Genomic DNA, 144,179 nt, shown 5'->3' with positions numbered 1-144,179 from the left:
GGACAATCTGTACGCCACCGTTCTTCTGCACTATTGTCTTTACATGCTCTAAGAAGGAACGGAGAACGCCGTCGTCGTCATTGAACTCCGGCGCATTCTTTCGGCAGCGGATGCTGCAACACAAGATAGGAGCCTAAGTAAGTAGAGGAGAACCTAAGGAACAATCTACTACTCATACTGCATTCATTAGAACCATGAAATCCTTTAGGAGCTCTCCATATGCTCTGCGCCAGTGTATACACCTCTCTGGACACGGATGAACGGTACGCCATCGTTCTTCTGCACTATCGTCTTCACATGCTCCAAGATGGAACGGAGAATGCCGTCGTCTTCATTGTATTCCGGCTCATTCATCGGCAGCGGATGCTGCAACACACGATAGGAGCCCAATCCAGTACATGAGAACCTAAGGAACAATCTACTCCTCACCCTGCATTCCTTAGAACCATGAAATCCTTTCAGAGCTCTCCATACGCTCTGCGACAGTGTATACACCTCTCTGGACACGGGCGATCTGTACGCCACCCTTCTTCTGCACTATAGTCTGCACATGCTCCAAGATGGAACGGAGAACGCCGTCGTCGTCATTGAACTCCGGCGCATTCACGCGGCAGCGGATGCTGCAACACACGATAGGAGCCCAATCTAGTACATGAGAACCTAAGGAACAATCTACTACTCACCCTGCATTCATTAGAATCATGAAACCCTTTAAGAGCTCTCCATATGTTCTGCGTCAGTGTATACACCTCTCTGGACACGGACGAATGGTACGCCACCGTTCTTCTGCACTATCGTCTTCACATGCTCCAAGATGAAACGAAGAACGCCGTTGTCGTCATTGAACTCCGGCGCATTCATCGGCAGCGGATGCTGCAACACAAGATAGAAGCCCAAGTCAGTACAGGAGAACCTAAAGAACAATCTACTACTCATCCTGCATTCATTAGAACCATGAAATCTTTACAGAGCTCTCCATGCGCTCTGCCACAGTGTATACACCTCTCTGGACACGGGCGATCTGTACGCCACCCTTCTTCTGCACTATAGTCTTCACATGCTCCAAGATGGAACGGAGAACGCCGTCGTCGTCATTGAATTCCGCCGCATTCATTCGGCAGCGGATGCTGCAACACACGATAGGAGCGCAATCTAGTACATGAGAACCTAAGGAACAATCTACTACTCACCCTGCATTCATTAGAATCATGAAATCCTTTAGGAGATCTCCATATGCTCTGCGCCTGTGTATAAACCTCTCTGGACACGGACGAAAGGTACGCCACCGTTCTTCTGGACTATCGTCTTCACATGCTCCAAGATGGAACGGAGAACGCCGTCGTCGTCATTGAACTCCGGCGCACTCATTCGGCAGCGGATGCTGCAACACAAGATAGAAGCCTACGTCAGTACAGGAGAACCTAAAGAACAATCTTCTACTCATCCTGCATTCATTAGAACCATGAAATCCTTTCAGAGCTCTCCAAACGCTCTGCGCTCGTGTATACACCTCTCTGGACACGGACGAACGGTACGCCACCGTTCTTCTGCGTTATCGTCTTCACATGCTCCAAGATGAAACGGAGAACGCCGTCGTCGTCATTGAACTCCGGCGCATTCATCGGCAGCGGATGCTGCAACACAAGATAGAAGCCCGAGTCAGTACAGGAGAACCTAAAGAACAATCTACTACTCATCCTGCATTCATTAGAACCATGAAATCCTTTCAGAGCTCTCCATACGCTCTGCGCCATTGTATACATCTCTCATGACACGGACGAACGGTACGCCATCGCTCTTCTGTGCTATCGTCTTCACATGCTCCAAGATGGAACGGAGAATGCCGTCGTCTTCATTGTACTCCGGCGCATTCATCGGCAGCGGATGCCGCAACACACGATAGGAGCCCAATCCAGTACATGAGAACCTAAGGAACAATCTACTACTCACCCTGCATTCATTAGAACCATGAAATCCTTTAAGAGCTCTCCATATGCTCTGCGCCAGTGTATACACCTCTCTGGACACGGACGAACGGTACGCCACCGTTCTTCTGCACTATCGTCTTCACATGCTCCAAGATGAAACGGAGAACGCCGTCGTCGTCATTGAACTCCGGCGCGTTCATCGGCAGCGGATGCTGCAACACAAGATAGGAGCCCAAATCAATACAGGAGAACCTAAGGAACAATCTACTACTCATCCTGCATTCATTAGAACCATGAAATCCTTTCATAGATCTCCATACAGTCTGCGCCAGGGTATACACCTCTCTGGACACGGACGATCTGTACGCCACCGTTCATCTGCACGGTCGTCTTTACATGCTCCAAGAAGGAACGGAGAACGCCGTCGTCGTCATTGAACTCCGTCGCATTCTTTCGGCAGCGGATGCTGCAACACAAAATAGGAGCCTAAGTCAGTACAGGAGAATCTAAGGAACAATCTACTAGTCATCCTGCATTCATTAGAACCATGAAATTTTTTAGAGCTCTCCATACGCTCTGCGCAAATGTGTACACCACTCTGGACACGGACAATCTGTACGCCACCGTTCTTCTGCACTATTGTCTTCACATGCTCCAAGATTAAACGGAGAACGCCGTCGTCGCCATTGAACTCCGGCGCAATCATTCGGCAGCGCATGCTGCAACACAAGATAGAAGCCCAAGTCAGTACAGGAGAACCTAAAGAAATATCTACTACTCATCCTGCATTCATTAGAACCATGAAATCCTTTCAGAGCTCTCCATACGCTCTGCGCCCGTGTATACACCTCTCCGGACACGGATGAACGGTACGCCACCGTTCTTCTGCACTATCGTCTTCACATGCTCCAAGATGGAACGGAGAATGCCGTCGTCTTCATTGTACTCCGGCGCATTCATCGGCAGCGGATGCTGCAACACACGATATGAGCCCAATCCAGTACATGAGAACCTAAGGAACAATCTACTACTCACCCTGCATTCATTAGAACCATGAAATCCTTTAAGAGCTCTCCATACGCTCTGCGCCCGTGTATACACCTCTCTGGACACGGACGAACGGTACGCCACCGTTCTTCTGCACTATCGTCTTCACATGCTCCAAGATGAAACCGAGAACGCCGTCGTCGTCATTGAACTCCGGCGCATTCATCGGCATCGGATGCTGCAACACAAGATAGAAGCCCAAGTCAGTACAGGAGAACCTAAAGAACAATCTACTACTCATCCTGCATTCATTAGAACCATGAAATCCTTTCAGAGCTCTCCATACGCTCTGCGCCATTGTATACACCTCTCATGACACGGACGAACGGAACGCCATCACTCTTCTGTGCTATCGTCTTCACATGCTCCAAGATGGAACGTAGAATGCCGTCGTCTTCATTGTACTCCGGCGCATTCATCGGCAGCGGATGCTGCAACACAAGATATGAGCCCAATCCAGTACATGAGAACCTAAGGAACAATCTACTACTCACCCTGCATTCCTTAGAACCATGAAATCCTTTAAGAGCTCTCCATATGCTCTGCGCCAGTGTATACACCTCTCTGGACACGGACGAACGGTATGCCACCGTTCTTCTGCACTTTCGTCTTCACATGCTCCAAGATGAAACGGAGAACACTGTTGTCGTCATTGAACTCCGGCGCATTCATCGGCAGCGGATGCTGCAACACAAGATAGGAGCCCAAATCAATACAGGAGAACCTAAGGAACAATCTACTACTCATCCTGCATTCATTAGAACCATGAAATCCTTTCAGAACTCTCCATACAGTCTGCGCCAGGGTATACACCTCTCTGGACACGGACGATCTGTACGCCACCGTTCTTCTGCACTCTCGACTTCAGATGCTCCAAGATGGAACAGAGAACGCCGTCGTCGTCATCGAACTCCGGCGCATTCCTTCGGCAGCGGATGCTGCAACACAAGTAGAAGCCCAAGTTAGTACAGGAAAACCTAAAGAACAATCTACTTCTCATCCTGCATTCATCAGAACCATGAAATCCTTTCAGAGCTCTCCATACAGTCTGCGCCAGGGTATACACCTCTCTGGACACGGACGATCTGTACGCCACCGTTCATCTGCACTGTCGTCTTTACATGCTCCAAGAAGGAACGGAGAACGCCGTCGTCGTCATTGAACTCCGGCGCATTCTTTCGGCAGCGGATGCTGCAGCACAAAATAGGAGCCTAAGTCAGTACTGGAGAATCTAAGGAACATTCTACTAGTCATCCTGCATTCATTAGAACCATGAAATTTTTTTCAGAGCTCTCCATACGCTCTGCGCAAATGTGTACACCACTCTGGACACGGACAATCTGTACGCCACCATTCTTCTGCACTATTGTCTTTACATGCTCTAAGAAGGAACGGAGAACGCCGTCGTCGTCATTGAACTCCGGCGCATTCTTTCGGCAGCGGATGCTGCAACACAAGATAGGAACCTAAATCAGTAGAGGAGAACCTAAGGAACAATCTACTACTCATACTGCATTCATTAGAACCATGAAATCCTTTAAGAGCTCTCCATATGCTCTGCGCCAGTGTATACACCTCTCTGGACACGGACGAACGGTACGCCACCGTTCTTCTGCACTATCATCTTCACATGCTCCAAGATGGAACGGAGGACGCCGTCGTCGTCATTGAACTCCGGCGCACTCATTCGGCAGCGGATGCTGCAGCACAAGATAGAAGCCCAAGTCTGTACAGGAGAACCTAAAGAACAATCTACTACTCATCCTGCATTCATTAGAACCATGAAATGCTTTCAGAGCTCTCCATACGCTCTGCGCCAGTGTATACACCTCTCTGGACACGGACGAACGGTACGCCATCGTTCTTCTGTGCTATCGTGTTCACATGCTCCAAGATGAAACGGAGAACGCGGTCGTCGTCATTGAACTCCGGCGCATTCATCGGCAGCGGATGCTGCAACACAAGATAGAAGCCCAAATCAGTACAGGAGAACGTAAAGAACAATCTACTACTAATCCTGCATTCATTAGAACAATGAAATCCTTTCAGAGCTCTCCATGCGCTCTGCGACAGTGTATACACCTCTCTCGACACGGACGATCTGTACGCCACCCTTCTTCTGCACTATAGTCTTCACATGCTCCAAGATGGAACGGAGAACGCCGTCGTCTTCATTGTACTCCGAAGCATTCATCGGCAGTGGATGCTGCAACACAAGATAGGAGCCCAAGTCGGTACCGGAGAACCCAAGGAACAATCTACTACTCACCCTGCATTCATTAGAACCATGAAATCCTTTCAGAGCTCTCCATACGCTCTGCGGAAGTGTATACACCTCTCTGGACACGGAAGAACGGTACGCCATCATTCTTCTGCACTATCGTCTTCACATGCTCCAAGATGGAACGGAGAACACCGTCGTCGTCATTGAACTCCGGCGCATTCATTCGGCACCGGATGGTGCAACACAAGGTAGAAGCCCAAGTTAGTACAGAAAGACCTAAAGAACAATCTACTACTCATCCTGCATTCATCAGAACCATGAAATCCTTTCAGAGTTCCCCATACACTCTGTGCCAGTGTATACACCTCTCTGGACACGTACGATCGGTACGCCACCGTTCATCACTGTCGTCTTTACATGCTCCAAGAAGGAACGGAAAACGCCGTCGTCGTCATTGAAATCCAGCGCATTCTTTCGGCAGCGGATGCTGCAACACAAGATAGGAGCCTAAGTGAGTACAGGAGAATCTAAGGAACAATCTACTAGTCATCCACGCATTCAATAGAACCATGAAATTTTTTCAGAGCTCTCCATACGCTCTGCGCAAATGTGTACACCACTCTGAACACGGACAATCTGTACGCCACCGTTCTTCTGCACTATTGTCTTTACATGCTCTAAGAAGGAACAAAGAACGCAGTTGTCGTCATTGAACTCCGGCGCATTCAATCGCCAGCGGATGCAGCAACACAAGATAGGAGCCCAAATAAATACAGGAGAACCTAAGGAACAATCTACTACTCATCCTGCATTCATTAGAACCATGATATCCTTTCAGAGCTCTCTATACGCTCTGCGCAAATGTGTACACCACTCTAGACCCGGACAATCTGTACGCCACCGTTCTTCTGCCCTATTGTGTTTACATGCTCTAAGAAGGAACAGAGTACGCCGTCGTCGTCATTGAACTCCGGCGCATTCTTTCGGCAGCGGATGCTGCAACACAAGATAGGAGCCTAAGTCAGTAGAGGAGAACCTAAGGAACAATCTAATACTCATAATGCATTCATTAGAACCATGAAATCATTTCAGAGCTCTCCATCCAGTCTGCGCCAGGGTATACACCTCTCTGGACACGGACGATCTGTACGCCACCGTTCTTCTGCACTCTCGACTTCAGATGCTCCAAGATGGAACGGAGAACGCCGTCGTCGTCATCGAACTCCGGCGCATTCCTTCGGCAGCGGATGCTGCAACACAAGGTAGAAGCCCAAGTTAGTACAGAAAAACCTAAAGAACAATCTACTACTCATCCTGCATTCATCAGAACCATAAAATCCTTTCAGAGCTCTCCATACACTCTGCGCCAGTGTATACAACTCTCTGGACACGGACGATCTGTACGCCACCGTTCATCTGCACTGTCGTCCTTACATGCTCCAAGAAGGAACGGAGAACGCCGTCGTCGTCATTGAACTCCGGCGCATTCTTTCGGCAGCGGATGCTGCAACACAAAATAGGAGCCTAAGTCAGTACAGGAGAATCTAAGGAACAATCTACTAGTCATCCTGCATTCATTAGAACCATGAATTTTTTTCAGAGCTCTCCATACGCTCTGCGCAAATGTGTACACCACTCTGGACCCGGACAATCTGTACGCCACCGTTCTTCTGCACTATTGTCTTTACATGCTCTAAGAAGGAACGGAGAACGCCGTCGTCGTCATTGAACTCCGGCGCATTCTTTCGGCAGCGGATGCTGCAACACAAGATAGGAGCCTAAGTAAGTAGAGGAGAACCTAAGGAACAATCTACTACTCATACTGCATTCATTAGAACCATGAAATCCTTTAGGAGCTCTCCATATGCTCTGCGCCAGTGTATACACCTCTCTGGACACGGACGAACTTTACGCCACCGTTCTTCTGCACTATCGTCTTCACATGCTCCAAGATGGAACGCAGAACGCCGTCGTCGTCATTGAACTCCGGCGCACTCATTCGGCAGCGGATGCTGCAGCACAAGATAGAAGCCCAAGTCAGTACAGGAGAACCTAAAGAACAATCTACTACTCATCCTGCATTCATTAGAACCATGAAATGCTTTCAGAGCTCTCCATACGCTCTGCTCCAGTGTATACACCTCTCTGGACACGGACGAACGGTACGCCATCGTTCTTCTGTGCTATCGTCTTCACATGCTCCAAGATGGAACGGAGAACGCCGTCGTCTTCATTGTACTCCGGCGCATTCATCGGCAGCGGATGCTGCAACACAAGATAGAAGCCCAAGTCAGTACAGGAGAACCTAAAGAACAATTTACTACTCATCCTGCATTCATTAGAACCCTGAAATCCTTTCAGAGCTCTCCATGCGATCTGCGACAATGTATACACCTCTCTGGACACGAACGATCTGTACGCCACCCTTCTTCTGCACTATAGTCTTCACAGGCTCCAAGATGGAAAGGAGAACGCCGTCGTCTTCATTGTACTCCGACGCATTCATCGGCAGTGGATGCTGCAACACAAGATAGGAGCCCAAGTCAGTACAGGAGAAACCAAGGAACAATCTACTACTCACCCTGCATTCATTAGAACCATGAAATCCTTTCAGAGCTCTCCATACGCTCTGCGGAAGTGTATACACCTCTCTGGACACGGACGAACGGTACGCCATCATTCTTCTGCACTATCGTCTTCACATGCTCCAAGATGGAACGGAGAACACCGTCGTCGTCATTGAACTCCGGCGCATTCATTCGGCACCGGATGGTGCAACACAATGTAGACGCCCAATCAGTACAGGAGAGCATAAAGAACAATCTACTACTCATCCTGCAGTCATTAGAACTATGAAATCCTTTAAGAGCTCTCCATACGCTCTGCGACAGTGTATACACCTCTCTGGAAACGGACGATCTGTACGCCCCCGTTCTTCTGCACTATCGTCTTCAGATGCTCCAAGATGAAACGGTGAACGCCGTCGTCGTCATTGAACTCTGGCGCACTCATTCGGCAGCGAATGCTGCAACACAAGATAGAAGCCCAAGTGAGTACAGGAGAACCTAAAGAACAATCTACTACTCATCCTGCATTCATTATAGCCATGAAATCCTTTCAGAGCTCTCCATAGTTCTGCGCCAGTGTATACCCCTCTCTGGACACGGACGATCAGTACGCCACCGTTCTTCTGCACTACCGTCTTCACATGCTCCAAGATGGAAAGGAGAGCGCCGTCGTCGTCATTGAACTTCGGCGCATTCATTCTGCAGCGGATGCTGCAACACAAGATAGAAGCCCAAGTCAGTATAGGAGAACCTAAGCAACAATCTACTACTCATCCTGCATTCATTAGAGCCATGAAATCCTTTCAGAGCAATCCATGCACTCTGCGCCAGTGTATACACCTCTCTGGACACGGACGAACGGTACGCCATAGTTCGTCTGCGCTATCGTCGTCACATGCTGCAAGGTGGAACGGAGAACACGGTGGTCGTCAATGAACTCCGGCGCATTCATTCGGCAGCAGCTGCTGCAACACAGGATAGGAGACCAAGTCAGTATAATTGAACCTAAGGAACAATCTACTACTCATCCTGCATTCATTAGAACCATGAAATTCTTTCAGAACTGTCCATACGCTCTGCGCCAGTGTATACCCCTCTCTGGACACGGACGATCTGTACGCCACCGTTCTTCTGCACTATCGTCTTCAGATGCTCCAAGATGAAACGGAGAACACCGTCGTCTTCCTTGTACTCCTGCGCAATCATCGGCAGCGGATGCTGCAACACAAGATAGGAGCCCAAGTCAGTACAGGAGAACCTAAAGGACAATCTACTACTCATCCTGCATTCATTAGAACCATGAAATCCTTTCAGAGCTCTCCATACGCTCTGCGCCAGTGTATACACCTCTCTGGACACGGACGAACGGTACGCCATCGTTTCTCTGCGCTATCGTTTTCACACGCTGCAAGATGGAACGGAGAACGCCGTCGTCGTCATTGAACTCTGGCGCATTCATTCGGCAGCGGATGCTGCAACACAAGATAGGAGCCCAAGTGAGTACAGGAGAACCTAAAGAACAATCTACAACTCATCATGGATTCATTACAATCATGAAATCCTTTCAGAGCTCTCCATATGCTCTGCGCCAGTGTATACACCTCTCTGGACACGGACGATCTGTACGCCAGCGTTCGTCTGCAATAATGCTCCAAGATGGAACGGAGAACGCTATCGTCGTCATTGAACTCCGGCACATTCATTCGGCAGCGGATGCTGCAACACAAGATATGAGCCCAAGACAGTACAGGAGAGCATAAATAACAATCTACTACTCATCCTGCATTCATTAGAACGATGAAATCCTTCCAGAGCTCTCCATGCACTCTGCGCCAGTGTATACACGTCTCTGTTCACGGACGACCGGTACGCCATCGTTCTTCTGCGCTATCGTCTTCACACGCTCCAAGATGGAACGGAGAACGCCGTCGTCGCCATTGAACTCCGGCGCAATCATTCGGCAGCGGATTCTGCAACACAAGATAGAATCCCAAGTCAGTACAGGAGAACCTAAAGAACAATCTACTACTCATCCTGCATTCATTAGAACCATGAAATCCTTTCAGAGCTCTCCATACGCTCTGCGCCCGTGTATACACCTCTCCGGACACGGATGAACGGTACGCCACCGTTCTTCTGCACTATCGTCTTCACATGCTCCAAGATGGAACGGAGAATGCCGTCGTCTTCATTGTATTCCGGCGCATTCATCGGCAGCGGATGCTGCAACACACGATAGGAGCCCAATCCAGTACATGAGAACCTAAGGAACAATCTACAACTCACCCTGCATTCCTTAGAACCATGAAATACTTTCAGAGCTCTCCATACGCTCCGCGACAGTGTATACACCTCTCTGGACACGGGCGATCTGTACGCAACCCTTCTTCTGCACTATAGTCTTCACATGCTCCAAGATGGAACGGAGAACGCCGTCGTCGTCATTGAACTCCGGCGCATTCATTCGGCAGCGGATGCTGCAACACACGATAAGAGCCCAATCTAGTACATGAGAACCTAAGGAACAATCTACTACTCACCCTGCATTCATTAGAACCATGAAATCCTTTAAGAGCTCTCCATATGCTCTGCGCCAGTGTAGACATCTCTCTGGACACGGACGAACGGTACGCCACCGTTCTTCTGGACTATCGTCTTCACATGCTCCAAGATGGAACGGAGAACGCCGTCGTCGTCTTTGAACTCCGGCGCACTCATTCGGCAGCGGATGCTGCAACACAAGATAGAAGCAAAAGTCAGTACAGGAGAACCTAAAGAACAATCTTCTACTCATGCTGCATTCATTAGAACCATGAAATCCTTTCAGAGCTCTCCATACGCTCTGCGCCCGTGTATACATCTCTCTGGACACGGACGAACGGTACGCCACCGTTCTTCTGCACTATCGTCTTCACATGCTCCAAGATGAAACGGAGAACACCGTCGTCGTCATTGAACTCCGGCGCATTCATCGACAGCGGATGCTGCAACACAAGATAGAAGCCCAAGTCAGTACAAAAGAACCTAAAGAACAATCTACTACTCATCCTGCATTCATTAGAACCATGAAATTCTTTCAGAGCTCTCCATGCGCTCTGCGCCAATGTATACACGTCTCTGTTCACGGACGATCGGTACGCCATCGTTCTTCTGCGCTATCGCCTTCATACGCTCCAAGATGGAACGGAGAACGCCGTCGTCGCCATTGAACTCCGGCGCAATCATTCAGCAGCGGATGCTGCAACACAATGTAGAAGCCCAAGTCAGTACAGGAGAACCTAAAGAACAATCTACTACTCATCCTGCATTCATTACAACCATGAAATCCATTCAGAGCTCTCCATACGCTCTGCGACAGTGCATACACCTCTCTGGACACGGACGACCTGTACGCCACCTTTCTTCTGCACTATCGTCTTCACATGGTCCAAGATGGAACGGAGAACGCCGTCGTCGTCATTGAACTCCGGCGTATTCATTCGGCAGCGAATGCTCCAACACAAATTAGGAGCCCAAGTCAGTACAGGAGAACCTAGGGAACAATCTACTACTCATCCTGCATTCATTAGAACCATGAAATCCTTTCAGAGCTCTCCATGCGCTCTGCGACAGTGTACACACCTCTCTGGGCACGGACGATCTGTACGCCACCGTTCTTCTGCACTATCGTCTTCACATGCTCCAACATGGAATGGAGAACGCCGTCGTCGTCATTGAACTCCGGCGCATTCATTCGGCAGCGAATGCTGCAACACAAGATAGGAGCCCAAGTCAGTACAGGAGAACCTAAGGAACAATCTACTACTCATCTTGCATTCATTAGAGCCATGAAATCCTTTCAGAGCTATCCATACGCTCTGCGCCAGTGTGTACACCTCTGTGGACACGGACGAACGGTATGCCATCGTTCTTCTGCGCTATCGTCTTCACATGCTCCAAGATGGAACGGAGAACGCCGTCGTCGTCATTGAAATCCGGCGCATTCATTCGGCAGCAGATGCTGCAACACACGATAGGAGCCCAATCCAGTACATGAGAACCTAAGGAACAATCTACTACTCACCCTGCATTCATTAGAACCATGAAATCCTTTAAGAGCTCTCCATATGCTCTGCGCCAGTGTATACACCTCTCTGGACACGGACGAACGGTACGCCACCGTTCTTCTGCACTATCGTCTTCACATGCTCCAAGATGGAACGGAGAACGCCATCGTCGTCATTGAACTCCGGCGCTCTCATTCAGCAGCGGATGCTGCAACACAAGATAGAAGCACAAGTCAGTACAGGAGAACCTAAAGAACAAACTACTACTCATCCTGCATTCATTAGAACCATGAAATCCTTTCAGAGCTCTCCATTCGCTCTGCGCCAGTGTATACACCTCTCTGGACACGGACGAATGGTACGCCATCATTCTTCTGTGCTATCTTCTTCACATGCTCCAAGATGGAACGGAGAACGCCGTCGTCTTCTTTGTACTCCGGCGAATTCATCGGCAGCGGATGCTGCAACACAAGATAGGAGCCCAAGTCAGTACAGGAGAACATAAAGAACATTCTACTACTCACCCTGCATTCCTTAGAACTATGAAATCCTTTAAGAGCTCTCCATATGCTCTGCGCCAGTGTATACACCTCTCTGGACGCGGACGAACGGTACGCCACCGGTCTTCTGCACTATCGTCTTCACATGCTCCAAGATGAAACGGAGAACGCCGTCGTCTTCATTGAACTCCGGCGCATTCATCGGCATCGGATGCTGCAACACAAGATAGAAGCCCAAGTCAGTACAGGAGAACCTAAAGAACAATCTACTACACATCCTGCATTCATTAGAACCATGAAATCCTTTCAGAGCTCTCCATGTGCTCTGCGACAGTGTATACACCTCTCTGGACACGGACGATCTGTACGCCACCCTTCTTCTGCACTATAGTCTTCACATGCTCCAAGATGGAACGGAGAACGCCGTCGTCTTCATTGTACTCCGACGCATTCATCGGCAGTGGATGCTGCAACACAAGATAGGAGCCCAAGTCGGTACAGGAGAACCCAAGGAACAATCTACTACTCACCCTGCATTCATTAGAACCATGAAATCCTTTCAGAGCTCTCCATACGCTCTGCGCCCGTGTATACACCTCTCTGGACACGGACGAACGGTACGCCACCGTTCTTCTGCACTATCGTCTTCACATGCTCCAAGATGAAACCGAGAACGCCGTCGTCGTCATTGAACTCCGGCGCATTCATCGGCAGCGGATGCTGCAACACAAGATAGAAGCCCAAGTCAGTACAGGAGAACCTAAAGAACAATCTACTACTCATCCTGCATTCATTAGAACCATGAAATCCTTTCAGAGCTCTCCATACGCTCTGCGCCATTGTATACACCTCGTATGACACGGACGAACGGAACGCCATCGCTCTTCTACACTTTCGTCTTCACATGCTCCAAGATGAAACGGAGAACACTGTTGTCGTCATTGAACTCCGGCGCATTCATCGGCAGCGGATGCTGCAACACAAGATAGGAGCCCAAATCAATACAGGAGAACCTAAGGAACAATCTACTACTCATCCTGCATTCATTAGAACCATGAAATCCTTTCAGAGCTCTCCATACAGTCTGCGCCAGGGTATACACCTCTCTGGACACGGACGATCTGTACGCCACCGTTCTTCTGCACTCTCGACTTCAGATGCTCCAAGATGGAACGGAGAACGCCGTCGTCGTCATCGAACTCCGGCGCATTCCTTCGGCAGCGGATGCTGCAACACAAGTAGAAGCCCAAGTTAGTACAGGAAAACCTAAAGAACAATCTACTTCTCATCCTGCATTCATCAGAACCATGAAATCCTTTCAGAGCTCTCCATACAGTCTGCGCCAGGGTATACACCTCTCTGGACACGGACGATCTGTACGCCACCGTTCATCTGCACTGTCGTCTTTACATGCTCCAAGAAGGAACGGAGAACGCCGTCGTCGTCATTGAACTCCGGCGCATTCTTTCGGCAGCGGATGCTGCAACACAAAATAGGAGCCTAAGTCAGTACAGGAGAATCTAAGGAACAATCTACAACTAATCCTGCATTCATTAGAACCATGAAATCCTTTCAGAGCTCTCCATACGCACTGCGCAAGTTTATACACCTCTCTTGACACGGACAATCTGTACGCCACCATTCTTCTGCACTATTGTCTTTACATGCTCTAAGAAGGAACGGAGAACGCCGTCGTCGTCATTCAACTCCGGCGCATTCTTTCGGCAGCAGATGCTGCAACACAAGATAGGAACCTAAATCAGTAGAGGAGAACCTAAGGAACAATCTACTACTCATACTGCATTCATTAGAACCATGAAATCCTTTAAGAGCTCTCCATATGCTCTGCGCCAGTGTATACACCTCTCTGGACACGGACGAACGGTACGCCACCGTTCTTCTGCACTATCATCTTCACATGCTCCAAGATGGAACGGAGAACGCCGTCGTCGTCATTGAACTCCGGCGCACTCATTCGGCAGCGGATGCTGCAGCACAATATAGAAGCCCAAGTCAGTACAGGAGAACCTAAAGAACAATCTACTACTCATCCTGCATTCATTAGAACCATGAAATGCTTTCAGAGCTCTCCATACGCTCTGCGCCAGTGTATACACCTCTCTGGACACGGACGAACGGTACGCCATCGTTCTTCTGTGCTATCGTGTTCACATGCTCCAAGATGAAACGGAGAACGCCGTCGTCGTCATTGAACTCCGGCGCATTCATCGGCAGCGGATGCTGCAACACAAGATAGAAGCCCAAATCAGTACAGGAGAACCTAAAGAACAATCTACTACTAATCCTGCATTCATTAGAACAATGAAATCCTTTCAGAGCTCTCCATGCGCTCTGCGACAGTGTATACACCTCTCTGGACACGGACGATCTGTATGCCACCCTTCTGCACTATAGTCTTCACATGCTCCAAGATGGAACGGAGAACGCCGTCGTCTTCATTGTACTCCGACGCATTCATCGGCAGTGGATGCTGCAACACAAGATAGGAGCCCAAGTCGGTACCGGAGAACCCAAGGAACAATCTACTACTCACCCTGCATTCATTAGAACCATGAAATACTTTCAGAGCTCTCCATACGCTCTGCGGAAGTGTATACACCTCTCTGGACACGGACGAACGGTACGCCATCATTCTTCTGCACTATCGTCTTCACATGCTCCAAGATGGAACGGAGAACACCGTCGTCGTCATTGAACTCCGGCGCATTCATTCGGCACCGGATGGTGCAACACAAGGTAGAAGCCCAAGTTAGTCCAGAAAGACCTAAAGAACAATCTACTACTCATCCTGCATTCATCAGAACCATGAAATCCTTTAAGAGTTCCCCATACACTCTGTGCCAGTGTATACACCTCTCTGGACACGTACGATCGGTACGCCACCGTTCATCACTGTCGTCTTTACATGCTCCAAGAAGGAACGGAAAACGCCGTCGTCGTCATTGAAATCCAGCGCATTCTTTCGGCAGCGGATGCTGCAACACAAGATAGGAGCCTAAGTGAGTACAGGAGAATCTAAGGAACAATCTACTAGTCATCCACGCATTCAATAGAACCATGAAATTTTTTCAGAGCTCTCCATACGCTCTGCGCAAATGTGTACACCACTCTGAACACGGACAATCTGTACGCCACCGTTCTTCTGCACTATTGTCTTTACATGCTCTAAGAAGGAACAAAGAACGCAGTTGTCGTCATTGAACTCCGGCGCATTCAATCGCCAGCGGATGCAGCAACACAAGATAGGAGCCCAAATCAATACAGGAGAACCTAAGGAACAATCTACTACTCATCCTGCATTCATTAGAACCATGATATCCTTTCAGAGCTCTCTATACGCTCTGCGCAAATGTGTACACCACTCTAGACCCGGACAATCTGTACGCCACCGTTCTTCTGCCCTATTGTGTTTACATGCTCTAAGAAGGAACAGAGTACGCCGTCGTCGTCATTGAACTCCGGCGCATTCTTTCGGCAGCGGATGCTGCAACACAAGATAGGAGCCTAAGTCAGTAGAGGAGAACCGAAGGAACAATCTAATACTCATAATGCATTCATTAGAACCATGAAATCATTTCAGAGCTCTCCATACAGTCTGCGCCAGGGTATACACCTCTCTGGACACGGACGATCTGTACGCCACCGTTCTTCTGCACTCTCGACTTCAGATGCTCCAAGATGGAACGGAGAACGCCGTCGTCGTCATCGAACTCCGGCGCATTCCTTCGGCAGCGGATGCTGCAACACAAGGTAGAAGCCCAAGTTAGTACAGAAAAACCTAAAGAACAATCTACTACTCATCCTGCATTCATCAGAACCATGAAATCCTTTCAGAGCTCTCCATACACTCTGCGCCAGTGTATACACCTCTCTGGACACGGACGATCTGTACGCCACCGTTCATCTGCACTGTCGTCCTTACATGCTCCAAGAAGGAACGGAGAACACCGTCGTCGTCATTGAACTCCGGCGCATTCTTTCGGCAGCGGATGCTGCAACACAAAATAGGAGCCTAAATCAGTACAGGAGAATCTAAGGAACAATCTAGTAGTCATCCTGCATTCATTAGAACCATGAAATTTTTTCAGAGCTCTCCATACGCTCTGCGCAAATGTGTACACCACTCTGGACCCGGACAATCTGTACGCCACCGTTCTTCTGCACTATTGTCTTTACATGCTCTAAGAAGGAACGGAGAACGCCGTCGTCGTCATTGAACTCCGGCGCATTCTTTCGGCAGCGGATGCTGCAACACAAGATAGGAGCCTAAGTAAGTAGAGGAGAACCTAAGGAACAATCTACTACTCATACTGCATTCATTAGAACCATGAAATCTTTTAGGAGCTCTCCATATGCTCTGCGCCAGTGTATACACCTCTCTGGACACGGACGAACTTTACGCCACCGTTCTTCTGCACTATCGTCTTCACATGCTCCAAGATGGAACGGAGAACGCCGTCGTCGTCATTGAACTCCGGCGCACTCATTCGGCAGCGGATGCTGCAGCACAAGATAGAAGCCCAAGTCAGTACAGGAGAACCTAAAGAACAATCTACTACTCATCCTGCATTCATTAGAACCATGAAATGCTTTCAGAGCTCTCCATACGCTCTGCTCCAGTGTATACACCTCTCTGGACACGGACGAAGGGTACGCCATCGTTCTTCTGTGCTATCGTCTTCACATGCTCCAAGATGGAACGGAGAACGCCGTCGTCTTCATTGTACTCCGGCGCATTCATCGGCAGCGGATGCTGCAACACAAGATAGAAGCCCAAGTCAGTACAGGAGAACCTAAAGAACAATCTACTACTCATCCTGCATTCATTAGAACCATGAAATCCTTTCAGAGCTCTCCATGCGCTCTGCGCCAATGTATACACGTCTCTGTTCACGGACGATCGGTACGCCATCGTTCTTCTGCGCTATCGTCTTCACACGCTCCAAGATGGAACGGAGAACGCCGTCGTCGCCATTGAACTCCGGCGCAATCATTCGGCAGCGGATGCTGCAACACAATGTAGAAGCCCAAGTCAGTACAGGAGAACCTAAAGAACAATCTACTACTCATCCTGCATTCATTAGAACCATGAAATCCATTCAGAGCTCTCCATACGCTCTGCGACAGTGCATACACCTCTCTGGACACGGACGACCTGTACGCCACCGTTCTTCTGCACTATCGTCTTCACATGGTCCAAGATGGAACGGAGAACGCCGTCGTCGTCATTGAACTCCGGCGTATTCATTCGGCAGCGAATGCTCCAACACAAATTAGGAGCCCAAGTCAGTACAGGAGAACCTAGGGAACAATCTACTACTCATCCTGCATTCATTAGAACCATGAAATCCTTTCAGAGCTCTCCATGCGCTCTGCGACAGTGTACACACCTCTCTGGGCACGGACGATCTGTACGCCACCGTTCTTCTGCACTATCGTCTTCACATGCTCCAAGATGGAATGGAGAACGCCGTCTTCGTCATTGAACTCCGGCGCTCTCATTCAGCAGCGGATGCTGCAACACAAGATAGAAGCACAAGTCAGTACAGGAGAACCTAAAGAACAAACTACTACTCATCCTGCATTCATTAGAACCATGAAATCCTTTCAGAGCTCTCCATTCGCTCTGCGCCAGTGTATACACCTCTCTGGACACGGACGAATGGTACGCCATCATTCTTCTGTGCTATCTTCTTCACATGCTCCAAGATGGAACGGAGAACGCCGTCGTCTTCTTTGTACTCCGGCGCATTCATCGGCAGCGGATGCTGCAACACAAGATAGGAGCCCAAGTCAGTACAGGAGAACATAAAGAACATTCTACTACTCACCCTGCATTCCTTAGAACTATGAAATCCTTTAAGAGCTCTCCATATGCTCTGCGCCAGTGTATACACCTCTCTGGACGCGGACGAACGGTACGCCACCGGTCTTCTGCACTATCGTCTTCACATGCTCCAAGATGAAACGGAGAACGCCGTCGTCTTCATTGAACTCCGGCGCATTCATCGGCAGCGGATGCTGCAACACAAGATAGAAGCCCAAGTCAGTACAGGAGAACCTAAAGAACAATCTACTACACATCCTGCATTCATTAGAACCATGAAATCCTTTCAGAGCTCTCCATGTGCTCTGCGACAGTGTATACACCTCTCTGGACACGGACGATCTGTACGCCACCCTTCTTCTGCACTATAGTCTTCACATGCTCCAAGATGGAACGGAGAACGCCGTCGTCTTCATTGTACTCCGACGCATTCATCGGCAGTGGATGCTGCAACACAAGATAGGAGCCCAAGTCGGTACAGGAGAACCCAAGGAAAAGTCTACTACTCACCCTGCATTCATTAGAACCATGAAATCCTTTCAGAGCTCTCCATACGCTCTGCGGAAGTGTATACACCTCTCTGGACACGGACGAACGGTACGCCATCATTCTTCTGCACTATCGTCTTCACATGCTCCAAGATGGAACGGAGAACACCGTCTTCGTCATTGAACTCCGGCGCATTCATTCGGCACCGGATGGTGCAACACAAGGTAGAAGCCCAAGTTAGTACAGAAAGACCTAAAGAACAATCTACTACTCATCCTGCATTCATCAGAACCATGAAATCCTTTCAGAGTTCCCCAAACACTCTGTGCCAGTGTATACACCTCTCTGGACACGTACGATCGGTACGCCACCGTTCATCACTGTCGTCTTTACATGCTCCAAGAAGGAACGGAAAACGCCGTCGTCGTCATTGAAATCCAGCGCATTCTTTCGGCAGCGGATGCTGCAACACAAGATAGGAGCCTAAGTGAGTACAGGAGAATCTAAGGAACAATCTACTAGTCATCCACGCATTCAATAGAACCATGAAATTTTTTAGAGCTCTCCATACGCTCTGCGCAAATGTGTACACCACTCTGGACACGGACAATCTGTACGCCACCGTTCTTCTGCACTATTGTCTTTACATGCTCTAAGAAGGAACAAAGAACGCAGTTGTCGTCATTGAACTCCGGCGCATTCAATCGCCAGCGGATGCTGCAACACAAGATAGGAGCCCAAATCAATACAGGAGAACCTAAGGAACAATCTACTACTCATCCTGCATTCATTAGAACCATGAAATCCTTTCAGAGCTCTCTATACGCTCTGCGCAAATGTGTACACCACTCTGAACCCGGACAATCTGTACGCCACCGTTCTTCTGCACTATTGTGTTTACATGCTCTAAGAAGGAACGGAGAGCGCCGTCGTCGTCATTGAACTTCGGAGCATTCATTCGGCAGCGGATGCTGCGACACAATATAGGAGCCCAAGTCAGTACAGGAGAACCTAAGGTACAATCTACTACTCATCCTGCATTCATTATAGCCATGAAATCCTTTCAGAGCTCTCCATAGTTCTGCGCCAGTGTATACCCCTCTTTGGACACGGACGATCAGTACGCCACCGTTCTTCTGCACTACCGTCTTCACATGCTCCAAGATGGAAAGGAGAGCGCCGTCGTCGTCATTGAACTTCGGCGCATTCATTCTGCAGCGGATGCTGCAACACAAGATAGAAGCCCAAGTCAGTATAGGAGAACCTAAGCAACAATCTACTACTCATCCTGCATTCATTAGAGCCATGAAATCCTTTCAGAGCAATCCATGCACTCTGCGCCAGTGTATACACCTCTCTGGACACGGACGAACGGTACGCCATAGTTCGTCTGCGCTATCGTCGTCACATGCTGCAAGGTGGAACGGAGAACACGGTGGTCGTCAATGAACTCCGGCGCATTCATTCGGCAGCAGCTGCTGCAACACAGGATAGGAGACCAAGTCAGTATAATTGAACCTAAGGAACAATCTACTACTCATCCTGCATTCATTAGAACCATGAAATTCTTTCAGAACTGTCCATACGCTCTGCGCCAGTGTATACCCCTCTCTGGACACGACGATCGGTACGCCACCTTTCTTCTGCACTATCGTCTTCACATGCTCTAAGATAGAACGGAGAACGCCGTCGTCGTCATTGAACTCCGGCGCATTCTTTCGGCAGCGGATGCTGCAACACAAGATAGGAACCTAAATCAGTAGAGGAGAACCTAAGGAACAATCTACTACTCATACTGCATTCATTAGAACCATGAAATCCTTTAAGAGCTCTCCATATGCTCTGCGCCAGTGTATACACCTCTCTGGACACGGACGAACGGTACGCCACCGTTCTTCTGCACTATCATCTTCACATGCTCCAAGATGGAACGGAGAACGCCGTCGTCGTCATTGAACTCCGGCGCACTCATTCGGCAGCGGATGCTGCAGCACAATATAGAAGCCCAAGTCAGTACAGGAGAACCTAAAGAACAATCTACTACTCATCCTGCATTCATTAGAACCATGAAATGCTTTCAGAGCTCTCCATACGCTCTGCGCCAGTGTATACACCTCTCTGGACACGGACGAACGGTACGCCATCGTTCTTCTGTGCTATCGTGTTCACATGCTCCAAGATGAAACGGAGAACGCCGTCGTCGTCATTGAACTCCGGCGCATTCATCGGCAGCGGATGCTGCAACACAAGATAGAAGCCCAAATCAGTACAGGAGAACCTAAAGAACAATCTACTACTAATCCTGCATTCATTAGAACAATGAAATCCTTTCAGAGCTCTCCATGCGCTCTGCGACAGTGTATACACCTCTCTGGACACGGACGATCTGTATGCCACCCTTCTGCACTATAGTCTTCACATGCTCCAAGATGGAACGGAGAACGCCGTCGTCTTCATTGTACTCCGACGCATTCATCGGCAGTGGATGCTGCAACACAAGATAGGAGCCCAAGTCGGTACCGGAGAACCCAAGGAACAATCTACTACTCACCCTGCATTCATTAGAACCATGAAATCCTTTCAGAGCTCTCCATACGCTCTGCGGAAGTGTATACACCTCTCTGGACACGGACGAACGGTACGCCATCATACTTCTGCACTATCGTCTTCACATGCTCCAAGATGGAACGGAGAACACCGTCGTCGTCATTGAACTCCGGCGCATTCATTCGGCACCGGATGGTGCAACACAAGGTAGAAGCCCAAGTTAGTCCAGAAAGACCTAAAGAACAATCTACTACTCATCCTGCATTCATCAGAACCATGAAATCCTTTCAGAGTTCCCCATACACTCTGTGCCAGTGTATACACCTCTCTGGACACGTACGATCGGTACGCCACCGTTCATCACTGTCGTCTTTACAATTTCCAAGAAGGAACGGAAAACGCCGTCGTCGTCATTGAAATCCAGCGCATTCTTTCGGCAGCGGATGCTGCAACACAAGATAGGAGCCTAAGTGAGTACAGGAGAATCTAAGGAACAATCTACTAGTCATCCACGCATTCAATAGAACCATGAAATTTTTTCAGAGCTCTCCATACGCTCTGCGCAAATGTGTACACCACTCTGAACACGGACAATCTGTACGCCACCGTTCTTCTGCACTATTGTCTTTACATGCTCTAAGAAGGAACAAAGAACGCAGTTGTCGTCATTGAACTCCGGCGCATTCAATCGCCAGCGGATGCAGCAACACAAGATAGGAGCCCAAATCAATACAGGAGAACCTAAGGAACAATCTACTACTCATCCTGCATTCATTAGAACCATGATATCCTTTCAGAGCTCTCTATACGCTCTGCGCAAATGTGTACACCACTCTAGACCCGGACAATCTGTACGCCACCGTTCTTCTGCCCTATTGTGTTTACATGCTCTAAAAAGGAACAGAGTACGCCGTCGTCGTCATTGAACTCCGGCGCATTCTTTCGGCAGCGGATGCTGCAACACAAGATAGGAGCCTAAGTCAGTAGAGGAGAACCGAAGGAACAATCTAATACTCATAATGCATTCATTAGAACCATGAAATCATTTCAGAGCTCTCCATACAGTCTGCGCCAGGGTATACACCTCTCTGGACACGGACGATCTGTACGCCACCGTTCTTCTGCACTCTCGACTTCAGATGCTCCAAGATGGAACGGAGAACGCCGTCGTCGTCATCGAACTCCGGCGCATTCCTTCGGCAGCGGATGCTGCAACACAAGGTAGAAGCCCAAGTTAGTACAGAAAAACCTAAAGAACAATCTACTACTCATCCTGCATTCATCAGAACCATGAAATCCTTTCAGAGCTCTCCATACACTCTGCGCCAGTGTATACACCTCTCTGGACACGGACGATCTGTACGCCACCGTTCATCTGCACTGTCGTCCTTACATGCTCCAAGAAGGAACGGAGAACACCGTCGTCGTCATTGAACTCCGGCGCATTCTTTCGGCAGCGGATGCTGCAACACAAAATAGGAGCCTAAGTCAGTACAGGAGAATCTAAGGAACAATCTAGTAGTCATCCTGCATTCATTAGAACCATGAAATTTTTTCAGAGCTCTCCATACGCTCTGCGCAAATGTGTACACAACTCTGGACCCGGACAATCTGTACGCCACCGTTCTTCTGCACTATTGTCTTTACATGCTCTAAGAAGGAACGGAGAACGCCGTCGTCGTCATTGAACTCCGGCGCATTCTTTCGGCAGCGGATGCTGCAACACAAGATAGGAGCCTAAGTAAGTAGAGGAGAACCTAAGGAACAATCTACTACTCATACTGCATTCATTAGAACCATGAAATCCTTTAGGAGCTCTCCATATGCTCTGCGCCAGTGTATACACCTCTCTGGACACGGACGAACTTTACGCCACCGTTCTTCTGCACTATCGTCTTCACATGCTCCAAGATGGAACGGAGAACGCCGTCGTCGTCATTGAACTCCGGCGCACTCATTCGGCAGCGGATGCTGCAGCACAAGATAGAAGCCCAAGTCAGTACAGGAGAACCTAAAGAACAATCTACTACTCATCCTGCATTCATTAGAACCATGAAATGCTTTCAGAGCTCTCCATACGCTCTGCTCCAGTGTATACACCTCTCTGGACACGGACGAAGGGTACGCCATCGTTCTTCTGTGCTATCGTCTTCACATGCTCCAAGATGGAACGGAGAACGCCGTCGTCTTCATTGTACTCCGGCGCATTCATCGGCAGCGGATGCTGCAACACAAGATAGAAGCCCAAGTCAGTACAGGAGAACCTAAAGAACAATCTACTACTCATCCTGCATTCATTAGAACCATGAAATCCTTTCAGAGCTCTCCATGCGCTCTGCGCCAATGTATACACGTCTCTGTTCACGGACGATCGGTACGCCATCGTTCTTCTGCGCTATCGTCTTCACACGCTCCAAGATGGAACGGAGAACGCCGTCGTCGCCATTGAACTCCGGCGCAATCATTCGGCAGCGGATGCTGCAACACAATGTAGAAGCCCAAGTCAGTACAGGAGAACCTAAAGAACAATCTACTACTCATCCTGCATTCATTAGAACCATGAAATCCATTCAGAGCTCTCCATACGCTCTGCGACAGTGCATACACCTCTCTGGACACGGACGACCTGTACGCCACCGTTCTTCTGCACTATCGTCTTCACATGGTCCAAGATGGAACGGAGAACGCCGTCGTCGTCATTGAACTCCGGCGTATTCATTCGGCAGCGAATGCTCCATCACAAATTAGGAGCCCAAGTCAGTACAGGAGAACCTAGGGAACAATCTACTACTCATCCTGCATTCATTAGAACCATGAAATCCTTTCAGAGCTCTCCATGCGCTCTGCGACAGTGTACACACCTCTCTGGGCACGGACGATCTGTACGCCACCGTTCTTCTGCACTATCGTCTTCACATGCTCCAAGATGGAATGGAGAACGCCGTCTTCGTCATTGAACTCCGGCGCATTCATTCGGCAGCGAATGCTGCAACACAAGATAGGAGCCCAATCCAGTACATGAGAACCTAAGGAACAATCTACTACTCACCCTGCATTCATTAGAACCATGAAATCCTTTAGGAGCTCTCCATATGCTCTGCGCCAGTGTATACACCTCTCTGGACACGGACGAACGGTACGCCACCGTTCTTCTGCACTATCGACTTCACATGCTCCAAGATGGAACGGAGAACGCCATCGTCGTCATTGAACTCCGGCGCTCTCATTCAGCAGCGGATGCTGCAACACAAGATAGAAGCACAAGTCAGTACAGGAGAACCTAAAGAACAAACTACTACTCATCCTGCATTCATTAGAACCATGAAATCCTTTCAGAGCTCTCCATTCGCTCTGCGCCAGTGTATACACCTCTCTGGACACGGACGAATGGTACGCCATCATTCTTCTGTGCTATCTTCTTCACATGCTCCAAGATGGAACGGAGAACGCCGTCGTCTTCTTTGTACTCCGGCGCATTCATCGGCAGCGGATGCTGCAACACAAGATAGGAGCCCAAGTCAGTACAGGAGAACATAAAGAAAATTCTACTACTCACCCTGCATTCCTTAGAACTATGAAATCCTTTAAGAGCTCTCCATATGCTCTGCGCCAGTGTATACACCTCTCTGGACGCGGACGAACGGTACGCCACCGGTCTTCTGCACTATCGTCTTCACATGCTCCAAGATGAAACGGAGAACGCCGTCGTCTTCATTGAACTCCGGCGCATTCATCGGCAGCGGATGCTGCAACACAAGATAGAAGCCCAAGTCAGTACAGGAGAACCTAAAGAACAATCTACTACACATCCTGCATTCATTAGAACCATGAAATCCTTTCAGAGCTCTCCATGTGCTCTGCGACAGTGTATACACCTCTCTGGACACGGACGATCTGTACGCCACCCTTCTTCTGCACTATAGTCTTCACATGCTCCAAGATGGAACGGAGAACGCCGTCGTCTTCATTGTACTCCGACGCATTCATCGGCAGTGGATGCTGCAACACAAGATAGGAGCCCAAGTCGGTACAGGAGAACCCAAGGAACAGTCTACTACTCACCCTGCATTCATTAGAACCATGAAATCCTTTCAGAGCTCTCCATACGCTCTGCGGAAGTGTATACACCTCTCTGGACACGGACGAACGGTACGCCATCATTCTTCTGCACTATCGTCTTCACATGCTCCAAGATGGAACGGAGAACACCGTCTTCGTCATTGAACTCCGGCGCATTCATTCGGCACCGGATGGTGCAACACAAGGTAGAAGCCCAAGTTAGTACAGAAAGACCTAAAGAACAATCTACTACTCATCCTGCATTCATCAGAACCATGAAATCCTTTCAGAGTTCCCCAAACACTCTGTGCCAGTGTATACACCTCTCTGGACACGTACGATCGGTACGCCACCGTTCATCACTGTCGTCTTTACATGCTCCAAGAAGGAACGGAAAACGCCGTCGTCGTCATTGAAATCCAGCGCATTCTTTCGGCAGCGGATGCTGCAACACAAGATAGGAGCCTAAGTGAGTACAGGAGAATCTAAGGAACAATCTACTAGTCATCCACGCATTCAATAGAACCATGAAATTTTTTAGAGCTCTCCATACGCTCTGCGCAAATGTGTACACCACTCTGGACACGGACAATCTGTACGCCACCGTTCTTCTGCACTATTGTCTTTACATGCTCTAAGAAGGAACAAAGAACGCAGTTGTCGTCATTGAACTCCGGCGCATTCAATCGCCAGCGGATGCTGCAACACAAGATAGGAGCCCAAATCAATACAGGAGAACCTAAGGAACAATCTACTACTCATCCTGCATTCATTAGAACCATGAAATCCTTTCAGAGCTCTCTATACGCTCTGCGCAAATGTGTACACCACTCTAGACCCGGACAATCTGTACGCCACCGTTCTTCTGCCCTATTGTGTTTACATGCTCTAAAAAGGAACGGAGAGCGCCGTCGTCGTCATTGAACTTCGGAGCATTCATTCGGCAGCGGATGCTGCGACACAATATAGGAGCCCAAGTCAGTACAGGAGAACCTAAGGTACAATCTACTACTCATCCTGCATTCATTATAGCCATGAAATCCTTTCAGAGCTCTCCATAGTTCTGCGCCAGTGTATACCCCTTTTTGGACACGGACGATCAGTACGCCACCGTTCTTCTGCACTACCGTCTTCACATGCTCCAAGATGGAAAGGAGAGCGCCGTCGTCGTCATTGAACTTCGGCGCATTCATTCTGCAGCGGATGCTGCAACACAATGTAGAAGCCCAAGTCTGTACAGGAGAACCTAAAGAACAATGTACTACTCATCCTGCATTCATTAGAGCCATGAAATTCTTTAAGAGCTCTCCATACGCTCTGCGACAGTGTATACACCTCTCTGGACACGGACGATCTGTACGCCACCGTTCTTCTGCACTATCGTCCTCAGACGCTCCAAGATGAAACGGAGAACGCCGTCGTCGTCATTGAACTCCGGCGCACTCATTCGGCAGCGGATGCTGCAACACAAGATAGAAGCCCAAGTCAGTACAGGAGAACCTAAAGGACAATCTACTACTCATCCTGCATTCATTAGAACCATGAAATCCTTTCAGAGCTCTCCATACGCTCTGCGCCAGTGTATACACCTCTCTGGACACGGACGAACGGTACGCCATCGTTCTTCTGCGCTATCGTCTTCACCTGCTGCAAGATGGAACGGAGAACGCCGTCGTCGTCATTGAACTCTGGCGCATTCATTCGGCAGCGGATGCTGCAACACAAGATAGGAGCCCAAGTGAGTACAGGAGAACCTAAAGAACAATCTACAACTCATCATGGATTCATTACAATCATGAAATCCTTTCAGAGCTCTCCATATGCTCTGCGCCAGTGTATACACCTCTCTGGACACGGACGATCTGTACGCCAGCGTTCGTCTGCACTAATGCTCCAAGATGGAACGGAGAACGCTATCGTCGTCATTGAACTCCGGCACATTCATTCGGCAGCGGATGCTGCAACACAAGCTATGAGCCCAAGACAGTACAGGAGAGCATAAATAACAATCTACTACTCATCCTGCATTCATTAGAACGATGAAATCCTTCCAGAGCTCTCCATGCACTCTGCGCCAGTGTATACACGTCTCTGTTCACGGACGATCGGTACGCCATCGTTCTTCTGCGCTATCGTCTTCACACGCTCCAAGATGGAACGGAGAACGCCGTCGCCATTGAACTCCGGCGCAATCATTCGGCAGCGGATTCTGCAACACAAGATAGAAGCCCAAGTCAGTACAGGAGAACCTAAAGAACAATCTACTACTCATCCTGCATTCATTAGAACCATGAAATCCTTTCAGAGCTCTCCATACGCTCTGAGCCCGTGTATACACCTCTCCGGACACGGATCAACGGTTCGCCACCGTTCTTCTGCACTATCGTCTTCACATGCTCCAAGATGGAACGGAGAATGCCGTCGTCTTCATTGTATTCCGGCGCATTCATCGGCAGCGGATGCTGCAACACACGATAGGAGCCCAATCCAGTACATGAGAACCTAAGGAACAATCAACAACTCACCCTGCATTCCTTAGAGCCATGAAATACTTTCAGAGCTCTCCATACGCTCCGCGACAGTGTATACACCTCTCTGGACACGGGCGATCTGTACGCAACCCTTCTTCTGCACTATAGTCTTCACATGCTCCAAGATGGAACGGAGAACGCCGTCGTCGTCATTGAACTCCGGCGCATTCATTCGGCAGCGGATGCTGCAACACACGATAACAGCCCAATCTAGTACATGAGAACCTAAGGAACAATCTACTACTCACCCTGCATTCATTAGAACCATGAAATCCTTCAAGAGCTCTCCATATGCTCTGCGCCAGTGTATACATCTCTCTGGACACGGACGAACGGTACGCCACCGTTCTTCTGGACTATCGTCTTCACATGCTCCAAGATGGAACGGAGAACGCCGTCGTCGTCATTGAATTCCGGCGCGCTCATTCGGCAGCGGATGCTGCAACACAAGATAGAAGCCCAAGTCAGTACAGGAGAACCTAAAGAACAATCTTCTACTCATCCTGCATTCATTAGAACCATTAAATCCTTTCAGAGCTCTCCATACGCTCTGCGCCCGTGTATACATCTCTCTGGACACGGACGAACGGTACGCCACCGTTCTTCTGCACTGTCGTCTTCACATGCTCCAAGATGAAACGGAGAACACCGTCGTCGTCATTGACCTCCGGCGCATTCATCGGCAGCGGATGCTGCAACACAAGATAGAAGCCCAAGTCAGTACAAGAGAACCTAAAGAACAATCTACTACTCATCCTGCATTCATTAGAACCATGAAATCCTTTCAGAGCTCTCCATGCGCTCTGCGCCAATGTATACACGTCTCTGTTCACGGACGATCGGTACGCCATCGTTCTTCTGCGCTTTCGTCTTCACACGCTCCAAGATGGAACGGAGAACGCCGTCGTCGCCATTGAACTCCGGCGCAATCATTCGGCAGCGGATGCTGCAACACAATGTAGAAGCCCAAGTCAGTACAGGAGAACCTAAAGAACAATCTACTACTCATCCTGCATTCATTAGAACCATGAAATCCATTCAGAGCTCTCCATACGCTCTGCGACAGTGCATACACCTCTCTGGACACGGACGACCTGTACGCCACCGTTCTTCTGCACTATCGTCTTCACATGGTCCAAGATGGAATGGAGAACGCCGTCGTCGTCATTGAACTCCGGCGCATTCATTCGGCAGCGAATGCTGCAACACAAGATAGGAGCCCAAGTCAGTACAGGAGAACCTAAGGAACAATATACTACTCATCTTGCATTCATTAGAGCCATGAAATCCTTTCAGAGCTATCCATACGCTCTGCGCCAGTGTGTACACCTCTGTGGACACGGACGAACGGTATGCCATCGTTCTTCTGCGCTATCGTCTTCACATGCTCCAAGATGGAACGGAGAACGCCGTCGTCGTCATTGAAATCCGGCGCATTCATTCGGCAGCAGATGCTGCAACACACGATAGGAGCCCAATCCAGTACATGAGAACCTAAGGAACAATCTACTACTCACCCTGCATTCATTAGAACCATGAAATCCTTTAAGAGCTCTCCATATGCTCTGCGCCAGTGTATACACCTCTGTGGACATGGACGAACGGTACGCCACCGTTCTTCTGCACTATCGTCTTCACATGCTCCAAGATGGAACGGAGAACGCCATCGTCGTCATTGAACTCCGGCGCTCTCATTCAGCAGCGGAGGCTGCAACACAAGATAGAAGCACAAGTCAGTACAGGAGAACCTAAAGAACAAACTACTACTCATCCTGCATTCATTAGAACCATGAAATCCTTTCAGAGCTCTCCATTCGCTCTGCGCCAGTGTATACACCTCTCTGGACACGGACGAATGGTACGCCATCATTCTTCTGTGCTATCTTCTTCACATGCTCCAAGATGGAACGGAGAACGCCGTCGTCTTCTTTGTACTCCGGCGCATTCATCGGCAGCGGATGCTGCAACACAAGATAGGAGCCCAAGTCAGTACAGGAGAACATAAAGAACATTCTACTACTCACCCTGCATTCCTTAGAACTATGAAATCCTTTAAGAGCTCTCCATATGCTCTGCGCCAGTGTATACACCTCTCTGGACGCGGACGAACGGTACGCCACCGGTCTTCTGCACTATCGTCTTCACATGCTCCAAGATGAAACGGAGAACGCCGTCGTCTTCATTGAACTCCGGCGCATTCATCGGCAGCGGATGCTGCAACACAAGATAGAAGCCCAAGTCAGTACAGGAGAACCTAAAGAACAATATACTACACATCCTGCATTCATTAGAACCATGAAATCCTTTCAGAGCTCTCCATGTGCTCTGCGACAGTGTATACACCTCTCTGGACACGGACGATCTGTACGCCACCCTTCTTCTGCACTATAGTCTTCACATGCTCCAAGATGGAACGGAGAACGCCGTCGTCTTCATTGTACTCCGACGCATTCATCGGCAGTGGATGCTGCAACACAAGATAGGAGCCCAAGTCGGTACAGGAGAACCCAAGGAACAATCTAATACTCACCCTGCATTCATTAAAACAATGAAATCCTTTCAGAGCTCTCCATACGCTCTGCGGAAGTGTATACACCTCTCTGGACACGGACGAACGGTACGCCATCATTCTTCTGCACTATCGTCTTCACATGCTCCAAGATGGAACGGAGAACACCGTCGTCGTCATTGAACTCCGGCGCATTCATTCGGCACCGGATGGTGCAACACAAGGTAGAAGCCCAAGTTAGTACAGAAAGACCTAAAGAACAATCTACTACTCATCCTGCATTCATCAGAACCATGAAATCCTTTCAGAGTTCCCCATACACTCTGTGCCAGTGTATACACCTCTCTGGACACGTACGATCGGTACGCCACCGTTCATCACTGTCGTCTTTACATGCTCCAAGAAGGAACGGAAAACGCCGTCGTCGTCATTGAAATCCAGCGCATTCTTTCGGCAGCGGATGCTGCAACACAAGATAGGAGCCTAAGTGAGTACAGGAGAATCTAAGGAACAATCTACTAGTCATCCACACATTCAATAGAACCATGAAATTTTTTCAGAGCTCTCCATACGCTCTGCGCAAATGTGTACACCACTCTGGACACGGACAATCTGTACGCCACCGTTCTTCTGCACTATTGTCTTTACATGCTCTAAGAAGGAACAAAGAACGCAGTTGTCGTCATTGAACTCCGGCGCATTCAATCGCCAGCGGATGCTGCAACACAAGATAGGAGCCCAAATCAATACAGGAGAACCTAAGGAACAATCTACTACTCATCCTGCATTCATTAGAACCATGAAATCCTTTCAGAGCTCTCTATACGCTCTGCGAAAATGTGTACACCACTCTGAACCCGGACAATCTGTACGCCACCGTTCTTCTGCACTATTGTGTTTACATGCTCTAAGAAGGAACGGAGAACGCCGCCGTCGTCATTGAACTCCGGCGCATTCTTTCGGCAGCGGATGCTGCAACACAAGATAGGAGCCTAAGTCAGTAGAGGAGAACCTAAGGAACAATCTAATACTCATAATGCATTCATTAGAACCATGAAATCATTTCAGAGCTCTCCATACAGTCTGCGCCAGGGTATACACCTCTCTGGACACGGACGATCTGTACGCCACCGTTCTTCTGCACTCTCGACTTCAGATGCTCCAAGATGGAACGGAGAACGCCGTCGTCGTCATCGAACTCCGGCGCATTCCTTCGGCAGCGGATGCTGCAACACAAGGTAGAAGCCCAAGTTAGTACAGAAAAACCTAAAGAACAATCTACTACTCATCCTGCATTCATCAGAACCATGAAATCCTTTCAGAGCTCTCCATACACTCTGCGCCAGTGTATACACCTCTCTGGACACGGACGATCTGTACGCCACCGTTCATCTGCACTGTCGTCTTTACATGCTCCAAGAAGGAACGGAGAACGCCGTCGTCGTCATTGAACTCCGGCGCATTCTTTCGGCAGCGGATGCTGCAACACAAAATAGGAGCCTAAGTCAGTACAGGAGAATCTAAGGAACAATCTACTAGTCATCCTGAACTCATTAGAACCATGAAATTTTTTCAGAGCTCTCCATACGCTCTGCGCAAATGTGTACACCACTCTGGACCCGGACAATCTGTACGCCACCGTTCTTCTGCACTATTGTCTTTACATGCTCCAAGATGGAACGGAGAACGCCGTCGTCGTCATTGAACTCCGGCGCACTCATTCGGCAGCGGATGCTGCAGCACAAGATAGAAGCCCAAGTCAGTACAGGAGAACCTAAAGAACAATCTACAACTCATCCTGCATTCATTAGAACCATGAAATGCTTTCAGAGCTCTCCATATGCTCTGCGCCAGTGTATACACCTCTCTGGACACGGACGAACGGTACGCCATCGTTCTTCTGTGCTATCGTCTTCACATGCTCCAAGATGGAACGGAGAACGCCGTCGTCGACATTGAACTCCGGCGTATTCATTCGGCAGCTGATGCTGCAACACAAGATAGAAGCCCAAGTCAGTACAGGAGAACCTAAGGAACAATCTACTACTCATCCTGCATTCATTAGAACCATGAAATCCTTTCAGAGCTCTCCATGCGATCTGCGACAATGTATACACCTCTCTGGACACGGACGAACGGTACGCCACCGTTCTTCTGCACTACCGTCTTCACATGCTCCAAGATGGAAAGGAGAACGCCGTCGTCTTCATTGTACTCCAACGCATTCATCGGCAGTGGATGCTGCAACACAAGATATGAGCCCAAGTCAGTACAGGAGAACCCAAGGAACAATCTACTACTCACCCTGCATTCATTAGAACCATGAAATCCTTTCAGAGCTCTCCATACGCTCTGCGGAAGTGTATACACCTCTCTGGACACGGACGAACGGTACGCCATCATTCTTCTGCACTATCGTCTTCACATGCTCCAAGATGGAACGGAGAACACCGTCGTCGTCATTGAACTCCGGCGCATTCATTCGGCACCGGATGGTGCAACACAATGTAGACGCCCAATCAGTACAGGAGAGCATAAAGAACAATCTACTACTCATCCTGCATTCATTAGAACTATGAAATCCTTTAAGAGCTCTCCATACGCTCGGCGACAGTGTATACACCTCTCTGGAAACGGACGATCTGTACGCCCCCGTTCTTCTGCACTATCGTCTTCAGATGCTCCAAGATGAAACGGTGAACGCCGTCGTCGTCATTGAACTCTGGCGCACTCATTCGGCAGCGAATGCTGCAACACAAGATAGAAGCCCAAGTGAGTACACGAGAACCTAAAGAACAATCTACAACTCATCCTGCATTCATTACAACCATGAAATCCTTTCAGAACTGTCCATACGCTCTGCGCCAGTGTATACACCTCTCTGGACACGGACGATCTGTACGCCACCGTTCTTCTCCACTATTGTCTTCAGTTGCTCCAAGATGGAACGGAGAGCGCCGTCGTCGTCATTGAACTCCCTCGCATTCATTCGGCAGCGGATGCTGCAACACAAGATAGGAGCCCAAGTCAGTACAGGAGAACCTAAGGATCAATCTACTACTCATCCTGCATTCATTAGAAGCATGAAATCCTTTCAGAGCTCTCCATACGCTCTGCGCCAGTGTATACACCTCTCTGGACACGGACGAACGGTACGCCATCATTCTGCGCTATCGTCTTCACATGCTCCAAGATGGAACGGAGAACGCCGTCGTCGTCATTGAACTCCGGCGCATTCATTCGGCAGCGGATGCTGCGACACAATATAGGAGCCCAAGTCAGTAGAGGAGAACCTAAGGTACAATCTACTACTCATCCTGCATTCATTAGAGCCATGAAATCCTTTCAGAGCTCTCCATAGTTCTGCGCCAGTGTATACCCCTCTCTGGACACGGACGATCAGTACGCCACGGTTCTTCTGCACTATCGTCTTCACATGCTTCAAGATGGAACGGAGAACGCCGTCGTCGTCATTGAACTCCGGCGCATTAATTCGGCAGTGGATGCTGCAACTCAAGATAGGAGACCAAGTCAGTATAATTGAACCTAAGGAACAATCTACTACTCATCCTGTATTCATTAGAACCATAAATCCTTTAAGAGCTCTCCATACGCTCTGCGACAGTGTATACACCTCTCTGGACACGGACGATCTGTAAGCCACCGTTCATCTGCAGTATCGTCTTCACATGCTCCAAGATGGAACGGAGAACGCCGTCGTCGTCATTGAACTCCGGCGCATTCATTCAGCAGCGAATGCTCGAACACAAAATAGGTGCCCAAGTCTGTACAGGAGAACCTAGGGAACAATCTACTACTTATCCTGCATGCATTAGAACCATGAAATCCTTTAAGAGCTCTCCGTATGCTCTGCGCCATTGCATACACCTCTCTGGACGCGGTCGAACGGTACGCCACCGTTCTTCTGCACTATCGTCTTCACACTTTCGAAGATGGAACGGAGAACGCCGTCGTCGTCATTGAACTCCGGCGCATTCATTGGGCAGCGGATGCTGCAACACAAGACAGGAGCCCAAGTCAGTACAGGAGAACCTAAAGAATAAACTACTACTCATCCTGCATTCATTAGAACCATGAAATCCTTTCAGAGCTCTCCATACGCTCTGCGCCAGTGTATACACCACTCTGGACACGGACGAATGGTACGCCATCATTCTTCTGGCCTATCTTCTTCACATGCTCCAAGATGGAACGAATAACGCCGTCGTCTTCATGGTACTCCGGCGCATTCATCGGCAGCGGATGCTGCAACACATGATAGGAGCCCAATACAGTACATGAGAACCTAAGGAACAATCTACTACCCACCCTGCATTCCTTAGAAAAATGAAATCCTTTAAGAGCTCTCCATATGCTCATCGCCAGTGTATACACCTCTCTGGACACGGACGAACGGTACGCCACCGTTCTTCTGCACTATCGTCTTCACATGCTCCAAGATGGAACGGAGAACGCCATCGTCGTCATTGAACTCCGGCGCATTCAACGGCAGCGGATGCTGCAACACAAGATAGAAGCCCAAGTCAGTACAGGAGAACCTAAAGAACAATCTACTACTCATACTGCATTCATTAGAACCATGAAATCATTTCATACCTCTCCATGCGCTCTGCGACAGTGTATACACCTCTCTGGACACGGACGATCTGTACGCCACCGTTCTTCTGCACTATCGTCTTCACATGCTCCAAGATGGAATGGAGAACGTTGTCGTCGTCATTGAACTCCGGCGCATTCATTCGGCAGCGAATGCTCCTACACAAAATTGGCGCCCAAGTCAGTACAGTAGAACCTAAAGAACAATCTACTACTCATCCTGCATTCATTAGAACCAAGAAATCCTTTCAGAGCTAACCATACGTTCTACGCCAGTAAATACCCCTCTCTGGACACGGACGATCAGTACGCCACCCTTCTTCTGCACTATTGTCTTCACATGCTTCAATATAGAACGGAGAACGCCGTCGTCGTCATTGAACTCCGGCGCATTCATTCGGCAGCGGATGCTGCAACACAAGATAGGAGCCCAAGTCAGTACAAGAGAACCAAAGGAACAATCTACAACTCAAACTGCATTCATTAGATCCATGAAATCCTTTCAGAGCTCTCCATATGCTCTGCGCCAGTGTATAAACCTCTCTGGACACGGACAAACGCTACGCCATCGTTCTTCTGCGCTATCGTCTTCACATGCTGCAAGGTGGAACGGAGAACACGGTGGTCGTCATTGAACTGCGGCGCATTCATTCGGCAGCGAATGCTCCAACACAAATTGGAGCACAAGTCAGTACAGGAGAACCTAAGGAACAATCTACTACTCACACTGGATTCATTAGTACCATGAAACCTTTTCAGAGCTCTCTATACGCTCTGCGCCAGTGTACACACCTCTCTGGACACGGACGATCTGTACGCCACCCTTCTTCTGCACTATAGTCTTCACATGCTCCAAGATGGAACGGAGAAGGCCGTCGTCTTCATTGTACTCCGAAGCATTCGTCATCAGTGGATGCTGCAACACAAGATAGGAGCCCAAGTCAGTACAGGAGAACCTAGGGAACAATCTACTACTTATCCTGCATTCATTAGAACCATGAAATCCTTTCAGAGCTCTCCATACGCTCTGCGCCAGTGTATACACCTCTCTGGACACGGACGATCTGCACGCCACCGTTCTGCTCTATCGTCATCAGATGCTCGAAGATGGAACGGAGAACGCCGTCGTCGTCATCGAACTCCGGCGCATTCATCGGCAGCGGATGCTGCAGCACAAGATAGGAGCCCAAGTCAGTACAGGAGAACCTAAAGAACAATCTACTACTCACCCTGCATTCATTACAACCATGAAATCCTTTCAGAGCTCTCCATGCGATCTGCGACAATGTATACACCTCTCTGGACACGGACGAACGGTACGCCATAGTTCGTCTGCGCTATCGTTGTCACATGCTGCAAGGTGGAACGGAGAACACGGTGGTCGTCAATGAACTCCGGCGCATTCATTCGGCAGCAGATGCTGCAACAGAAGATAGGAGACCAAGTCAGTATAATTGAACCTAAGGAACAATCTACTACTCATCCTGCATTCATTAGAACCATGAAATTCTTTCAGAACTGTCCATACGCTCTGCGCCAGTGTATACCCCTCTCTGGACACGGACGATCGGTACGCCACCTTTCTTCTGCACTATCGTCTTCACATGCTCCAAGATGAAACGGAGAACGCCGTCGTCGTCATTGAACTCCGGCGCACTCATTCGGCAGCGGATGCTGCAACACAAGATAGAAGCCCAAGTCAGTACAGAAGAACCTAAAGAACAATCTACTACTCATCCTGCATTCATTAGAACCATGAAATCCTTTCAGAGCTCTCCATACGCTCTGCGCCAGTGTATACACCTCTCTGGACACGGACGAACGGTACGCCATCGTTCTTCTGCGCTATCGTCTTCACCTGCTGCAAGATGGAACGGAGAACGCCGTCGTCGTCATTGAACTCTGGCGCATTCATTCGGCAGCTGATGCTGCAACACAAGATAGGAGCCCAAGTGAGTACAGGAGAACCTAAAGAACAATCTACAACTCATCCTGGATTCATTACAATCATGAAATCCTTTCAGAGCTCTCCATATGCTCTGCGCCAGTGTATACACCTCTCTGGACACAACGATCTGTACGCCAGCGTTCGTCTGCACTATTGCTCCAAGATGGAACGGAGAACGCTGTCGTCGTCATTGAACTCCGGCACATTCATTCGGCAGCGGATGCTGCAACACAAGATATGAGCCCAAGACAGTACAGGAGAGCATAAATAACAATCTACTACTCATCCTGCATTCATTAGAACGATGAAATCCTTTCAGAGCTCTCCATGCGCTCTGCGCCAGTGTATACACGTCTCTGTTCACGGACGATCGGTACGCCATCGTTCTTCTGCGCTATCGTCTTCACACGCTCCAAGATGGAACGGAGAACGCCGTCGTCGCCATAGAACTCCGGCGCAATCATTCGGCAGCGGATTCTGCAACACAAGGTAGGAGCCCAAGTCAGTACAGGAGAACCTAAAGAACAATCTACTACTCATCCTGCATTCATTAGAACCATGAAATCCTTTCAGAGCTCTCCATACGGTCTGCGCCCGTGTATACACCTCTCCGGACACGGATGAACGGTACGCCACCGTTCTTCTGCACTATCCTCTTCACATGCTCCAAGATGGAACGGAGAATGCCGTCGTCTTCATTGTATTCCGGCGCATTCATCGGCAGCGGATGCTGCAACACACGATAGGAGCCCAATCCAGTACATGAGAACCTAAGGAACAATCTACAACTCACCCTGCATTCCTTAGAACCATGAGATACTTTCAGAGCTCTCCATACGCTCTGCGACAGTGTATACACCTCTCTGGACACGGGCGATGTGTACGCAACCCTTCTTCTGCACTATAGTCTTCACATGCTCCAAGATGGAACGGAGAACGCCGTCGTCGTCATTGAACTCCGGCGCATTCATTCGGCAGCGGATGCTGCAACACACGATAAGAGCCCAATCTAGTGCATGAGAACCTAAGGAACAATCTACTACTCACCCTGCATTCATTAGAACCATGAAATCCTTTAAGAGCTCTCCATATGCTCTGCGCCAGTGTATACATCTCTCTGGACACGGACGAACGGTACGCCACCGTTCTTCTGGACTATCGTCTTCACATGCTCCAAGATGGAACGGAGAACGCCGTCGTCGTCATTGAACTCCGGCGCACTCATTCGGAAGCGGATGCTGCAACACAAGATAGAAGCCCAAGTTAGTACAGGAGAACCTAAAGAACAATCTTCTACTCATCCTGCATTCATTAGAACCATGAAATCCTTTCAGAGCTCTCCATACGCTCTGCGCCCGTGTATACACCTCTCTGGACACGGACGAACGGTACGCCACCGTTCTTCTGCACTATCGTCTTCACATGCTCCAAGATGGAACGGAGAATGCCGTCGTCTTCATTGTATTCCGGCGCATTCATCGGCAGCGGATGCTGCAACACAAGATAGAAGCCCAAGTCAGTACAAGAGAACCAAAAGAACAGTCTACTACTCATCCGGCATTCTTTAGAACCATGAAATCCTTTCAGAGCTCTCCATGCGCTCTGCGCCAATGTATACACGTCTCTGCTCACGGACGATCGGTACGCCATCGTTCTTCTGCGCTATCGTCTTCACACGCTCCAAGATGGAACGGAGAACGCCGTCGTCGCCATTGAACTCCGGCGCAATCATTCGGCAGCGGATGCGGAAACACAATGTAGAAGCCCAAGTCAGTACAGGAGAACCTAAAGAACAATCTACTACTCATCCTGCATTCATTAGAACCATGAAATCCATTCAGAGCTCTCCATACGCTCTGCGCCAGTGTGTACACCTCTGTGGACACGGACGAACGGTACGCCACCGTTCTTCTGCACTATCGTCTTCACATGCTCCAAGGTGGAACGGAGAACGCCGTCGTCGTCATTGAACTCCGGCGCATTCAACGGTAGCGGATGCTGCAACACAAGATAGAAGCCCAAGTCAGTACATGAGAACCTAAGGAACAATCTACTACTCACCCTGCATTCATTAGAACCATGAAATTCTTTAAGAGCTCTCCATATGCTCTGCGCCAGTGTATACACCTCTCTGGACACGGACGAACGGTACGCCATCGTCGTCATTGAACTCCGGCGCTCTCCTTCAGCAGCGGATGCTGCAACACAAGATAGAAGCCCAAGTCAGTACAGGAGAACCTAAAGAACAAACTACTACTCATCCTGCATTCATTAGAACCATGAAATCCTTTCAGAGCTCTCCATACGCTCTGCGCCAGTGTATACACCTCTCTGGACACGGACGAATGGTACGCCATCATTCTTCTGTGCTATCTTCTTCACATGCTCCAAGATGGAACGGAGAACGCCGTCGTCTTCATTGTACTCCGGCGCATTCATCGGCAGCGGATGCTGCAACACATGCTAGGAGCCCAATACAGTACATGAGAACCTAAGGAACAATCTACTACTCACCATGCATTCCTTAGAAAAATGAAATCCTTTAAGAGCTCTCCATATGCTCATCGCCAGTGTATACACCTCTCTGGACACGGACGAACGGTACGCCACCGTTCTTCTGCACTATCGTCTTCACATGCTCCAAGGTGGAACGGAGAACGCCGTCGTCGTCATTGAACTCCGGCGCATTCAACGGTAGCGGATGCTGCAACACAAGATAGAAGCCCAAGTCAGTACAGGAGAACCTAAAGAACAATCTACTACTCATACTGCATTCATTAGAACCATGAAATCCTTTCAGTGCTCTCCATACGCTCTGCGCCAGTGTATACACCTCTCTAGACACGGACGAACGGTACGCCATCGTTCTTCTGTGCTATCGTCTTCACATGCTCCAAGATGGAACGGAGAACGCCGTCGTCTTCATTGTACTATGGCGCAATCATCGGCAGCTGATGCTGCAAACAAGAGCCCAAGTCCGTACAGGGGAACCTAAAGAGCAATCTACTACTCATCCTGCATTCATTAGAACCATGAAATCCTTTCAGAGCTCTCCATGCGCTCTGCGACAGTGTATACACCTGTCTGGACACGGACGATCTCTACGCCACCGTTCTTCTGCACTATCGTCTTCACATGCTCCAAGATGGAATGGAGAACGCCGTCGTCGTCATTGAACTCCGGCGCATTCATTCGGCAGCGAATGCTGCAACACAATTTACATGCCGAAGTCAGTACAGGAGAACCTAAAGAACAATCTACTACTCATCCTGCATTAATTAGAACCATGAAATCCTTTCAGAGCTCTCCATGCGCTCTGCGACAGTGTATACACCTCTCTGGACACGGACGATCTGTACGCCACCGTTCTTCTGCACTATCGTCTTCACATGCTTCAATATGGAACAGAGAACGCCGTCGTCGTCATTGAACTCCGGCGCATTCATTCGGCAGCGGATGCTGCAACACAAGATAGGAGCCCAAGTCAGTACAAGAGAACCTAAGGAACAATCTACTACTCAAACTAGATTCATTAGATCCATGAAATCCTTTCAGAGCTCTCCATATGCTCTGCGCCAGTGTATACACCTCTCTGGACACGGACGAACGGTACGCCATCGTTCTTTTGCGCTATCGTCTTCACATGCTGCAAGGTGGAACGGAGAACGCGGTGGTCGTCATTGAACTGCGGCGCATTCATTCGGCAGCGAATGCTCCAACACAAAATTGGAGCCCAAGTCAGTACAGGAGAACCTAAGGAACAATCTACTACTCACCCTGGATTAATTAGAACCATGAATCCTTTTCAGAGCTCTCCATACGCTCTGCGCCCGTGTATACACCTCTCCGGACACGGATGAACGGTACGCCACCGTTCTTCTGCACTATCGTCTTCACATGCTCCAAGATGGAACGGAGAATGCCGTCGTCTTCATTGTATTCCGGCGTATTCATCGGCAGCGGATGCTGCAACACACGATAGGAGCCCAATCCAGTACATGAGAACCTAAGGAACAATCTACAACTCATCCTGCATTCATTAGAACCATGAAATCCTTTAAGAGCTCTCCATACGCTCTGCGACAGTGTATACACCTCTCTGGACACGGCCGATCTGTACGCCACCGTTCTTCTGCACTATCGCCTTCAGATGCTCCAAGATAAAATGAAGAACGCCGTCGTCGTCATTGAACTCCGGCGCACTCATTCGGCAGCGGATGCTGCAACACAAGATAGAAGCCCAAGTCAATACAGGAGAACCTAAAGAACAATCTACTACTCATCCTGCATTCATTAGAACCATGAAATCCATTCAGAGCTCTCCATACGCTCTGCGACAGTGCATACACCTCTCTGGACACGGACGATCTGTACGCCACCTTCTTCTACACTATCGTTTTCACATGGTCCAAGATGGAACGGAGAACGCCGTCGTCGTCATTGAACTCCGGCGTATTCATTCGTCAGCGAATGCTCCAACACAAAATAGGAGCCCAAGTCAGTACAGGAGAACCTAGGGAACAATCTACTACTTATCCTGCATTCATTACAACCATGAAATCCTTTCAGAGCTCTCCATACGCTCTGCGCCAGTGTATACACCTCTCCGGATACGGACGAACGGTACGCCACCGTTCTTCTGCACTACCGTCTTCACATGCTCCAAGATGGAACGGAGAACACCGTCGTCTTCCTTGTACTCCGGCGCAATCATCGGCAGCGGATGCTGCAACACAAGATAGGAGCCCAAGTCAGTACAGGAGAACCTAAAGAACAATCTACTACTCATCCATCATTCATTAGAACCATGAAATCCTTTCAGAGTTCTCCACACGCTCTGCGCCAGTGTATACACCTCTCTGGACACAGACGAACGGTACGCCATCGTTCTTCTGTGCTATCGTCTTCACATGGTCCAAGATGGAACGGAGAACGCCGTCGTCTTCTTTGTACTCCGGCGCAATCATCGGCAGCGGATGCTGCAACACAACATAGGAGCCCAAGTCACTACAGGAGAACCTAAAGAACAATCTACTACTCATCCTGCATTCATTAGAACCATGAAATCCTTTCAGAGCTCTCCATGCGCTCTGCGACAGTGTACACACCTCTCTGGGCACGGACGATCTGTACGCCACCGTTCTTCTGCACAATCGTCTTCACATGCTCCAAGATGGAACGGAGAACGCCGTCGTCTTGTATGTACTCCGAAGCATTCATCGGCAGTGGATGCTGCAACACAAGATAGGAGCCCAAGTCAGTACAGGAGAACCCAAGGAACAATCTACTACTCACCCTTCATTCATTAGAACCATTATATCCTTTCAGAGCTCTCCATACGCTTTGCGACAGTGTATACACCTCTCTGGGCACGGACGATCTGTACGCCACCGTTCTTCTGCACTATCGTCTTCACATGCTCCAAGATGGAACGGAGAACGCCGTCGTTGTCATTGAACTCCGGCGCATTCATTCGGCAGCGAATGCTCCAGCACAAATTAAGAGCCCAAGTCAGTACAGGAGAACCTAGGGAACAATCTACTACTTATCCTGCATTCATGAGAACCATGAAATCCTTTCAGAGCTCTCCATACGCTCTGCGCCAGTGTATACACCTCTCTGGACACGGACGAACGGTACGCCATCGTTCTTCCGCGCTATCGTCTTCACATGCTTCGAGATGAAACGGAGAACGCCGTCGTCGTCATTGAACTCCGGCGCACTCATTCGGCAGCGGATGCTACAACACAAGATAGAAGCCCAAGTCAGTACAGGAGAACCTAAAGAACAATCTACTACTCATCCTGCATTCATTAGAACCATGAAATCCTTTCAGAGCTCTCCATACGCTCTGGGCCAGTGTATACACCTCTCTGGACACGGACGAACGGTACGCCATCGTTTTTCTGCTCTATCGTCTTCACCTGCTGCAAGATGGAACGGAGAACGCCGTCGTCGTCATTGAACTCTGGCGCATTCACTCGGCAGCGGATGCTGCAACACAAGATAGGAGCCCAAGTGAGTACAGGAGAACCTAAAGAACAATCTACAACTCATCCTGGATACATTACAATCATGAAATCCTTTCAGAGCTCTCCATATGCTCTGCGCCAGTGTATACACCTCTCTGGACACGGACGATCTGTACGCCAGCGTTCGTCTGCACTAATGCTCCAAGATGGAACGGAGAACGCTGTCGTCGTCATTGAACTCCGGCACATTCATTCGGCAGCGGATGCTGCAACACAAGTTATGAGCCCAAGACAGTACAGGAGAGCATAAATAACAATCTACTACTCATCCTGCATTCATTAGAACGATGAAATCCTTTCAGAGCTCTCCATGCGCTCTGCGCCAATGTATACACGTCTCTGGACTCGGACGAACGGTACGCCACCGTTCTTATTCGCTATTGTCTTCACATGCTCCAAGATGGAACGGAGAGTGCCGTCGTCGTCATTCAACTCCGGCGCATTCATACGGCAGCGGATGCTGCAACACAAGATAGGAGCCCAAGTCAGTACAGGAGAACCTAAGGAACAATCTACTACTCATCCTGCATTCATTAGAACCATGAAATACTTTCACAGCTCTCCATACGCGCTGCGCCAGTGTATATACCTCTCTGGACACGGACGATCTGTACGCCACCGTTCTTCTGCACTATCGTCTTTACAAGCTCCAAAATGAAACGGAGAGCGCCGTCGTCTTCATTTACCTCCGGCGCATTCATCGGCAGCGGATGCTGCTACACAAGATAGCAGCCCAAGTCAGTACAGGAGAACCTAAGGAACAATCTATTACTCATGCTGCATTCATTAGAACCATGAAATCCTTTCAGAGCTATCTATACGCTCTGCGCCAGTGTGTACACCTCTGTGGACACGGACGATCGGTACGCCATCGTTCTTCTGCGCTATCGTCTTCACATGCTCCAAGATGGAACGGAGAACGCCGTCGTCGTCATTGAAATCCGGCGCATTCATTCGGCAGCGGATGCTGCAACACACGATAGGAGCCCAATCCAGTACATGAGAACCTAAGGAACAATCTACTACTCACCCTGCATTCATTAGAACCATGAAATCCTTTAAGAGCTCTCCATATGATCTGCGCCAGTGTATACACCTCTCTGGACACGGACGAACGGTACGCCACCGTTCTTCTGCACTATCGTCTTCACATGCTCCAAGATGGAACTGAGAACGCCATCGTCGTCATTGAACTCCGGCGCTCTCATTCAGCAGCGGATGCTGCAACACAAGATAGAAGCCTAAGTCAGTACAGGAGAACCTAAAGAACAAACTACTACTCATCCTGCACTCATTAGAACCATGAAATCCTTTCAGAGCTCTCCATACGCTCTGCGCCAGTGTATACACCTCTCTGGACACGGACGAATGGTACGCCATCATTCTTCTGTGCTATCTTCTTCACATGCTCCAAGATGGAACGGAGAACGCCGTCGTATTCATTGTACTCCGGCGCATTCATCGGCAGCGGATGCTGCAACACATGATAAGAGCCCAATACAGTACATGAGAACCTAAGGAACAATCTACTACTCACCCTGCATTCCTTAGAAAAATGAAATCCTTTAAGAGCTCTCCATATGCTCATCGCCAGTGGATACACCTCTCTGGACACGGACGAACGGTACGCCATCGTTTTTCTGCTCTATCGTCTTCACCTGCTGCAAGATAGAACGGAGAACGCCGTCGTCGTCATTGAACTCTGGCGCATTCACTCGGCAGCGGATGCTGCAACACAAGATAGGAGCCCAAGTGAGTACAGGAGAACCTAAAGAACAATCTACAACTCATCCTGGATACATTACAATCATGAAATCCTTTCAGAGCTCTCCATATGCTCTGCGCCAGTGTATACACCTCTCTGGACACGGACGAACGGTACGCCATCGTTTTTCTGCTCTATCGTCTTCACCTGCTGCAAGATAGAACGGAGAACGCCGTCGTCGTCATTGAACTCTGGCACATTCATTCGGCAGCGGATGCTGCAACACAAGATCTGAGCCCAAGACAGTACAGGAGAGCATAAATAACAATCTACTACTCATCCTGCATTCATTAGAACGATGAAATCCTTTCAGAGCTCTCCATGCGCTCTGCGCCAATGTATACACGTCTCTGGACTCGGACGAACGGTACGCCACCGTTCTTATTCGCTATTGTCTTCACATGCTCCAAGATGGAACGGAGAGTGCCGTCGTCGTCATTGAACTCCGGCGCATTCATACGGCAGCGGATGCTGCAACACAAGATAGGAGCCCAAGTCAGTACAGGAGAACCTAAGGAACAATCTACTACTCATCCTGCATTCATTAGAACCATGAAATACTTTCACAGCTCTCCATACGCGCTGCGCCAGTGTATACACCTCTCTGGACACGGACGATCTGTACGCCACCGTTCTTCTGCACTATCGTCTTTACAAGCTCCAAAATGAAACGGAGAGCGCCGTCGTCTTCATTTACCTCCGGCGCATTCATCGGCAGCGGATGCTGCTACACAAGATAGCAGCCCAAGTCAGTACAGGAGAACCTAAGGAACAATCTATTACTTATGCTGCATTCATTAGAACCATGAAATCCTTTCAGAGCTCTCCATACGCTCTGCGCCAGTGTATACCCTTCTCTGTTCACGGACGATCGGTACGCCATCGTTCTTCTGCGCTATCGTCTTCACACGCTCCAAGAGGGAACGGAGAACGCCGTCGTCGTCATTGAACTCCAGCGCATTCATTCGGCAGCGGATGCTGCAACACACGATAGGAGCCCAAACCAGTACATGAGAACCTAGGGAACAATCTACTACTCACCCTGCATTCATTAGAACCATGAAATCCTTTAAGAGCTCTCCATATGCTCTGCGCCAGTGCATACACCTCTCTGGACACGGACGAACGGTACGCCACCGTTCTTCTGCATTATCGTCTTCACATGTTCGAAGATGGAACGGAGAACGCCGTCGTCGTCATTGAACTCCGGCGCATTCATTGGGCAGCGATGCTGCAACACAAGATAGGAGCCCAAGTCAGTACAGGAGAACCTAAGGAACAATCTACTACTCATCCTGCATTCATTAGAGCCATGAAATCCTTTCACAGCTCTCCATACGCTCAGCGCCAGTGTATACCCCTCTCTGGACACGGACGATCAGTACGCCACCGTTCTTCTGCACTATCGTCTTCACATGCTCCAAGATGGAACTGAGAACGCCATCGTCGTCATTGAACTCCGGCGCTCTCATTCAGCAGCGGATGCTGCAACACAAGATAGAAGCCTAAGTCAGTACAGGAGAACCTAAAGAACAAACTACTACTCATCCTGCACTCATTAGAACCATGAAATCCTTTCAGAGCTATCTATACGCTCTGCGCCAGTGTGTACACCTCTGTGGACACGGACGAACGGTATGCCATCGTTCTTCTGCGCTATCGTCTTCACATGCTCCAAGATGGAACGGAGAACGCCGTCGTCGTCATTGAAATCCGGCGCATTCATTCGGCAGCGGATGCTGCAACACACGATAGGAGCCCAATCCAGTACATGAGAACCTAAGGAACAATCTACTACTCACCCTGCATTCATTAGAACCATGAAATCCTTTAAGAGCTCTCCATATGATCTGCGCCAGTGTATACACCTCTCTGGACACGGACGAACGGTACGCCACCGTTCTTCTGCACTATCGTCTTCACATGCTCCAAGATGGAACGGAGAACGCCGTCGTCGTCATTGAACTCCGGCGCTCTCATTCAGCAGCGGATGCTGCAACACAAGATAGAAGCCCAAGTCAGTACAGGAGAACCTAAAGAACAATCTACTACTCATCCTGCATTCATTAGAACCATGAAATCATTTCAGAGCTCTCCATGCGCTCTGCGACAGTGTATACACCTCTCTGGACACAGACGATCAGTGCGCCACCGTTCTTCTGCACTATCGTCTTCACATGCTTCAATATGGAACGGTGAACGCCGTCGTCGTCATTGAACTGCGGCGCATTCATTCGGCAGCGAATGCTCCAACACAAAATTGGAGCCCAAGTCAGTACAGGAGAACCTAAGGAACAATCTACTACTCACCCTGGAATAATTAGAACCATGAAACCTTTTCAGAGCTCTCTATACGCTCTGCGCCAGTGTACACTCCTCTCTGGACACGGACGATCTATACACCACCCTTCTTCTGCACTATAGTCTTCACATGCTCCAAGATGGAACGGAGAACGCCGTCGTCTTGTATGTACTCCGAAGCATTCATCGGCAGTGGATGCTGCAACACAAGATAGGAGCCCAAGTCAGTACAGGAGAACCCAAGGAACAATCTACTACTCACCCTTCATTCATTAGAACCATTAAATCCTTTCAGAGCTCTCCATACGCTTTGCGACAGTGTATACACCTCTCTGGGCACGGGCGATCTGTACGCCACCGTTCTTCTGCACTATCGTCTTCACATGCTCCAAGATGGAACGGAGAACGCCGTCGTCGTCATTGAACTCCGGCGCATTCATTCGGCAGCGAATGGTCCAGCACAAATTAAGAGCCCAAGTCAGTACAGGAGAACCTAGGGAACAATCTACTACTCATCCTGCATTCATTAGAACGATGAAATCCTTTCAGAGCTCTCCATGCGCTCTGCGCCAATGTATACACGTCTCTGGACTCGGACGAACGGTACGCCACCGTTCTTATTCGCTATTGTCTTCACATGCTCCAAGATGGAACGGAGAGTGCCGTCGTCGTCATTGAACTCCGGCGCATTCATACGGCAGCGGATGCTGCAACACAAGATAGGAGCCCAAGTCAGTACAGGAGAACCTAAGGAACAATCTACTACTCATCCTGCATTCATTAGAACCATGAAATACTTTCACAGCTCTCCATACGCGCTGCGCCAGTGTATACACCTCTCTGGACACGGACGATCTGTACGCCACCGTCCTTCTGCACTATCGTCTTTACAAGCTCCAAAATGGAACGGAGAGCGCCGTCGTCTTCATTTACCTCCGGCGCATTCATCGGCAGCGGATGCTGCTACACAAGATAGCAGCCCAAGTCAGTACAGGAGAACCTAAGGAACAATCTATTACTCATGCTGCATTCATTAGAACCATGAAATCCTTTCAGAGCTCTCCATACGCTCTGCGCCAGTGTATACCCTTCTCTGTTCACGGACGATCGGTACGCCATCGTTCATCTGCGCTATCGTCTTCACACGCTCCAAGATGGAACGGAGAACGCCGTCGTCGTCATTGAACTCCAGCGCATTCATTCGGCAGCGGATGCTGCAACACACGATAGGAGCCCAAACCTGTACATGAGAACCTAGGGAACAATCTACTACTCACCCTGCATTCATTAGAACCATGAAATCCTTTAAGAGCTCTCCATATGCTCTGCGCCAGTGCGTACACCTCTCTGGACACGGACGAACGGTACGCCACCGTTCTTCTGCATTATCGTCTTCACATATTCGAAGATGGAACGGAGAACGCCGTCGTCGTCATTGAACTCCGGCGCATTCATTGGGCAGCGATGCTGCAACACAAGATAGGAGCCCAAGTCAGTACAGGACAACCTAAGGAACAATCTAATACTCATCCTGCATTCATTAGAGCCATGAAATCCTTTCACAGCTCTCCATACGCTCAGCGCCAGTGTATACCCCTCTCTGGACACGGACGATCAGTACGCCACCGTTCTTCTGCACTATCGTCTTTACAAGCTCCAAAATGGAACGGAGAGCGCCGTCGTCTTCATAGAACTCCGCCGCATTGATCGGCAGCGGATGCTGCTACACAAGATAGGAGCCCAAGTCAGTACAGAAGAACCTAAGAAACAATCTATTACTCATGCTGCATTCATTAGAACCATGAAATCCTTTCAGAGCTGTCCATACGCTCTGCGCCTGTGTATACCCCTCTCTGTTCACGGACGATCGGTATGCCACCGTTCTTCTGCACTATTGTCTTCACATGCTCCAAGATGGAACGGAGAACGCCGTCGTCGTCATTGAACTCCGGCGCATTCAACGGCAGCGAATGCTCCAACACAAATTAGGAGCCCAAGTCAGTACAGGAGAACCTAGGGAACAATCTACTACTTATCCTGCATTCATTACAAGCATGAAATCATTTCAGAGCTATCCATACGCTCTGCGCCAGTGTATACACCTCTCTGGATACGGACGAACGGTACGCCACCGTTCTTCTGCACTACCGTCTTCACATGATCCAAGATGGAACGGAGAACGCCGTCATCGTCATTGAAATCCGGCGCATCACATTCGGCAGCGGATGCTGCAACACACGATAGGAGCCCAAGTCAGTACATGAGAACCTAAGGAACAATCTACTACTCACCCTGCATTCATTAGAACCATGAAATCCTTTAAGAGCTATCCATACGCTCTGCGCCAGTATGTACACCTCTGTAGACACGGACGAACGGTATGCCATCGTTCTTCTGCGCTATCGTCTTCACATGCTCCAAGATGGAACGGAGAACGCCGTCATCGTCATTGAAATCCGGCGCATTCATTCGGCAGCGGATGCTGCAACACACGATAGGAGCCCAAGTCAGTACATGAGAACCTAAGGAACAATCTACTACTCACCCTGCATTCATTAGAACCATGAAATCCTTTAAGAGCTCTCTATATGCTCTGCGCCAGTGTATACACCTCTCTGGACACGGACGATCGGTACGCCACCGTTCTTCTGCACTATCGTCTTCACATGCTCCAAGATGGAACGGAGAACGCCATCGCCGTCATTGAACACCGGCGCTCTCATTCAGCAGCGGATGCTGCAACGCAAGATAGAAGCCCAAGTCAGTACAGGAGAACCTAAAGAACAAACTACTACTCATCCTGCATTCATTAGAACCATGAAATCCTTTCAGAGCTCTCCATACGCTCTGCGCCAGTGTATACACCTCTCTGGACACGGACGAATGGTACGCCATCATTCTTCTGTGCTATCTTCTTCACATGCTCCAAGATGGAACGGAGAACGCCGTCGTCTTCATTGTACTCCGCCGCATTCATCGGCAGCGGATGCTGCAACACATGATAGGAGCCCAATACAGTACATGAGAACCTAAGGAACAATCTACTACTCACCCTGCGTTCCTTAGAAAAATGAAATCCTTTAAGAGCTCTCTATGTGCTCATCGCCAGTGTATACACCTCTCTGGACACGGACGAATGGTACGCCACCGTTCTTCTGCACTATCGTCTTCATATGCTCCAAGATAGAACGGAGAACGCCGTCGTCGTCATTGAACTCCGGCGCATTCATTCGGTAGCGGATGCTGCAACAGAATTTACACGCCCACGTCAGTACAGGAGAACCTAGGGAACAATCGACTACTTATCCTGCATTCATTAAAACCATGAAATCCTTTCAGAGCTCTCCATACGCTCTGCGCCAGTGTATACACCTCTCTGGACACGGATGACCTGTACGCCACAGTTCCTCTCCACTATCGTCTTCAGATGCTCCAAGATGGAACGGAGAGCGCCGTCGTCGTCATTAAACTCCGGCGCATTCATTCGGCAGCGGATGCTGCAACACAGGATAGGAGCCCAAGTCAGTACAGGAGAACCTATGGAACAATATACTACTCATCCTGCATTCATTAGAAGCATGAAATCCTTTCAGAGCTCCCCATACGTTCTGCGCCAGTGTATACATCTCTCTGGACACAGACGAACGGTACGCCACCGTTCTTCTGCGCTATTGTCTTCACATGCTCCAAGATGGAACGGAGTGTGCCGTCGTCGTCATTGAACTCCGCCGCATTGATCGGCAGCGGATGCTGCAACACAAGATAGAAGCCCAAGTCAGTACAGGAGAACCTAAAGAACAATCTACTACTCATACTGCATTCATTATAACCATGAAATCCTTTCAGAGCTCTCCATACGCGCTGCGCCAGTGTATACACCTCTCTGGACACGGACGATCTGTACGCCACCGTTCTTCTGCACTATCGTCTTTACAAGCTCCAAAATGGAACGGAGAGCGCCGTCGTCTTCATTGACCTCCGGCGCATTCATCGGCAGCGGATGCTGCTACACAAGATAGGAGCCCAAGTCAGTACAGCAGAACCTAAGGAGCAATCTATTACTCATGCTGCCTTCATTAAAACCATGAAATCCTTTCAGAGCTCTCCATACGCTCTGCGCCAGTGTATACCCCTCTCTGTTAACGGACGATCGGTACGCCATTGTTTTTCTGCGCTATCGTCTTCACACGCTCCAAGATGGAACGGAGAACGCCGTCGTCGTCATTGAACTCCGGCGCATTCATTCGGCAGCGGATGCTGAACACACGATAGGAGCCCAAGCCAGCACATGAGGACCTAGGGAACAATCTACTACTCACTCTGCATTCATTAGAACCATGAAATCCTTTAAGAGCTCTCCATATGCTCTGCGCCAGTACATACACCTCTTTGGACACGGACGAACGGTACGCCACCGTTCTTCTGCACTATCGTCTTCACATGCTCCAAGATGGAACGGAGTGTGCCGTCGTCGTCATTGAACTCCGCCGCATTGATCGGCAGCGGATGCTGCAACACAAGATAGGAGACCAAGTCAGTATAATTGAACGTAAGGAACAATCTACTACTCACCCTGCATTCATTAGAACCATGAATTTCTTACAGAACTGTCCATACGCTCTGCGCCAGTGCATACCCCTCTCTGTTCACGGACGATCGGTATACCACCGTTCTTCTGCACTATCGTCTTCACATGCTCCAAGATGGAACGGAGAACGCCGTCGTCGTCATTGAACTCCGGTGCATTCATTCGGCATCGGATGCTGCAACACAATGTAGAAGCCCAAGTCAGTACAGGATAACCTAAAGAACAATCTACTACTCATCCTGCATTCATTAGAACCATGAAATTCATTCAGAGCTCTCCATACGCTCTGCGACAGTGTATACACCTCTCTGGACACGGACGAACGGTACGCCACCGTTCTTCTGCACAATAGTCTTCACATGCTCCAAGATGGGACGGAGAACGCCATCGTCGTCATTGAACTCCGGCGCTCTCATTCAGCAGCGGATGCTGCAACACAAGATAGAAGCCCAAGTCAGTACAGGAGAACGTAAAGAACAAACTACTACTCATCCTGCATTCATTAGAACCATGAAATCCTTTCAGAGCTCTCCATACGCTCTGCGCCAGTGTATACAGCTCTCTGGACACGGACGAATGGTACGCCATCATTCTTCTGTGCTATCTTCTTCACATGCTCCAAGATAGAACGGAGAACGCCGTCGTCTTCATTGTACTCCGGCGCATTCATCGGCAGCGGATGCTGCAACACATGATAGGAGCCCAATACAGTACATGAGAACCTAAGTAACAATCTACTACTCACCCTGTATTCCTTAGAAAAATGAAATCCTTTAAGAGCTCTCCATATGCTCATCGCCAGTGTATACACCTCTCTGGACACGGACGAACGGTACGCCACCGTTCTTCTGCACTATCGTCTTCACATGCTCCAAGATGGAACGGAGAACGCCGTCGTCGTCATTGAACTCCGGCGCATTCAACGGCAGCGGATGCTGCAACACAAGATAGAAGCCCAAGTCAGTACAAGAGAACCTAAAGAACAATCTACTACTCATACTGCATTCATTAGAACCATGAAATCCTTTCAGAGCTCTCCATATGCTCATCGCCAGTGTATACACCTCTCTGGATACGGACGAACGGTACGCCATCGTTCTTCTGCGCTATCGTCTTCACATGCTGCAAGGTGGAACGGAGAACACGGTGGTCGTCATTGAACTGCGGCGCATTCATTCGGCAGCGAATGCTCCAACACAAAATTGGAGCCCAAGTCAGTACAGGAGAACCCAAGGAACAATCTACTACTCACCTTGCATTCATTAGAACCATGAAATCCTTTCAGAGCTCTCCATACGCTCTGCGGCAGTGTATACACCTCTCTCTACACGGACGAACGGTACGCCATCATTCTTCTGCACTATCGTCTGCACATGCTCCAAGATGGAACGGAGAACGCCGTCGTCGTCAATGAACTCCGGCGCATTCATTCGGCAGCGGATGCTGCAACACAAGATAGGAGACCAAGTCAGTATAATTGAACCCAAGGAACAATCTACTACTCACCCTGCATTCATTAGAACCATGAAATTCTTTCAGAACTGTCCATACGCTCTGCGTCAGTGTATACCCCTCTCTGGACACGGACGATCGGTACGCCACCGTTCTTCTGCACTATTGTCTTCACATGCTCCAAGATGGAACGGAGTGTGCCGTCGTCGTCATTGAACTCCGCCGCATTGATCGGCAGCGGATGCTGCTACACAAGATAGGAGCCCAAGTCAGTACAGGAGAACCTAAGGAACAATCTATTACTCATGCTGCATTCATTGGAACCATGAAATCCTTTCAGAGCTGTCCATACGCTCTGCGCCAGTGTATACCCCTCTTGTTCACGGACGATCGGTATGCCACCGTTCTTCTGCACTATCGTCTTCACATGCTCCAAGATGGAACGGAGAACGCCATCCTCGTCATTGAACTCCGGTGCATTCATTCGGCAGCGGATGCTGCAACACAATGTAGAAGCCCAAGTCAGTACAGGAGAACCTAAAGAACAATCTACTACTCATCCTGCATTCATTAGAACCATGAAATTCATTCAGAGCTCTCCATACGCTCTGCGACAGTGTATACACCTCTCTGGACACGAACGATCTGTACGCCACCGTTCTTCTGCACTATCGTCTTCACATGCTCCAAGATGGATCGGAGAATGCCGTCGTCGTCATTGAACTCCGGCGCATTCATTCGGCAGCGAATGCTCGAACACAAATTAGGAGCCCAAGTCAGTACAGGAGAACCTAGGGAACAATCTACTACTTATCCTGCATTCATTAGAACCATGAAGACCTCTCAGAGCTCTCCATACGCTCTGCGCCAGTGTATACACCTCTCTGGATACGGACGTTCTGTACGCCTCCGTTCTGCTCTATCGTCTTCAGATGCTCGAAGATGGAACGGAGAACGCCGTCGTCGTCATTGAACTCCAGCGCATTCATCGGCAGCGGATGCTGCAACACAAGATAGGAGCCCTAGTCAGTACAGGAGAACCTAAAGAACAATCTACTACCCACCCTGCATTCATTAGAACCATGAAATCCTTTCAGAACTCTCCATACGCTCTGCGGCAGTGTATACACCTCTCTGGACACGGACGAACGGTACGCCATCATTCTTCTGCACTATCGTCTGCACATGCTCTAGGAGAACGCCGTCGTCTTCATTGTACTCCGGCGCATTCTTCGGCAGCGGATGCTGCAACACAAGATAGGAGCCCAAGTCAGTACAGGAGAACGTAAGGAACAATCTACTACTTATCCTGCATTCATTAGAACCATGAAATCCTTTCAGAGCTCTCCATACGCTCTGCGCCAGTGTATACACCTCTCTGGACACGGACGAACGGTACGCCATCATTCTTCTGCACTATCGTCTGCACATGCTCCAAGATGGAACGGAGAACACCGTCGTCGTCATTGAACTCCGGCGCATTCATTCGGTAGCGGATGCTGCAAAAGAATGTACACGCCCAAGTCAGTACAGGAGAACCTAAAGAACAATCTACTACTCATCCTGCATTATTAGAACCATGAAATCCTTTCAGAGCTCTCCATACGCTCTGCGACAGTGTATACACCTCTCTGGGCACGGACGATCTGTACGCCACCGTTCTTCTGACTATCGTCTTCACATGCTCCAAGATGGAACGGAGAACGCCGTCGTCGTCATTGAACTCCGGCGCATTCATTCGGTAGCGGATGCTGCAACAGAATGTACACGCCCAAGTCAGTACAGGAGAAGCTAGGGAACAATCTACTACTTATCCTGCATTCATTAGAACCATGAAATCTTTTCAGAGCTCTCCATACGCTCTGCGCCAGTGTATACACCTCTCTGGACACGGATGACCTGTACGCCACCGTTCTGCTCTATCGTCATCAGATGCTCTAGGATGGAACGGAGAACGCCGTCGTCGTCATCGAACTCCGGCGCATTCATCGGCAGTGGATGCTGCAGCACAAGATAGGAGCCCAAGTCAGTACAGGAGAACCTAAAGAACAATCTACTACTCACCCTGCATTCATTACAACCATGAAATCCTTTCACAGCTGTCCATACGCTCTGCGCCAGTGTATACACCTCTCTGGACACGGACGATCTGTACGCCACCGTTCTTCTGCACTACCGTCTTCACATGCTCCAAGATGGAAAGGAGAGCGCCGTCGTCGTCATTGATCTTCGGCGCATTCATTCTGCAGCGGATGCTGCAACACAAGATAGAAGCCCAAGTCAGTACATGAGAACCTAAGGAACAATCTACTACTCACCCTGCATTCATTAGAACCATGAAATCCTTTAAGAGCTCTCCATATGATCTGCGCCAGTGTATACACCTCTCTGGACACGGACGAACGGTACGCCACCGTTCTTCTGCACTATCGTCTTCACATGCTCCAAGATGGAACGGAGAACGCCGTCGTCGTCATTGAACTCCGGCGCTCTCATTCAGCAGCGGATGCTGCAACACAAGATAGAAGCCCAAGTCAGTACAGGAGAACCTAAAGAACAATCTACTACTCATCCTGCATTCATTAGAACCATGAAATCATTTCAGAGCTCTCCATGCGCTCTGCGACAGTGTATACACCTCTCTGGACACGGACGATCAGTGCGCCACCGTTCTTCTGCACTATCGTCTTCACATGCTTCAATATGGAACGGTGAACGCCGTCGTCGTCATTGAACTGCGGCGCATTCATTCGGCAGCGAATGCTCCAACACAAAATTGGAGCCCAAGTCAGTACAGGAGAACCTAAGGAACAATCTACTACTCACCCTGGAATAATTAGAACCATGAAACCTTTTCAGAGCTCTCTATACGCTCTGCGCCAGTGTACACTCCTCTCTGGACACGGACGATCTATACACCACCCTTCTTCTGCACTATAGTCTTCACATGCTCCAAGATGGAACGGAGAACGCCGTCGTCTTGTATGTACTCCGAAGCATTCATCGGCAGTGGATGCTGCAACACAAGATAGGAGCCCAAGTCAGTACAGGAGAACCCAAGGAACAATCTACTACTCACCCTTCATTCATTAGAACCATTAAATCCTTTCAGAGCTCTCCATACGCTTTGCGACAGTGTATACACCTCTCTGGGCACGGGCGATCTGTACGCCACCGTTCTTCTGCACTATCGTCTTCACATGCTCCAAGATGGAACGGAGAACGCCGTCGTCGTCATTGAACTCCGGCGCATTCATTCGGCAGCGAATGGTCCAGCACAAATTAAGAGCCCAAGTCAGTACAGGAGAACCTAGGGAACAATCTACTACTCATCCTGCATTCATTAGAACGATGAAATCCTTTCAGAGCTCTCCATGCGCTCTGCGCCAATGTATACACGTCTCTGGACTCGGACGAACGGTACGCCACCGTTCTTATTCGCTATTGTCTTCACATGCTCCAAGATGGAACGGAGAGTGCCGTCGTCGTCATTGAACTCCGGCGCATTCATACGGCAGCGGATGCTGCAACACAAGATAGGAGCCCAAGTCAGTACAGGAGAACCTAAGGAACAATCTACTACTCATCCTGCATTCATTAGAACCATGAAATACTTTCACAGCTCTCCATACGCGCTGCGCCAGTGTATACACCTCTCTGGACACGGACGATCTGTACGCCACCGTCCTTCTGCACTATCGTCTTTACAAGCTCCAAAATGGAACGGAGAGCGCCGTCGTCTTCATTTACCTCCGGCGCATTCATCGGCAGCGGATGCTGCTACACAAGATAGCAGCCCAAGTCAGTACAGGAGAACCTAAGGAACAATCTATTACTCATGCTGCATTCATTAGAACCATGAAATCCTTTCAGAGCTCTCCATACGCTCTGCGCCAGTGTATACCCTTCTCTGTTCACGGACGATCGGTACGCCATCGTTCATCTGCGCTATCGTCTTCACACGCTCCAAGATGGAACGGAGAACGCCGTCGTCGTCATTGAACTCCAGCGCATTCATTCGGCAGCGGATGCTGCAACACACGATAGGAGCCCAAACCTGTACATGAGAACCTAGGGAACAATCTACTACTCACCCTGCATTCATTAGAACCATGAAATCCTTTAAGAGCTCTCCATATGCTCTGCGCCAGTGCGTACACCTCTCTGGACACGGACGAACGGTACGCCACCGTTCTTCTGCATTATCGTCTTCACATATTCGAAGATGGAACGGAGAACGCCGTCGTCGTCATTGAACTCCGGCGCATTCATTGGGCAGCGATGCTGCAACACAAGATAGGAGCCCAAGTCAGTACAGGACAACCTAAGGAACAATCTAATACTCATCCTGCATTCATTAGAGCCATGAAATCCTTTCACAGCTCTCCATACGCTCAGCGCCAGTGTATACCCCTCTCTGGACACGGACGATCAGTACGCCACCGTTCTTCTGCACTATCGTCTTTACAAGCTCCAAAATGGAACGGAGAGCGCCGTCGTCTTCATAGAACTCCGCCGCATTGATCGGCAGCGGATGCTGCTACACAAGATAGGAGCCCAAGTCAGTACAGAAGAACCTAAGAAACAATCTATTACTCATGCTGCATTCATTAGAACCATGAAATCCTTTCAGAGCTGTCCATACGCTCTGCGCCTGTGTATACCCCTCTCTGTTCACGGACGATCGGTATGCCACCGTTCTTCTGCACTATTGTCTTCACATGCTCCAAGATGGAACGGAGAACGCCGTCGTCGTCATTGAACTCCGGCGCATTCAACGGCAGCGAATGCTCCAACACAAATTAGGAGCCCAAGTCAGTACAGGAGAACCTAGGGAACAATCTACTACTTATCCTGCATTCATTACAAGCATGAAATCATTTCAGAGCTATCCATACGCTCTGCGCCAGTGTATACACCTCTCTGGATACGGACGAACGGTACGCCACCGTTCTTCTGCACTACCGTCTTCACATGATCCAAGATGGAACGGAGAACGCCGTCATCGTCATTGAAATCCGGCGCATCACATTCGGCAGCGGATGCTGCAACACACGATAGGAGCCCAAGTCAGTACATGAGAACCTAAGGAACAATCTACTACTCACCCTGCATTCATTAGAACCATGAAATCCTTTAAGAGCTATCCATACGCTCTGCGCCAGTATGTACACCTCTGTAGACACGGACGAACGGTATGCCATCGTTCTTCTGCGCTATCGTCTTCACATGCTCCAAGATGGAACGGAGAACGCCGTCATCGTCATTGAAATCCGGCGCATTCATTCGGCAGCGGATGCTGCAACACACGATAGGAGCCCAAGTCAGTACATGAGAACCTAAGGAACAATCTACTACTCACCCTGCATTCATTAGAACCATGAAATCCTTTAAGAGCTCTCTATATGCTCTGCGCCAGTGTATACACCTCTCTGGACACGGACGATCGGTACGCCACCGTTCTTCTGCACTATCGTCTTCACATGCTCCAAGATGGAACGGAGAACGCCATCGCCGTCATTGAACACCGGCGCTCTCATTCAGCAGCGGATGCTGCAACGCAAGATAGAAGCCCAAGTCAGTACAGGAGAACCTAAAGAACAAACTACTACTCATCCTGCATTCATTAGAACCATGAAATCCTTTCAGAGCTCTCCATACGCTCTGCGCCAGTGTATACACCTCTCTGGACACGGACGAATGGTACGCCATCATTCTTCTGTGCTATCTTCTTCACATGCTCCAAGATGGAACGGAGAACGCCGTCGTCTTCATTGTACTCCGCCGCATTCATCGGCAGCGGATGCTGCAACACATGATAGGAGCCCAAGTCAGTACAAGAGAACCTAAAGAACAATCTACTACTCATACTGCATTCATTAGAACCATGAAATCCTTTCAGAGCTCTCCATGCGCTCTGCGACAGTGTATACACCTCTCTGGACACGGACGATCAGTGCGCCACCGTTCTTCTGCACTATCGTCTTCACATGCTTCAATATGGAACGGTGAACGCCGTCGTCGTCATTGAACTGCGGCGCATTCATTCGGCAGCGAATGCTCCAACACAAAATTGGAGCCCAAGTCAGTACAGGAGAACCTAAGGAACAATCTACTACTCACCCTGGAATAATTAGAACCATGAAACCTTTTCAGAGCTCTCTATACGCTCTGCGCCAGTGTACACTCCTCTCTGGACACGGACGATCTATACACCACCCTTCTTCTGCACTATAGTCTTCACATGCTCCAAGATGGAACGGAGAACGCCGTCGTCTTGTATGTACTCCGAAGCATTCATCGGCAGTGGATGCTGCAACACAAGATAGGAGCCCAAGTCAGTACAGGAGAACCCAAGGAACAATCTACTACTCACCCTTCATTCATTAGAACCATTAAATCCTTTCAGAGCTCTCCATACGCTTTGCGACAGTGTATACACCTCTCTGGGCACGGGCGATCTGTACGCCACCGTTCTTCTGCACTATCGTCTTCACATGCTCCAAGATGGAACGGAGAACGCCGTCGTCGTCATTGAACTCCGGCGCATTCATTCGGCAGCGAATGGTCCAGCACAAATTAAGAGCCCAAGTCAGTACAGGAGAACCTAGGGAACAATCTACTACTCATCCTGCATTCATTAGAACGATGAAATCCTTTCAGAGCTCTCCATGCGCTCTGCGCCAATGTATACACGTCTCTGGACTCGGACGAACGGTACGCCACCGTTCTTATTCGCTATTGTCTTCACATGCTCCAAGATGGAACGGAGAGTGCCGTCGTCGTCATTGAACTCCGGCGCATTCATACGGCAGCGGATGCTGCAACACAAGATAGGAGCCCAAGTCAGTACAGGAGAACCTAAGGAACAATCTACTACTCATCCTGCATTCATTAGAACCATGAAATACTTTCACAGCTCTCCATACGCGCTGCGCCAGTGTATACACCTCTCTGGACACGGACGATCTGTACGCCACCGTCCTTCTGCACTATCGTCTTTACAAGCTCCAAAATGGAACGGAGAGCGCCGTCGTCTTCATTTACCTCCGGCGCATTCATCGGCAGCGGATGCTGCTACACAAGATAGCAGCCCAAGTCAGTACAGGAGAACCTAAGGAACAATCTATTACTCATGCTGCATTCATTAGAACCATGAAATCCTTTCAGAGCTCTCCATACGCTCTGCGCCAGTGTATACCCTTCTCTGTTCACGGACGATCGGTACGCCATCGTTCATCTGCGCTATCGTCTTCACACGCTCCAAGATGGAACGGAGAACGCCGTCGTCGTCATTGAACTCCAGCGCATTCATTCGGCAGCGGATGCTGCAACACACGATAGGAGCCCAAACCTGTACATGAGAACCTAGGGAACAATCTACTACTCACCCTGCATTCATTAGAACCATGAAATCCTTTAAGAGCTCTCCATATGCTCTGCGCCAGTGCGTACACCTCTCTGGACACGGACGAACGGTACGCCACCGTTCTTCTGCATTATCGTCTTCACATATTCGAAGATGGAACGGAGAACGCCGTCGTCGTCATTGAACTCCGGCGCATTCATTGGGCAGCGATGCTGCAACACAAGATAGGAGCCCAAGTCAGTACAGGACAACCTAAGGAACAATCTAATACTCATCCTGCATTCATTAGAGCCATGAAATCCTTTCACAGCTCTCCATACGCTCAGCGCCAGTGTATACCCCTCTCTGGACACGGACGATCAGTACGCCACCGTTCTTCTGCACTATCGTCTTTACAAGCTCCAAAATGGAACGGAGAGCGCCGTCGTCTTCATAGAACTCCGCCGCATTGATCGGCAGCGGATGCTGCCACACAAGATAGGAGCCCAAGTCAGTACAGAAGAACCTAAGAAACAATCTATTACTCATGCTGCATTCATTAGAACCATGAAATCCTTTCAGAGCTGTCCATACGCTCTGCGCCTGTGTATACCCCTCTCTGTTCACGGACGATCGGTATGCCACCGTTCTTCTGCACTATTGTCTTCACATGCTCCAAGATGGAACGGAGAACGCCGTCGTCGTCATTGAACTCCGGCGCATTCAACGGCAGCGAATGCTCCAACACAAATTAGGAGCCCAAGTCAGTACAGGAGAACCTAGGGAACAATCTACTACTTATCCTGCATTCATTACAAGCATGAAATCATTTCAGAGCTATCCATACGCTCTGCGCCAGTGTATACACCTCTCTGGATACGGACGAACGGTACGCCACCGTTCTTCTGCACTACCGTCTTCACATGATCCAAGATGGAACGGAGAACGCCGTCATCGTCATTGAAATCCGGCGCATCACATTCGGCAGCGGATGCTGCAACACACGATAGGAGCCCAAGTCAGTACATGAGAACCTAAGGAACAATCTACTACTCACCCTGCATTCATTAGAACCATGAAATCCTTTAAGAGCTATCCATACGCTCTGCGCCAGTATGTACACCTCTGTAGACACGGACGAACGGTATGCCATCGTTCTTCTGCGCTATCGTCTTCACATGCTCCAAGATGGAACGGAGAACGCCGTCATCGTCATTGAAATCCGGCGCATTCATTCGGCAGCGGATGCTGCAACACACGATAGGAGCCCAAGTCAGTACATGAGAACCTAAGGAACAATCTACTACTCACCCTGCATTCATTAGAACCATGAAATCCTTTAAGAGCTCTCTATATGCTCTGCGCCAGTGTATACACCTCTCTGGACACGGACGATCGGTACGCCACCGTTCTTCTGCACTATCGTCTTCACATGCTCCAAGATGGAACGGAGAACGCCATCGCCGTCATTGAACACCGGCGCTCTCATTCAGCAGCGGATGCTGCAACGCAAGATAGAAGCCCAAGTCAGTACAGGAGAACCTAAAGAACAAACTACTACTCATCCTGCATTCATTAGAACCATGAAATCCTTTCAGAGCTCTCCATACGCTCTGCGCCAGTGTATACACCTCTCTGGACACGGACGAATGGTACGCCATCATTCTTCTGTGCTATCTTCTTCACATGCTCCAAGATGGAACGGAGAACGCCGTCGTCTTCATTGTACTCCGCCGCATTCATCGGCAGCGGATGCTGCAACACATGATAGGAGCCCAATACAGTACATGAGAACCTAAGGAACAATCTACTACTCACCCTGCGTTCCTTAGAAAAATGAAATCCTTTAAGAGCTCTCTATGTGCTCATCGCCAGTGTATACACCTCTCTGGACACGGACGAATGGTACGCCACCGTTCTTCTGCACTATCGTCTTCATATGCTCCAAGATAGAACGGAGAACGCCGTCGTCGTCATTGAACTCCGGCGCATTCATTCGGTAGCGGATGCTGCAACAGAATTTACACGCCCACGTCAGTACAGGAGAACCTAGGGAACAATCGACTACTTATCCTGCATTCATTAAAACCATGAAATCCTTTCAGAGCTCTCCATACGCTCTGCGCCAGTGTATACACCTCTCTGGACACGGATGACCTGTACGCCACAGTTCCTCTCCACTATCGTCTTCAGATGCTCCAAGATGGAACGGAGAGCGCCGTCGTCGTCATTAAACTCCGGCGCATTCATTCGGCAGCGGATGCTGCAACACAGGATAGGAGCCCAAGTCAGTACAGGAGAACCTATGGAACAATATACTACTCATCCTGCATTCATTAGAAGCATGAAATCCTTTCAGAGCTCCCCATACGTTCTGCGCCAGTGTATACATCTCTCTGGACACAGACGAACGGTACGCCACCGTTCTTCTGCGCTATTGTCTTCACATGCTCCAAGATGGAACGGAGTGTGCCGTCGTCGTCATTGAACTCCGCCGCATTGATCGGCAGCGGATGCTGCAACACAAGATAGAAGCCCAAGTCAGTACAGGAGAACCTAAAGAACAATCTACTACTCATACTGCATTCATTATAACCATGAAATCCTTTCAGAGCTCTCCATACGCGCTGCGCCAGTGTATACACCTCTCTGGACACGGACGATCTGTACGCCACCGTTCTTCTGCACTATCGTCTTTACAAGCTCCAAAATGGAACGGAGAGCGCCGTCGTCTTCATTGACCTCCGGCGCATTCATCGGCAGCGGATGCTGCTACACAAGATAGGAGCCCAAGTCAGTACAGCAGAACCTAAGGAACAATCTATTACTCATGCTGCCTTCATTAAAACCATGAAATCCTTTCAGAGCTCTCCATACGCTCTGCGCCAGTGTATACCCCTCTCTGTTAACGGACGATCGGTACGCCATTGTTTTTCTGCGCTATCGTCTTCACACGCTCCAAGATGGAACGGAGAACGCCGTCGTCGTCATTGAACTCCGGCGCATTCATTCGGCAGCGGATGCTGAACACACGATAGGAGCCCAAGCCAGCACATGAGGACCTAGGGAACAATCTACTACTCACTCTGCATTCATTAGAACCATGAAATCCTTTAAGAGCTCTCCATATGCTCTGCGCCAGTACATACACCTCTTTGGACACGGACGAACGGTACGCCACCGTTCTTCTGCACTATCGTCTTCACATGCTCCAAGATGGAACGGAGTGTGCCGTCGTCGTCATTGAACTCCGCCGCATTGATCGGCAGCGGATGCTGCAACACAAGATAGGAGACCAAGTCAGTATAATTGAACGTAAGGAACAATCTACTACTCACCCTGCATTCATTAGAACCATGAATTTCTTACAGAACTGTCCATACGCTCTGCGCCAGTGCATACCCCTCTCTGTTCACGGACGATCGGTATACCACCGTTCTTCTGCACTATCGTCTTCACATGCTCCAAGATGGAACGGAGAACGCCGTCGTCGTCATTGAACTCCGGTGCATTCATTCGGCATCGGATGCTGCAACACAATGTAGAAGCCCAAGTCAGTACAGGATAACCTAAAGAACAATCTACTACTCATCCTGCATTCATTAGAACCATGAAATTCATTCAGAGCTCTCCATACGCTCTGCGACAGTGTATACACCTCTCTGGACACGGACGAACGGTACGCCACCGTTCTTCTGCACAATAGTCTTCACATGCTCCAAGATGGGACGGAGAACGCCATCGTCGTCATTGAACTCCGGCGCTCTCATTCAGCAGCGGATGCTGCAACACAAGATAGAAGCCCAAGTCAGTACAGGAGAACGTAAAGAACAAACTACTACTCATCCTGCATTCATTAGAACCATGAAATCCTTTCAGAGCTCTCCATACGCTCTGCGCCAGTGTATACAGCTCTCTGGACACGGACGAATGGTACGCCATCATTCTTCTGTGCTATCTTCTTCACATGCTCCAAGATAGAACGGAGAACGCCGTCGTCTTCATTGTACTCCGGCGCATTCATCGGCAGCGGATGCTGCAACACATGATAGGAGCCCAATACAGTACATGAGAACCTAAGTAACAATCTACTACTCACCCTGTATTCCTTAGAAAAATGAAATCCTTTAAGAGCTCTCCATATGCTCATCGCCAGTGTATACACCTCTCTGGACACGGACGAACGGTACGCCACCGTTCTTCTGCACTATCGTCTTCACATGCTCCAAGATGGAACGGAGAACGCCGTCGTCGTCATTGAACTCCGGCGCATTCAACGGCAGCGGATGCTGCAACACAAGATAGAAGCCCAAGTCAGTACAAGAGAACCTAAAGAACAATCTACTACTCATACTGCATTCATTAGAACCATGAAATCCTTTCAGAGCTCTCCATATGCTCATCGCCAGTGTATACACCTCTCTGGATACGGACGAACGGTACGCCATCGTTCTTCTGCGCTATCGTCTTCACATGCTGCAAGGTGGAACGGAGAACACGGTGGTCGTCATTGAACTGCGGCGCATTCATTCGGCAGCGAATGCTCCAACACAAAATTGGAGCCCAAGTCAGTACAGGAGAACCCAAGGAACAATCTACTACTCACCTTGCATTCATTAGAACCATGAAATCCTTTCAGAGCTCTCCATACGCTCTGCGGCAGTGTATACACCTCTCTCTACACGGACGAACGGTACGCCATCATTCTTCTGCACTATCGTCTGCACATGCTCCAAGATGGAACGGAGAACGCCGTCGTCGTCAATGAACTCCGGCGCATTCATTCGGCAGCGGATGCTGCAACACAAGATAGGAGACCAAGTCAGTATAATTGAACCTAAGGAACAATCTACTACTCACCCTGCATTCATTAGAACCATGAAATTCTTTCAGAACTGTCCATACGCTCTGCGTCAGTGTATACCCCTCTCTGGACACGGACGATCGGTACGCCACCGTTCTTCTGCACTATTGTCTTCACATGCTCCAAGATGGAACGGAGTGTGCCGTCGTCGTCATTGAACTCCGCCGCATTGATCGGCAGCGGATGCTGCTACACAAGATAGGAGCCCAAGTCAGTACAGGAGAACCTAAGGAACAATCTATTACTCATGCTGCATTCATTGGAACCATGAAATCCTTTCAGAGCTGTCCATACGCTCTGCGCCAGTGTATACCCCTCTTGTTCACGGACGATCGGTATGCCACCGTTCTTCTGCACTATCGTCTTCACATGCTCCAAGATGGAACGGAGAACGCCATCCTCGTCATTGAACTCCGGTGCATTCATTCGGCAGCGGATGCTGCAACACAATGTAGAAGCCCAAGTCAGTACAGGAGAACCTAAAGAACAATCTACTACTCATCCTGCATTCATTAGAACCATGAAATTCATTCAGAGCTCTCCATACGCTCTGCGACAGTGTATACACCTCTCTGGACACGAACGATCTGTACGCCACCGTTCTTCTGCACTATCGTCTTCACATGCTCCAAGATGGAACGGAGAACGCCGTCGTCGTCATTGAACTCCGGCGCATTCATTCGGCAGCGAATGCTCGAACACAAATTAGGAGCCCAAGTCAGTACAGGAGAACCTAGGGAACAATCTACTACTTATCCTGCATTCATTAGAACCATGAAGACCTCTCAGAGCTCTCCATACGCTCTGCGCCAGTGTATACACCTCTCTGGATACGGACGTTCTGTACGCCTCCGTTCTGCTCTATCGTCTTCAGATGCTCGAAGATGGAACGGAGAACGCCGTCGTCGTCATTGAACTCCAGCGCATTCATCGGCAGCGGATGCTGCAACACAAGATAGGAGCCCTAGTCAGTACAGGAGAACCTAAAGAACAATCTACTACCCACCCTGCATTCATTAGAACCATGAAATCCTTTCAGAACTCTCCATACGCTCTGCGGCAGTGTATACACCTCTCTGGACACGGACGAACGGTACGCCATCATTCTTCTGCACTATCGTCTGCACATGCTCTAGGAGAACGCCGTCGTCTTCATTGTACTCCGGCGCATTCTTCGGCAGCGGATGCTGCAACACAAGATAGGAGCCCAAGTCAGTACAGGAGAACGTAAGGAACAATCTACTACTTATCCTGCATTCATTAGAACCATGAAATCCTTTCAGAGCTCTCCATACGCTCTGCGCCAGTGTATACACCTCTCTGGACACGGACGAACGGTACGCCATCATTCTTCTGCACTATCGTCTGCACATGCTCCAAGATGGAACGGAGAACACCGTCGTCGTCATTGAACTCCGGCGCATTCATTCGGTAGCGGATGCTGCAACAGAATGTACACGCCCAAGTCAGTACAGGAGAACCTAAAGAACAATCTACTACTCATCCTGCATTATTAGAACCATGAAATCCTTTCAGAGCTCTCCATACGCTCTGCGACAGTGTATACACCTCTCTGGGCACGGACGATCTGTACGCCACCGTTCTTCTGACTATCGTCTTCACATGCTCCAAGATGGAACGGAGAACGCCGTCGTCGTCATTGAACTCCGGCGCATTCATTCGGTAGCGGATGCTGCAACAGAATGTACACGCCCAAGTCAGTACAGGAGAAGCTAGGGAACAATCTACTACTTATCCTGCATTCATTAGAACCATGAAATCTTTTCAGAGCTCTCCATACGCTCTGCGCCAGTGTATACACCTCTCTGGACACGGATGACCTGTACGCCACCGTTCTGCTCTATCGTCATCAGATGCTCTAGGATGGAACGGAGAACGCCGTCGTCGTCATCGAACTCCGGCGCATTCATCGGCAGCGGATGCTGCAGCACAAGATAGGAGCCCAAGTCAGTACAGGAGAACCTAAAGAACAATCTACTACTCACCCTGCATTCATTACAACCATGAAATCCTTTCACAGCTGTCCATACGCTCTGCGCCAGTGTATACACCTCTCTGGACACGGACGATCTGTACGCCACCGTTCTTCTGCACTACCGTCTTCACATGCTCCAAGATGGAAAGGAGAGCGCCGTCGTCGTCATTGATCTTCGGCGCATTCATTCTGCAGCGGATGCTGCAACACAAGATAGAAGCCCAAGTCAGTACAGGAGAACCTAAGCAACAATCTACTACTCATCCTGCATTCATTAGAGCCATGAAATCCTTTCAGAGCAATCCATACGCTCTGCGCCAGTGTATACACCTCTCTGGACACGGACGAACCGTACGCCATAGTTCTTCTGCGCTATCGTCGTCACATGCTGCAAGGTGGAACGGAGAACACGGTGGTCGTCAATGAACTCCGGCGCATTCATTCGGCAGCGGATGCTGGCGCACAAGATAGGAGACCAAGTCAGTATAATTGAACCTAAGGAACAATCTACTACTCACCCTGCATTCATTAGAACCATGAAATTCATTCAGAGCTCTCCATACGCTCTGCGACAGTGTATACACCTCTCTGGACACGGACGAACGGTACGCCACCGTTCTTCTGCACAATAGTCTTCACATGCTCCAAGATGGGACGGAGAACGCCATCGTCGTCATTGAACTCCGGCGCTCTCATTCAGCAGCGGATGCTGCAACACAAGATAGAAGCCCAAGTCAGTACAGGAGAACGTAAAGAACAAACTACTACTCACCCTGTATTCCTTAGAAAAATGAAATCCTTTAAGAGCTCTTCATATGCTCATCGCCAGTGTATACACCTCTGGACACGGACGAACGGTACGCCACCGTTCTTCTGCAATATCGTCTTCACATGCTCCAAGATGGAACGGAGAACGCCGTCGTCGTCATTGAACTCCGGCGCATTCAACGGCAGCGGATGCTGCAACACAAGATAGAAGCCCAAGTCAGTACAAGAGAACCTAAAGAACAATCTACTACTCATACTGCATTCATTAGAACCATGAAATCCTTTCAGAGCTCTCCATACGCTCTGCGCCAGTGTATACACCTCTCTAGACACAGACGAACGGTACGCCATCGTTCTTCTGTGCTATCGTCTTCACATGCTCCAAGATGGAACGGAGAACGCCGTCGTCTTCATTGTACTATGGCGCAATCATTCGGCAGCGAATGCTCCTACACAAAATTGGCGCCCAAGTCAGTACAGTAGAACCTAAAGAACAATCTACTACTCATCCTGCATTCATTAGAACCATGAAATCCTTTAAGAGCTCTCCATATGCTCATCGCCAGTGTATACACCTCTCTAGACACGGACGAACGGTACGCCACCGTTCTTCTGCACTATCGTCTTCACATGCTCCAAGATGGAACGGAGAACGCCGTCGTCGTCATTGAACTCCGGCGCATTCAACGGCAGCGGATGCTGCAACACAAGATAGGAGCCCAAGTCAGTACAAGAGAACCTAAGGAACAATCTACTACTCAAACTGCATTCATTAGATCAATGAAATCCTTTCAGAGCTCTCCATATGCTCTGCGCCAGTGTATACACCTCTCTGGACACGGACGAACGGTACGCCATCGTTCTTCTGCGCTATCGTCTTCACATGCTGCAAGGTGGAACGGAGAACACGGTGGTCGTCATTGAACTGCGGCGCATTCATTCGGCAGCGAATGCTCCAACACAAAATTGGAGCCCAAGTCAGTACAGAAGAACCCAAGGAACAATCTACTACTTATCCTGCATTCATGAGAACCATAAAATCCTTTCACAGCTGTCCATACGCTCTGCGCCAGTGCATACACCTCTCTGGACACGGACGATCTGTACGCCACAGTCCTTCTCCACTATCGTCTTCAGATGCTCCAAGATGGAACGGAGAGCGCCGTCGTCGTCAATAAACTCCGGCGCCTTCATTCGGCAGCGGATGCTGCAACACAAGATAGGAGCCCAAGTCAGTACAGGAGAACCTATGGAACAATCTACTACTCATCCTGCATTCATTAGAAGCATGAAATCCTTTCAGAGCTCTCCATACGTTCTGCGCCAGTGTATCCACCTCTCTGGACACGCACGAACGGTACGCCATCGTTCTTCTGCGCTATCGTCTTCACATGTTCCAAGATGGAACGGAGAACGCCGTCATCGTCATTGAACTCCGGCGCATTCATTCGGCAGCGGATGCTGCGAAACAATATAGGAGCCCAAGTCAGTACAGGAGAACCTAAGGTACAATCTACTACTCATCCCGCATTCATTATAGCCAAGAAATCCTTTCAGAGCTCTCCATAGTTCTGCGCCAGTGTATACCCCTCTCTGGACACGGACGATCAGTACGCCACCGTTCTTCTGCACTACCGTCTTCACATGCTCCAAGATGGAAAGGAGAGCGCCGTCGTCGTCATTGATCTTCGGCGCATTCATTCTGCAGCGGATGCTGCAACACAAGATAGAAGCCCAAGTCAGTACAGGAGAACCTAAGCAACAATCTACTACTCATCCTGAATTCATTAGAGCCATTAAATCCTTTCAGAGCAATCCATACGCTCTGCGCCAGTGTATACACCTCTCTGGACACGGACGAACGGTACGCCATAGTTCTGCGCTATCGTCGTCAAATGCTGCAAGGTGGAACGGAGAACACGGTGGTCGTCAATGAACTCCGGCGCATTCATTCGGCAGCGGATGCTGCAACACAAGATAGGAGACCAAGTCAGTATAATTGAACCTAAGGAACAATCTACTACTCACCCTGCATTCATTTGAACCATGAAATTCTTTCAGAACTGTCCATACGCTCTGCGCCAGTGTATACCCCTCTCTGGACACGGACGATCGGTACGCCACCGTTCTTCTGCAATATTGTCTTCACATGCTCCAAGATGGAACGGAGTGTGCCGTCGTCGTCATTGAACTCCGCCGCATTGATCGGCAGCGGATGCTGCTACACAAGATAGGAGCCCAAGTCAGTACAGGAGAACCTAAGGAACAATCTATTACTCATGCTGCATTCATTGGAACCATGAAGACCTCTCAGAGCTCTCCATACGCTCTGCGCCAGTGTATACACCTCTCTGGATACGAACGATCTGTACGCCACCGTTCTTCTGCACTGTCGTCTTCACATGCTCCAAGATGGAACGGAGAACGCCGTCGTCGTCATTGAACTCCGGCGCATTCATTCGGCAGCGAATGCTCCAACACAAATTAGGAGCCCAAGTCAGTACAGGAGAACCTAGGGAACAATATACTACTTATCCTGCATTCATTAGAACCATGAAGACCTCTCAGAGCTCTCCATACGCTCTGCGCCAGTGTATACACCTCTCTGGATACGGACGTTCTGTACGCCACCGTTCTGCTCTATCGTCTTCAGATGCTCGAAGATGGAACGGAGAACGCCGTCGTTGTCATTGAACTCCAGCGCATTCATCGGCAGCGGATGCTGCAACACTAGATAGGAGCCCAAGTCAGTACAGGAGAACCTAAAGAACAATCTACTACCCACCCTGCATTCATTAGAACCATGAAATCCTTTCAGAACTCTCCATACGCTCTGCGGCAGTGTATACACCTCTCTGGACACGGACGAACGGTACGCCATAGTTCTGCGCTATCGTCGTCAAATGCTGCAAGGTGGAACGGAGAACACGGTGGTCGTCAATGAACTCCGGCGCATTCATTCGGCAGCGGATGCTGCAACACAAGATAGGAGACCAAGTCAGTATAATTGAACCTAAGGAACAATCTACTACTCGCCCTGCATTCATTAGAACTACGAAATCCTTTCAGAGCTGTCCATACGCTCTGCGCCAGTGTATACCCCTCTCTGTTCACGGACGATCGGTATGCCACCGTTCTTCTGCGCTATCGTCTTCACATGCTCCAAGATGGAACGGAGAACGCCGTCGTCGTCATTGAACTCCGGTGCATTCATTCGGCAGCGGATGCTGCAACACAATGTAGAAGCCCAAGTCAGTACAGGAGAACCTAAAGAACAATCTACTACTCATCCTGCATTCATTAGAACCATGAAATCCATTCAGAGCTCTTCATACGCTCTGCGACAGTGTATACGCCTCTCTGGACACGGACGATCGGTATGCCACCGTTCTTCTGCACTATCGTCTTCACATGCTCCAAGATGGAACGGAGAACGCCGTCGTCGTCATTGAACTCCGGTGCATTCATTCGGCAGCGGATGCTGCAACACAATGTAGAAGCCCAAGTCAGTACAGGAGAACCTAAAGAACAATCTACTACTCATCCTGCATTCATTAGAACCATGAAATCCATTCAGAGCTCTCCATACGCTCTGCGACAGTGTATACGCCTCTCTGGACACGAACGATCTGTACGCCACCGTTCTTCTGCACTGTCGTCTTCACATGCTCCAAGATGGAACAAAGAACGCCGTCGTCGTCATTGAACTCCGGCGCATTCATTCGGCAGCGAATGCTCCAACACAAATTAGGAGCCCAAGTCAGTACAGGAGAACCTAGGGAACAATCTACTACTTATCCTGCATTCATTAGAACCATGAAGACCTCTCAGAGCTCTCCATACGCTCTGCGCCAGTGTATACACCTCTCTGGATACGGACGTTCTGTACGCCATCGTTCTGCTCTATCGTCTTCAGATGCTCGAAGATGGAACGGAGAACGCCGTCGTCGTCATTGAACTCCAGCGCATTCATCGGCAGCGGATGCTGCAACACAAGATAGGAGCCCAAGTCAGTACAGGAGAACCTAAAGAACAATCTACTACCCACCCTGCATTCATTAGAACCATGAAATCCTTTCAGAACTCTCCATACGCTCTGCGGCAGTGTATACACCTCTCTGGACACGGACGAACGGTACGCCATCATTCTTCTGCACTATCGTCTGCACATGCTCTAGGAGAACGCCGTCGTCTTCATTGTACTCCGGCGCATTCTTCGGCAGCGGATGCTGCAACACAAGATAGGAGCCCAAGTCAGTTCAGGAGAACGTAAGGAACAATCTACTACTTATCCTGCATTCATTAGAACCATGAAATCCTTTCAGAGCTCTCCATACGCTCTGCGCCAGTGTATACACCTCTCTGGACACGGACGAACGGTACGCCATCATTCTTCTGCACTATCGTCTGCACATGCTCCAAGATGGAACGGAGAACGCCGTCGTCGTCATTGAACTCCGGCGCATTCATTCGGTAGCGGATGCTGCAACAGAATGTACACACCCAAGTCAGTACAGGAGAACCTATGGAACAATCTACTACTCACCCTGCATTCATTAGAACCATGAAATCCTTTAAGAGCTATCCATTCGCTCTGCGCCAGTATGTACACCTCTGTAGACACGGACGAACGGTATGCCATCGTTCTTCTGCGCTATCGTCTTCACATGCTCCAAGATGGAACGGAGAACGCCGTCATCGTCATTAAAATCCGGCGCATTCATTCGGCAGCGGATGCTGCAACACACGATAGGTGCCCAAGTCAGTACATGAGAACCTAAGGAACAATCTACTACTCACCCTGCATTCATTAGAACCATGAAATCCTTTAAGAGCTCTCTATATGCTCTGCGCCAGTGTATACACCTCTCTGGACACGGACGATCTGTACGCCAACGTTCTTCTGCACTATCGTCTTCACATGCTCTAAGATGGAACGGAGAACGCCGTCGTCGTCATTGAACTCCGGCGCATTCATTCGGTAGCGGATGCTGCAACAGAATGTACACGCCCACGTCAGTACAGGAGAACCTAGGGAACAATCGACTACTTATCCTGCATTCATTAGAACCATGAAATCCTTTCAGAGCTCTCCATACGCTCTGCGCCAGTGTATACACCTCTCTGGACACGGATGACCTGTACGCCACAGTTCCTCTCCACTATCGTCTTCAGATGCTCCAAGATGGAACGGAGAGCGCCGTCGTCGTCATTAAACTCCGGCGCATTCATTCGGCAGCGGATGCTGCAACACAGGATAGGAGCCCAAGTCAGTACAGGAGAACCTATGGAACAATATACTACTCATCCTGCATTCATTAGAAGCATGAAATCCTTTCAGAGCTCCCCATACGTTCTGCGCCAGTGTATACATCTCTCTGGACACAGACGAACGGTACGCCACCGTTCTTCTGCGCTATTGTCTTCACATGCTCCAAGATGGAACGGAGTGTGCCGTCGTCGTCATTGAACTCCGCCGCATTGATCGGCAGCGGATGCTGCTACACAAGATAGGCCCCCAAGTCAGTACAGGAGAACCTAAGGAACAATCTATTACTCATGCTGCATTCATTAGAACCATGAAATCCTTTCAGAGCTGTCCATACGCTCTGCGCCAGTGTATACCCCTCTCTGTTCACGGACGATCGGTATGCCACCGTTCTTCTGCACTATCGTCTTCACATGCTCCAAGATGGAACGGAGAACACCGTCGTCGTCATTGAACTCCGGCGCATTCATTCGGTAGCGGATGCTGCAACAGAATGTACACGCCCAAGTCAGTACAGGAGAACCTAAAGAACAATCTACTACTCATCCTGCATTATTAGAACCATGAAATCCTTTCAGAGCTCTCCATACGCTCTGCGACAGTGTATACACCTCTCTGGGCAAGGACGATCTGTACGCCACCGTTCTTCTGCACTATCGTCTTCACATGCTCTAAGATGGAACGGAGAACGCCGTCGTCGTCATTGAACTCCGGCGCATTCATTCGGTAGCGGATGCTGCAACAGAATGTACACGCCCACGTCAGTACAGGAGAACCTAGGGAACAATCTACTACTTATCCTGCATTCATTAGAACCATGAAATCCTTTCAGAGCTCTCCATACGCTCTGCGCCAGTGTATACACCTCTCTGGACACGGATGACCTGTACGCCACCGTTCTGCTCTATCGTCATCAGATGCTCTAAGATGGAACGGAGAACGCCGTCGTCGTCATCGAACTCCGGCGCATTCATCGGCAGCGAATGCTCCAGCACAAATTAGGAGCCCAAGTCAGTACAGGAGAACCTAGGGAACAATCTACTACTTATCCTGCATTCATTAGAACCATGAAATCCTTTCAGAGCTCTCCATACGCTCTGCGCCAGTGTATACACCTCTCTGGATACGGACGATCTGTACGCCACCGTTCTGCTCTATCGTCTTCAGATGCTCGAAGATGAAACGGAGAACGCCGTCGTCGTCATTGAACTCCAGCGCATTCATCGGCAGCGGATGCTACAACACAAGATAGAAGCCCAAGTCAGTACAGGAGAACCTAAAGAACAATCTACTACTCACCCTGCATTCATTAGAACCATGAAATCCTTTCAGAGCTCTCCATACGCTCTGCGGCAGTGTATACACCTCTCTGGACACGGACGAACAGTACGCCACCATTCTTTTGCACTACCGTCTTCACATGCTCCAAGATGAAAAGGAGAGCGCCGTCGTCGTCATTGATCTTCGGCGCATTCATTCTGCAGCTGATGCTGCATCACAAGATAGAAGCCCAAATCAGTACCGGAGAACCTAAGCAACAATCTACTACTCATCCTGCATACATTAGAGCCATGAAATCCTTTCAGAGCAATCCATACGCTCTGCGCCAGTGTATACACCTCTCTGGACACGGACGAACGGTACGCCATAGTTCTTCTGCGCTATCGTCGTCACATGCTGCAAGGTGGAACGGAGAACACGGTGGTCGTCAATGAACTCCGGCGCATTCATTCGGCAGCGGATGCTGCAACACAAGATAGGAGACCAAGTCAGTATAATTGAACCTAAGGAACAATCTACTACTCACCCTGCATTCATTAGAACCATGAATTTCTTTCAGAACTGTCCATACGCTCTGCGCCAGTGCATACCCCTCTCTGTTCATGGACGATCGGTATGCCACCGTTCTTCTGCACTATCGTCTTCACATGCTCCAAGATGGAACGGAGAACGCCGTCGTCGTCATTGAACTCCGGTGCATTCATTCGGCATCGGATGCTGCAACACAATGTAGAAGCCCAAGTCAGTACAGGAGAACCTAAAGAACAATCTACTACTCATCCTGCATTCATTAGAACCATGAAATTCATTCAGAGCTCTCCATACGCTCTGCGACAGTGTATACACCTCTCTGGACACGGACGATCTGTACGCCACCGTTCTGCTCTATCGTCTTCAGATGCTCGAAGATGGAACGGAGAACGCCGTCGTCTTCATTGTACTCCAGCGCATTCTTCGGCAGCGGATGCTGCAACACAAGATAGGAGCCCAAGTGAGTACAGTAGAGCCTAAAGAACAATCTACAACTCATCCTGCATTCATTCGAACCATGAAATGCTTTCAGAGCTCTCCATACGCTCTGCGCCAGTGTTTACACTTCTCTGGACACGGACGAACGGTACGCCATCATTCTTCTGCACTACCGTCTTCACATGCTCCAAGATGGAAAGGAGAGCGCCGTCGTCGTCATTGATCTTCGGCGCATTCATTCTGCAGCGGATGCTGCATCACAAGATAGAAGCCCAAGTCAGTACAGGAGAACCTAAGCAACAATCTACTACTCATCCTGCATTCATTAGAACCATGAAATCGTTTCAGAGCAATCCATACGCTCTGCGACAGTGTATACCCCTCTCTGGACACGGACGAACGGTACGCCATAGTTCTTCTGCGCTATCGTCGTCACATGCTGCAAGGTGGAACGGAGAACACGGTGGTCGTCAATGAACTCCGGCGCATTCATTCGGCAGCGGATGCTGCAACACAAGATAGGAGACCAAGTCAGTATAATTGAACCTAAGGAACAATCTACTACTCACCCTGCATTCATTAGAACCATGAATTTCTTTCAGAACTGTCCATACGCTCTGCGCCAGTGTATACCCCTCTCTGGACTCGGACGATCGGTACGCCACCGTTCTTCTGCACTATCGTCTGCACATGCTCCAAGATGGAACGGAGAACACCGTCGTCGTCATTGAACTCCGGCGCATTCATTCGGTAGCGGATGCTGCAACAGAATGTACACGCCCAAGTCAGTACAGGAGAACCTAAAGAACAATCTACTACTCATCCTGCATTATTAGAACCATGAAATCCTTTCAGAGCTCTCTATACGCTCTGCGCAAGTGTATACACCTCTCTGGACACGGACGACCTGTACGCCACCGTTCTGCTCTATCGTCATCAGATGCTCCAAGATGGAACGGAGAACGCCGTCGTCGTCATCGAACTCCGGCGCATTCATTCGGCATCGGATGCTGCAACACAAATTAGGAGCCCAAGTCAGTACAGGAGAACCTAGGGAACAATCTACTACTTATCCTGCATTCATTAGAACCATGAAATCCTTTCAGAGCTCTCCATACGCTCTGCGCCAGTGTATACACCTCTCTGGATACGGACGATCTGTACGCCACCGCTCTGCTCTATCGTCTTCAGATGCTCGAAGATGGAACGGAGAACGCCGTCGTCGTCATTGAACTGCAGCGCATTCATCGGCAGCGGATGCTGGAACACAAGATAGGAGCCCAAGTCAGTACAGGAGAACCTAAAGAACAATCTACTACTCACCCTGCATTCATTAGAACCATGAAATCCTTTCAGAGCTCTCCATACGCTCTGCGGCAGTGTATACACCTCTCTGGACATGGACGAACAGTACGCCACCATTCTTTTGCATTATCGTCTTCACATGCTCCAGGAGAACGCCGTCGTCTTCATTGTACTCCGGCGCATTCATTCGGTAGCGGATGCTGCAACACAATGTAGAAGCCCAAGTCAGTACAGTAGAACCTAAAGAACAATCTACAACTCATCCTGCATTCATTCGAACCATGAAATCCTTTCAGAGCTCTCCATACGCTCTGCGCCAGTGTTTACACCTCTCCGGACACGGACGAACGGTACGCCATCGTTCTTTTGCGCTATCGTCTTCACATGCTGCAAGATGGAACGGAGAACGCGGTCGTCGTCATTGAACTCCGGCGCATTCATTCGCCAGCTGATGCTTCAACACAAGATAGGAGCCCAAGTGAGTACAGGAGAACCTAAGGAACAATCCACTACTCATCCTGGATTCATTACAACAATGAAATCCTTTCAGAGCTTTCTATACGCTCTGCGCCAGTGTATACACCTCTCTGGACACGGAAGATCTGTACGCCACCCTTCTTCTGTACTATCGGCTTCACATGCTCCAAGATGGAACCGAGAACGCCGTCGTCGTCATTGAACTCCGGCGCATTCATTCTGCAGCGGATGCTGCAACACAATGTAGAAGCCCACATCAGTACATGAGAACCTAAAGAACAATCTACTATTCATGCTTTATTCATTAGAACCATGAAATCCTTTCAGAGCTCTCCATACGCTCTGCGCCAGTGTGTACACCTCTCTGGACACGGACGATCTGTACGCCACCGTTCTTCTGCTCTATAGTCTTCACATGCTCCAAGACAGAACGGAGAACGCCGTAGTCGTCATTGAACTCTGGCGCATTCATTCGGCAGCGGATGCTCCAACACAAAATAGGAGCCCAAGTCAGTACAGGAGAACCTAAGAAACAATCTACTACTCATCCTGCATTCATTATAACCATGAAATCCTTTCAGAGCTTTCCATACGCTCATGCGCCAGTGTATACACCTCTCTGGTCACGGACGATCTGTACGCCACCGTTCTTCTGCACTATCGTCTTCACGTGCTCCAAGATAGAACGGAGAACGGTGTCGTCATCATTAAACGCCGCATTCATTCGGCAGCGGATTCTGCCTAAAGCTCAATCGACTACTCATCCTGCATTCATTGGAACCATGAAAACCTTTCAGAGCTCTTCATACGCTCTGCGCCAGTGCGCTCTGAAGATTCTAAAGCCGAAGGCCAGTCTTACAAGTGGTTTATCTCTCCAGTCCTTGGGGAATATCCCCTCTGTCTTCTGTTGTTGGTGACAGCGCTATGTGCAGATCCTCTAGGACTTGTCAACTAACTTCGGTCGTTGATAACAGCATTATTTGGCTTGTTTGATGAGCTTCGAGTAGTTCTTCCAGAGTGTTATGCATTCCTGGGTGGAGAAGGCGATTAGTGGATATCTTCGAGGGGAGTCCAAGCGCCTTCTTGGCGCTTGGAAATATACAAGCACTCGTGCACTATGCAAGCTATTTAGCCCGTTAAGTAACCAGAGGTAGTACAAGCCAAACCGGAGCCCTGCATCGCTCAATCGCACTCAGCTGACATGCAGAACCATAGTTTATTCAATAATATCCGAATCCATTTGCTACACAATGACACAAAGCCTTCATGCAGCTCCGGTGCATTAATCTCCATTTGCCGTGAATATTATCTTTTATGCTTAACTGACAGGAGGCGACTTCCATGGCCAGATTCCTCCAGAGGCTGCGTATGTAAATACTGCTACCTTTTTCACAGCGAAAAAGGTGCTCAGGAATCTCAGTGAAGCAAATCTTCAAGGAAAAGTTTGTGGAGGGAGTCGAATTGGCGGCAAGAAAGAAGGAAACGATCCAAAGTTTCAGGTTCATTGCAGAAAGAACACCGAGCTGAGAGAGAGCACCCAGATCTATGATGGTAGAAATTATAGGGAGGAATCTCTCATCGGAAGATGGTCAGATCATCTCACACCGAGGAGAAAGTCACTGACTCGAAATTCCACCTGCACTTTAAACACGCAGACGAGAGTAATATGATATTGGGAATGGTCTGGGAATGGTCTTCGAATGTCTTGGAAGGGAACGGGCACCCGCCCGTAATGGAAAGCAAGGACAGCACAGCCCTGCTCAAGAAAGGTGACGCGAGCTAGTCCGTCATCTCATTCATGTCAATTTTTCTGGTTTGGAGATGTCAGGGCTGTACAATGTGAAAGGGGATCGGACTTATTAATGACGCTACACTGCTCAGCAGATAACGCTCTGATGACCATGCAGAACATAGCCATAAAATCTGCGACAGAAACTGCGCTGTAATCGGAAAGCCGAAGAAAGAAAGCTTAGTCAAGATGGGATGAATAAATGCCTCGGCCGGCCTTTCCTTTAAACTTTACAGCGTCAGTAGCAATATTACATTGCGATGGGTATTGCCCTGCGGTCCTGTAAGATGCTATACAATCTAAACACGAATTAGAGAGTAAAACGGAGCTGTCCTCTAGCGCACTCCCTTATAAAAGGGGGAGAGTAGAGAACAACTCACTCCCTTTCTGACTCCTTTCTGTTTAGAGTGTAGCCAAGGTAGGCACAGGAAGTGACTTTGCATGGTTGGGGGAAATGTGTAAAAATGGCTGTGGTCTAGCTCTGGTTAAACCTAGTTGAAGTGCTAAAGCTTCATTTCGTCGGCACGTCGTCTACGCAGAGTCTCATTCCGACGCTCTCGAGAACTCAAACCATTCTTTTCCGCAGTTGAAGAGTCACCCCGGGACGTGGCACGACTAGTTCTAGCCGCATTATTGTTACGACGCTTTTCGAGCCGTGCGGTGCGTTCTTTTGGCGTCTCTGGAGCGCGTTTTCTCTTCCTCGATTGGTTCTGTCGTTGTTGCATATCTCGCGCTCTCCATAACGACTACAATACACTGATGCTGTTGCTGACAGGAAGAAAAAAAGGAAAGTGCACGGGCCTGCGTACTGGCTGTAGACGAGCCACGCTGGCTGCCGCGTGCTGAAAGTAGGAGAGTTAAAGGATAGGAGAGCAAAGATAGAAAGAAAAGGCGCGCGTTAATATGTCCCGGGTCGATCCCGGAGGCAGTGCAATACCGGGCCGACCCGTGCCAGAGTGCTTCAAAGTAAGCACTCCGCCATATTCCATAAATAAGTTTAATATCTTATGTCCAAGGAGAATACGCTGAGGCGAAGTATATATATATATATATATATATATATATATATATACCCCCGCGAGGCGCACCTCCTCTCCCTCTACCCCAGCGGAGCACATCTGGTGGAGCAAGCGGCGACGGCAGCGGCGCCATCTGTTGGAGCGCAGCTGCGGCGTTGCTAGGAAAGGGCGGCTCAAGGTCGTTCGTCGGCTACCGCATTCGGCATGCGGCTGCCTACATACAGCATACGGCGCGACGAGCCGAAATGGCTCGCTGGCTGGCATAGTAAAGCTTTCGTTTTAAAAGAAGTTAAAATCAGATTAGAAGACGCTGGGCGGGATACAAAGCGACGCGCGTTCTCGTACACCTTTTGTGGCTGACACGACGCAGCGAACACAAGGTGACCTCCCCTTTACGCACGATATGCTAGTAATGGGCGCATTGTAGAACTCACGATTACTTGAGGGAATAAACCTGAGCGATCGGCTCCTGGACGCACGAGAGATCGACACCGGTTGAGCAAAAGGAAAAAAAAGCGAACATTTGCTAACGTTTTGTGAAAAGGAAATACAGACCTAGAGTTCGAAAAGAATGCAGAGAATCGTAGAGGAAATAGACGGGCCGTGCGATGTCAGTGCATGTTAATGATCCCCAGGTGGTCGAAATTATTCCGGAGCCTTCCACTACGGCACCTTTCTTCCTTTCACTCGCTCCTTTATCCTTTCCTGTAAAGGGCCTGTGAAAAGGCTCTAATAAAGTTGCGGCACGCCTGGGATATTGAAGCACGCCGCTTCACGAATAGTGTCCAGCAAGGATTTTTTAAATGCGCTTTGTAGAAGCTAAGTTATCAGTACTTAAAATTTGAATTTCAGCGTCTTCGCGCCTTTCCCTATCTTCTCGTCACTTTTTGCACGCTGGAAGGTAGGCGCTCCTTCGCCGACCCCCCTCTGGGAGCGAAGCTTTCCGAGCCGCCGGAGCTAAGTGGCTTATTGGCCGCGGCCACAGTAGCTTCCTGACATCTGCAAGAATCTAACCAATGGCCACCTCTCACCTTGTCCACGCAGATGCGGGGGATGGAGGAGGGTGCGAGCATGAAAAAGTCTCCGGGAAGGGCTCGCCAACTTTGACGCTTGATTGTGTGTCGTCTGCTGCGTGTACAAGAGCATTATTTGGCTCTGGCTTTCATGGCAGCACAGTGCAGTGATTAAGTGAGTTAATGTGCTCTCCTCGGAAGGCGTTTCAGAGCCACTTTAAGGCGCAGTTCGTGTGCCGACCGAGACTGACGCAGTTACTGCGCCATTCCCTTTCCTAAAACAATAAAATGGGTGTCTCCAAATGAGAAGACAGTGATGTCGTCTGCTTACGCATATATAGGTGGACATCATCACGCAAATAAATCGAAGACAGGAAGAGATGAACCAGTAGAGATTGCATTTTTCAAAAAATAAGCATTCTCGTCGTCATGATGTAAAAGAACCCCCGGCGAACTTTCGGTGCGGCATGGCAAGTTTTGGGGTGACAGCAGCTGTCATCCACCTCCTCTTTGACGGCGTTCCTGAGCAGAATTGAGGCATTAGCCACGCTTACACGAATTCGACAGAAGTCTGCTCCAGTCCACTTTTCGAGAGAAAGTCCAGAAACGCCAGACAGTGTAGAGGACGAGTAGCGACTTCCCTTCGCAAAACCTGTAGTTCCTTCAAAACGTGCACTGCAGTCGACTTCTGTCCATTCATTCAAATACGACTATAGACGCGCACCTACATTCAAACCTTGTTAGGCAATCTGTTCCGACCTCGAATTCACTAATGGCCAGAGGGGAGGGGAAGCCGCAACCTTATGGCTGGGGACGTGGCCCTGTAAAAAAACGGTACCTGTACGCGCACAAAAAGAGGAAAGCAGCTACTGTACTCCTTTAAGCAGGCGTTTACTTCGTATTCATGTAAACGCGGCTACAGACATGCACCTACGTTAGGCCACCTGCTCCGACCTCGAATCCACCACGGCCAGAGGGGGGAGCTGCGTAGCAAAAATCCACCGCCGCGGAACATTACGGCTGAGGACGTGCCTTGCAAAATTTCTACCTAGTTTTAATTAAACACTTATTGACTTTTGGCAATAAATTCTTTTGCGATACAATTGAGAGCTTATAGACTTTCTCTGTTGAGTTGCAATTTAAAATTGGCCACCGTATTCCAACTGACTTTTTCTTAACTCAACTGGATAGGTCCAAATTGAGATTTTATGGATGGGCAATACGCATTTAACTGACTTTATAAACCTGCAGTCCGCATTTAAATGCATGTCCTATTAACACTCAATTCTTGTTAATTGCCTGTGAGTTAACATTTAATTGACAGTTTATTACCTGCTATTTTGATCCGCAGTTCACATTTATTTGGCTGTTTATTGAAAGGTCTAAACACGTCCAGTCGAGAGTTTATTGGATGTTTATTACCTTGCCACTGTGTTCCGAGCTATATATATATATATATATATATATATATATATATATATATAGTATATATATATATATATATATATATATATTAGTAACAGAAGGCAAATGAAGTGAGGGGCTCGTTTGAGAAACATATTAAAGAAGCCAACAGTCACCGAAACGAAGGTGCATAGGGGAATGTTTCTATTTTTTTATATATCTAGTGCCAATCAATTAGTTTTTAAGAAAATTACTTATAAAGCAGCAGAAAAAACAACCATGCCGCCGGTGGGGATCCGAACCCACGACCTCCGAATATCGCGTCCGGTGCTCTTACCAACTGAGCTACGGCGACGGCGGTCCAATCTGCTGCTTTCGTGGGTATTTATGTTTTGTGTGTAAGCGAACCTAATTGATTGGCACTAGATATATAAAAAAAATAGAAACATTCCCTATGCACCTTCGTTTCGGTGACTGTTGGCTTCTTTAATATATATATATATATATATATATATATATATATATATATATATATATATATATATATATATATATATATATATATATATATATATATATATATATATATATATATATTGTATTCTGTAGGGGTTCCAATGCGCCAGTTTACAAGTGTAAGTACAGTATTACGACAAACGCGACTGTTCGTTTTAAAGGTTTATTGTGCCAACAGTTTCGGGAATGGTATTCCCTTCGTCAGGGCAGGCTTACAATGAAACAGTCTTGTCAATATAAGGACACAAAGCGGGCGAGGATGTATAAACTCCGCCCTCAAAGCAAACTTGAGAGTGAGGGCAAGGGGCCGTATAATGGACCGCGCAGCAGCTCTCACAGGGGCAGTGGCTGAATAAAGCACAGAAAAACGCAGAGCAAAACGGGGAGGTGGAAATAGTAAAGGAGTAGAAAAGACAACGAATTTGAACAGCGATAGAAAAGGGAAAGGAGCGTTAAACACGGCTCTCGGCGCACCGGGAGGACGCACCCCCCCCCCCTCTCTACGACACCCCCGCAAGACGCCGCCGAGTCCGCGCGGCCGGCCCGTATCAGGTATCATGAGACGCTTGCTGGGAACGCGCACGAGAGACACTTGTTGCGCGCCGCAGCGGCAACCTGCAATGGTGTCGTACGCGTATCTTTGCTTCTTTTCTTCGGTAGGCCCTTCCGTCGGGCTTTTTCTACCAGACTTCCTGGCGCCCTTCTTCCCATAAATATACTAGGCCGTTTCGACCCGTGTCCGGCAGTGCGCTTCCCGTGAAAAAGTGGCAGCCGTGGGGGAAAAAGACAACAAATATTGAGCGAAGCCCGAGTGCGTAATGAGAAGGCAGAGAGGAATTTGGGAGAGAAAACGAAAAGGAAAAAGAGCAGAAAAATTAGTAGCACAAGAGAACTTTGAAAGAAGAAAATATTAACACACACAAAAAATAAAAATAAAAAATATATATGAATAGAATGTGGCGCCAAACAAATACCAAACGGTTAATGAGAATGAATAAGGCGCGGAAGATATAGCACAGAATACAAGAAATTTATCAAACGGAAGTTTAAAAAAGAAGAAAATAATAATAATACATATGTGCGGAAACCGTGAAAGGTTTGCGGCCAGCGGGGCTGCCGCGTGGTCCCAGTGGGCTAGGTGATAGAGTTAGGATATAGGTGTCTATTCCAGATAGAACATGGAAGCTGGCTGTAAGTTGAACAAAGGAGATTACTGACAAAATAAATAAAATAAAATAAAATAAACAGCTACATTCCCAGCCATTTAGAGCGTGGTTGAAGTTGTCAAGAACAACATCCGGCGTATTTTGATTTTTAATGGTGTCCAATCCTATGACGGGTGAAATTTTCTATGTTGCCTCCCTCAAGCAGGAGAGCCTCCCAGGAGTAGCGTTCATGCCATGGGAGAACGTGCGAAACTTGTGAATGTGGTATGACTCCCTTTGTTCCCTGTAATAGGTGCTAGGGAACCCGGACTGGAGAAGGATGACGCGGTTGTTTTCGAAACTGTGGAGTGGCAAACGCAGGTGCTTGGAAAGGGGTAAGCTGGGTAATGATGATACGTGAGCTTTGTGGTTGTTAAAGCGGAAGCGAAATGATGTCTTGGTCTGACCAATATACTTTTGTCCACACACCTCACAATGAAGTTTGTAAATCACATTGCTTGAGTCGCAGTCGAGGTCTTCGCTTATGTGAAACACAAAGCTGTCGAACTTAGATTTTGCCAGTTTGGTGTCTACTCCTCTTTCTACTCCTTTACTATTTCCACCTCCCCGTTTTTCTCTGCGTTTTTCTGTGCTTTATTCAGCCACTGCCCCTGTGAGAGCTGCTGCGCGGTCCATTATACGGCCCCTTGCCCTCACTCTCAAGTTTGCTTTGAGGGCGGAGTTTATACATCCTCACCCGCTTTGTGTCCTTATATTGACAAGACAGTTTCATTGTAAGCCTGCCCTGACGAAGGGAATACCATTCCCGAAACTGTTGGCACAATAAACCTTTATTACGAACAGTCGCGTTTGTCGTAATACTGTACTTACACACACACACACACACACACACACACACACACACACACACACACACACACACACACACACACACACACACACACACACATATATATATATATATATTATATATATATAGTGCTTCCACTATGAGCGTCTGGTGATTTTAATATTACAATACTGTGATACTCTTGCACAAAAAAAAATTGGCATTCATCGTCTCCGGTGTTCCAAGACTGGTATGTCAGACATGGTTTCTGTGACGTGGTGTAGTATGTTCTCATCTGGCGTGACCCGCCCGGCTCAGACCAGCTCTGGCGTGCTTTAGTTTACTGTTTCCTTGTGTGGTCGGTGTACCATTCTGGTGATGATGTGTAAGGAAGGAAGCATCCAGAAAGAAATTTGTTAACTAATATGTCTTTATAGTGATCCTCAATGTTTCGACATACTATTGTGAGCAAAATTAAGAGACCGCCACAAGTGTATGCTAAAACGTGCCAAATTGCATACGGGCGTTGGTCTCGACAACAGGACTGCTTCGTAAGGCGCCACCCGCATGCAGTTCGGCACAGTTCGGTAGCACAATAGTAGATAAGGGGTCTTTTAATTTTGAGCACGATAGTAGTAAGGAGCATGCACGTAATTACGTGATTCGTGTTCTTTCCAAGCATGAAGAGCAAGCATGTATTGAAAGAAGAAAAAAGCGCTCATATTTGCCCAAGGGCACCCTTAGCATTATTGGCAGACCAAAGCAGCGGTTGAGACACGCTGGAGGCCCCTTGCGTCATAGCGTGCATCTTTTCTGAGAAAGTGAAATATCTTTCATTGCCTTGATGGCAGCTTGAATCCAGCTGAGTGTAGCCACAATGCCTGGGGATTAAGAGACAAAAACAATGTTTATTATGAAATACGCTACTATAGTGATCACAGTGCCAAGGAAAATAGCAAGTGCTGCCATTAAATTTAGCGCAGTAATGCAAACATGTACTTCACACTCAATATGGCTGAACCGATTAAGCTTTATAGTAAATCAATGCTTCTCACATAATGCACCCAACTTAATTTCAGTGTGGTTTTTCTTTGCATTCACAGCTAATTTCATAAATTTACAGGCTCTCACTGCTTCGAGAACTGAGCTTCTGCCACATTTATGATGTTGCAACTCATATTACAAGCTTTTTGAGACAATGGAAAACATTCTATCATATCATGTAATTTCATTCACTACCAGGCCCACAGGTTCTAATGCTTCATAACCTGCAGAAATAAACTGACAACATAGAAAACTGCTGCAGGACTCTGAATTTGGGAGAAATTACAGAAATGATTAGAAGACGCTCATAAGGCTGTTCACAAATCGATATATGCTGTAGTTCGTGTTGAGATATATTTGATAAGAGTAGATTTCATGGCGAGAAAATTCATGAACCGACACTTTTTGCATCTGCACAGGGTGCTGAACAGTCAAGCGCTGGGTGGCTGTTTCTATTAGAAGACCATTCTTCTTTATTGCTATTTCGGCAGAGGAGCATAAAGAGTTGACTAGAAGAATGTGGAAGTAAAGATGACCAAATTTAACATTGTGCCACACTCAAAGCAAATAAGGCTAGAATGTTAAGCAGTGAAAAGGAAACCTTGCTTCTACGCAAATGAATGAGCATTGAACAAGCTGCTCTGAACCGTGGCACTCGGAAAACCACAGGAGATTTACAAACCAAAGCTGATGGATTATTTTTTACTTTGAGTATGTGCAAACCAAAGTTGTCTGAGCACACCAGTTTTGTTAAAGGTATAGCCTGCTGTACACATCAAGAGCATTTGGGGCAGTTCATTGCACAGTACCTGCAGGCACTTGCACACATACAAAACCTCACAACAGACTACGCTTACTGGGAACTATCCGCTATGGTGCCTGGCACTCCCTGCCTTGCGGCAAGATGCACTTCTGTTGGTCCATCCATGTGTTGAGTTATAAAAATGTCTGAGTGGACAACAACTTCTGTTAATAACCTTAACAAGGTGACTGAATGGTTCTGAGCAGGCAGATTACTTGCAGTAGGCACATCCTGCAGCAAGGCAGACGGTAAAACTGCAAATTGTGTCGCTTTGGGACCCCTGAGTGGAAGGCTCCGGATTAATGTAGACCACCGATGGGTCTTTAACCTGCGCACACTTTGTACGGCAGACAGGTGACTTTGTCGCGCCAACCAGTATGAGGCCGGCACGACGAAAGAAATGTATGATTTACTGGCTGAAACTCTAGAACGTCTGATGGCGGGGAGCCGAACGGCACGTGACGCCGGCACGAGGAGCGAGCTCAATTCTACCGCACTTCGGCGTCATCACCTTCGATGGCTGGTGCTGCTCTTGCTGCGTAAGGTCTCTGCTGCTGCTACAGCTTTTCGAAGGCAGCCGTTTTTACTGCCATGCTAAGTACATGACGCAAAAGTAGCCTTACCTCTCCCACCATGTACATAAGATATCGCAAGTGCTTCCAGCTGATTCTCTACAGAACCACACTGGGACGTCCCTGCTAAGTGTAGCAAAAAGTGGACAAGATATGCTGTCATATTTAATGGTATGAACTATTTTACAAATCGTGCAGCAGAACTAGCTATACTCGCGGACAGCTTTTTGTGGGTATGCAGCCAAGGTAGGCAGGAAAGTGAAGGAGGCACACCTTTGCCCACGAACTGTGGGGGGTGGGTTGGAGATGATGCAGGCTGGCCAAAGCTGAGATAGGCCACTCCTGAGGACAATGGAACATAGCCCCGTCCCTTTACTTGCCTGCCTAGCCACAAAAAGCTGTCCGGAAGTATACCAAGCATTGGTTCGAGCACACCCATGCTTGAGTAAAACCTAGCGGCAAATTTTTTGACATGTAAAATAAAGTAGCCCAAGACAATTAGAACATTAATTTCAACAATGAATGCATAAGAGCTAGATAATAGGTCAGCCAACATTCATTTCAAGCTAATTTTCTTGCAAAATGCGCTTAGTGATAGCTACAATTTGTATAGCTTACGAATTTTTGTTATAGATTAAGTGGACACAACTGAAGTATTAAAGGAAGATGGCCAATGTGACAACACATATGAATTCCCACACTGAATCAGAATTCCTTAGGTCTCAACACGTCTAAAATCCCAATCTTAATACCACATGACTGCCAAGCCTTCTTTCTAAAGCATGACAGCTAAGTATTCATGAAAAGTTGTTCATTACTGGCTATTTCCACTGCTCATGCACTGTCCAATTGCTCTCAGAGTCTCGTCATTTAAGCTATTTATATTATCCTTCACACGAGCTACTAATTGTGCCCATCAATTAACCTTCTGCGCACAAACCTTCACATGATATCATACCTACAATGAATTAGTCACTAGCTCCTGTCTCGTATGTTTGTCATCCTCTGTCTTGTGCTTCCTAATAAACCACTAACAAAACCTGAGTTGAAATGCTCGAATACATTGAAGGAGTGTGTGCTAAATAAATTCAGCTAAAACCAGTAATAACCAGTGAGTGCATCCGTTTTCACTTGAGTGAGTGCGTTCTGCAGATCCTCTTCCTTGCATTTCAATGTTACCCTCCTGAGCAATTGCCAATGAAACTGCGTTGAGCGGCTGCTTCTCTTGACCAGACCGTTTCTTGAGAAATACTGCAACTTTTGGGATTCCGTCCAGGGTGTGTATATAGGCTTTTCCATCTCGAAATAATAAATGAACATACCTACAGGAAAAAGAACATATGTATAAAAATTCAATGCTATATTCACAGTACGGAATGAAACAGTAATTGCATTTCTTGATTGCATAGTGCCATATGGCGCTACACTCTAATGCATTTTAAAGAACAGAAGTAAAACATTTAGTCATTTTAAATAAACACAAATCTTACAGCTTGATATTGACGTTGTCATGGAATAGTAGTAGGCTCTAGTAGCAGAGAGAAATGCAAAAGGTAACCGCGTGCTTTGCCTTTTTATGTTTGTAAAACTGTACAAATCATCTAGAATAGGCCTTCATGCTTATGAAAATAGATTAGTGTGTGTAGTAGCAAACACTCAAAAATAAAAATAGTATGCAACAGTAGGAGCACTGCCTGTGTTTTACACAAGAGGCTGGGCCTACTAAGAGAAATTCTGTAATTCCAGCTCTTCCAGATGCCCTTATCAAGGAAGGCACTAATGCTGCTTAACCTGCAATGATGTAGCATGCCTCAAAATGCTAGCCACTTGTGCATATTTCTTGCAGTCCAAAGTAAATTGAACTTCATGTGACAACAATCATTGAGCTATCAATATAAGCTAACAACTTGGTGCCTCCTTAAGCAGAAGCAAAAAGACGTGGGAACTTACAAATCAATTTAAACCTAATTCCATTTAAGCACGGGCATGTAGGATCGCTCAGATTTATGCCTCCTGTTACCTGCATTTTCCACACACTCTTTGCAGACAAGTTTTTAGTCAAGGCGGTTTGGTTCTCAGGCATAACCGCATACAGATTAGTTCACAACGAACAACACAAGCACAGCCGCTGGACTCGCAACTGTTTCCTTGTACAAAACGAAAACGGAGTACTAGCCTGTGCTGTTCATGCCCTGAAATATAAAATAGAAACAAAACTTAGTTAGTTATATTGATTTTAATGGCGCAAAAGCAACTTAGGCTATGATGCGCCAAACACACGGTTAGAGCTTTTGTTAAAGGTTACGCTTTTTATATCTAAAGTTTGTATAAAACATTTGCTTCTCTGAGAAATTTAAAAATGCTGGAAAAATCAACCAGTGCTTGATCTCCTAAATGTAACATGGGGTGTAGTGGGATGTATTCATTGTACAATGTTGTGAAATATTTTTTCCTCAGTTGTTCCAGTTTTTTGCATACAATTAAAATGTGGTTTACCGTGAGTTCATCGCCACACATTTCGCAGAGAGGTTTGCCTTTTTTTGTCAGTAAGAAGTTGTGAGTAAGGTGTGTGTGTCCAATGCGTAGTCGACACAAAATAACTTCTATGAAACGCTCCTGATGTGTACATGATCTCCATTCTCCCAAAACAGGTTTTATAGAATGTAGTTTGTTGTTTGTTTGTTCGTCCCATGCAATCTGCCACTTATTCCTGAGTTTACTGTGCAGTAATTTATAAAAATCCCTCTGTGGTATGTTAACTTGTTTTATATGGCCAATTCTAGCTTGTGCTGCGCAAGCATCTGCTCTCTCATTACCTAAAATTCCAACATGGCTAGGGACCCAGCAGAATATAATGTTATGTTTTTGCTTTGTAATTTTAACTATGTTATGTATGATTTTTCCTATTATGGGTTCAGCAGCGTTTGTAGAATGCAGCGCTTTTAGCATACTGAGTGAATCGGTGTAAATGATGCTATTTTTTATGTTTTGTTTTACAATTTGTTCTACAGCTAGAAAGATGGCATAACACTCCGCAGTAAATACCGATGCATACTGTGGCAATCGTATCATTTTTTCATTTGTTCCTTGAATTACTGCACTTCCAACATGACTTTCTGTTTTTGACCCATCAGTGTAAAATTCAGTGAAGGTGTCATATTTTTCTTGCAGTTCAATGAATTCTTGTAGTATGAGCTGATGTGGCATTTCCTTTTTATGTAAGTGTGTCAGTGTGAAGTCGCACACTGAAGGCAGGCTGTACCATGGTGGTAAATTTTCATATTTTTGTGCAATATTCGGCAGGGCATCCAGTACTCCTAACTCTTCACATTTACCTTCAAAGCGCATTATTAGTGGCCGGATGGATTGTGGTTTATTGTTAAATAATCTTTTGGATGGGCACTTGGTAACAATGGGATGGCAGAGATGTTTAGGAAGAGAACGGGTTTTTAGGACATATGCGCATGTCAGTGTGACTCTTCTATCCTCTAGTGCAGGCTCATTAGCTTCAATGTAAAGACTGTTTATCGGGGATGTTCTATATGCTCCAGTTGATAGTCGCAGACCAAGATTATGAACAGGGTCCAGTCGTTTCAAGTAGGATGCTCTTGCTGAACCGTATACTATGCACCCATAGTCCAGCTTGGAGCGTACCAGAGAGCGATAGATGTGTAATAGGCATGCTCTATCGGACCCCCACCGTTTTCGCGAGAGTACCTTTAATACATTGAGGGCTTGGGATGCTTTCTTTTTCAGGTTGTTAATGTGTGACAGAAATGTAAGTTTCTTGTCAAAAGTGACGCCTAAAAATTTATGTTCCTGTTTGACTGGCAGTGCTACTTAACGCCAAGTGCTACTTAGACAAGTGCTACTTAACGCCTTATCTCATACTAGAGAGTACATGCTATAATGAATAGTTAAAATAGTCACTGTTCGCCTGCCACTAAAAGCATTTTACAGCTACACTGATGATCGAATAGGCAGTTTTCTCGTTGGGGAAGCCGCATCACTACCTCCATTTAAGCGAATACGTGTCCATGTAGCCTGTTACAGTCAGCGGATTTTTGAGCTTGTAACACGCCACTGCAAGGCGATTGCACTGACTGTCCAGCCTTGGGGGACGATATGTTCATTCTGCTTTTGATTCCAACGTAATTAACCGCCCGCCACAGTGCCATGTCGCTTGGTCTGGTGTTGCACAGTCTACTGCAGCGTACAAGAGTCGATGTCGTATCGAGCGGTAAAGGGAAACCAAGTCGCTGATAGAGTGGCTCGAGGGCATACAAGCCGAGCACCCTATGCATACGGCCACGAGGAACCCGGACCAGTAACACCAAAATATTCAGACATACTGAATTACTACAAAGGTGTAAGAAGAAGATATCCACCACCCAACGCAAGACTAAGCAGGGACGGCGCAGCTACATGGAGATTAATCCAAAGAGACACCTTCCCCAACCTAAACATCTTAAGCAAAATGTTTCCTACACAGTACGAGGCAAGATGCCCATGGTGTGGTGACAAAGCAACACTCTATCATACATCATCGGCCTGTCAAAAGAGAGCCGCCGATCATTCTGATAGTCAATAACCCGAATATGAAACAGTGGGAGGGTATGCTGACCAGCACACACCTGGTGACTCAAAAGGGTCTGATAAACGGAGTGCGAGGCGCAGTGGAGCCTTAGATGAGGGCCCCAACCCTGTAACAACATGGAGTGTCAACCAAAGAAGGAACACACTATCTGAAGCCATCAAAAACGAGTTTGAGAGCTCAATAAATGTTCTTGCCTCCTCCTCGACCAGAGTACCTCGGATGTCGAGCCCTGATGCGTACTCATTAGCGTCAGAAACCGAATGGCGCGTGCTACCGGCAACAAAGGCGTGCGGTTAGCTCAGCTCGACAGCCGGTGTAATCATCTCGCAGAGGTGTGTTCAAAGCTCACTAAGCCACATTGTGAAACTATATCGACGCGTATACACGCAGCATATAATGCAACGCTAAATAGGCCAAGCGGCGTGCGCTATCAACAAACCGCTGCGAGCGCATAATGAAAAACATGCGTGCAGGCAGCAGTGCACAACCACGTCGAACAATGATTTTAGACTATTTTCACGGCGTTCGCGTCGAAACGGATGCATTATGAACACAAACAGGCCAGATATGCCGATTTCCGCTGATCGTGTTGGAGGAGCTTTTCTTGCTCCGCGACGAAGAATTCGACTTCCACTGGTCGACCTGAACCGACCGAGCGAATTTCGCTGGTCGTCAGGAGCAACCCCATTCCTTACAGAGCGCACTAGGTTGATCCGCCGACCAGCGGCGGATCTCACCAGAACTTTGCAGTTGGGGATGTCGTCACTTCCGAAACATACATGTTATTTTTCGTAATTTTTAGCGCATGCAGTAATGTCAGCGGAGAACTCTGAGTGCCGTTTCGCGCGCGTATGTTGTCTCGTCACCTGCATCATAGCGGTTACAATTCTCAATTATGTCATCGTATGGAATGGCAATAACCCTCGCGTTGTCTGATGAGAGCTGGTCGGAATCTGAGTACGCGCGCTCAGGCAGCAGCAGCGACAACGAAAAGTACCTCTTCGAAGCATTTTTCGAGAAACATTTCGCAGAAGCCCCAGCGAAGGGAAATTTCCTCTTTTGAATTTCCTCGCTGGAAATTGCCCCGTAAGCACTCTGCAGACATGCGATATATGTTCATTAATGAACATACCTAGAGCATAACTGTGGTCCTCATTGCCTACGAGGTTCACCAAAATGCGATGCACCTCAGGCGTAACATGAAGAAAGCGACTGGTAGGTTCCATCGCGAAAGAAGTGCCTGCTCACCGCTATACTCGCCGCCTCTCGTCGTCTGCTTACGTGTATTTTGGCGCCAGAATTGCCAGACCTCAACTTCCGGAACCAGTACTTCCGCTGCGCGCTCTACATGTTCCGCTGGTCGACAAGGGTCGCTGTGCTCCGTGGCGGTTTGGGGCGCTGTTTTGCTATTCGAGCGCCTCGCTTCCGATCCACCAGTGGAATTCGCCATTAGTAGCTCTGTGTAGAGTGTATTTTGCCACTGCAGAAATAACCGTGCCAAATGTCGACGGATAACATACGCGACAGCGCCTAAGCCCTTCCGTTCTCTCCTTAGTGCTAGCGCGTTAATTTGCGCGGAGGCAAATTGCGCGCATTCCTGCGCAGCATTACCGTACTTACCTGAAAACGAAGACTCGACGCCTTCCACTTTTCGCTTTCTTGTTTTGTAATGCAGTTCCGGTAGGATAAAAGACGCAGCGGCTTTCACTGTTGAAGTCCAAGGTGCAGTCAAGACAAACAGCCACCAGGCTTCCCGTCGCGGTCACTTTTTCACGAAGTACACGAAGGGCTGGAAGTTAGTCTGCAAGCGGCGCCGAAAACTACGATCACCAGTCAACCCAAACACCAGTTTGAAGCAGCGATTTCGAAATCAATAACACACAAAGCGTCTCCGCACGTCAGAACATAGAACGCGAACGGCACCACGCCAAAATGGATGGCGTGGTCGCGTAGTACCCGGATGAGACTTGTCCTGCCACGTGACCAGCCAGCCTGCGCGCTTGATTTGAACGGCGCAAGTCGCGTTACGAAGTCCCCGAGGCGCGGGCGCTGTGTACGTGTTGCAGTAGGCATTCTGCATATTTGTCTCTCACTTGGTGTGCCGAATATTGGTCTATCAAGGCATCTTAACATCATGTATATTTATACACCATGCCCCAATCAAGATGATGCCATCGTAACAGGTGTTTCAGAGAAGAGTTTAAAAAAATTTTCAAATACAGGCTTTTTGGGGCAAAATATTGCTCTCGCGGCAAAAAATTACCGGTGGCGGGGGTCAACAGAAAGCTGGTGAATTGTCTTGAGTAGTAAGCTGGTAACAATTTTCTGATAACTAACTTTTTAGGTATCTCAGATAGGCAACTGGTTGCAATTAGATATTTGTAGCCGGTCGATAGTGACAGCGATATCAGTTTTTAGAATTTCGAAAACGCAATTACCCTCGCCGCTGTTTCTGGACAAAATTTGGCTGCATCGTGCTAAAATACGTGCGCTTTCGAAAGCATGCAGGCAGAGCTACCCTTCCAGTGCACGTAACTAGTCGTAAAAGACAAATTTTGTCGAGCCGCAGCGCCAAAAGTAATCGCGTTTTCGAAATTCTAAAAACTGGAATGGCTATTACTATCTTTACAACTATCTAATTGCAGCTAGGCGCCTAGCTATACTAGTAAAAAGTTAATGATTAAAAAATAGTTAACCAGCTTACTAAAGACGATTCACCGGTTGTCTTGTCCGCAACGCTGGCAATACCATGCCGCAAAAGCCATAGTTTTACCCCAAAAGCCTAGTTTTGAATATTTTCGAAAGTGTTCGCTGAAACACCCGGTATGAAGGGCTGCTAACTCCACACCATTGTGCTGTCAGATTTATGAATCAGTAAAACAAGTTAGCTCTCTGCTTGTGCTAGTTAATTATCACCTGAGGAAAAAGTTTAATACCTCAGTTCTGTCATGATACGAAAAAGGATATTGTTTTCAGTTATACGTTAAAATTCTACATTGGCAAGCGACTTCAGGAGAAATATTTTTCAAGTCGCCAGCTACGACCAACTTCGGTTTTTTTTTGTTTGATTTTATGGGGGTTTAACGTCCCAAAGCGACTAAGGCTATGAGAGACGCCGTAGTGAAGGGCTCCGTAAATTTCGACCACCTGGTGTTGTTTAACGTGCACTGACATCGCACAGTACACGGGCCTCTAGAATTTCGCCTCCATCGAAATTCGACCGCCGCGGCCGGGATCGAACCCGCGTCTTTCAGGCCAGCAGCCGAGTGCCATAACCACTCAGCCACCGCGGCGGCTCGACCAACTTCAACATCGTGACTTTTACCATAGCTGATATAACATGAATAAAATCTGTTCAGCTGAAATAGGAATCGTTCGAGCTGTGGTTGCGCTTGGTTCCATAATTAGTAAGAAATCAGCTTTAAATTTCATTTTTGTTGCTTAGTTTCAATTGAGTTATGGTAAATTAACTTTTTATTGGGTCATATCAATAAAGAAAATGTTGACTTTTTAATGACTTGTGAGAAATCGACTGTGAGTTGATTTTTTGTTGCTTGAGTTATAATTCACTTCTAGTCAATTAGCTTTATATTAGGTCATATCAGTCAAGAACATATTGACTTCTTATAGAGAAAACTCATTAGGATTTGAGTGTTAATAGACCTTATAGACTCCATAAATACTCAATAAAAAGTTAATTGCATCTCAGTGTTTATTTGTGAAAGGATATATATATATATATATATATATATATATATATATATATATATATATATATATATATATATATATATATATATATATATAGCGCGCTCCCTGTAAAAGAACAGCGCCGTGCTTTTTATGGGCTATAAAACGCTCTACGCGCACAAAAAGAGGAAAGCAGCCACTGTACTCCCTTAAGCAGGCGTTTACTTCGTATTCATGTAAACGTGACTACAGACATGCACCTACCTTAGGCGACCAGCTCCGACCTCGAATCCACCACGGCCAGAGGGAGGGAGCTGCGGAGTAAAAACCCACCGCCGCGGAACCTTACGGCTGGGGACGTAGCCCTATAAAAGAACGGCACCGTGCTCTTTATGGACTATACAAACACGGAACGAGCACAAAAAGAGTAAAACAGATACTGTACACCTTCAGCAGGCGTTTATTCCGCCTAATACCGCCAGAGGGGAGAAATACCGTATTCACTACTGCTTCGGCACAGAGTAGATTTAAATAAGGACGCTCCTGGTACTCGGAGGGTATATAGCGCCGGTCTCTAATCTCGCCGTGAACCTCCTTGCTTAGGCGCTCTCTCCCTGCTTTACTCCTCCCTCTGAGTGTGTGATTGTCCGAGCACGCGTGTACGTGATGCATCGCACAGCTAGCGGCCTGTTTCACATTTAGCACCGGAAAAGGATGAACGCTCCCAGCGCACGCGCGAAACAGTCACGTCGACTCGACTACGCCAGCGATTTGCGCAGTGATTACCGAGTGACTGGAATAGTTTTACATTCAAAAATGATTATATTTGCGGCACTAAAGAGTGAGGAAAGTTCGCGTCTTTTAAAAACGTCGAGGAGTTCTGGTCCTCATGGGGGGGCGCTCATAAGCAGTGATGGACAGGTTCTAGGTGAAGCCCTACCGAAAAAGGTGAACGTCGCTGCTTTCTCAGTACCACTATAATCAGCCTAACTTCATCCCCATCAGAACAAAGGTCATATGTCCCTGTAATGTCATCCTGAAGCAGCTGTGGACACTTTACCACAGAAAAATTCCCGATTTCAACAGCCAACCTAACTTTCTGCCGCCCTCTGCTACGCTTGCCTTCTCTTGGAATCCATTCTTTTACCATAACGGGACATCGGTTATCTTGCCTTCGCATTATATGCCCCACACATTCCTTCTTGATTTCGACTAGGATGAAATTAACTGGAGTTTCTTCTCTCACTCATTCGGTTAACGTTATACCAATCACCTTCCTTGACATAGTTCGCCGCGCTGCTGTTAACTTTATTTCGAATCTTTTCGTAAGTTTCCACCCCGGATTCGTCTACTGGCAGCGTACTTCATGAACTCTGTTACTGGCAAGATACAACTGCTATATACTATCCTCTAATCACCCGGGAGCACCTGCCAAATACACTCCACCCCGTTCTTATTCTCCCACCCCAGAAGAGGATATATAAAAACCTAGTAACTGGTGGCCTGAGAGAGACCACTATACACTCTTAGAAAAAAGGCAGTAGTACTTACTAACTTTGTGGTAGTAACTGTTTGTCACATACGTTGCTACCCTGTTAGTATCTGGAAGGTTAGTTACAGTTACTAACCCATTGAGTTAGTAACGCCTACTACCCGCAGTTAGTAACGGGAGGCTAACAGTGTTTACTAAAAAAATGAATAGAAACTTTCGCATATGTTTCTTAATTTGTGCATACTGGAAAAAAAGTTACATAGTCAGTTTGACTAAACCTCGAAACCAGTCAGAGCTGTCAGAGCGTGCTCGCCGTAAATCACACACTTGGGTTTAGGCTTATTGCGCACTACATGTAGAAATTATGCGAGGTGATGGCATCAACTTTACCGGGCACAAACAGAGGTTCAGAATGCAAGAAAAGCAAAAACAAGAAAGTCACACACGCGCACTGCGCTTGCACAGGTAAATCTTTGTCAATCTTATACAATCCGTAAATCTGACTCTCAGTTATGCTCTAGTGGCTCTTACCCTTTGAGTAAAAAACAGCGTTAATTTGGAAGTTGAGATCGTAGAAGCCGCCTAGTCTACCTAACCGCACGCGCCTGCAGAAATGTTTAATAACAAAACCAACTTATTCGCACAACACTCTGTGTCAGTTATATTATTTGGGTTTATTTTAGGGCTAAAGGAGCGGTTATTAACTGGGTAGTAATTAGCGACCAGAGTTAGTAAGAAGGTAGAAAGGGCTACTTTTACTAGATAGATAGATAAAAAGGAGGATGGAAATGCAGGAATGTTAACCAGAAAGGGGTTCCGGATGGCTACCCTGCACTGGGGAGGAGGATTTAGGGAACTAAAATGAGGAAGAGAGAAGGGGAAAAAGGCATAACACTCACACACGCACAACGCTATCACAATTTGTCTCTCAATTCAGTCGCTCTCAAGTAGGCAAAGTGTGCCTTGCATGTCTTGAGGGCAGTCGACTGCTGTGGCCACGGACCGGGGATCTTTTGCTCTGTTAATGGGCAAGGATCGAGGCGGTCCAGGGCACAACACAGTGTATGTCTTGCACACGCAATTGCAGGGCACTCACAGAGATGAGCGATGGTCTCCTCACAACCACAGCTTTCACAGGCAGGGCTGTCGGCCATCCTCATCCGGAAAGCATAGTGGTTGGTAAAAGCAACACCGATCCATAAACTGCATAACAATGTTGCTTCGCGACGTGCTAAGTTACGTGGAAGACGAAGGCGCAGTCCAGGGTCCAGTGCCTTGAGGCGGAGGTTGCAAAACTTCCGTGTTCCACGCTGAAAGTGGGAGCTCCAGCGCCAAAGGGCGAAGCCCACACGCAGCGTCAGGTCTTGATATTGGGATCCTCACTGGAAGTCCGTCGTTGTGAGCAGAACGCGCAGCCGCATCGGCCTGGTGATTACCGTTAATACCACAGTGTCCTGGCAGCCATTGAAAAATGATGTCATGACCTTTGGATACGGTGTCGTGGTACAGTAGACGGATCTCAGCAACAAGTTGTTCCTGCGACCCGCGGCGTAGCGCAGCTTGCAGGGCTTGAAGGGCTGCTTTAGAGTCGGTGAAAACCTTCCAGTCATGTTGAGGTTTTTTACTGATGAACTCTACCGCAGCCCGCAAGGCTGCGAGTTCCGCACCAGTTGAAGATGTTGGATAGGTCGTCTTCACTTTCATGAAGATGGATCTGGCCGGTATCACCACCGACCCCGCAGAAATGGTCGAGTGAACTGATCCATTTGTGTAAACATGTATGCGGTGACTGTGGTAAGAATGCAGGTGATTCAATGTCAGTTGTTTAAGAGCGGGCAATGATGCACCAGCTTTCTTCGTAATGCCAGGAATATAGAGGTGAACCCGAGGTTCATGAAGACTCCATAAGAGTGAGCACGGTCTTGACGCAGGGGTGAACTCCGATGGAAAATATGCGCGATGGGCTTCAATGACTTTGGTGAATGCAGTACGCGGCCTAATTATTGGGAGTGTTGCGAGGTGATGACAGGGAACCCGTGTGAGGTGCCGAATGTGTGTTCTCATGGTGTCAACAGCAATGTATATAGTTACAGGATGTTCCCGGGAAACAAGAACAGTTGCTGCTGTTGACGCACATTTAGGCAGTCCAAGGCAGATACGGAGAGCTTGCGCTGAATATCGGAAGACTGTACCGCATGTAGCCCAGAAATAGGGAACGGTACAGTTGTAGCATCGACCGCACTGAGTGCGCCCCAGGACTTTCCCCCGGGGAAGGAGAGGACGTGGACAATCACAATTAGTGTCTTTCTTATGTCGTAGATATGTGGACTCCACGAGAGGTTCCTGTCGGTGACAGCACCAAGGAATCTGTGGCTTCTCTCATAGGGAATGGCTTCGCCATTGATGCGAATGGTGTAAAATGACATTATTTTGCGTGTGAACGCCAAAAGTGAACACTTTTCGTTCGAAATGTTCAGGCCCTGCAAGCGAAGATAAGCTGTCAATATCGATACCGCCTTTTGAAGTCTTGCACGAACTTGAGGACGGGTCACCCCTGATGCCCAAATACAGATATCATCTGCATATACAGAGATCTGAGCAGATTGTGGCAATACGTCGACTAGGCCGATGAGAGCAAGGTTGAAGAGAACTGGGCTTCGCACTCCACCCTGAAGGACTCCGCGCGAATTTCGGTGTAAGGACGTTGGTACGTCCGCAGTCAGGACAAAAACGACCTCTCTGATAAATATCGGCGTATCCAGCTGAACGTGCGGCCTCCGATCTCAGCAGCTTCAATTGCGTCCAAAATGGCCTGATGCGTTACGTTGTCGTACGCGCCCTCGACATCCAAAAACAATGTCATGGTCAATATTTTCAAACTTTTACTGTATTGCACCGACGTTACAAGGTCAACCACGTTGTCGATAGAAGAGCGGCCCTGTCGGAACCCAGACATGAAGGTTGGATAAATCTGATATCGCTCCAAGTACCATTCCATGCGTGTGAGCAACATTCTTTCCATGATGAAAGGTCCAGCGGTGATTTCCCCGGTTTAAGAAGTGGAACCAGACCACTGGTCTTCCAATCATGAGGAACTATGCCAGCAGTCCATGACTTGTTATAAGCGTCCAAAAGAGCCCGTCGAGCTTCTTGGCCAAGGTTGGCAAGTGCGGAGTACGTCACGCCATCGGGCCCTGGTGATGATGTCCTTCTAAAACAAGCCAGCGCAGCATCAAGTTCTTCCATGGAGAATAGTACATCCATTCGAGAATCCCGTGAGGGTGGAACATTGTTGCGGCGCAGCTTTGCGCCTGGATGCGGAGGGCCTGTTATTCTTGCGCAGAAATCTTCTGCTACCTCAACCAGACTGCGCGTTTGGTGGAGCGCTACGGATTTGAACGGGTAGTGCTTTTGATGGGACGTGCGAAGACCATGAATTACACTCCAATCGCGTGACAAAAGCTTCCGTGGATCAAGTGTTTGGCAAAATATCCTCAAGCGTTGTGTTTGCAGTGCCTGAATTCTGCGCTGAATCTTCTTCTGTATGCGCCTAGCATCTCTTAGGTCTAGGCGCGACATTGTGCGTCGGTATCTGCGCTCTGCCCTGCACCATTGTGATCGCAGTCACTGCAATTCGAAGTCAAAATCGGTGTAGTTAGCGACAGGGTTAAAGGGGCAGGTGGCGTGTTCCATGGCCTCCTTAATTTTTTGTTCAAGACAGGTAGAGAAGCCCTCTGTGCAAGCAGCCTCCATAAGTAATTTAAAAACTGTCCAATCAATGCGCTGCCTACACGTGACTGGGAAAAATGTGGAATGGCCGGTAATAATCAGATAGGTTGAGATATGGTCGCTGCCATGGGTTTCTACATCCGAAAACCACCGGACGCTGTTGGTAAGGCACTGTGAAACGAAAGTCAAGTCCAAGCAGCTGCTATAAGTCACCTCTCGAATATAGGTAGGGCTTCCGTCATTAAAGCACTGGAGGTCATGGTCAGAGGCGAAGGACACAAACTGCCTTCCCCTAACGTCCATCCTGACGCCTCCCCACATGGTGTGATGAGCATTGAAGTCACCCATAATGACCCACAGAGCAGGTGTAGCTGCCATCAAACCACTCAACCTTCTGGCGTCGAAACGACTTGATGGCACCAAGTACACCGCCAGTAGCGTAAACGTCCGGTCTCGGCTCTTCACTGTCAGGCAAACGTACTGATTGTCTTCGTTCGGAGGAACTGAATGTCGCACATATGTAAGTTCACGTCGAATGTAGACGATGACTTTGCTGGATCTGTTGCGCGTGGGTGGTGCAAAAGCCTCGTAACCGGGTATTCGAAAAATTGCCGGGATCTTCGGTTCACAAATCACAAGAATGGGGAAGTTATTTTCGTAGACGTAGTGCCGTTAATCGGAAATTCGGGACTGGAGTCCACGAGCATTCCATTGGAAAATGAAAGCTTGCTTGACTTTCTTTTGAAAAGACAAGTTCGAAGGAGCCATGATGTCTTCTACTGTAGAGCCGCAAGAACTGGATGTAGCGCGTCCAGCACTTGAAGTGCGCTATTTGCTGCTGGCGTGCGTAGGCTGGAAAGCAGAGCACGCATGGCATTCATTAGTGACGTTAGCATTGCAATCACTTGCATATCTTGGCCATGGCCTTGATCGTGCCTGTTGGCTGGATCAGTCGTAGGCGCTGCACACTGCCCTGAGTGCGCCAACATCCCTGACACAGTATGCGTAGAAGGCTTTGCCAGTGGTGGCCAAGTTGCATCTGAGGCAGCAGGTCCAGCCTCACCAAGCGCCGGGCTCACTTGATTTGGTACGGTTTTTGGTTGAGGCGGACATGCTGCCGTTGCGTTTGGGGCATTCTTGTCAAATGTGACTGCTTTTTTGACGACTTTCGGCGGCGCGAACGACGTCGTCGCACCTTTGCGGCGGCTTCTTTGTGCGTAGAATGGTCTCGCACCATTTGCTTCAGTACCGCCCACTCGGTCTTTAGACGGGGGCAGTCTTTCGAGGAAGTCATGAGGGCCGTGGCAGTTGGCGCACTTCAAGATTGTCGCGCGGCAAACGTCACCGCTGTGTGACTCGGAGCATCGCGGGCACACGATGGAGTTGATGCAGACGCCGCTCACGTGGCTGATCGTCATGCACTTCCTGCATTGAAGGGGCTTAGGCACAAAAGGTCGAACTGGATGACGAAAGTGTCCAACCTTCACGTACGATGGTATGCAGTCACCCTTGAAGCTCAGCTTGATGCATGTAGATCTTCCTAGCCGCTGAACTTGAATGATGGAAATGCCGTTGGTTGCCGGCTTGATCAACATGAGTAAATCTGCGTCACAGATGGTGATGTCGACGTAGATTACGCCAGCCGTAGTGCCGCTGCCCTGAAGAATAAGGGTGCGTACACTGATGTTGCCTAGTTTGGTGACTGCGGTTAAACTCTCTAGTGCACTTCGCTCCACCACATAAATGACAATGACGTTTTTGAACGGGTTTATTCTGACATCTTCAATGCCTCACGGTACGAGGCTCTCCAAATAAATAGACATGGCTTGCCTGTTCAGGAGGTTCAAGTTGTCCGTTGAGTTCAACGACACAAACAAAGCTGTATGCGCCGAGGAACTTCGTGCCGTGATGATCGCTGGCGTTCTTGATGAGGACACCGTTGACGTGCTCGATGAAGATGATTCGGCTTGTCTACGCAGTCTGCGCTTGGGCTTCTTGCCAACAACCGGTATGAAAGCGTCGTCGGCCGAGGACGAGGAGTCTTCACCTGGCACCGAGTACACAACAGTGCCCTCGCTGCTCGAGTCACTCTGGCGGTGCAGGCGCTTCCTCTGGGCGGCTGCTGCCGACTCACCGGGTTCCAATAGAGGCCCAGCAGCCTCCACGTCCATCGCCGTGGCAAAAAGAGAGCGGCGCCTCCCTGATTATAACGCAAATTACCAAAGAACTGCAGAGACGTGAAGGCAGCGTTCTGATTCCTACTTTTACTAACTATATCTTGAAGAGGGATGTAAATAGTAAAACGCAGTCCTAGTTAGTAACTGCTGCACTTACTACCTTTTTACTACCATTTTACTAACATCTTTTTAAGAGTGTGTGCCTAGGTAGTAGCAGGCAGTGAAAAGTTAGTAACGGTGCAGTTACTAGCACTTTGCTTGCAGTTGCAAACATTTTACTAATTTTGTAGGAGGTGTTAACTTGATGTCACGGGCGCCATTTTACTATCCAGAGGTTAACTTCGTAATTGCAGGCCGGACAGGACAGTGCAAATACCTCATTACATATATAACTGCAAGTTTCGTTAGGTGGCGCTATAGCTGTGTAAAAAGAGGGGCGAGTCAGGGCGAATGCTTGAACATTGGTTTGATCTGTTAATATCGCGATTGCACCATGCATGGAAGCTTGGTGGAAGCTTCGTGTGACAAACGCTCAAGCCATTCTGCTCTGAATCGTGGTGTCTTACAAAAAAATTCAAAAAATAAACGCCCTTGTACTGCAGTGTTGTCTATACATCACTCAGCACAGTGGCACCTTTTCCGTTTCCCCTCCACCGGAACACGGACGCCGCGGCAGGGATTGAAGCTTGGACCTTGGGCATTGTATACGTGAGCAAGTGGTACACCTGCCCCTTTTTTCGTGTTGATTACACGTGGGCTAAAGAGCAGGCCTTATAGCTTCAATGAACACCACGGATGCAAAAATGCAATGTGTACATTTTGCGCGAAGTTGTTTCACGAGTTGAGAAACGCAGCTCACTGGGCCTGACGCATGTTTTTTTTAATTTCTTACACTAAGTAAGCCATCTCACATATGTACATAGTTTTTCATCTAATCAGTCACAGAAAGCCTGCTTCAAAAACAGCATTTCCCTTTGCTCTCAGTGTCCCTACATTTTTGCTTTTAAAGTGAAAGCTTTACTCGGCTTAGGTTGAGCAGTTTCGCGTGATTCCTGGAGAGCCGTGCTGCGCATGCGCGAGGAGCAGTGACGGCCCATGGCAAATTTCTCTCTCTCGCTCCCCAGTCACAGCTGCACATGACCCACCAGTAGCACGGAGCCACAGGTGTTCCGCCGCTGCGCAGCGCAGCGCCTTTCCTCAAAATGCAACTTTCAATTTTCAGTTTTCTCTTTCTTCTTTCCGCCCTCCTTTATCCCTTCTTTTACGGCGCGGTTCGGGCGTCCACCGAGATATGTGAGACGGTTACTGTGCTTTGCGCGCTCGCCCCGCCATCTGGCATGACGTCACACCGCGCGGCTCGCTGCCGCCGTCGTTTGGTATGACGTCGCACCGCGTTGCTGGTCGGTGCGCTCGCCGCCGCTCGCTTCGCCACCGTCGTTGCATGCCTGATAACATGTCGGAAATTGAAAAGGAGAGCTCGCGAGCGCCGCAACCACAGTTGTGTCGTCTTTTATGCGACAATATAGCTAGACAACCAGACTAACCTGGACTTGCAATCAAGATTAACCAAGGCTGACCATTTTTTTTGATTGAAAAACATTTATTGTCAGCTGTGAGCCCTATGTGGGTGCTATACTAGATGGCCTCGAGTCTGTGGTTCTCGGCGATCTTGTGAGCCCACTCAGTGGCCCAGACTTGTGTCAACGGGTCTTAGCTGGCCAGTATAGCCTCCCACCGCTCTAGAGAAAGAACTGGTAGTGGGCCCGCTGGTGGCCGCGCCTTTTTGCAGCCCCATGGAATGTGATCGTATCCGGCTATCTCGCCGCATTCGTTGCAAGTTGCATTGTATTGTGTTGGGTACATGTGAGCTAGTTTTTACGGGCTAAAGAAGGCTCGCGCCTGGAGTCGACGCCACGTTACCTCCTGCCTTTTCTCGAGCTTCTTGTCTGGTGGCGGATATATCCTCCTTTCCAGTTTAAAGTGATTAGTGTAGTCTTGAAAGGATATGGATGCATCTCTTGTGAAATTGGGGCACTCAACCTGGCTCACTGCTCGGCTGACGTGACCTCGAGCTACACAGTGAGCCAACTCGTTTCCCCTATTCCCCGAGTGTGCCGGGGAACTACTGCCATGGCGACAGCCACCTCCTCCGCTGCCCCAGAGTTCTTTGTTTCAACCGAACCGCCATTAATGTTTGACCCGAGTCGTTCACGCCCACGACCACAAAGAAGTCGCCTTCCTCGTATTCCCGCGTCTACGTAGGCAGTGTATTCAGAGCCTTCTAACTTGGCTTCAAGGGCCTTTGCTCTTGCTCGCCTCCTGCCTTCGTGAAAAGCAGGGTGCATGTTTTTTGGAAGCGGTTTAATAGTGAGTGAGTTACTCACTTCAGTCTGTAGTTTTGCCTGCGCGTTTTTTTCCGGGATTCTATCACGTAGTCCTAGGCTGGCCAGGATCTAACATCCCGTATGTGTGGTGGCGAGCCGTCTTAATTGTGTGATTAGATGTGCCTCGCACAGTTCCGCGATGGTGTTGTAGATCCCAAGTTTAAGAAGTCTTACCGTAGGGGTGCAGTGGGGTAGTCCCAGGGCTGCTTTGTATACCTGTCTTGTGATCCCGTCTATTTCGTGTTTTTTTCCGCCAGCCCTAGCTTGAGATAGGGGATGGCGTATGTTATTCTGCTTATAACAAAAGCCTGAACCATTCGGCACAGATTTTTCTCTTTGACTCCAAGTCTTTTGTTGGCTATTCGCCTTATCAGCCTGGTTGTCATGTTAATTGTCGATTTAAGCCTGTTTATTGTCTCTGTGTTCTTTCTATTGGCCCGGACTATCAGTCCCAAGACTATGATTTTGTCCACTCTGGCTACCGGTGTCTTATTGACCTCTACCAGAATGTCTCATGCGTCGGTATCACGTTTGCTAGCCCCCGGATCACCAAAGTTTGGGTTTGCTTGGCGAGCATTTTAACCCTGCCCATTCCGCGTATTCCTCGACAATGTTGATATCCTGTTGTAGATTTTCTTCTATATCACCATCATTGCCTGTGTGCGTCGATATTGTGATATCGTCCGCTTATAGCGTGTGTTTTATTTATTTCACAGCCTTCAATAGGGGTCTAATGTTCTTTAACGCTAAGTTGAATAAGAAAGGGAACAGCACAGAGCCCTGCGGGATGCCCTTGTCTCTTAGCCTAAAGTTTTCCGACTTAATGCCTCCTAAATTTATTTCTGCTGCTCTTTCGGTTAGAAAGTCCTTAACGTATTCGTAGGCACTCTTACCAGGGGCAATTTCCGCCAGATTAGTTAGTACGGCGTCATGTTTGACGTCAAAGGCATTACATAGATCGAGGTCCAGTATAGTTTTTGTGCCCCCTTTTTTGGGTGGGTCTATGATGTCTGTTTTGAGCTCGAGCATTACGTCCTGCGTGGACAACTGGCTCCTAAACCCTAGCATGGTTTGAGAAACTACTTCTATTTCCTCTGCGTACTCTTTTTTTTATTCGAGAAGTGTGTCATGAGGCATAAGTTGAAAAAGGAAGGGGGGAAGGAATGCACGGGATTGAAAGTTAAAAGGAGTGAAGAACCGTTGCGCTGAGGTAGTCGCACAGGTTCCTAAAACGAAACGGTTGTCTATAGTCCACTTCACGTAGTCACTTTCGCGGTTCCACCGCAGGCCCACCTCCCTGAGGAGCCGTTTTCTGATAGCAGCCGTCGCTGGGCACGTCCATAACAAGTGCCGCACATCACAAATGTACGGTGCAGCGCTACAGTGAGGGCACCTGTCAGGTGCTGGCAGATCTTTGGCACGCCACCGATGACGGACAGATGGTGTCAGAGCCGCCACTGCCCGAATCCGGCGCACGGATACCTCCTCCTGCCGAGTAAGACTACGGGGGAGAGGGTGCGAACACGGAGGAACTAGAGCGCGTGTTCGCTGGCGCAGAACTTCGGAATCGGAAACATGGGACAGGAACGGGTCTGGGGGAAGAGGGGAAGGTGGCGGATCGTCTAATGTATGAAGATGAGTCATAGCATCTGCTAGAATGTTATGGGGATCCTGGGCATGGCCGCGAATTCAGTGTATGCGCACAGGACATGGATACTTTGCGCACAGCACACGAATTGATTGTGAAATCTGGAACGTTCGTCGAACAGCCTTAAGCTGTTTAAGGGCGGCGCGGGAGTCGGTGTAAATATGAACTGTATTGAATGTTGGAACGAGAGGAAGGGAAGCAATGACATTATAAATAGCTTGAAGTTCTAATGCCAGGGGAGTGCACGTATCCGCAGTATACGTCGCGCGAGAGTTGAGATGCGGATGAGATGGACTATACACAGCAGTAACTCCCCTCTCTGCAGAATGTGATGCATTCGTGTATAATATGCACCCTTCAGGCAGATACGCTGCTGATACCGACGGGGAAACAGTGGGGCGATTGTCAGTGAGCTGGCAATAGGACCACGGTGGAAGTGTCTTTAAACGATGAAGTTTGAGAGACTGTTTTCGAACTCTTTTTGCCACCCGTTGGTCGATGATTTCACTGAGTGTATTAAGTTGTGCGAACTCCTGTAGCACAGGTATGGGTGTTAAACAAGGCAGATATGTTATGACGCGCATAGCCTCACGATTGATAGCTTCAAGGGAGTCCCACTGTCTGCGGGTGAGACGTTGAAATTGTGCCTGATATACTATCCGTGGCTGAAGGATAGAGCACACAAGCTGGCGGGCCGTATGAGCACGTGCGCCACCAGAGCGCATAGCTATGCGACGAATCAGACCAAGAGTAGCGTGAGCCGATTTACGGTTGGCTGCCAGCCACGAGGTGCCAGTCCCAGATGTATGGAGGAGAAGACCAAGAATACGAACAGTTTCTACCTGAGGAATCAGAGAATTATGTACCGTAAAAGTTAAAGGGGGAGCTTTCCGTAAGCCGGCTTTATTTCCAATTCGAATGAAACATGATTTAGTAGGAGATAGTGTTAGACCCAGAGGTGGGAGGCGAGATGTCCATACATCCAGCGCGTGTTGAAGGACCGACTGATGAATAGACGCATCTGGATGACAGCACCACAAGGTTATATCATCGGCATACGCAAGCACGCGGATAGAAGGAATGGACTCTAGGGCTCGAACAAGAGGAATTAAAGCCACATTAAATAATGTGGGGGCGAGAACGGAGCCCTGCGGCACTCCTCTATTGGAAGTGAAGTTGCCAAAGGGCTTTCCGTGGACACGCACGCTGAAGCTTCGATTTGCTAAAAAGGCGTGAATAGAGAGGAGGAACCGGTGAGGGAGACCAAGAGTTTGAAGGGAGGCAAGAATGGCAGAGTGAAGGATGTTATCATATGCCTTTGTTATGTCTGTAGCGATTACGGTTCGTACAAGGTGACTCTGCGGAGAGTGGTCAAGCACGTCAGCAGCCAAAGTAGCAAGGCCGTCCTCCGTTCCAATTTGTGGGCGGAAACCAATTTGGGAATCTGGGTAACAATCATGGGATTCCAGCCACCACGACAAGCGTGCGGCTAGAATGTTTTCATAAAGCTTGCAGATGGTAGGCGTAAGAGAAATTGGGCGAAGGGCTGAGAGAGATACTGGAGGCTGACCTGACTTGGGTATTGGAACCACAATAGAATGCTTCCAGTCTCCCGGCATGACGCCACAAAGCCACACTTCGTTAAAAGTATCAAGTAGGGCTTGCAAAGCCCTCCCTTCCAAGTTAAGGAATAAGGAGTTAGGTATGCCGTCGTGCCCGGGAGTAGTAGCAGTTTTTAAACGTTCAATAGAGGCCAGCAGCTCTGCCATGGTGAGGTCAGAAGTAATCCCATCGGAGGGCTCTGTAACCGATAAGTCCGGTGGAGACGTAGCGGTGCAGTCATGGTTTGGAAAAAATTTGACTGGCCGCTTGTTGTGCAAATGTGTCCTCATCCACATTTAGCGCGAGGCGAACGCTCTCTGTGTAATCTGCAACCTGAGAAGGGCGCTTCATGGCGTGAAACACTCTCCAAAGATGTCGATTGCCCTGCGTAGAGGACAGGCGGCCACACCATGCAGCCTAGCGTTGCCTGCCTAGGCGCTTTGCATAGCGTCGCGCCCGTGCGGTTGCGCGGTGAAGAGTAGGAAGAGCCGATGGGTCATCGGGGTGACGAGTAGCGTAAAGATCCGGCTGGCGACGAAGAGCCCACAGATTCAAGAGATGTAAATCCGGGTTTTGGTCATCTTCATTTACAGTAGTGGTAATAGTGTGAGTAGCGAGAACAGCAGAGAGAGTAGACAGTGCTGAAAAGGGGTTGAATGTAGATAAATGATTGTCTGCGCGTACAGAGTCCCATGACGTTATGCCTACAGTGCGGCGTATTTTCCGTAGACGCGTAGGCGTGAGGGAGATAAAAATAAGGATGTGATCGCTACCCCAAGTATCAGAATCAACAGCCCAACGAGGGTTACCGGGGCCTAACCACCAAGTCAAATCAGGTGAATACGGGCCACCTCGTGGGCGGGTAGAAGTATTCGGGTGGTTTAAAAGTTGAAAGGAATGATCCGAAAAGCTCCCTTGGATGTGTGCACCACTTGAGGAATCCGATGGGCAACTCCACGCAGTGTGTGCGCCGTTGAAGTCACCACCAACTAGAATAGGGATACCCGAGTTGGTAGAACGTAGAAAACGAACCCATCCCAGATTGAGAGATGCGGAGCCAGGACTATAAAAAGAAACTAGGACAAGGGGTGTGCGTGCAGGTTTTACGAGAAGGGCGACAACCTTTTGACGTGTGTTGCACCAACCACCGTGAAAGGTCGAGCGGTGTGTGCGGAACTGAATTGTGAATATAAATTGCAGATTTACCTGGGCTGAGGGAGGAGGCGGTGCAACGGCGATCAGGGATAGAGGGTGAATGATATGCGCAGAAACCTGAAAGGCGTGGGAGTGCATTATGCTCTTGCAGCAGGAACGCCCATGCCCTCAGCTTTCCGTCGCAAAGGCGGATGTTCACTTCAGAGGCCTTATTAGCGAATCCTCGACAGTTCCACTGCACCACCACCGATGATGATGCGCTATCCATGACGAGGCCGAAGAGCTTCCACAATGAGGGACGTCACCTGCTTCATCAGCGCTAATATCTTATCCACTGTCGGGGCAGTCACGGCTAACAGGTGGTCGGCACCTGATTGTGGCCCAGTGCTTACCCTAGTTGATTCCTCTGATGATTGCTCCCGAGTTATTAGAATTCTTCGAGAGGATTGAGAACGACGCTGTTCCCGGCACTGGGTGAGTTCGTCTAGTCGGCGGCGAGCCTCCGCGATTGCATTGTCTAAAGCTGTGTCTTCATCTGTGGTATCCACATGTGATGGACGCACTGGACGTTTTGGCGTACCATTTGATCCGGGAAGGTCAGCCGCTTGTGCATATGTACGCTGGAGAGGAGACGTATGGTGAGCAGTGGGCTCATATGTAAAGTAACTTCAGGGAAGTCGTTGTCGTAACATGCGAGAGCTGCAAAGCGATTACTTGTAGGAACATCAATTTTTTGGAGGCGACTTGTGAAACTTCTTCGCTTGCTTCTTCTTTGGACAAGCGGGAGAGCGAATGTCATGGTCCGGCGATTTGCACAGGGCACAAAGAACTGTTGGTTCATTCATGTCGGCCACAGCTGCTGGATTAGGGCAGGTATTTTGCATATGTCCTTTGTGGCAGTGATAACAAAAAATACGACGAGGTCGGAAGGGCTGTGGTTTGACGATCGCACCGTAGTAAGGAAGGTACTTCGGGAGAGTCAACGGGCCTTGCAGGATGAGCAGGTATGAGCCCCGGCGACCCATAGGCCGTGCTTGCAGTACAACGTGAGTTGAGCAGCGAATATTTGCGCGCACCTCCTCGGGAGGGCTCGTGCTGTCGACATGATAAACCATGCAGCGGAGTGTGTCAGGACCAGATGCAAAATATATTTGCACCGGGACATGCTTGCTGTCATTTACGGGGATCCGCGTAACTGCGCAAAGTTTCTGGGCGTCCATGAAGGATGACAAGTTTACCGTGATGGTGTTCGATGGCCGATGGACGACAAACTCGCAGTAGTTCGAAGAGCCAAGAGCGTGGTCAATTGTGGCTCGAACATTCCGGGCAGGGATGGCAGTCATATCAAAGCGCAATGTAGGATTGATGGTAACGCGGAACGAGTTCGCAGCAGGCGGAAGAGAGCCTTGACTCATGGGAGGAATCTGTGGAGGAGGCTCAGACGCTGGTGACGGCCCTTGGTGGGAATACCGAACTGGCGCGACGGGCACAGTTTCTTGAGGGAGTGCCACGGGCACGGAGGCGGTGGAGCAGTCCATGTCACAGGCCAAAGTCGTAGCATCGGAAGACGGCGCAGGCTGGAGGCCCAGAGGCGCTGACGATTGCGTGGACGTGGAGGCTGCGTCAGGTGGCAACACAGCGGGCATCCGCGTAGCTGTCGTCGACAACGCAGAATCCATGCAGACGCGTAGCGCGGCCTCGCTCGGCAGAGACGAGCTAAGCCTAGCTTGCCCCTGAGGGTTCCGGTTGGGTTTTCTCACTTGAGAATGCGCCCACCTTGCCGGGAATTTCTCCACAGGGGCGTCTTCAGCATTCGGTCTCACGGAGGGTACTGTCCGACTCACGCCACACGCGAGAAGACAGGAAAAGCGAAAACACAGACCTAGAAGCAGACACGTAGCCACCCACTAGGTCTTCGTCTGCGTACTCATGGAGTCTGTTTAGTATTACATGTTCCATCAGCTTCCCCAGGCACGACGTTAGCGATATCGGCCTGAGGTTTCCCACTTCAAGTTTCTTGTAGACTGCCTTGTTTCCATATCTCGTTTAGGAAGTCTGTGAGTGTCGTGACAGATACTACAGTATTTCCCGCTCAGTTTAATCCAAACGCCAGAATAATTATTCTGTGTGCCACTCAATTTAATCCAGGCGCCAAAGAAATTAAACGAAGCGCCAAAGCATTTAATCCAAACGCCAGCGAATTTAATCCTCATGCATTCTCACACTATACCGCTCAAACTTAAAACACGGTCCACAAATCCCAGACGCATTATCGATGAGTTGTTACTGACGAAGCATTAGACACGTAATGAGCAAGAAATAATAACAAATTTATTAATAATAACAAATACGGGCCTGGTATTTATAAGAACCTGCCACATCAACCGAAGTAAAGGGTGAGCCAGAAGCATATTGCAGATATGCATTGGCGGTGTCCTGCAACTCGCATCAACATGTCACACCTTTATTATCCTGATGAGATGAGCGACTCACACTAAGGTGTTGACTAAGATAAACTTTCTGTGATCAGCCGGTAGTCCACTCACATGACTTCGCATCACTTGCAACCTGACGTCCCACATTCTCAACCAGTCATGAGGGGTATGGAACGAAACGTTATGTCGAATGTAATGACGCTACCACTTCGACACACCTTTAGCTAGCACATTAAGTGTGTTCCTACATGACACTAATAAACTGCACAAAGATGTGCAATTCTTCCCACCTTATAAAGTCACGTGACTTTCAGCAAAGGGGAGGCACTTTCGCGACCCAACAACATTGGTATAGAATTTCCCTGGAGAATACGGCTATCGTTTGCACGCAGCTATTTTGACGAGTCCACTGTCCGGTCTCACGACACTTGCAGTATCATGCATAACATCAAGTCGCTATTGCAATGTTGTCGCTATCGCTAACTCTAAACTCTTTGGCAGCGTCATTACAAGTTGTGACGTCACAAAGAGCGGCTTTCATCATGACGGGACGTTATGGCAACCCTGCAGTGATGGGTATCAAACCAATCGATTTTCCCTGTGTAATAAGGCTATCGTCATGATGATACGAGTTAGCCAAGTCATCAATCGGCGTCATGTGACTTGCAGTATCATGAATTATGACACGTCCCTTTCGCAACCCTATGATCTTGGATATGAAACGAATCGGTTTTTTGTGCAGAATAAGGCTGTCGTTAGGTCGAAAACACTTTTGATGGGGCACAATGAGCTGTGATGTCACATGGATCGACTTTAATCATGACGAGCCTTTATTGCTGCCTTCCACTAATGGGCATCAAACGGTGCGGTTTTCCCAGTTTAATAAGGCTGTCATGATGATACATTGTCGCCGAGTCAACATGCGGGGTCACGTGACATGAAGTATCGTGAATCACGACACATCACTTTGGCAACCCTACGAAGTTGGCTATGAAACGAATCGGTTTTACGTGCGGAATAAGGCTGTCGTGAAGACACATTTTCCCCGAGTCATCACCCGGGGTGATGCGACTTGCAGTATAATGCATCACGACGCGTCACTTAGTCAACCCTATGAATTTGGGTGTCAAACCAATCGGTTTTACATGGGGAATAAGGCTGCCGTGAAGATAATTAATTTTCGTCGAGTCATCATCGGGAGTCACGTGACTTTCAGTATCATGCATCACGACAAGCCACTTCGGCCGCCCTATGAAGTTGGGTATCAAACCAATCGGTTTTACGTGGGGAATAAGGCTGTCGTGAAGATAATTCATTTTCGCCGAGTCATCATCCGTGGTCACGTGACTTGGAGGATTGTGAATTCCGACATGTCACTTTGACAACCCTATGATGTTGGGTATCAAACCAATCGGTTTTCCTAGCATAATAAGGCTGTTGTGAAGATGATACATTTTCGACGAGTCATCATCTGTGGTCACGTGACTTGGAGGATTGTGAATCACGGCGCGTCACTTTGGCAACCCTATCAGGTTGGGTATCAAACCAGTCGGTTTTACGTGCGGAATAAGGATGTCGTGAAGACAATTCATTTTCGCCGATACATCATCGGGGATCACGTGGCTTGCAGTATCATGCATCAGGACAAGTCTCTTTGGCAACCCTATGATGTTGGGTATCAAACCAATTGGTTTTAATTGCGGAATAAGGCTGTCTTCAAGAAACTACATTTTCGCCTAGTCACCATCTGTGGTCACGTGACTTGGATGATCTTTAATCACGACACGTCACTTTGGCAATCCTATGAAGTTGGGTGTCAAACCAATCGGTTTTACGCGGGGAATAAGGCTGTCGTGAAGATAATTCATTTTCGGCGAGTCATCATCCGTGGTCACGTGACTTGGAGGATCGTGAATCCCGACATGTCACTTTGACAACCCTATGATATTGGGTATCAAAACAATCGGTCTTCCTAGCATGATAAGGCTGTTGTGAAGATGATACATTTTCGACGAGTCATCATCCGTGGTCACGTGACTTGAAGGATCGTGAATCACGGCGCGTCACTTTGGCAACCCTATCAGGTTGGGTATCAAACCAGTCGGTTTTACGTGCGGAATAAGGATGTCGTGAAGATAATTCATTTTCGCCGAGACATCATCGGGGATCACGTGACTTGCGGTATCATGCATCAGGACAAGTCTCTTAGGCAAACCTATGATGTTGGGTTTGAAACCAATTGGCTTTAATTGTGGAATAAGGCTGTCATGAAGAAAATACATTTTCGCCGAGTCACCATCCGTGCTCACGTGACTTGGAAGATCTTGAATCACGACACGTCACTTTGGCAACGCTATGATGTTGGGTGTCAAGCCAAAAGGTTTTTGCAGACTTATAAGGTTGTCGTGAAGATTATACATTTTCGCCGAGTCTTCATCTGGGGTCACGTGACTTGCAGTATCATGCATCACGATATGCCACTTTGGCAACCCTATCATGATAGCTGTGAAAGGAATCGGGTTTTCGTGCGGAATAATGCTATCGCTGGGTCCAAGCACTTTCGCATCGTCTTTACGAGTTGTCAGGTGACATTAAGCAACTTATCATGACGGGGATATTAGCGACAATTGAGAGATTGGTGTGAAATGAATCGTTTTTTTTTTCAGAGTAATAAGGCTGTCGTAGGGACGATGCGTTTTTGCATACTTGCAGACCCAAGTGACATGTGGTACCGTGCGCCATAACACGGCAATTTTGCAATCCTAGTATGCTTGTTATGAAATTAATCTGTTTTCAGAGAGTAAACAAACTGTCAATAAGTCTGCGCCACAGCATTTTTGTGGAGGCAACACAAATTTATACCACAATAGTTATTGCCGGTTTGGCGCAGAGTGGATGATTTGGATTACTTACACACAGAATAATCAAGAATACTTCGCCGCAAAATCAGCGCAGGTGTGAAGTATTAGCCTTTCAGGAATTTACAGGAGTTCTACACCTTTTTTGTAAACCTTTTATGTGTTCACCTGCATGTGAATTTGATGACTCGACATACACTCCGAAAGTGGACAAATTGATTCGTGGGAGACGAGGCAGGACTGGTTCGTTAGGCGAGAGAGCCAAATTATTTACATGCGAAGAGTGATTTGATTGCAGTTCATAGTGGACGTGTGTCGGTCGCCTTGCATTGCGAGTTCCATGTCACATGTCATCACATTTCAGCGCGGGAGACACGAAGGAGAAGTCGTGGCTGTCGTATGCGGCGCCCTCATAAGCAATAATTTTCTTCAATGATCCTTCCGCGGCGCTGGCCAGCATTGCGCGCCTATTGGCTTCCTTTTTGAGATTCGCTATGGTTGTCAGCAAATCGTGTTCATGCTCACAGAGGAAGGCTTTTACGGAGGATTTGAATTTTGAAATAAATTTTTCTGTGGGATTGAAAAACGGGCTGTATGGAGGAAGCCGCTTCACAGAGTGGTTTTCCGCAGCGAGGATAGCACTTTCGGCGCGGCTGTGCGCTGGCGCGTTGTCGAATATGAACACTGCCTCTGTATCGGGGTCCACTTCGCTTACTTTTCGCGAAGCCTCAGCAAGGAAGTCGTTGAATGTAGCCCAGTGAACTTTGTCCACTATGCTGTAGTTGGAGTAGTCCTTCTGTAGACATGCAAACCAAGATATTCAGGTTTGCGCCTTTCGTGCTTGGCATGAGTCGCACAGCTGGCACGCCGCGCTGGGCTCTCGCGAAGCTTCGTGAACGTCATTGTAGTTCGTTTCATTCATATAGTAGCGGGCCAGAGCGGTTCTTTGGTTTTACAGCCATTGCGCGTAATTTCTGCGGTCGCGCTTCACGTCAAGCCGGTTTCTTTCAGCTGGCCTTGGCGTTGCAAGTTTCAGTGCGTAGCCATGCCCATCGAGAAGGCGATCAACAGCGGACTTGCTGATCTGAATCTCCGGGAACCTCTCAATTAAGGCGTTTCTAATCTCATCGAGTGTCGAAGCAGAACTGCTGTCAACAATGTCGCATAAAGCTCTCTTGACAGTCTGGCCGAACTTTTGGGTTGAGCCACCGCGTTTCTTTGCCTCTTTTCTATCAGTCGCTGTAATCCACCGGACAGTCTTTATATTTATATCAAGTGCAGCAGCGAGCTGGTCGAGGTCGCCACCGCGCCTCGACACATCGACGGTCTTGCCCGGACTGTTGCGGACACCGGCCGGTAGTTTTTTTTCTGCTCTCCAGGCAGTTTTCTAGGTCGTCCTCGTTTCTTGACGCTCTTCATCTCAGTCGATTGTGGAGTGTGCTTTCTGCAGCGTCGTGCGAACAGTTCGGTTGAAGCTTCACAAGAAGACCGCAATAACGGACCATACAAATTGCGCGGCCAGCGGCACTTCTGTATGTCTGCTTAGCCGGGCACGCTAGAGCATCCGTACAGTTCTGGTTTAAAAGGTCAGCACTACGGATGAGAGTGATGACGAAAGATTACAAACTTTTCTTCTTTTTGCTAATTTTAATAGGACAGTTTTAACTATTGCCTCGTTTTGATGGCACATCTCGCTTTTACTGCCAAAGCAGAAATCAGTTCCCGCTCTCATAGGTCGTCTGCGAGTGAGCAGAAAGTAACAAAATTAAATGAACCTGAAGTAGTTAGCAGACGGCACTAATATCGTCTCAATACAAATCTTAAACAGGAGAGGATTTTATAACTTGATCTCACCAGCTGTTCTCCCTGCGCATGCACAACGTTGCTGACGGTGCAATTGTATCTGCCTACAACGCCTTTTCTTCCCCTTTCAATTTTTTGTCAATTAGCCGCCATGACTAGCGCGCATTGCTAGAGGACAGCGGCGCAGTACTTGGCCTTCACAATGAAATGCAAATAAGATGAAATAAAAAAATGCGCCTGCCGAGGCACCAAGGGTGCCTTGGTGCCTCGGCAGGCGCATTTTTTTATTTCGTCTTACATTTCGCTGCGGAAAACCACTCTGCGAAGCGGCTTCCTCCATACAGCCCGTTTTTCAATCCCACAGAAAAATTTATTTCAAAATTCAAATCCTCCGTAAAAGCCTTTCTCCGTGAGCATGAACACGATTTGCTGACAACCATAGCGAATCTCAAAAAGGAAGCCAATAGGCGCGCAATGCTGGCCAGCGCCGCGGAAGGATCATTGAAGAAAATAATTGCTTAAGAGGGCGCCGCATACGACAGCCACGACTTCTCCTTCGTGTCTCCCGCGCTGAAATGTGATGACATGTGACATGCAATCAAATCACTCTTCGCATGTAAATAATTTGACTCTCTCGGCTAACGAACCAGTCCTGCCTCGTCTCCCACGAATACATTTGTCCACTTTCGGAGCGCATGTCGAGTCATCAAATTCACATGCAGGTGAACACATAAAAGGTTTACAAAAAAGGTGTAGAACTCCTGTAAATCCCTAAAAGGCTAATACTTCACACCGACGCTGATTTTGCGGCGAAGTATTCTTGATTATTCTGTGTGTAAGTAATCCAAATCATCCACTCTGCGTCGAACCGGCAATACCTATTGTCGCACAAATTTGTCTTGCCACCACAAAAATGCTGTGGTGCAGACCTATCGACAGTTTATTTACTCTCTGAAAACAGATTAATTTCATAACAAGCATACTAGGAGTCCAAAAGTGACCTGTTATGGCGCACGACACCACATATCACTTGGTTCTGCAATTCTGCAAAAACGCATCGTTCCTATAGACAGCCTTATTACTCTGAAAAAAAAAGCGATTCATTTCCTACCAATCTCTTTATTGTCGCTAATATGCCCAGCATGGTAAGTTGCTTAATGTCACCTGACAACTCGTAAAGACGATGCGAAAGTGCTTGGACCCATCGATAGCGTTATTCCGCACAAAAATCCGATTCTTTTCACATCTAACATGATAGGGTTGTCAAAGTGACGTATCGAGATGCATGATACTGCAAGTCACGTGATCCCGGATGGCCACTCGGCGAAAATGAATTATCTTCACGACAGCCTTATTCCGCCCGTAAAACCGATTTGTTTGATACCGAACTTCATAGGGTTGCCAAAGTGACGTGTCGTGATTCACGATATCTTCCAAGTCACGTGACCACGGATGATGACTCGTCAAAATTGTATCATCTTCACAACAGCCTTATTACGCTAGGAAATCCGATTGGTTTGATACCCAACATCATAGGGTTGTCAAAGTGACATGTCGGGATTCACGATCCTCCAAGCCACGTGACCACGGATGATGACTCGCCCGAAAATGTATCATCTTCACAATAGCCTTATTACGTTAGGAAAACCGATTGGTTTGATACCAAACTCCATAGGGTTATCAAAGTGACATGTCGGGATTCACGATCCTCCAAGTCCCGTGACCACGAATGATGACTGGGTGAAAATGAATTATCTTCACGACAGCCTTATTCCCCACGTAAAACCGATTGGTTTGATACCCAACTTCATAGGGTTGCCTAGAGAGACTTGTCGTGATTCATGATACTGGAAGTCACGTGACTCCCGATGATGACTCGGCGAAAATAAATTATCTTCACGACAGCCTTATTCCCCACGCAAAACCGATTGGTTTGACACCGAACTTCATAGGGTTGACAAAGTGACGCGTCGTGATGCATGATACTACAAGTCACATGACCCCAGGTGATGACTCGGGGAAAATGTGTCTTCACGACAGCCTTATTCCGCACGTAAAACCGATTCTTTTCATAGCCAACTTCATAGGGTTGCCAAAGTGATGTGTCGTGATTCAGGTTACTCCATGTCACGTGACCCCGCATGATGACTGGGCGAAAATGTATCATCTTCACGACAGCCTTATTAAACTGGGAAAACCGCACCGTTTGATGCCCATCACTGGAACGTAGCAATAAAGTCTCGTCATGATTAAAGTCGATCCATGTGACGTCACAGCTCATAGTGCCTCATCAAAAGTGTTTGCGACCTAACGACAGCCTTAATCCGCACGAAAAACCGATTCGTTTCATACCCAACATCATAGGGTTGCGAAAGTGACGTGTCATAATTCATGATACTGCAAGTCACATGACGCCGATTGATAACTTGGCTAACTCGTATCATCATCACGACAGCCTTATTACACAGGGAAAATCGATTGGTTTGATACCCATCACTGCAGGGTTGCCATATCGTCCTGTCATGATGAAAGCCGCTCCTTGTAACGTCACAACTTGTAATGACGCGGCCAAAGAGTTAATGTCATGTAGGGACACACTTAATGTGCTATCTAAAGGTGTGTCGAAGTGATAGTGTCATTACATTCGACATAACGTTTCGTTCCATATCCCTCATGACTTTGGTTGAGAATGTGGGACGTCAGGTTGCAAGTGATGCGAAGTCATGTGAGTGGACTATCGACTGATCACAGAGAGTTTATCTTAGTCATCACCTTAGTGCTAGTCGCTCATCTCATAAGGATAATAAAGGTGTGACATGTTGATGCGAGTTGCAGGACACCGCCGATGCATATCTGCAATGCGCTTCGGGCTCACCCTGTACTTCGGTTGATGTTGTAGGTGGTATAAATACCAGGCCCTTATTTGTTATGATTAAAAAAAGTTGTTATTATTACTTGCTCATTGGGTGTCTAATGCTTCGTCAGTAACAACTCATCGATAACGCGTCTGGGATTTGTCGACCGCGTTTTAAGTTTGAGCGGTCTAGTGTGAGAATGCACGAGGATTAAATTTGCTGGCGTTTGGATTAAATGCTTTGGCGCTTCGATTAATTTCTTTGGCGCCTGGATTAAATTGAGTGGCACTCAGATTAAATATTCTGGCGTTTGGATTAAATTTAGCGAGAAATACTGTAGATCTAGATTCCTCAACATTTTGTTGGTTACGCCATCTGCCCCCGCCTCCGACGTGGTTCTTAGTTGACTCATTGCTCTCCATACGTCCGCTATCGAGATGTCCCTATCTAGCTCTGCGTTCTCTGGTCCTCGGTGTGCTAGAGAAGAGCCCCCTTTGTCTGTGTTGAGGTATCTTTTCCTCAGTTCTTCTGTTAGGTCTTCAGCCGTGCCCTGGTATTTCTGAACCAATCTTTTCAGATGCCCTTGTGCTGCCGTCTTAGTTTTTCCTGGGTCTAGCAAGTGGCGAAGAAGTTGCCGCGTATTCTTACACTCTAGCTTTCCATTAATTTCATCGTAAATCTGTTCCCAGTGCTGACTCTGAAGTTCGTTCGCGTACTCTTTAATCTGTCTTTCGAGTGTCGATATTCTCTTCTTAAGTTTTCTATTGTGCCTCTGCTTTTTCCACCTCTTCATGAGGTTTTCGTGGGTTTCCCATATATGGGCCGACCTCGAGTCTGTGATATCACTATTTCCGCTGGTTGAGGTCTCCCAAGTGTGTCTGTTTACATCTCTTTTGAGTATCTCAACCCCTTGATTTAGATCCATGATCTCCCTCGGAGCGGTTCTGTCCCTTAGTTTTCTAAGAGTATCCCTGTCTCTCAGCTTCGTTTTGCGCAGCTTTCCCTTCAGCGGCCTGGTTTGTGTTTCAATCGCTATGATATAGTGATCACTATCCAAGGTGTGTCCTGTGTTTGACCACTTCTCGCCCTCTAGGTTTTTGCCTAGCGTCAAGTCTGGCGACGTGTCTACACTGACGCTGTTGCCTATGCTTGTGGGACCTTGTGGGTTGTTTAGTATTGTGAGTCTTAAGTGTTGGATTTCAGTCCATACCTTGTTTCCCTTGGGGGACGCCGTCCTATATCCCCATGCCGGGTGCGGTGCGTTGAACTCCCCCGTGATTACTAGTCCTTTCTGATTAGCTAGTCTTATGGCTTTCCGTAAGAGATCCGCCAGCCCTGTCCCGCGGTCTCTGGGTGAGTTGTATGTATTCAGAATAAAGAGGATGTTGTCCCCTTTTGTGTTTGGGATTAGTTCTATCATCACGTAGTCTTCGCTCGCGTTTTCGAGTTCATGTATTGCAGTTAGATTTTTCTGCACCAACGTGGCCGTGAACGACTTGGGTTTGTGCTCCCCTTGTGTTTCTAGCGGGGTGTACGCGGCGTATCCGGTTAAGCTAACCGTGCCGATTGCCTCTTGTAACGTGATTACGTCCGGTGTGTTCTCGCTTTTTTGAATGCATGCCTGCAGGTTCCCTCTCTTCGAATGGAAGCCTCTGCAGTTCCACTGCCAGATTGTAATTTGTTCCCAAGGGGCCACGATGTCCTAGGTCTGTTGTTGCGGTTGCAGCTGGGAGAGGGTCCTGCCGACAACAGGGGGAAGCCTGGCGTCTATGTTTGTTAGTCGTTCCATAATTTTTGGAAGCAAACCATGGTTTGTTCTCTGACGACGACTAATTCCGCCGTCAGATTATTGACACGTTGGTTAGTTTGTCAATCCTAGCTGTAACGGCATCTATTCTAGCGTCTTGAGCGTCAACCCGCTTCATGAGCGTGTTCATGTACGACCTAAGCTCACTGTAAGTTCTGGTCGATGTGTCCTCGATTGGACTATCTGCCGTCTTTTTGGGCTTGCTGTCTTCGGTGTTTTCCTCTCTGGGTAGAGGTCTTTTTGCGGGAACTCGGGTGTCCGTACCCATTGCGTTTTCTTTATCTCCCCCTCTTTGTTTGTGTTACGTGGAGGCGTCTGACTCGTGTTTTGTGACTGCTGCAAAGGTGGCTTTTCGAATACCTTCGGCTGTTGTGTGTTACCGTTAATAAGTTTCCCCATCTCCGCCATTTCCTTCTTTATGTTATCGAGCTCTCTGTCTCTCTTAGCGAGCTGCTCTACCAGTTCCTTCTCCCGAGCGGTTTCCCAAATGGGGGCCTTACTTGGCAGGCCCACCTTTTTGCCCATGTATCTGCTCTTGCTTGAACTTCTTCCTTTGCTCGAGCTTCTGCCTCTGTCCGGACCCGAGCTGCCGCCTCCGTCCCCGGTCCCCGGAAGTGGTGGGAAAGAGCTCGATCTGCTTCTTCCCCGGTAGCCTTGGCGGTTTCCGCTGTCGTCTCTGGTCCTCAATCTTGGTTAGTGATCGTAGTCATGTTGCCACGGGTCATTCTTGGGTCTGTAGGGTACTTTCTTGGCCAGCCTGTACTTGCAATTCCGGCTGCCGGTGTTGCCACCCCCCCCCCCCCCCCCCCCCGCATACAATGCATTTGGGCTTGCATGTCGGTAGTTCTCCCTCTGGTGGGTCCGGGTGGTCTTCGCCGCATCTGCGGCAACGTTTTAGCCGTGTCTTGTAGCACACATCCGTCCTGTGTCCCATCTTGCTACAATTGTAGCAGGTCTCTACCCGCTCTCGGTACGGGTAGAAGATGAATACTGATCCCCAGTAGAAGGCGTCTCGGCAGCTTTTTCTCTCCGAAGGTGATCAAAATAGATCTTGACTTTCCGATTCTCCAGGCGTTGAGCACGGCGATGTTTGAGTTGCGCTTAATGAAGCCTTGACGGACTTCTTCCGGGGTTCCGATGTCGTAGGCATTGTATACCACGCCCTTAATGGCATCGTCGGGAGCCGCGACGTAGGGTGCCATGTCGGGGGTCTTTTCCCCGATAACTATCACTTTGATCCTCACGTAAGTGCTCCCGCGTTGACGATTCGGTGTGCTGATCGTGTACGTGTTGTTACCAGCGTTGATTCTTGAAATGTCTTCGTTCTGGACGTCTCCATATGGTAGGTTTGCGGCCGCGCAAACGGCCTGCAGTAGGTGACGTGGCACGTAGTCGTTCATATTCCAGCCCCTGGGCCTGAAGATTATTTTATAGTCGCTCTCCGGGAGCTTCGGCATCGGTGCCCTCTTGCGGATGTTCGGGTCCTGCCTGTTTTTCTGATTGTTAGTAGATTTCTTGTCCCCGGCGCCGTGCTCGCCGGCCTTCCCTTTGTCCGCGGGTTTCCCTTCTTTTTCCCTCATGCGGTCGTGCATGCCGAGAAGTCTCCCACTCACTGTTCTCGAATTCCGAGAGGTCCAGTTCGTGTCCGTCGACGACGTTTTTCATCGTTGTGGTCTCGAGGCCAGCCCAGGTGCCGGCTCCCGTCGATGCAGGGTAGGCTACGCTAGGTCAAGGCGTTAGGCCTATCTAGCTTCTAGATGTTCGAAAAGTGAAAGGTTCGATGAAATGCGAAACAGCCCACCGATTGGCCAAACTCCGGTGTCCTCTTGCACGAAGTGACGAAGCCGGATTCTTTCGTGGTAATTTTCGGCCCGCAGGCCCAAGTTGAATGCCGAAAAATAGCTTCTTAGCGGGAGCGCATGCAACGCACGTCCACACCACTCGGCTTCGTCCATGCGGCGGTCAGGCTAACCATGCAATGCCTTACCTTTCGCTACGTAAATCCTGGCATAGCCGAGCTAAGCCACTAAGCCGCAGCGTTCATTCGGTGACCAACCTCTCGCGATCAACTATTAATTTAACCGCCACCTTCCAAGATAGGTGCGTTGCCTATCCAGTATGCGGAACGCACTCAACGTTACAGGCCAAGCCGCGTCTACTTACCCGATACACTGCAGCTTTCGCTCTCTAACTAGATTCAGCAGTAGTTGAACCGCAGCTATTTTTTTGTCATTAGGAAGTTTATGTTTTTATTTGTGTTTATTTTTCGTTTCTTGTCAATTTTAATTATTTTATTTTATTTCTTGCACTAAGTAAGCCATATCACGCATCTATATCGTTTTTCATCGAATCGATCACACAAAACCTGCTTCAAACAAATCATTTATTTTCATTAATTTAATAATTAACTAAAAATTCATCAACCGAACTTTTCCTATTTCCAGATTTACGCACGCAGAATATAACACAATCTTTTGCACACTAATTTTCACAGAACGACATATTTGTGCGGAAAAAATTGGCGGCCAATTTTTGCTGACGCGACATAACAATATATTGCTTTCGCATTAATAAGGGTAGTGACAACGCCCTGCGCTGAGGCTGTTAGCAGACGCGAGCAGACAGCGCTGCTTGCTATTTTCACATGAGATGCAGTCCGCAGAATCCAGTGCAAATGGCACCCGAAGCGGTGGCTCAATGATTAGGGCACTCGGCCGAAGTGCACACGAACCTGCACCCTGTTCTTTGAGCACAGTGTGTGCACTGCATCGCCCGAGATGCCGAGAAGTTTACTATGGCGACGGCCATCGCCGCGGTGTCCGCCCCGGGCTCGGGGCCTGGGAAAGGCCGATGAGCGAACTTTAGGGCGTCTGCAAACACGTACGCTGTTGCGCCCAACAGCTGCAAAATATTTTGATCTGAAAGTGAGCGGGCGACGCACTGTAGTCGGTGGCGTCCACTTATTACCCCGCCGCGGTGGCTTAGTGGTTAGGCGCTCTGCTACTGATCTGGAGTTCCTGGGTTCAAACCCGACCGCAGAGGCTGCGTTTAGATCGAGGCGAAACGCCAAGGAGCCCGTCTGCTGTGCGATGTCAGTGCACGTTAAAGATCCCCAGGTGGTCGAAATTATTCCGGAGCCCTCTACTATACGGCCCCTCTTTCTTCCTTTCTTCTTTCACTACCATCTTACTCTCTTCTCTTACGGCGCGGTTAAGGTGTCAGCCGATATGTGACAGATGCTGCGCCATTTCCTTTCCCCAAAAACCGATTTTTTTTTTCATTGTGGCGTCCACCTACAAATTGAGGAAGTTATGCGCCTCTCCTTTTCTCAAAAGTATGTACTGCAAAATCCACGAACCCCGCCGCGGTGGCTCAGGGGTTAGGGCACTCGACTACTGATCCGGAGTTCCCGGGTTCGAACCCGACCGCGGCGGCTGCGTTTTTATGGAGGAAAAACGCTAAGGCGCCCGTGTGCTGTGCGATGTCAGTGCACGTTAAAGATCCCCAGGCGGTCGAAATTATTCCGGAGCCCTCCACTACGGCACCTCTTCTTCCTTTCTTCTTTCACTCCCTCCTTTATCCGTTCCCTTACGGCGCGGTTCAGGTGTCCAACGATATATGAGACAGATACTGCCCCATTTCCTTTCCCCAAAAACCAATTATTATTATTATTATTATTAAAATCCACGAACGCTATCACCTTGCAATGTCGTTCCCTGGACACCCTGGCAGCGCTGCAACACGCTGTCGCGCTCCACTCCTAAAGGCGAAGCTTAAACGTCCCTCCAACTTCTTTGCGTTCCGCCTCCATCGAAAAGCGGCCGCCACGCCCGAGTCGAAACTCGGAACTGCGGCTCAGTAGCCGAGCGCCCTAGCCACCACAGCCTTCAGGCGCCAGCAAACACTTCGGAACGCTAACGAAACGCTTCCGGCATGGTCAGTCGCTCTGGATAGCCACCGTCAAAAGCTACTGCGCGGCGGCGCAAGTATGGTTTGCGCTAACATATTCATCATCATCTCACAATTCGTCACACGAATTAAATGGCCGTGCTTTTGCCAACGCTATTGGCGCCCTCGTTCTAGCCAGGCCTCACCTGGTGTGCTTGACACGACCGGATAGAAAATGAACATGAAAATAAATGCAGGCGCCAAGACAGCGCGGATTTCAGTTGAAGCGGCTTAGGCGTCATAGGCCGCCGTTGCTGCCAGTGAGTGCTTACTAATAAAGTAGCGCAACCAGTGTGCATAGAGGCTGGTAGTGACACTGCCTGCTGTGTATACGTGGCAACGAAACACGCACACACGCCGCCGTGGTGGCTGAGTGGTTATGGCACTCGGCTGCTGGCCCGAAAGACGCAGGTTCGTTCCCGGGCGCGGCAGTCGAATTTCGAAGGAGGTGAAATTATAGAGGGTCGTGTACTGTGCGATGTCAGTGCACGTTAAAGAACCCCAGGTGGTCGAAATTTCCGGAGCCCCTCATAGCCCGAGTCGCTTTGGGACGTTAAACACCCATAAATCAAATCGAAACACACACACACAGTTCGCACAGTGACCTTGTTAGGCAGTTAAGGCTTTCTAAGTAAGAGCAAGGCAAGATTAATATGGAGAGCAGTTTATAGTTTAGCAATATTCTAAGACTTTCTGTTCTTATATTTTTTTTGGTTCGCGCTCGCCAGCGATAGACAAATAAATAAAGCGAAAGTAGAAGAAGCCAAGAGGAAAGCGTGATGTGCGTGCACTTGAATTGGCGAATGCGCTGCAGACGCAGCACTGCACTGCTAGTTAAAGAAGCCAGAGCGCCGCCTGTTCCCGAAGCGGTTCCACATATAGAGAAAGAGCGTTTTTGAATAAAGGTGCCCTGTTTTTGTTTCCACCGCTGCCACGAGCGAAACTGGCCAAAACACTCTCCAGACGAGCAGGCCTGCGTCGAAAAAACGCGTGGCTTCTTTCTCCGCTCTCATTTACGACTGAAAAGAAGGCACCACAAAATGAATTTACTCGTGTAACCAGCGAGGAAAAAGAAACACGAAGGAACGAAGGAAAAGGGCAAAAAATGAATAGCAGACGCTCACTGAAGGCCCGCAGCCTTCCTGTTTATTGCCGAGTTTCCGACAGAACGAGCTGTTTTCCATCCACGATGACGTCACAAAGTCAAATAAACATCCGCCTAAACGTTGCAGATGCGGCTTGCAAGCGGCACAAACAAGAGCTTAACTCCCGCGGTTCGCTTTAGACTGGAAAGAAAGAAAATGCGGAGGCGGAAACAAAGCGCAAGGTCTAAATGGCCCCAGCACAGCGCAGCAGCCACGCCGCTTCACGGGCGTTCGGTGGTCACGCTAAACAGAAAGGGACCCGCTTAGCCTCCGCTGGGGGAGGAGGGAACAGCGGATCGCACTGAAGGGGCAAACGGGGAGCGCTTACAAAGGGATGCCTTACCAAAGCGCAGCGCTGCTCAGTGACGTCGGAGTTTTGCTTTCCCTGGCTCTTCGACTAAATGCTGGAAAGGTCTCGGTGCACAAACCATAGATAGCTGCTGGTGTTCTATATCACGCGGCGCTCTTTCCTGGCCAGCATGCCGTGGTCACGAAACACTCACAGGTCCCGTAAAGCATCCCGAATCGTGGTTCTCTCCAGTAGAGTTTTCGAAAAGGCATTACCACTCACACGGATGTAGTTTTAAATGCTCTACGGCGTCATAACCACTTTTCCCGTTGCTGTGTTTCTCTAACGCGCACAAACCAAGATACACTGGATGAACATGTTAGCACATACGAAGTCATAGTAAGCAATGCCGAATTAACTAATCATTTTATTAATCAGTTCCAAAGAAAAACACCGTAGTGGTCAAAAAAGGTGTCCGTTGCAGTTAGACTTCTGACATCTCGCGCAATTGTATTATCTTTTTTTTTTAGGACAGACAGTTTGAGGGCAAGGAATAACACACACGCTTTTCCGTCGGACGCTTGTCTTTCTCCGTCCCTCATAGCCTGGGTTGCTTTGGGACGATAAATTCCCATAAACCAAACGATAACAAAAAAGCTTGTTTTTCTATTTATTTTCACTGTAAGCCTTCTGCCAGCTCAGATAGGAAGTCGGTCGAATGACGTGAACAGCTACAAAAACGGAAGGAAGGCTGCCACAAGGGGCAATAAAAGTCTTCCAGTACCGCAAAGTGCGCCACTTTATTTTGTTATTGTTAAAAAAAAGTTGACTTGTTTTTTGCAGACACGTCAGCATACCCAGAATTCACGACTTCACTAAGTAAAAAGTTCTACATTTCAAATGCTTTTTGAAGAGGGTTAAAACATGGCACAGTGCGGGATGAATGCATTTGCCATGGTTGTTTCTTGTGGAGTGACTGTTGGTACTATTAAATATTGTCCATTCTAATACTGAAGTCCCCATGAAAGCTTAAAATGAACTTCATTACAATTACACTTTGACAGCAAGACAAGATCGAAGCCTCTGATCTGATGTGAAATGCCACTACACTTTCGTGGCTGAAAAACTTCGAATGGATAAACCATTATGCCCTATTCTATGTGTTTGTTACTTCCTCTTCAAGATACGCTTGGTATGGGTCCCGAATTTTCTAGCATATTCGAGGATAGGTCGCACTGGAGGCTTATAGGCAGTTAATATAATGTACGTTGGAACAACTGCTCATTCCCGACAAACCCAGGCTGATTTTCGGAACGCGGGAGCCACGGAAAGAAAGCTGAATCTCTTAGCTGGCTGGCGGCATCGTTTGCTGACATCGGACAGTAGAGAGATTCAGCGTAGCGGCGACGTACTAGCGTAGACGTATACCTTTTTACCGGACACCGGCTGCGCACGCGCTGTGGCCCCGGCTGGCCCCTCCCATGCCACTGCGCAGCCGGCGTCCTGTAAACCGGTATACGACTACGCTAGTACGTCTCCGGTAGGCTAAAAAGAGAGAGACCGAGCGCTTGCTGCGCACGTGCAGTGGCATGGGTGCGGCCAGGCGGGGCTTGGGCGGGGCCAAGGTAGGGTCAAAGAACCTTTTCCCAAGCATTTCACTCCAGAAAAGCCGAGCACCAGGCCGGGGGAAATCTTGTGCCCATTTGCCCGGCGGCACTGGGGATCGAACCCAGACACTCCCGCATGCGAGGCGGATGCTCGACCACACGGTCTCTGCCACCGTTCACCGGCGTAGACGTCTACGCAATATGGTACGTCTCCGCTACGCTAAAGGAGTCTACTGATGTGCGTATATACTGTGCATGCACCGATGGGAAGCACAGAACACTCCTTGATTTCGAGGCTGTAAGCTGTGAGCATTACAACATTAAGCCTTTTCTGCAGCTTCCGTGTCCCGAAAACTTCTGTGGGCACCAGTACATCACACGCTGACTGTTGCGTTATACGGTGACACTGAGACAACGCCATGGACCTGTGATAGGATAAAACAAGATAAACGTACGGTAGATAGCGGGCACCCAAGATGGGATTTGACAATGCGCAGCTACAGGACACGGCCGTATCTTTATGATTCGCTGTCTTATTGTTCATATGCATATTCCACGTAGCACGCCAGTCAAATTGTTTCATCAAAACTTTAAATTCGACTGTTTTTTAGTGTTACTGACAATGGTATCAAGCGTGCAGTTATCTCTAGGAAGTATGACTATTATTCCGGTTTCTGCGCGTAAAATGAATGTCGCTTACACATATAACGGCAGTGGCCAGCAACGGTTCCGTTTGTGGGACCGCTGGCACTTCCGAAGCTGTGCTATAATGAATTCAGTTGGAGAAATAATTTGCACTGCGGTAGATGGTCGCAAGCTGTTGCAAAATCTCCGAATATTGCATCAACCTGTTTTCTGGAATCTATTCATGACAAGGTCAAATCTAATTTCAAAATATTGAGTAACTAATTACAGTTTTGTACGAAACCCATGTCGTCTTCTGTGAAGAATAAGCTATTTCGTTTTAGATAACTTAAGATAGGTTCGAACATTGCGTTGTTCTAGGCAACGACATAAACTATAGCTTTCACCGACGGTTTGTCCTCGCCTTTCTGAGAAGGTTTTACCTTTGAGCAGAGTCAGGCCTCAAAAGCTGTTTCTCGTAGCTTTTAATAAACACGTTTGAAATGCTGTCACTATGATGCCAAGGAACTGTTCCTTGTCAAGCGAAAAAAGAGGCTTAAGATACCTACTTCGATTATATACGTTTCAGGTATGAAAGTGATGTGCAATGAAAATTGTATGGTCGTCGGTATTTGCACGTGTAAGCATGAACTGAAAGTACGAACTGAACGAGTTTGATATGGTACGTTACGGCCCACGATTTCTATTTTCGAGGTAGGACGTTAAGATTTCGATATACAACACTCAAAATTTGGCGTTTTCTCTCTCGCAGACTTTGAAGTAGAGCTTTGTAAGAAATTTTCTCTTGCATCTTAAATTTAGCGTTCAAGAAAGCGTGAAAGTTCACGTATTCCTATGATTTTAAATTACAGGGTTTAACGTCCCGAAACGAGATATGTGATTTGATGCAAGCTGTAGTGTAGGGATCCGGATTAATTTCACTACCAGGGGTTGTTCAACACGCGCTAGCATCACAAGGCACACGCCAGTTTTTGTTTTTCACCTCCATCGAAGTATGGCCGCTGAGGTCGGGACCAAACCGGCGACTTTGGAATCAGCAGCCCAACTCCAAAGCCACTGAGCCACCGTGGCTAGCGCACATATTTGTGCAAGGCTGCTTTTACTTGTGCACATTCTTGAAAAAAAACACTCTGCGGTTTGTGTTTTGCGTTTGTGGGCTTTAACGTCCCATAGCGACTCAGGCTATGAGGAACGCCGTTACAGTGAAGGGCTCCGGAAATTTCGACCAACTAGGGTTCTTTAACATGCACTGACATCGCACAATACACGCGCCTCTAGAGTTCGCCTCCATCGAAATTCGACCGCCGCGACCGGGATCGGACTCGCGTATTTCGGGTCAGCAGCCAAGCGCCATAACCACTATACCACCGCGGCGGCGGCCGAATGCCCCTTAAATTTAGCTGTATTACGAGTTTTACGTGTTCAAATTTTGATCTTTCTCGAATCCACCTGACACTGCTTCTAAGTAATCGGTGACGATCGCGGCGTTAGCGTCACTGTAATCCTTAATTACGCTACACGAAATTTTGACGCTAACTCTGGCATGCTGCTGCCCCGAGTAAACGTCAATGAGAGTAATTTAATGGCATAGAAGGTGTGGTCTGACGTCCCTATGCTGCACGCGGGCTACGAGGGAAGCTGTAGTGGAGGGCTACGGATTACTTTCGACCGCATAATGTTCTTTAAGATGCACTGACGTCGCACAGAAAGCGAGCATGTTTGCATTTTGCCTCCATAAGGCATGTGGCTGCCACGGTTGGCATTCGAACCCGCGACTTTGGACTCAGCAGCTCAATGCCATATCCACTGAGCAAATTTAGCGGGCGAGAGCAATTTAAGTACAATATCCAATTTTTGATGTTGCACTTCGCAATTAAAGTACGAGACACAACAGCAAGATCCATCGCTGAAATCTAGTGCCATCATTAGTGTGTATATCAATTGCATTACAAGTTGTGATATGGAGATACTGAACTATGAATTTAAACGGAATTCGCAGCTAGTGATTCCCTTTTTGCAATTGTGGGGCTGCTGCAGTCATCCCTGGTAAACTGAAATCAGCGGTGAGCTTAAGTTTAGTTATTTTGTTAACACTCATATAATAACTATTTTAATCGAATAGTCAGGCGAGACGTCGTTAAAGGGGCTATGAAGGGGGCTCTATTAAAGTTGCGGCATGCTTGGGATATTGAAGCACGCAGCTTCACGAATAGTGCCCAGCAAGAATTTCTTAAATGCGCATTGTAGAAGCTGAGTTATCTGTAGTTAAAATTTGAGTTTCAGCGTCTTCGTGCCTTTCCCTCTCCTCTCGTCAGTTTTTGCACGCTGGAAGGTAGGCGCTCCTTCGCCGACCCCCCTCTGGGAGCGGAGCTTCCCGACCCGCCGGAGATAAGCGGCTTATTGGCCGCGGCCACGGTAGCTGCCTGACGTCTGAAAGAATCTGGTGTGGTTTGGTTTATGGTGTTTAACGTCCCAAAGCGACTCAGGCATCCGAAAGAATCTAACCAATGGCCACCTCTCACCTTGGCTACGCAGATGCGGGGCTACGCAGACGCAGGGTGCGAGCATGAAAAAAGTCGCCGGGAAGGGCTTGCCAACTTCGACGCGTGATTGTGGGTCGTCTGCTGCGTGTAGAAGACTATTATTTGGCTCTGGTTTTCATGACAACACAGTGCAGTGTTTAAGTGAGTTAATCTGCTCTCCTCGGAAGGCGCTTGAGAGCCCCTTTAAATATAGACTCGTTACTGTCCTTCATACAGCCTATGGCACTTTGTAAGAACACTAAACTTCTCTGTACAGCCATGAATGCAGATTATCGCAATTTCTTTACTGGCGTGTTTGTTAGCACGGGCAATGCGCTCAGCAGATTTCACCTCGGCACCTACCCTGCTCCTGGGGACATGAGTCAATTTTCCTGAAGCTCGAAGGCGCTTTCACTTTCTTCCTCTTTTACTCCAAAGATCGCTGTGTCAGTTCCACGGCTTTTGTTTTCCAGGTATTTATTCATTTGTACAACCTCCTTTTGGATCGATTTAATTAGCCCTCGTATTTCTGAACTTTTTGCTTGGCATATATTTTTACTGAACGCTACTGTGATTTTTATATGAGAAAGCCCAAGCCGAACACTTTCAAGACCAGTGTGCAATGCAGATATGGTAGTCTTGATCTCAGTGACAAAGTGGCGGTGCTTAAAAAAGTGAATCACTCTACCACCGCTATAGCGGAGGTAGGGTAATTCAGGGTTCAGGAGGTAGAGTGATGATATATCCCAGGGTTTTCCTCGATATTGGCACTCATTTTCAAGGGCACGGCACGGGGGTCGTTTGCGGAGAATCATAGTGAGTGCCCTGGTGTCTCGGCAGCTCCAGAATGAAGGCAAAGACACTACTGAAAGACTTCACGAAGAACCATTGCTTTCTAACCCGAACAATGATTGTCACGAAGTTCAGCGCCGTGCACCGAACGCTGCCAAGGAGCCTATGGGATGTATCGGTTGTTGCCGTCACGCCGAACGAAGAATCCGGCCCTGACGGAGCCGATAAGTAGTCTACGTTGTTGAAAAATTGTAAGCATCGATAAGAGAGGTACTGTACAACGGGACGAAAAGGCCGACGTTCGTGTCGCATCGGTGGCGCCAGAGAAGGAAGCTGGCCTGGTACCACATACAACCTACCACATACTGCCTATCGATGTGGCCTGGTACCACATACCGCCTATCGATATGTGGTACCGCCACATATCGATACCGCCTTTGGGTACCTATCGATAGGCGGTATCGATCGGTTGGTGCGGTGAATATTATTTTCACGATACCGCTTATCCCACTTATATTGTGAAAATAATATTCACAGCGTGCGAAAACCTTTCTGGGTATGCTCTGTCAGGATATGAAAGTTGCAACGTTCCAGAGGGTACCTATCGAGTCGGTAACAACTACTGTGCTTGGCCCTCGGGATGTTGTGTTTTGTAAATAAATAAATAAATAAATAAATAATAGGGACCGAAGCAAGTAAAAGAAAACGGAATAATGAAAGGCAATGGTGAATTTCAAAATATAATAGGAACCAATTGTAAAGCAATCAGATCCTAGTAGAGGTTGCTTGGTTCCAATCGTACGCTCGAAATTTCAAACTGTTTTTTTAAGGCAGGTAGGCATGTTTAACGAAAAGGCCTGAAATTGTAAATTGGACAGCGTAGCGAGCTGTTGGAAGGGAAACTATGGGTAACGTTAAGAGATAGGAAGAGAACATAATGGCTCGGGAAACAAACGCGAGTGGAAGATGGGCTAGCTAAATATAGCTAAATATAGCATGTCCAACATTCTTGAACAAAAATTTTGAATATTGCAAAATTTCAAGGTACTGTCAAAATATTGAAGGTAATATTTCATTCTTCTGATGTGAGTCAAAATCTTTCTTTTAAATCGTTTTCATCGCTCGCATCGAGCAGTTAAGAATGCCGTAAAAAACAATGGAGAACGCTTTTGACGATAGCAAAAAACAGTTCATGCCTGCCGACGGGACATCCAAGGATATATTAATTGCTATAGTGAAATCTTACAATACATGAAAAAACTGCCTTCATAAACTGCTTCCCATTCGAAAATGCTTTTGTCCAGAATAGTTGAGTACGGAAAACAAATGGCCAAGAGAGCAGGTCATACAATGCCGAGAGAAGGTAGCCGACTGTCCGTTCAGGTGGCGTAGGGGATTCCAAGGAGAGGTAGATGTAGCATGGGGGCGAATGAGATTAGGCAGCTTGCAGTGGATTTAGGGGGGCCGCAGCTGGTGCAGTACAGGATTAAGTGGATACCAATGGAAGGGGATTTTGTTCTGCTATGGACGTATCTAGGAAGATGATTATCATACTTGAAACGACTGATTCTGTCATCTGTATAACCTGTTGCCAGACCGGTGCCCAGAGTTTTTATTTTTGCCACACTGCGTCCGCATTAAGGCCGAGCATAGTTTTCAACTACGTCTGCCGCTGCCTGCAGTCGGTATGAGATGTCCTGAGCGTTCGTTCCCCCTGGTGTTCAAATGGTTATATCATCGGCATAAATGATGTGCCTTAGCCCCTCAATTTTTATTTATTCTACGGGATAGTCCTCTCATGGCATAATTGAAGAGCTTTGGAGAGAGGACTGAACCTTGAGGGGTCCCTTATTGCCGAGCCCAATCTGCTTTGAGGAGAGCCCTACAAACCTTATAGCAGTCTTTCGATTGCTTAAGAATCTTCTGACATAGTTAAAGCACGTGATCCCTACTCCGGCCCCACTGAGGCCTTCAAGGATCGGTCTGTGCTCAACATTATCGAAAGCTTTTGTAAGATCCAGCCCCAAGATTGCCCTTCCCCCTTTAGTTTCGTCGGGATCAACAAGTATATCATGTTTAAGCCTTAAAATAACGTCCTCTGCGCTAAGACACGGTCTATAACCTATCATTTCCATAGGCCAGAGTCCCTCGCTTTCCTTGTAGCGCGAGACTCTTGTCTGCGCCACCTTTTTCATGAGCTTGCCCAAGCAAGACGTCAGAGATATGGGTCTCATGTTGCCCAGATCAAGACTTTTGCCTGGCTTAGGGATAAGTATTAGTTAAGAGACTTTCCATTCCTCCGGTAAGTCCTCCCCGTCAAGATTCTTGTTCATTAGCTCAGTTAGAGAAGAGATAAAATTATCATTCAAGTTCTTCAGAGTGGTGTTGGTGACGCTGTCAGGACCTGGAGACGATTTCTTATTCCGGCCCTGTAACGCTGCCCACACCTCTGCAACCTCGAATGGAGAATCAATGCTTCTATTTTTCCCGCCTTCAGATTCCGGTAATGGAGAGCCTGGGTCTTGACAGACATAGGTTTTGCGAATCTTATCTAGCAGGTCCTCATTATTCCCATTAAATATATACTTGATTTTGGTTTGATTTAGCCTGGTCTCCGTCTTTGATTTGGTTGGATTAAACATATACCTGAAAATGGCCCAGGTTTTGGATAGGCTCATATTAGAACGAAGTTCATGACACATCTCCATCCAGTTCCTTTCGCACAGATCAATGGCATGCTTTTCTATGCTTTTAGTTAGCCTCGCAGTGTCTCTCTAAATATTGCAATTCCATGGTAGGCTTTTCAGTTCGCTTTGCAGATCCGCTTTCTTTCTCAGGAGATTGGCTAGTTGACTGCCCACTTGGGGCACTGCTAGGGTGTCATGAATAGTATCTTTTGCTTCCCTTAGGTCTTTATTAAGTCCCCTCTGCCATGCCTTGAGAGTAGGCCAAGCACCAACTTCCAGGGATTGCCTAATTTCTCGTAATTTATCCCAGTCAAAGATATTTCTGCTCATTTTGGGAGCTCTTCGGTTGAAAACCATGGTGATCTCCAGCACATAATGATCGCTCCCGAAGTTGTCTCCAGTGTTCCTCTATTCCACATTGCCACATATATGTTCTAGAGTAAGATCTGGAGACGTGTAATTATTGATGCTGTTCCCAGATCTAGTGGGAGCTGTCGGGTCTGTTAAGATAGACATCCCATTGATTAGGATGGCCTCTAGGAGTCTTTCCTTTGGTGCAGTGAGTGTTATAGCCCCATTCTGGATGTCTTGCATTAAAATCCCCGCATATGAGGAGCTTGCTATTTCCCGCAATTTTAACTGCCTTTTGGAAGAGGGGGTGAGGGATGCTTCCCTCTGCCTAGGGGAGCTATAGATGTTAAGTACGAAAAGGTTCTCCCTTTCCTGGTTGCCGAAGTGGATTTCAGTTAGAACCGCTTCAATCTCCCCGTCCATAGGATGTTGCGTGACAGCAATATTATGCTCTACCAGAGTGGCAACTGGCTTTCGCCCCTTTGGAACTCGGGAAGCATCTGTAGCCTTTGAGACAGACTTTTGCGTGTTGGTCTCCTGCAGAGCAATCACTAATGGGGCGCCGCATGTGAATCAAGGATTTGTTGCAAGACCCCCCTATTGCCCGGGTATCCCCGACAGTGCCACTGCCAGACGGCGCAGCTGGCAGCTTTTCCGCTCTTCTGTTTGCCATTGTGTCTACCCCTATCTGCTCCAATGACACCCTCCTTGTGAAGCGTGCGCATGAGCCAGCCTAGGCTTCCCTCAATACTTAGTATTTTAGCTTGCAAGTTTTCTTGCCCTTCTCCATTCTTATCTAACGATTCCTTAAGGGCCCTAATGTCAGCCGCGGGCCTGCCCGAGCTTGCTGAGACTATCATTTTAGCCCTCCTCTTACTAGGTGGGCCTTGCTCTCTGCTCTCCTCTTCCTCACTTGCCGACGGGAGGGGTCCCCCTAAATTTAGCTCTTCTAATTGCTTAACCCGCAGCATTACCTCTGCATTCTAGTTTTTAATATTTTCATCATTAACTAATGATTTTCTCTGGTCAATTGCTCTAGTTTTTCCTCTAGGCTTTGCCCTGCTACCTGGGAGAGCTCACCGTCATGCTTGGTTGCCTGTGCTGGGGGGGGGGGGGGGGGGGGGGGCAAGTTATGCGCCTTTGCTTTCGAAGCTCCCGCTCTTCATCAGTTTCAGCGCAGCTGCGGCGCGACTGAAGGCCGCTAAAGGTCGAAGCGACGGAGTAAAAATGAAAATTTGTTTTTAGGTGAAGGAAATCACGCAGTAACTGTCTCCCATATCTCAGTGAACACCCGAACCGCTCTGTAACGGAAGGGGTAAGGAGGGAGTGAAAGAAGAAAGGAAGAGAGAGGTGCAGTAGTGGAAGGCTCCGGAATGATTTCGACAACCTGGGGATCTTTAACGTGCACTGACATCGCAGAGCACAGAGGCGCCTTTTGCGTTTCGCCTCCATCGAAAAGCGGTACCGCGCTGTTGGGTTCGAACCCGTATTCCGGCTCAGTAGAGGAGCGCCTTAACCACTGAGCCGCTGCGGCGGGGTTAAAAATTGGTTTTAAGCAAAGGAAATGACGCAGAAATTGCCTCTATATCTAGGTGGACACTCGAACCACACCGTAAGGGAAGGAGAGAGAGATAAACATGTCACGTGGTTTTGAAGTCACGCTCCGGCTGTTGAAAGGTTGTTTTCTCGGAGCCGATTTTGCTAACTCGTGCTAGGTCAGTAAAGCTTTCGCTTTAAAATCGGCCAGCCGAGCACGGCGTTGGTGCGCACTGTCATCTCTTTGCTCATGAGCGCCCACGTGCGCTTCTTAAGGCTCTGCAGTCGCTTCTTTGAAGTGCGTTTAGGATGCGGTCCCCAGTGCCGAAGTCTGAAATAACCAACTTGTCAGCATGCCCTTCAACTGTGAGGTCCAAGTTTTCAAGCGGCTGATAGGATTTCAGCGTCTATAGACAGCACGGGCGAGGCTTCTTCTGTCTACGCGCACAAAATATTCTCTGAAGCGCATGTGTGCCGAAAGCTTAAAACCATTTTTTCCAATTATCGGTCGCTAATAAGCGCGGGTACTGGAGTGCCGCGTACTTTGGCTTTATTTACCAATAGTTAAATCACAATTTCAGACAGAAAATACACGTCTTCTGGCAGTTCGCGAAGCTCCGCACAGCAGCCAGACCAGTGTTGTGCTCGCGCTCCCTTCCTGCTGTTGAGTTCGGCAAATTTGGACATGGGGAGGATTCCCTGAAAACCACCGTGAAGGTGAATGAGCCCTGTAGAAGAAACGTGGCGGCAGGAACATCGGGTGGAGCGACGATAATAGCGTCCCCACGTGTTCGAACATGCCATCGGGTCGACGAAGTACAAGATCAGTGTTGTCCTCTTCAGTCACGCTGGGGGTTGAACAATTGCCCGAGAGCTGCGCCTTCGACAGAGGTTCCGCGTTCTGGTATCAGTACAAGATCTTTCAACCCCTGCTGGGAGACAGCCCACATTCCTGTCACGCAGGCGCCTTCCTGTTCCACATGGGCGCAGTTAGGACCCACGTGCGCGCCCACCTGGAGACCGCGTGGACGACAACGTGACCGGGTCCTGTCCCCTTTCCCTCTACCGAGCTGCGAGAGAACATCAGGACCGCCCTGCCGTGGGTGGTAACATCAGTGCCATTGTGTTATTAGACATCATTCTTCGAAGTGTATTCCCCAGATAGGGATATGGGCAATACGAAGAGTATTTAACGAGCTGCTGGTTTGGTACCAGAGGAGAGCCCCTCTCTTGAGAGATACCCTTTGCTGGGAGAGACTCCCGACTGCTAAGAAGCTCTTTTACTGAGAAGCACTCTCAGTTGCCCTTACTTGTACATTATCTAAAAAGTCTTTGTATAAAGTTTTCCATCCAAGTTTTCTTCCTCCGATCGTCCTCGTCTCTTCTCCGGCCCAGTCACGCTACCTGAATCCCAACTGGATGGCAGCTGCGGGACGTCCACGTCAAGTTACCGGCTCCAATGGACCTCGGCAGCTACGGGACTGACGGGCGTCACCTATACCTTGGCAGGGTGAGTGCCCAATGTTTTCCGTTCACTTCGCCAGACCGTACTAGCACAGGCAGATGCTAGGTGCGGATTCCTGTTGTCTGGGAAATTGATTTAGGAAAACTGTTTTGTCGACTTCAAGCTACAGCTTTTGTTTTAGTGGGCTTGCTAACACATGGTGGAACTCACGATCGAGAAGTTAAAAGTGCAGGAGCTGCTCGAAATTTTTCAGGAGCTGGGGATTTCGCTACGTTCTGCAAAAAGAAAAAAAAGAAATTCTCGAGGTTATGCGGCAGGAAGAGGTGAATACTGAGGAGGTGGACGAGGCTTGGGAAACGATTGTTGGATGCAAAGAAGAGCAGAAAAGATGGGAGCTGTGCGAGGAGAAAGAAAACGAATAGCTTCGGTTGGCTCAAGAGAGACGGGAGTTGTGCGAGCAGAAAAAAAAGAACTTCGGTTGGCTGAAGAAAGACGGGTGTCGTTCGAGCAGAAAGAAAAAGAAGAGATTCGGTTGGCTCAAGAGAGACGGGAGGTCCGTGAGGCAGAGGAAAAAGCGGGAGAACATGCTCGAAAAATGAAGGAGCTCGAAATCGCGTCGAACGGAGGGAACATGGCGCGTCTTAGCCCTGTAGCTTCGGTAGAGGATCAAGAGAGGCCGAGATTGCAGGATCTCGTCTCAACATACCGCGTGGGAGGCGATATTGCACTCTTTTTCGTAAATTTCGATCGCGCATGCGGGAAGGTGCACACGACAAGAGCGCTTGGTCGGAGAAGTTACTTCCTCTCCTTCCGTGCGAGGCGGCCGAAGTGGTGGCTCGCCTCTCACAGGAGGAGTGGGATGACTACGAGATGGGTGAAGAGCGCACTGCTTAGAAAGCACTGGCTTTCTGCTGAAGCCTTTAGGCAGCGATTCAGGCAGGCAAAGAAAGGCGGAGAGTCGCATACTGACTTCGGCGTACCGGCTTAAAGTCAACTTAAATGAGTGGCTTATGACCGCTGAGGTGCACGGAAGTCATGACAAGGTACTGGAGTGCATCGCACTAGAGCAGTACTATAGCGCGATTCCAGAAGATCTGAGGATATGGCTGCTATTACGTTCGCCGAAACCTCCAAAGAAAGGGCATGGTACGATAACAGGTTAGGAAAGGGGAGACACCTATTTAAAGAGAATTTCCCGACCGAAGGGTGGCACCAGCACGCCGGGATCACCGAGCAGAGGATGCGGGATCAAAAGGAGGAGGCAGAGAAAAAAAGATTGAGTCACCCAAATCTGTCGATTCGCCGAAACAGCAGGCCACCTGGAGCTCGCGCGTTAGAAGCGCGAAAGCGCATTGTCTGCTATAATTGCAGCAAGGAGGGTCACCATCTCATTGAACTGCAAACAGCAAAAGATGGCGTTCGCAGGCATTCGAGAGTCGGGAGGAAAGTTTTAAATTGCTGAAGCCATACATGCGGGGACGTGGTGATAAATGGCAAGAAATTGAGAGTACTGCGGGATTCAGCGGCTACCATGGATGTTGCTCACCCCGTCCTGTGTTTCCTCCACGGACTACACCGGCGAATGCGCTTGGGATTAAACAGGTCTCCGAAGAACAGAGTGCAAGCTTGCCTGTAGCGAAGGTGACTCTAGAGGGGGACTTTTGGCAGGCTAGACACAAAAGCGGCAGTTAGCGCAAACTTGCCGACACACTTTGCCCACATGTTTTTCGAACAAATCCGAGCAGCTGCTGAAAGATAATGGTCTCTCTTTCACCTCGGGCTTGGCTTGCATGGCGCTAACACGTTCTCGAGCGCGAGAGCTCGCAAAGAAACCCGACTGCGCTCCGTTAAATGAGCAGGCACCGAACCACTCTCCCGACCAGGCCGGGGGATTCTTGCAGGAAAAACTGATCCGTCTAATCAGCATGAGCATGACCATGAAGGTGTTCCCGAACCAGCGGTAGCTGATGAAATCCATGGAAACTGCCGATTCCGTAGAGAATGGGACAACAGGAACCAACGCGAAGGGTTCGACATTAACACCTGCTTCGACTTGTTGGGAGGAGTTGACTAAAATTGGTAGGAAAGCATTCATTGCAGAGCAGAAAAGCGACCCATCGTTAAGGGCTCTAAGCAATAATGTGAGAGAGGGAGTCGCCAGAAAGAACATCAGCTTTCATGAAAAATCAGGCCCTTCAGTACCGGAAATACTGCGACTCAAAGGGACGCGCATATGAGCAACTCCTGGTGCCTGAGAAGTACCGGCGGCAGCTTCTAGAGCTCGCACACGGAAATGCATGGGCGGGCCACCTGGGCATAAAGAAAACAAAAGCTAGATTAACCCTCGAATAATAACTGGCCTGGCCGCTGGAAGATGTAGAAACACCTTGTTAGATCTTGCGATCCCTGCCAGCGGGTCGACAAGTCTACGGATAAATGGAAAGCGCCCATGACACAAGTTCCCATCATTACAGAGCCCTTTCGGCGTCCTGTAATAGATACTGTCGGCCCGCTGCCAGCGTCCAACTCTGGTTGTCGCTACATTCTGACCTCACTGTGCGTGGAAACCAAATTTTCCGAGGCGATTCCCTTGAATGAGCTAAGTTTCCGCATGTGTTGTAGACGCCCTTTTTTTCAATTTTTTCTCGCGTGGGGTTCCCTGCAGAGATAAAAAGCAATAACGGGAGCGTGTTCACAAGCTGCTTGAGAACAACGGTCTTTGACTGGTGTGGGATTAAAATAATCTGCAGTTCCATTCCCCACCCTCAGTCAAATCCAGTAGAGCGTATGCACTCCAGTGCTAAAGCGGATACTTAGGTCTCTGTGTTTTGAGTATAACGGAGATTGGGAAGGCTGTATTCCCAGCAGCACTCTTTGCAATGAGATCCGTCCCCCCACGAAAGCACAGGGTTTAGCCCCGCTGATCTAGTCTACGGGGCGTGACTTGAGGATCCCGTTGCGCATGCTGAGGGAGTCATGGGAGGGTTACGGAGACGAGCCCTGTGTAGTGGAATACGTCCTGAAGCTACTGGAAAGACTTGAGAGAACCAGAGACCTCGTGGAAGCAAATGTCAGAGCAGCGCAGTCACTGTCTAAAGTGTACTACGACAAATCTTCACGAAAGCGCACCTTTCAACCTGGCGACCAGGTGACGTTGCTGCGTCCGTCAAAAAGGAACAAGCTTGAGGTGCAATGGGAAGGGCCAGCTAAGGTGGTGTCCAAGCTTTCGGACACCAAAGATGAGGTAAAATTTAAGGACAAACACAATCAATAATCCACAGTAATTTGATGAAGCCTTATGTACAGCGTCAGGCCATGGTTAACATGGCGCTGAACATGCCAGAGGAAGAGATCTCAGACATACCTTATGTCCCCTCATGAGGATGAGCAAGCAGCGGATGAGCTGCTAAATTCAATCGACAGAGAGCCACGTTTGACGGGAAGTCAACGAGGAGACATGAAAAACATCGTCCCGCGAATTTGAGGCGGTGTTTTCAAACAAGCCAGGAAAAAACAACCCTCGTCGAACACGACATTCAGCTGTCCAGCGAACAGCCGATCAGGAGCAAACCCGTACCGTGGTCTCTCCACCAACACAACAAGAAATCATTGAGACGGAGATCCGCCGTATGTGCGAACTTGGCGTCATAGTACCCGGCGAAAGTGGACTATACGTCCACCAAATCCATTATTGTAGAGGTTCCCAGGCAAGGATCCGAGCCTTGCGTGGACTACCGGGAGGACTGAATTCAATCACAGTGGACCAGACCTACCCCATTCCGAACATCGAGGAGGAGGGTTGAAACAGTCGCTAAAATCTGAATATATAATCCACACTAGATTTAGTTCGTGGTTACTGGCAGGGGCCACTCACTGAACGCGCCAGCAGGTACGCAGCATTCGTGTCTCCCTCGGGGCACATTTCGCCCTGTAATGTTGAGCTTCGGCTAGAAAAATGCTCCGTACTGTTTTTCGATGTTAATGAACCAAGTGCTGCGGGGGACTTGCAGATTTCGCTCTCCCCTACCTTGACGACGTGGCCGTTTTCTCACAAAACTGGGAGGAGCACATTGAACACCTGCGTTTTTGTGTTGAGCCGACTGCTTGAGGCTGGTTTAAACGGTAAGGGCGGAAAAATGGCACCTGGGGTGCGCCGAAGTGAACTATCTTTGGGCCCCGTGGTTGAACGAGGCCAACGCAGACCTGCAGAACTTGAAGCGGCTGCCCGTGGTGGAGTACCGTCGCCCAACCACAAAATCGGAACTCAGGGGCTTCCCTTGGGCCTAGCAGGCTATTATCAGCATTATGTAAAGAACTACTCTGATTTAGCCAGCCCCTTGACTGACGTGCTGAGAAAAAGTTAGCCTACCAATCTTTCTTGGGGACCAAAAGAGAAGGCATTTTCAGAGTCTGAAAACGGCCCCTAAGCGAGTGCCCAATACTGGCAGCGCCAGATTTCTCGAAACCCTTTATCATACAATGTGATGCTAGCGACCACAGGTTAGGCGCTATTCTTTGCCAGGAAAGCAATGGCAGGCACACACGGCCTGTCCTTTACTTAAGCCGCAAGCTCAGCTCGCGGGAAGAGGCGTATAGCACGTCTGAAAAAGAATGCGCATGCCTCGTTTGGGCTATTGACAAACTGGCATACCACGTCTCCGGGTCCCGTTGCACAGTAGAAACGACCATTGCCCTTTGACTTGGCTGCACATTATGTCGCCCAAAAAGGGTCCTCTACTGAGGTGGAGCCTGGCACTCCAGCACCAAAGCTTCGAGGTTCGCAACAACAAAGGCAAGCTCCACAAAAATGCCGACGGGCTAAGCCGAGCCTTTTAGCTGGTAAAGATTTTACCAAAAGGGTATGTCCCCCAAAATTTTAGTTTTGGAGATTTATTTCATATTATCTTCCTAATGAAGATCGTATATCTCCCACTTCCTTTGCAGTAATGTTGTTCATAATCAGGTAACATACCTAGGAGTACATTTTACTTCTTTCGGCCAAGGATAAGTAAGAGCGAGTGGTGTAACGTACCTTGACTCTGAGGTATTGGGGGCGGGCAAAATTTAACGCCACGTCGGCCAAAACAAGTCACCTATTCCAGTACCGCGTGCGCTCTAAGCACCAACCTGATTTCATTTAGCGAATTTTTTTTCCTTCCGAGTGCACCTCGAGCGGGAGCACACGCCTTGGACACGTGGCCGTTCTAAATTCCTCGTCGGGAGACACCCTGTGTTCATTCAGGCAAAACATTTGATCTCTTCAAGTTTTAGTTAAATTTTTTATCTAAGTGCACTTTTGGCCCTGAGTTTTTGGTCTGGCGGGATGAGTGGGTTCTGAGGGCACTTGCTTTTGTCAGCTGTGGTCTGGCCGCCTGTGATCCCTTTTGACTAGCATTGCAGAGAATTTGCCAAAACGGCCATCTGGACGAGAAGAAGCGATACCGAGCTTCGGCACTGAAAGTCATCCGACGACTCCCCAAAGAGCATCTGGTTCCTGGCACGCCCAGTCAGCCGAGCTACGTGCGAGCAGT

At 48.5% G+C, this 144,179-nt stretch overlaps 1 pseudogene; it reads right to left on the bottom strand.

Moving 5' to 3' along the window:
* Positions 1 to 79,967: 79,967 nt before the first annotated feature.
* On the bottom strand, positions 79,968 to 80,101 carry LOC144116809 (U2 spliceosomal RNA; annotated as a pseudogene).
* Positions 80,102 to 144,179: the final 64,078 nt, after the last annotated feature.

This window comes from Amblyomma americanum, chromosome 1 (genome assembly GCF_052857255.1).
Source record: "Amblyomma americanum isolate KBUSLIRL-KWMA chromosome 1, ASM5285725v1, whole genome shotgun sequence".
NCBI lineage: Eukaryota > Metazoa > Arthropoda > Arachnida > Ixodida > Ixodidae > Amblyomma > Amblyomma americanum.
Note: the sequence above shows the minus strand (reverse complement) of the source record. Positions and strands in the feature narration are given on the sequence as shown.